Source organism: Homarus americanus, unplaced genomic scaffold (assembly GCF_018991925.1).
Source record: "Homarus americanus isolate GMGI-L3 unplaced genomic scaffold, GMGI_Hamer_2.0 scaffold26351, whole genome shotgun sequence".
Taxonomy (NCBI): domain Eukaryota; kingdom Metazoa; phylum Arthropoda; class Malacostraca; order Decapoda; family Nephropidae; genus Homarus; species Homarus americanus.
The window spans coordinates 2,462,336-2,601,656 of NW_024724368.1; the positions used below are offsets into that span (position 1 = coordinate 2,462,336).

General features: G+C 42.0%; 2 protein-coding genes across 7 annotated transcripts in view; one reads left to right on the forward strand and one right to left on the reverse strand.

The window, feature by feature from the left end:
* Nucleotides 1-39,996: 39,996 nt before the first annotated feature.
* Nucleotides 39,997-121,288, forward strand: LOC121864270. Its single transcript, XM_042363357.1, has 12 exons — nt 39,997-40,224; nt 42,256-42,426; nt 87,406-87,528; nt 88,883-89,040; nt 91,825-92,040; nt 92,234-92,461; nt 93,577-93,724; nt 102,766-103,000; nt 104,711-104,895; nt 111,666-111,785; nt 115,169-119,853; nt 120,336-121,288. The coding sequence occupies exons 1-12, from the start codon at nt 39,997-39,999 to the stop codon at nt 120,340-120,342; spliced, it is 6,504 nt and encodes a 2,167-aa protein (XP_042219291.1). The 3' UTR covers nt 120,343-121,288.
* Nucleotides 121,289-126,853: 5,565 nt separating this feature from the next.
* The window catches only part of LOC121864144 (NADH dehydrogenase (ubiquinone) complex I, assembly factor 6-like), a 29,930-nt gene continuing 17,462 nt past the window's right edge, over nt 126,854-139,321 (reverse strand). For 3 of the 6 annotated variants that reach the window (XM_042363097.1, XM_042363095.1, XM_042363094.1), the window contains one exon: nt 134,599-135,703. In XM_042363097.1, the coding sequence (XP_042219031.1) occupies nt 134,805-135,703 (899 nt within the window). In that variant the 3' untranslated portion in view covers nt 134,599-134,804. Of the gene's footprint in view, nt 127,219-129,126; nt 129,235-129,474; nt 129,603-134,598; nt 135,704-135,886; nt 136,380-139,321 lie in introns of those variants that run through there. The other 3 variants (XM_042363098.1, XM_042363099.1, XM_042363096.1) reach the window with 2 other exon arrangements.

Consider the following 139,321-nt stretch of genomic DNA (forward strand, 5'->3'; position numbering starts at 1 on the left):
AGCCAAGGCAGTCTTAAGGCAAAGGTGTCGACTGTAACTTAAACCGTAATTAATACTTATACGGTACTTATAAATACTACAATAAGTATTAATTTATCACTCCTTGACTCCAAAAAAAAAGGAACTTAAGATCGTATCGAACTTGAAATATATTGCCATGTCTTAAAATTCCCCGATGAAATATACCTGACCTAAATCTATTTCAGAAACAATGTACAGGTAAATATCCTTTGCTACTTAATACAAACAAATAATTAAAAAAAAAAGTATATTGTTCTAGCTCGTTAAATCAACATCAATTTCTAATAAGATTCTTTAGACTAGATAGATTAATTTCGTCTTGGTTATTGCGTAGTATTTATATTTTGCACAACACGACATTCACTCACCATCCTCTGCTCACCGTCTCCTTGTAAACATTGATCCCTGAAGGCGAGAGATTATGAGGCTATATCAAGATGTCTCTCTCTCTCTCTCTCTCTCTCTCTCTCTCTCTGTGCTTGGTGATCGTGTTCAATATAATGTGTGGCCGTGGTTTAAATTTGCTGGTCGTGTGTATTGAGATATGTAGAGGAAGAGAATAAAATTGTCATACTCGGTACAATAGATTCAACATGTAACAGTTGCTTAAAAAAAAAAACTATACTTACAAAATTGTGTTGAAAAAATTTGGGAACGTTAACTGCAGGGACGACACCTAACTATCGTAACCTAACTTAACTTAACCTAATCAACCTAACGTAACCTAACCTAACTTAATGTAACCTAACTTAACTGGCGTAATCTAGCCTACGTTAAAATAATACAATCTAATTAATATATTTTGACCTAAATAACGTAATGTAACCTAACTTAATGTACCCAAACCTAAGTAACGTAACCAAACCTAAGTAACGTAACCAAACGTATTCTAACTTAGGAGAGTTTCTACACCCAGAAGTGTATTATTTAACCCTGGAGAACACAATGCGTTTCTTAACATTATAGAACACCCCCCTGGAGATTACACTGAACCCCGTAAATAGAGCCCAAGCACCCTGGAGAATATATTGAATGCCCATAAAATGCACTCCTCCCCCGAGAAAGCACTAGATCCCCGAAGTATGCATTGAAAACCCCTGAAATATGAACATCCCAGCATGAAAATTGAACTGAACCCCGCAGATCAAGTTCAAAATGGTACCGTAACCCCAGAGAGTGCATTTAATCCCCGTAATATAAACAGCATAGCCAGTAACACCTAAACACAGAATGCATTGAACCCCAGGGAAATTAACACAAGTGCTGCAACGGAAAAGCAATGAACCTCTGAAATGCACTGAACCCCGGAGAATGCGATGAACAAGTAAATGCACTGGAACCCCCCAAAAAATACCAATGAAACCCCTGAATGCACTAAAACCCTGGAAACACTGAAACCCCTGAAACCCACTGAAACCCCGGAGATGTAACGTTGGGACTATCGGGTTGTATCACAGGCTGGTGGGAAGACTGTGAAGGACGGGGTCAGGGAGGTGCAGGGTGCTGAGTTGGGTTCTTGACCTTGGCAGCTGCTTGGACATTCTGCAGTCCTCCACCGTGTTCTTTGTGTTCGTCCCCCCCCTCTTTCTCCCTCCCTCCCCTCCCTCCGATACATACATACATACATACATACATACATACCTTAATACTTTGGCCTCTCTGAAACACCTGAAACACACACACACACACACACGGGTCGTGACGATAAGAGAGGGTGGGACACGATATCTCCCTTTCATAAGTTCTTTACTTCACTTAACTACACAGAGACAAAAATAATTATATGATAAATGATGACACTACTTGATTCTCTGACTTGTGGTGGTAGTGTGGTGGTTGTAATCGTGTTTAGTGGTGGTGGTAGCAGTAATAGGGGTGGTTGGAGTGGTGGTAGCCGGAGTGGTGGTAGTCGTAGTGGTGGTGGTGTAAGGAGTGGTGGGAGTGGCTGGCTGGCGACGCAAGTAATTATGTAAGAACCACAATCATAACTACAACCAAAACTAACCAAAAACAACCAAAAAACAACCAGACACCAAACGTTATTTTCACCAAAGCAAAACTTGTCACGTGAATTCGATAAATAATGTAATTTTAATTCTACTTTTTCTTTACAATATATGACGCTGATAAAAGTTGTAATTTAAAATATATTGTCGATATATTCCTCAATAACTGTCGAACGTGGGATTAAAAACACCAAGTAAATATCAAATAAAAATCCGTTCGATATTGATGTAAAATTTAATTCCTTTGCTATAAATTTAATTAAATCAGTTAAAAGGAAACGTAATTATTCGCTTTGAAAATAAAAACACTGATATATTTTAAAAACTATACCTAGGAAAATTAAATTACTGCCTGAATGACCGAAATTTTATGGTGTCGTCAAATTTAATGCAATAAAATTTCTTATAAGTTTTGAAGTTATATAATTGGGTCATAAGTAACAGTAATATAATTGTGAGTGATTATAGAGGTGTCTTGGTGTTATAAAAATTTACCTTGATGTATGAGGATGTGTTACAGAGGGTGAGGTGTTATACTGTTTTGAATTGGTGAATATGTATGTGAATTAAGGTGTGTGTGTGTGTGTGTGTGTGTGTGTGTGTGTGCTCTGGTGACCTTCACGGCTCACTCAACACCGCCGCCTGACACAAAAATTTTCTGTAAGGGAATTAGTGTTAAGGTGGAGATGCCGACCCTGGAGGTGTGTGTGTGTGTCCTGTACGTATTAAAAGTAATCATGTACACCAGCACTTACCAAGAGAGTCAAGGCACACTAACATCACCTTGTACACATAGAAAGTATAAATATTACTTAAACACTTATAAGAATCAATGTACAGTAGTGGAACATCATTTACTTACTTAAAAAAACAAAACATCACTTTCCCCCTTCATCGTCACGAAATAACAACATCTTCTGACGGAGGGAAGGAAGGAGGGAGGGCGTGCGTGTAAGGGGGCGGGCAGGAGGGCGTGTTCTTCCTTCCCCCTTGACAGGTGTTCGATAAGATGATGGTCTGACGCAGGATTTAAAGTTCACGGGCCACCTTGGTGTACCTGCGGCCACGACGTTCACTGTCTGCCCCATCACGCCTCGCCAGCACCTGCGGGAGATGTGACTGACTGTCCAGCGGCCGTATCGAGAGAGAATGTTACGGGTCGTCGGGTGGGTGGGTGGGGGTGTTAGTACCGTAGTTGTGAATGGCGCCCGGTTCGTGTCGTAATTATACTCTACCTGGGAACCACATCATTAAGAAATAAATTACTCTCGTTAGTCAACCCTCCCTCCCTCCCTCCCTCTCCCCCAACCGCTGTCTTGATTAATTAAACCAACAAACGACCTTCGTATTAGAGTTAATTAATTGTAATAGCTTCTGGTTATTAATAATGTATCGTGTAGTCTCTTGAGGTTTATTTTTTTTTTTAGTACAGGTGATTCTTAACATGAGGTCAATTTATCCTGAATAGATAAAAAAAAAATCCAAGCTGGGGTTAAATAGCCTTAGTAAAAGTAACAAAATTTTTAACTCCTAACAAAAGAACTAACAACAAAAAACAAATGATGTGTTTTTGTTTTGCTATTTCCCCTCCAAAAAATATAACTATCCAGGTTATTTCCTTTAACAATAGCTAATTACGTTTATGCCATGATTGTGTTTATTTATAGGGGGGTGAGGGTAAGTGACTGCTTATGGCAACACTGTGGAGTAAAGAGCAGGGGAAAAAATGGTTAAAATTCATGGATTAAAGTGATTATTTTAGTGCCATGAGACAACGCAACTACCGAGCATTACAGGTGAAGGTATAGACACAATTACAGGTAGAGGTACAGATGGAATTACAGGTACAGGTGAAGGTACATATATAATTACAGGTAGAGGTACAGATATAACTACAGGTACAAGTGAAGGTACATAAATAATTACAGGTAGAGGTACAGAGGGAATTACAGGTACAAGTGAAGGTACATATATAATTACAGGTAGGGGTACAGATATAACTAGAGGTACAGGTGAAGGTACAGATACAATTACAGGTAGGGGTACAGATGGAATTACAGGTACAGGTGAAGGTACAGGTACAATTAAGGGTCTTCCATGGTATCACCGATACACAAACAGTATGTAGGATCGATGTTATTAATTATGTTATGTTATTTTGTACTGAGAGGAGATAAAAGACATTTGTTAGTTGTAATATTGTCAGCCATGTTCAGTGTGGTGGTGGTTGAGGTGTGAGTGGGCGTTACTGTGGGCTGTGATTGTGTGGGTGTTATTGTGGTCTCTGTGTGGTTGCTACTGTGGGCGGCGATTGTGTGGGTAGTACTGTGGGCTCTGTGTGGGGGGGGGATGCTACTGTGGGGTGTTAGTGTGTGGGAGTGCTGGTTGACAGGTGTGGGGGAAAGGATTTGGATTACTCTGAACTGGTTAATATTATCATGTTCCTCACGGTGTGTTGTGTCACTGTTACAACTTAACCTACCGTGTGCTGTGTCATGCCCTCACCACACAACACCCCAACCCCCCCCTACCCTCCCACTGCATGCCTCCACCACACGCCTCCACCACACACCCCACCCCTTCCGTCCTCCAACAACCAATGCACCTGTCTATTTCTTTCCCTCCTCACAACCCACCTCCTACACCACACAACCCACCCCCTCCACCACACAACCCACCCCCTCCACCACACAACCCACCCCCAGTTCTTGTTGGGTCACTGTGCAATCTCGGCATTATTTTCACACACACACACACGCACGCACGCACGCACGCACACGCACACACACACACAGACGAGGTGAAGCTGGGAGAGGAGGCACACGTAATGACAGGTTTTATACATGGTGGTGAGGAGTGAGTGGAAGGCAAGTATTGAGGCAGCCGGCCAATAACACCACACACGGGAGGTTGACCCGTGTATGACCCTTAGTGATGAGGTGTCAGGTGGAGGAGCTTTTCTCTTAGTTGACACCGAAGAGGATGTTGCCCCGTGGAGGAAGAGGAGGTAGGAGAAGGAAGAGGAGGGGGTTGGGGGAAGAGAGGGAGAGGAAGAAGAAGACGGTGGTAATGTTAAGTTGGTTGTGGTAGTGGATGTGGGAATGAGTGTGCTTGTGGTCAGAGAAAATTGTGGTAGTGAGGACGCTAATAGTGGTAGAGTTGATGGTGGTAGTGGAGATGCCAATGGTGGTAGAAATAATGGTGGTAGTGTTATTAGTTGTGGTAGTAGGGATGGTGGTGACAGGTAAAGGATAGTATTGAATAGTAACTTGTGTGTGGGATAGGTGGTGGAGATGCGGTCCAGTGTAAGGATAGTGTGTGTGTGTGTACGGGCAGACAAACTAACACCGTCACATTATCTCCCAAATTACCATACATACATACATACATACATTCATTCATACATACATACATACATACATGCATGGTAGGAACACCCTCCCCTGGCCATTCAACTCCTCTCGCATTACTTGTTTTCCAATCTCAATATAGAGGCGAGGGGAGTACGTAATTAAGGCGTTATAGTGGCGTATGTGGAAGGTTAATGATGTGGGGTGGTGTTACGGTGCTGTTTCGTATGGTTGTGGCGTCGGATGGTTGAGTGTTGTGGTGTATATTGGATGGTTGTGGTGATGTTATGGTGTAGGTTGGAGGGTTGTGAGGTGTGTAATGGCGTATGTCGAGAGGGTTGAGGCGTGTCGCTCGGTGTTTAGTGGCGTAGGGTGAGTGACGGAGGTTCAAATGTGAGGGCAAAGCCAGCAGTTCAGTTGGGGGTTCTTTTTAACACCTTGTGGGGGCGAGGGTTAGGGGGGTCATCCTTCGTTGTGCAGAGACTGGATAAGAGTGTGTGTGTGTGTGTGTGTGTGTGTGTCCACAGTAAGAGTTCACATGTCTGTGTGTACATATGTGTTTGGGCTTATATACAGTCTGTGTATGCATGCGTCTTTATAGTATGTACGTACACAACTGTTCCATCAAACATCTACACACACACACACACACACACACCACCATCTCTCAACACGACGACCTTGTGAATGAAACCAACAAGCTTATGTAATACGTCACCGAACATTACGCCAGAACGACGCTATATACGCACCGTGACTTAACTACTGTGCGTAAACTGCGTCAGGACGTTAGCTGCATGTAATGTGTGTGTTTTTTTATGCAGGAGAGCACGCGAGGCTGACAATGAGGGAGGTGGGCGTGTTTAGGGATAGGGTGGAGGGGTGGCTGTGTTGTGTTATTGTACTGGATTGTGTGGGCGGGTGGGGGGAGGGAGGGAGGGGGTTTGTGAGCCATGAGAGACCTGTTGGTCAAGATGCGATAAGTGTTGAGTTAGTCTCTCTCTACATCTCTCCCTCTCTCTCTCTCTCTCTCTCTCTCTCTCTCTCTCTCTCTCTCTCTGTATTGATTCCCCCCCTCTCCTTCCTCTTCCTTCTTTATCTGTCTGTTTATCGGTCTGTACATCTGTTCATATATACGTCTCTTTTGATCTTTATATATATATATATATATATATATATATATATATATATATATATATATATATATATATATATATATATATATATATATAAATAAATAAATATATATCGTCTCTCTCTCTCTATCTCTCTCTCTCTCTCTCTCTCTGTCTGTCTCAAGAGTAGCACTGGCTAGTAAGGTGGTACTATGGGGTGGCATTGGGACAGTGGTTTAGTCATGGTACAATGGTGCGGTAGTGGTACAGTGGCGTCGTAGTGGTACAGTGGCGTGGTAGTGGTACTGTGGCGTGGTAGTGGTACTGTGGCGTGGTAGTGGTACAGTGGCGTGGTAGTGGTACTGTGGCGTGGTACAGTGGCTCACACGCCTCGTCTGCCACACAAAGGCAGAGGATGGCCACGGGGGGAGGCGGACAAAACCACTGTATGAGGTGGGAGGGGCGACAGGTAGAATGAATGGCGGGGCGGGGCGGGGCAACAGAGTGAATAGCGGGGCGGGGCAGGTATTATAACGAGTGGGACGGGGCAGGGGCAGCTACTAGTGGAACATGACAAGTGCAGTGATGAGTGGGACGGGATAGGTATACATTAACGAGTGGGATGGGACAGGTATAGTGACCAGCGGTGCAGAACAGGTAAGAAAGAATGGCGGCGGGGCAGGTAAGAGTGTGGGTATGATCCGGCAGGTGTGACGTAGACAACGAGACGTCACACCTCCTTCACACCTTTGTTTATCAGGAGTCAATTACCGGCGCTGATAAGGTCCGTCTATTTCGCATACCTGGGCTACAGGTGCACCGGCGGCGACTAGGTCAGGGACTTCAAATTGACGAAGTTCTGATTTTGAGATTCACACACACACACACACACACACACACACTGAGAGAGAGACGGCGGTGGTGGGAGGGTTGGGTAGCCGCCGTTCATGACTGGGTGGGTGTGAGGAGGTCGTGGTGTAGTGTGGAGGACATTTGCCTATGTACATACACTCCCTCACGAGCAACAGGACCCGGTGATGGTGTAAATGTTGACTGGGTGTTTACCTGGTGTCGACTCTGGGACCCAACCCAAAACAAACCGAACCCAACGTAACCATACCCAAACCAACACAACCCAACCGAACCCAGCTTAACTCTCTCTACGACCAAGCTTTCATGGTAACTGATCAACCACACTATTACTGCTGCTGTTGTTTCTCATGATTACCAATATTAAGTCATGACAGTGGATCGAAACCTTCTCTTGCTTGACATTGGAAGGTCTTTTAATGATAGTAATATGAAATGAAAACAAACCCAGTGGCTATAAAACACCTAAGGGAAATAATATGCAGGTATATATTTATCTGACCGTGTTGAAACAGCTGAGGAATTTTATTTGATTCGATAAGGATTTTACAGCAGAGAAGCATTTAATATTTACGTTTACAAGTGAAAGGAAATGTTTTGTTGTTGCTTGTTATGAAGGAACTCTGGGGTGGGGGCGGGGGGGAGACTATGGTGACCTGTATTGACTTAAAAGGGTGGTGTAAGGGCCTTGTATATACCCTGGATGGTGCTAATCATGACGACGAGGTTAAAACTCTTAGAAAGCTGATCACCAACTCTTAAGGTCGTACTATTTTCATGCACGAGGGTTGCTGTGGTGCATGATTCTTCCTGTGGTGCATGATTCTTCCTGTGTGTGTGTGTGTGTGTGTACTTAATCCTTTGTTTGAGAAAGTGGCTTTGGTGTGGGGGGGGCAGGGATGGTTTTGTACTACGTGTTCTTTGGTGTTTTAATAGGAGTAAACTATCATGTGTATAATAGTGTATAGTGAAAGGGTGTTGAGTATACCAGGTTTGGTGTGTGTGTGTGTGTGTGTTGAGTATAGGCGGTGAGTGAGGGAGGAGGGGGTGTATAACGTTGGTGTGGCTACCTATATATTATTAATATTATTGGACTTTGTGGGAACTGTCAGCTGGCCTTAGTGACACCATACAAGAACACACACACACACACACACACACCAGTAAATACTTTTTTGTCCCTTTTATCCAGGTAGAATTTTTGCTTCACCTGTGTTACTGTAGCTCCCTCCCTGAAAACTCTCGTGTGTGTGTGTGTGTGTGGGGGTGTGTGTGTGTGTGTGACAGCAGTAAGACACAGTGAAGCAGACAAATTCTCCTCAGCTTTACAGGGAGTGATCATACAAGCTCCCTGCACCCAGGTTTAAGATAGTATGTGTGTGTGTGTAAGCTGTAGGTCCCCGCCCGAGTGGTTTAACCCCTTGAGGACGATGAATTAAGCTCTTGAAGGTGATATGTTGTGTCATCGAACTCAAGAGGTTAAGATTGGAAGACACACCTGATGTTTTGTTGTTGTTTATGGAGTTTATGACGTAATGTTATTGCTATTGTTAATATTAGTATATTATGGCGTAACACACACACACACACACACACACACACACACATATTTTAGCAGTAATATCTTATAAATACGTAATTTGCTCGTTATGGCTGTGTTGTATACATATTTCACCTGTAATTTCGTTTTATACACACACCTGTTAATCTGTAGTGACATACATACACATTTCCTTTTATTTTGATATTTGTTGAGCATTAGAAGCTACTGAAAAAATACCTACCGTTGCTGTTATTGATTCAGGTATAGATAAAAGCGTCCCTCTGTACCTGGTTCGTAAATTAATTAATCTCTACCTGTATACTGACGTTGATGAGAAAAACACAAAAATTAACATCGATTCTGTGTAAGTGTTGAACGCGATAGAACCCCTATTACACTTAACACAGAGACATACTTGTGGGTGTAACTGTAGCTTGTAGTGAATATTTAGGACCTACTGTGTAGTTGTAAATCATTGTAAACTTGTGAGGGTGTAAGTGTAGGTCGTTTTTAACATGGTAGAGGAACTGCCTAGGTGTGATTGGTGTAGGTGTACAATGAAGTGAACTTGAGGGAGCAACTGTGACGGTGTATTGACGAGGGTGTAGTGGTAGGGGTGGTGTTATTTCGTGGGTGTATGTGGTAGGGGTGGTGGTTGTGACAGTCAGCGCTGGGGGCAAGGTTGTCAAGAAGGTGCTGCCCCCTCCTTCCTCCCCGCCCCCATCCTTCCTCCCCCTCCCCCATCTTTCCTCCCCTCCCCACATGATACACCTGCTTGATTTCCCTCCACTACCACCATTTCCAACCCCTCCACTGCCAACCCCACCGCTACCAGCATCAACTCCCTCCACTACCACCACTACCAACCCCTCCACTACTACCACCACTGCCAACCCTCCACTACTACCACCACCAACCCCTCCACCACCACCACTACCAACCCCTCCACCACTACCAACCCCTCCACCACTCCACCACTCCACTCCACTACTACCACTGCCAACTACCCACCACTGCCAACCCTCCTACTACCACCACTACCAACCCTCCACTACTACCACCGCTGCCCCTCCACCACTATCAGCCCCTCCATCACTACCAACCCCACCAGCACCACCCCCATCACTACCACCCCCATCACTACCATCACTACCACCCCCCATCACTACCACCCCCCCATCACTACCACCCTCCCCATCACTCACCACCCTCCCCCATCACTACCACCCTCCCCCATCACTACCACCCTCCCCATCACTACCACCCTCCCCATCCTCATCACCCTCCCCATCACTACCCCCTCCCCATCACCCATCACCATCCCCATCACTACCACCTCCCCCATCACCCCACCTCCCCCATCACTACCACCCCCACCCCATCACTACCAATCACCGCCATCACTACCACCTCCCCATCACTACCACCCCATCACCCTCCCCCATCACTACCACCCTCCCCATCACTACCACCTCCCCTCATCACTACCACCCCCCCCATCACTACCACCCCATCACTACCACCCCCATCACTACCAATCTTCACTACCAATCATCACCTCACTACCACCCCCCATCACTACCACCCCCCATCACTACCATCACCCCCCCATCACTACCACCCCCACCCCATCACTACCACCTCCTTCATCACTACCACTACTAACATCACCAGTACCCCACTAATAAACAATAGTACCAACCCACCACTATCACCACCACAACCACTACCAATACCACCACCACTACCAACACCACCACCACTACCAACACCACCACCACTACCACCACCACCACCACCACCACCACAACACAACCTTAAGCTACATATCACACCAGCAACGGCCACTGTAGTAACACCAAGGTCATCCACGCTTGACTAAATTCACAGGGTAACAGTCACCCAGTTCTCTCTCTCTCTCTCGCTCTCGCTCTCTCGCTCTCGTAAACACCCCTCGCAATTCATCTCCTTCCGTTCCTCCCCCCTTAGCCTTCTCTCCATTCATTATTTTTTTCATTCTCGTTTCTCCTCTCTTCCTCCCTCTCATTCTCTCCTTCCCTTAGCCATAATCCAAAGAAAGTATTGATGATCACGTTCCTCGCATCCGTTGATCGTATCTGCAAGTGTCCTGATTATAGCATAGTATCCCCTCCCCCCATACTATCTTTCTCACTCACACACACACACACACACACACACACTTTCCCCCAGGCTATATTTTACGCCCTGAAAAAGTCATGGCTGTCAAGGTGGTCGGAAGGTATTATGTAGTTTATATTGTGCGTAAAAATGATTGCGGTCTTCCCAAGGTTTGTGCTCTGGTTGGCTGCCGTAGAGATCTTTTGGTCATAGATTTTCATTTTAGAATTATATTAAAACTAAATTCATATTGCAACACTTGGGCTTTTCATATTGTGCTTAACCTTAAAGTTGTCGCATGACATTTATTACTAGTGTACAGAGGTTCGTAAATTGGTGAGAACTCTTTTAAATCGTGCCTTCGGGTGACCTAGAAATTTATGCTGTCGTGATCTTGTGTGGGGTAGGCGAGACGTGGTGTGTGTGGACCGTAGACTTGGTACAGCCTTGACTCGGGGTCTGGGTGAAGGGAAGAGAAAGTACTATTGGCTAGACGCCCCGAGTATTTTTGTATTATAGAAAATGGTGACGCTGTTGTAATAAGAGAAAACGGAGGAGAGAGCGATGGTAACTTATGTATTTCCGTAACGCGTGAGTTATGTTTTATGTACGGTGATTTTGTTTGAAATATTAATGAGTTGTGTGGTGTGTCCTACAGGAAAATAATTGGTGTTGAGTTTGATAATGGTAACTTACTGTAGTGTGATGCATTTTAGCGGTGATATTATGGTGCCGGGCCATTATAGTATCGTGATGGTGATACAGTGACTGACATTACACCACAAGATTAAAAATCCATCTGTGAAAATGTTCCAAAATATGTGTAAAATTTTAGAAGAGTAAGGCAGTAGATTGTCAGGTGTCGTGTACTGGTGATGGTGAACCAGGCAGCGAGGAAGTGCCACACTTGGAGGCGGCACTCCCCAGATTCTTAGTGCCACGAAGAATTGACCTCCAGTTCACTACGATACACTCCTACGACTTCCTTTACGACCCCACCCTCACCCCGCCCTCGCACGACCCTTCCTACCTACCACCTTGCTTGGTAAATGATGTGTTTCGTGCTGAGGAGAGCCTGTGTTGTGGTGAGGTGCTCCTTTGACCTGCTGTGGTAGCCGTGTGTGGAGGATGATGGCTCCGGTGGGTGTGATGCATAACAGTGCGGGGGCGCTCTTCCTGCCCTCGCACGACCCCAACCCTCACCTGCACCAACACCTGGACAAACACGCGCTGGAGCAGGTACAGTGTGTGTTTGTGGTACTCCCTTCACTCCCTCCTTACTGTAGGTCACTCGCAGGATACGTCTTTTAAACACGCACGCACACACACACACACACACACACACACACACACACACACACACTTCATAGTATAGCTTCATCTACTGAACTTCCTCATTATTTCTTTTCTTTATTTGTATTTAGAATTTAATATTTTTCCAACTATTTTATTTTTAGATTTTCTTATAATATCTGTATGTCTTATTGTATGTCTTATATATTTGTTCTAATTTTTCTTGCAGAGTTTTTATATTGTCTTTATTTTTTGTTAGATAGATAGATAGATAGATAGATAGATAGATAGATTGATTCAGTAAAATAATGTAGTAAAGATTCACATTGACGCACTATGGAGATGAATGGATATATTGAGAGAAATAAATTGACTCGTTAACAATAACCATGTACACGAACCACACTAGGTAACGCTGACCACCACACAGTGTACTAACAATGTGTGTGTGTGTGTCATTGTACCTAGTTACCCATACTATACACTGTGACTCTTCATTTATCACGGAGCCAAGCCATGTTTTCTCTCTCTCTCTCTCTCTCTCTCTCTCTCTCTCTCTCTCTCTCTCTCTCTCTCTCTCTCATATGTTGGTGAGGAGGGGTGTCTCACTTTTTACTTAATTGCAAGGTTCTTCACATGGCTTCTGTGTGTGTGTGTGTGTGTGTGTGAGAGTAATGTACAGTCCCTTTCACTAGTGCATTTACAGGAGCTTGTCATAAATAAACATTCCACAAATCATTACATTGAGGTATTTGTGTTACTTTAATTCCATAGTATGTTTATTATCGTGAGTTTCCATCTGTCGAATGTAAACAAACACAACGTTGCCACACTGCACAAAACCTGACGAGCCCCTGTAAACTCACTAGTGAAGGGGACTGGACGTGTGTGTGTGTAAGCCGGAACTATTGGTGAATGAAGGGCAAGTAGAGCATCTGGGTGTCAGGCTGTGAATGAAAGACGCACAGTGTAAACAGTGAACTACTTGAACGGGATAATAGCGGGGTGGTGGTAGTGAGGTGGTGGTAGTAGTGCGGTGGTGGGGGGTGGTAGTAGTGGAGTGGGTTGGGGGGGTTGGAGAGGTCGTCTTTGTGTATGTGTGAACGGATGGATGCGTGTGTGTAGATGGGTGGGTGTGGTTGGGTGTGTGTGCGTGGTTGGGTGTCTGTGTGCTTGCATGGGTAAGTTTGTGATGGATAGGTATGTGTTGGTAGAGGTTTATGTGTGTGTATGTGTGTGTGTGTGTGGAATTGTGTGTGTAGAGATACCACATACTGTCTTCACTGTCAGTCACTTGTTACTGCCCGTTACCATCGTTCATGTCACTTACTACTTTCAGTGCCACATATTACTGTCACTACCACATATTACTGTCGCTTACTACTGTCACTGCCACTTATGCTGTCACTGTCGATCATTCATAATTCAACGTGGCATTAGTGAAGGGATTGTTTGTGTAAAGTTGAGTCACTATAAGTAGTACTGATTATAGCTTGTGGGATGGAAGGGAGGAAATAATGGATGGAGAAAGAGGAGGGAGGGAGGGAGGAAAAAAAGAAAAATCCCCAATCTAAAAATTAAAATAGTATCCCCTTAAAACGAGATCCACCATATCATTTTCTAAACTACGCTTCTAATTTAATCAAACCTCTAACTAATAATATGAGAGCTACACCAGAGCCTAAAATGGAAAGGTAAATTTTTTTTTCTTTATCTGATAGAGTAAAATATGTTATTAGGTGGGAAGTATTCTTTAGGTTAAACCATATTAGTAAAAACTATTGGTTGGTCGGGTCCAGTCACCTCGAGTATGTGGTTGCAGGGTGTGATAGGCTGGTTAGGTCTCATTCGACTGGCTAAAGATTCCTGTGGACGAAAATTAATGTTTACTTTCACCAAACATTGTAGTAATTTGGTGTGTGTGTGTGTGTGTGTGTGTGTGTGTGTGTGTGTGTGTGTGGCAGACCATCGACCACACCACCACACGTCGTGCACTTTCCCAACACATTCACCTGAGTGGGTTAATTAAATGAAATCCAAGTGTGACTTTTACGACAGGGAAAGTGAGTGTGTGTGTACGTGTGACGGGGGTGGTAGAAGGGGTGGGAGGGAAGGGAGGATGGAAGGGAAGGAAGAGGGATTCACTGTTGTCTCTTCCAGATTTTGATTCCTTCTTCTTCTTCACTACCTCTTCCTTCCTCTTCCTTTTACCTAATCCCCTTCCTTAGACCTATTCTTCGGTCCTTTATTGGCTGCATCAGCTTTTCCGCCTTTTCCATCTCCCTACACACACACACACACACGCGCACACACACACACACACACACACTCACCACTCACTCACCACTCACCACTCACTCACTCTCTCTCTCTCTCTCTCTCTCGATCGTCTGCTTTGGGGGAGGGAGGGAGGGAGGGGGTGTAGGTGGGGGTCCTGGCTCTTAGGATGCTGTCATTGTTCATAGTCCCGCATGACAAACGTTCATACACACACACACACACGAGGAGATGATAAAACCAGGTTATGTGGTGGCAGGTGAGAGAGGGGAAAGGAAGAGGAGGAAGAGGGAAGGAGGATGAGAAAGAGGCAATGTTTGGTAGAAGACAAGTGAGGGAGGAGGAAGGGGATGAGAAAGAGGCAATGTTTGGTATATGACAGATAAGAGATGTGAGGGAATAGGAGGGAGGGACGTGGTACTTCCTAGGTTCTACTCCTCCTCCGGTGTGAGAAGATGATGGCCGTGTGAAGGAGGGAGTGAATGGTTGGTAGTAGACTCTCTTCCTCTTCTTCATCCTCTTCCTCCTTCTCCTGGGGTCAATATGTCCACTTTCTCTTCCACTTGTACCGTTTTGACTCTCTCTCTCTCTCTCTCTCTCTCTCTCTCGTTAGTTCGCTTGCATGTCATTCTCTGCGTGCTTGCCTCTTCGTCTTTCCTTCCGGTCCACTAGCACGCATACCTTCCCGTTTGCTAACCTTGTTTGTTTGTTTGTCTGTCAGCCAGTTAGCCGCCACAGGTGTATCGTTACCTCCCTGTTTCCCCATCTTGTCTGCATTCCCGTTTGCTTCCATGTTTGTCTGCTTACGTACCTCCCTCTCTCTCTCTCCCTTCCTAGCCTGCCTCCAACCCACCCCTCGGCACGTGCTTGCTTGTGTATGTACGTAACTTTAAACATACACCCTTGCTCCCTTGTGCTTGCTTATGTACGTAACCCCTATACCCACATGCGTACTTCCATAGCTTTCCTCCCGTACGTGTCTATTTGTGTACGTAATCTCTACTTTAGTTCCATCTATCTCAGTACGTGCCTGCTTTTGTACGTATTGCACTAAACCTCCATACGTATTTCCATAGCTTTCCTCCTGTCCTTATCTGTGTACGTACCCACTTTCATCCACCTTTCTCTGTACGTGCCTGCTTGTGTGTACCTCCCGTGTAGTGGTCATAATGTGCACACACGTACTCACTTCCCCCCGTGGTGAGTTTCTCCGGCGGCCAGGTAACATATAAAGGACTTTCACCTGGGCTTAACTAACACCGGGGCCGCTGTTTACCTCCACCAGGGCAAAAATTTTTTTTTCTCTTTCAGACTACAACAGCGGCTCTCTTCACCTGTCTGTCTGTTTGTTCGTTTCTTTGTTTGTTAGCTTGGTAGTGAATGGTTCTGTTTAATTAGCGGTTAATAAGCAACAGTTAGGAAGATAATTGTGTGGGTTAGAATATTCGTCTGCCTTAGGAATAAAAGTAAGTGTGTGTGTGTGTGTGTGTGTGTGTGTGTGTGTGTGTGTGTGTGTGTGTGTGTGTGTGTGTTTAAAATATTCGTTTATTAAGAAGTTATTAATAATTGTTATAAATGTTTGTGTCATTTATCTAACACGATCATTCATGATGTTTAATAATGTTTTGTCTTTTTTACAGGTAAGATGGACTAGCTTTACCTCACCTGTGTCGACGTGTCAGGTAATGTAGCTTTACCTCACCTGTGTCGACGTGTCAGGTAATGTAGCTTTACCTCACCTGTGTCGACGTGTCAGGTAATGTAGCTTTACCTCACCTGTGTCGACGTGTCAGATATGTAGTTTTTCCTCACCTGTGTCGACGTGTCAGGTAATGTAGCTTTACCTCACCTGTGTCGACGTGTCAGGTAATGTAGCTTTACCTCACCTGTGTCGACGTGTCAGGTAATGTAGCTTTACCTCACCTGTGTCGACGTGTCAGGTAATGTAGCTTTACCTCGCCTGTGTCGACGTGTCAGGTAATGTAGCTTTACCTCACCTGTGTCGACGTGTCAGGTAATGTAGCTTTACCTCGCCTGTGTCGATCGTGTCTTCAGTATTTACAGGTGTGGTCGTTTCAGCCATCGCCTCAGGTGTGTCACTGTAACAGGTGTTTTTTTTTGTATCGAGGTGGGTGAACTCTGTATCGTGGTGTACCGCTGCCTGTAACATCGGTTTTGTTGTTATGAATACACACGAGAGAGAGAGAGAGAGAGAGAGAGAGAGAGAGAGAGAGAGAGAGAGAGAGAGAGAGAGAGAGAGAGAGAGAGAGAGAGAGAGAGAGAGAGAGAGAGAGAGAGGAGAGAGAGAGAGAGAGAGAGAGAGGAGAGAGAGAGAGAGAGAGAGAGAGAGAGAGAGAGAGAGAGAGAGAGAGAGAGAGAGAGAGAGCAAATTTTGATGAAGTTTGTTTACCAGTCTTTTAATGCTGGTGAACTTGGTTGGTTAGGTTATAATTAGTTGGGTTATAATTGGTTATTTATGTTATGTTTGGTTGGATAGGGATAAGTTGGGTTAGGTTAAGTTACGTTATTGGTTAGGTCAGGTCAGGTCAGGTCAGGTTAGGTTAGGTCTCCACCCCTATTTCCTTTAAGACCACTACACCCACACACCCCTTCCACACCACCTCCCCCTCCCATCTCCTTTGAACCACTGTACCACCACTTACCTTGCCTACCACAGTTGACATAAGTTGTATGTGGTGGCGTGGTGGCTCTCTCTCTCTCTCTCTCTCTCTCTCTCTCTCATCTTAAAACAAGGGTGACTAAGCATCTAACATTAATTAACACATATAAATAAATCAATCACGAAAAATAACCAATGTGATTAAGAAAGATAAACAAAATCAGACGGGAGAAAAAAAAATTAATGCAACAAGAAACTCGTAACTGGTTGAGAATTAAATAAAGATGGATAATGAGAGACTATAGAATAAACACGTAAGAAGGTAATTTATTCTGTACGTGTTAATTTATTCTGTACGTGATGCCGCTCCTACTGTGCCTAATGAGGAATGGATAATTGATTTTGTTTATATTACAAGGCATCTTAATGGAGGGGGGGAGAAGATGCGTAATATACGGACAACAGGTGGTTGGCACTCCATTGCGTATAGGATATGGCGTCATGGTGCCAGGGGTCGGGGGGGGAGGGGGGGTAGGGAGAAGGCCAGTGCCAAGAGAGAGATGATGGAGGGAGTTGGTGGGGTGGTAGAGAAGATTAGTGCCATGGAGAAGTGTCATGGTTGATTGAGGAATGGGGTCATGGGATACCGGGTGCCAAGGCTAGCCCAGTGCCAGATATGTTAGGGGGTGTGTCTGTGCCATTGTGGACTGCCTTTAAGGGTATGGGTGGTCAGGGGGCAATACTATTAAGGGGTGTAAGGGTAGGGGGAACTAAGGGGACAGCAATGACAGATAGGTCAAGGACGAGTGAGTGCCAATAAGGTAACAGTGCCAAAGGATCACTATAAGGAAGTGGCAGTGTGATAATAGTGCCAGGCTGATTAAGAAATAGCGAGTGCCAGGTGAATATCATTACCGCAGAAGGTATAAGGAGTGCCAAGAGGTCAAGAGTGCCAGTGTAAACGTGATAAAAAAATTGACGTGACATTTGTTGACAGTTGGCACTGGCAAGCGTCCTTAGTGCCGACCTCGTGTGTGTGTGTGTGTGTGTGTGTGTGTGTGTGTGTGTGTGTGTGTGTGTGTGTGTGTGTGTGTGTCCTGTCCTGTCCTGTCCTGATCTTACTGATGAATGTTGTATGGGCGTGATTCTCTCTCTCTCTCTTTATTTCAATGTATATGCTTACTTCTCATAATTTGTCGCTATTCCTCCTCCGTCATTATTATTATTATTATTATTATTATTATTATTATTTATCATCATCATCATCATCTATCTTTCTCTTCCTATCCTTCCTCTAACTCCACTTTCACCATTATTACCTTTATTACCACCACCACCACCACCACCACCTGTGCCCCCCAGCTTGCAACAGTGTCCACCACCACTACCACCTCTGTGGCCCCAGCTTGGCAACAGTGTTCACTACTACCACCACCACCTGTGCCCCCAGCTTAGCAACAGTGTCCACCACCACTACTACCTTCTGTGGCCCCAGCTTGGCAACAGTGTCCACTACTACCACCACCACCATTCACCTGTGCCCCCAGCTTGGCAACAGTGTCCACACCACTACCACCACCACCTGTGCCCCCAGCTTGGCAACAGTGTCCACCACTACCACCACCACCTATGCCTCCAGCTTGGCAACAGTGTCCACTACTACCACCACCACCATCAGGAATACATCAATATTTGTGCCGGGTCGTCGAACCTGTCGTAGGAACCTGACGCAGGATCCTGTTGCCGGGTACTGTGTCCTTGTGTCGGTCAGTGTAGGGACAGGCGGGGGTGGAGGAGGTAGTGTGGATAGGAAGAATTTTTTGTGTGGATAGGTGGTGGATGGAAAGAATGTGTGTGTGGATAGGAGAGGTTGTGGTGTTGGGTGGGAAGAAAGGAAGGAAGGATGTGTGTGTGTGTGGCTAGAAGGCTAGTTAGTGAATTGGGAGAGTTGCTTTTGGGATGTTGTGGATAGCAAGGATATGAGAGTGTGTGTGTGTGTGTGTGTGTGGATAGAAGGCTAGTTAGTTGGATGGTGTGGGATAGGAAGTGGTGTTGACAGGATGGTACAGGGGAGAAGAAAATAGGAGTGATGAAGGAGGAGGCGTAGGAGGGGATTGTTGGAGATTGCGGGTAATCCTTCTTCCTCTTCCTTCTCCTTCCTTTCTTCCTCCTCTCCCCACCTGATCTCAGCTGTTCCCTTGTCCTGTAACGAAGGGTGAGGGGAGGGATTGAATATTAGGGAATATGGAGTAGGGATAAGGGAAGTGGAGAGAGGGGGGAAGAGGAGTAGAGGGAAGAGGAGTAGAGGTGAGGGAAGGGGTGAAGGGGAGGGGAAAAGGAGAGGAGGTGAGGGGAAGGGGTTAGATCATTTCAGTGTGTGTGTGTGTGTGTGTGTGTGTTGGGATCATGGTGTACGTTCCTCAGTGATGCGTCGTAATGTTTATTGCTTGAGGCAGACTTTTTACGTCACAAGTTCTAGAGTAACAGCGTCACTAACCTCGAGTGTACTGTATAGTGTAACACCATTAACCCTGAGTATAATTGTAGCACCGACCATCCTGAACACACAAGCCAGATACCGACCATCCCGAACACACGAACCAGACACCGACCATCCCGAACAAACATTAACATAGACTGGTTGTTTTGTTGTTGCTGCTTTTGAATGTTGCTGTTGTCTTGTCTTGTTTAGTCAAACAAATAACAGTCGACGTTTCCACACCCCCTGCACAAAACCTCTTTGTTGGCGTGATGCTGGTATAGTGAATGACGTGGATACCAAGTTCATGTTATGGTCGTAGTATTACATGTAGGTAACGTTGAAGAGGATATATTTATCTTAACATACCCTTCTTCTTCTTCCTCCTCTTCCTCCTTCCCCTCCTCCTCCTTCTCCCGCCTCCCTTCCCCCCTCCTTCCCCCTCCTCCTTCTTCCCCCTCCTCCTTCCCCCCTCCTGCTTCCCCCTCCCCCTTCCCCCCTCCCTTCCCTCTAACAACACAAATGTACTCACAGCTGTGGTAACGTATTCAGTGACAGGGTCCATTTACTATTCACCTACACGAGAGACTGACCCACGCCACCAGATCATCTCCTGAAAACCATAACATTGACTCGTATTTTTCGTTGTATTAATGCTTTTCCTTTTGTTATTTCTGACATAATTACCAATAGCGATATTCAACCATAAAACTCAACTACGTAAATAATTACTGAAAAACTATTCAACCATAAAACTCAACCATATAAATAATTACTAAAAAACTATTCAACCATAAAACTCAACTACGTAAAGAATTACTAAAAAAACTATTCAACCATAAAACTCAACCATATAAATAATTACTAAAAAACTATTCAACCATAAAACTCAACCATATAATATATCCCTCAATTCCATGCTAGATCTAACCAAGTGTCTAGGGAATTATGATCGAGACTGTACATAGTGTATTAATTAAAGAAATAAACGCTCGCTTGTCGTTCCATCAGTTATATGCTTTTAAGGACTAATTTTACTGTGTTATGTCAGTAGTACAGAGACCCATTAGTACCCAGTCGTGTGTTATTGAAGGTTAACGATCATTAGCACAACCTGTATAGAGTAGTTTGTAGCATTAGTACATTGACACCCTATTTCCGGCTCTAAAATTGGTGGTGTCCTTAATTCGTGATGTTTTGTGGTGGTAGGAGTTATAGTATTGACCAGATGGTGGTAATGGTGGTAGTATGCTGGTGATAATGGTAAGAGTTTTCATGTGGTGGTGGTAGTTTTGCATGGAGTTCATGGTAGTAGTGATGGTGGTAGTAATGGTAGCGATGTGGTGGTAATGGTATCGAGGTGTTGGTGGTGGTGGGATTGACAAGATAGTGGTGATGGTGGTTGTGGTAGGATTGACAGCATAGTGATGGTGGTGGTAGTAGTGGTGGTTGCTCCCTGTGCCATACAAGGCATAGCTTAGGGGGAGGGCGCTCGACGTGTCACTTGGCCAGCATGCTAATATCTCCTTCGACTCCCCTCCCCACTCACTAACCTACATCTCCTCCCCCACCAACCCACATCCTCTTCCCCACAGCCCCGCCCCCACAACCCACAGCCCCGCCCCCACAACCCACAGCCCCGCCCCCACAACCCACAGCCCCTCACCCATCTCCTTCCCACCACCACACCTCTCCTCCTCCCCATCTCCTTTCATCAACACATCCTTCATCTCCTCCCCATCCTCCAGGCTTTCGTCCCATCTCCTCCCCACGCCTCCCTCCCCCCGCCTCCCTCTCCCCCGCGCCTCCTCTGCCTCCTCCCCACGCCTCCTCCCCAGCCTCCCCTCCCCACGCCTACCTCCCCCCGCCTCCCTCCCCCACCTCCTCCCTCCCCCACCCTCCTCCCTCCCCCGCCTCCTCCCCTTACACACTCATGAATAAACTCTGAAGTTATTAGATATAAAAAAAATATGGATGAGTTTGGTGGAGCTGTGCCGCGCTTGTTCACCCCAAGATGGACGTGTGGTTGGCAGCGGTGAGTCATTCTTGTGTTCCAGTCTAGTGTTTGTTGAGAAATAGCCATACAGGTACAGTGATTTGATTAGAAACTTCCGTACAGGTGTAGATACAGGTGTGGGTACAGGTGTGGGTACAAGTATAAAAGTAGAGGTAAAAGTATTTGTGGAAGTACAGATGCAAGTACAGGTATAGATACAAACACAGGTACAGATGCAAGTACAGGTATAGATACAAACACAGGTACAGATGCAAGTACAGGTGTAGATACAAACACAGGTACAGATGCAAGTACAGGTATAGATACAAACACAGGTACAGATGCAAGTACAGGTATAGGAACAAACACAGGTACAGATGCAAGTACAGGTATAGATACAAACACAGGTACAGATGCAAGTACAGGTATAGGAACAAACACAGGTACAGATGCAAGTACAGGTATAGATACAAACACAGGTACAGATGCAAGTACAGGTATAGATACAAACACAGGTACAGATGCAAATACAGATACAAACACATAACGCCAGATGTAAGTACAGGTGTAGATACAAACACAGGTACAGATGCAAGTACAGGTATAGATACAAACACAGGTACAGATGCAAGTAATAGGTGTAGATACAAACACACAGGTACAGATGCAAGTACAGGTGTAGATACAAACACAGGTACAGATGCAAGTACAGGTGTAGATACAAACACAGGTACAGATGCAAGTACAGGTGTAGATACAAACACAGGTACAGATGCAAGTACAGGTGTAGATACAAACACAGGTACAGATGCAAGTACAGGTATAGGGATACAAACACAGTACAGATGCAAGTACAGGTATAGAGCAAACACAGGTACAGATGCAAGTACAGGTGTAGATACAAACACAGGTACAGATGCAAGTACAGGTGTAGATACAAACACAGGTACAGATGCAAGTACAGGTATAGATACAAACACAGGTACAGATGCAAGTACAGGTATAGATACAAACACAGGTACAGATGCAAGGACAGGTGTAGATACAAACACAGGTACAGATGCAAGTACAGGTGTAGATACAAACACAGGTACAGATGCAAGTACAGGTGTAGATACAAACACAGGTACAGATGCAAGTACAGGTGTAGATACAAACACAGTACAGATGCAAGTACAGGTATAGATACAAACACAGGTACAGATGCAAGTACAGGTGTAGATACAAACACAGGTACAGATGCAAGTACAGGCATAGATACAAACACAGGTACAGATGCAAGTACAGGTAGATACAAACACAGGTACAGATGTAAGTACAGGTGTAGATACAAACACAGGGTACAGATGCAAGTACAGGTGTGTAGATACAAACCACAGGTACAGATGCAAGTACAGGTATACAAACACAGGTACAGATGCAAGTACAGGTATAGATACAAACACAGGTACATGCAAGGCACAGGTGTAGATACAAACACAGGTACAGATGCAAGTACAGTGTAGATACAAACACAGGTACAGATGCAAGTACAGGTATAGATACAAACACAGGTACAGATGCAAGTACAGGTGTAGATACAAACACCGGTACAGATGCAAGTACAGGTATAGATACAAACACAGATACAGATGCAAGTACAGGTATAGATACAAACACAGGTACAGATGCAAGTACAGGTATAGATACAAACACAGGTACAGATGTAAGTACTGGTGTAGATACAAACACAGATACAGATGCAAGTACAGGTATAGATACAAACACAGGTACAGATGCAAGTACAGGTATAGATACAAACACAGATACAGATGCAAGTACAGGTGTAGATACAAACACAGGTACAGATGCAAGTACAGGTATAGATACAAACACAGATACAGATGCAAGTACAGGTATAGATACAAACACAGGTACAGATGTAAGTACAGGTGTAGATACAAACACAGGTACAGATGCAAGTACAGGTATAGATACAAACACAGGTACAGATGCAAGTACAGGTATAGATACAAACACAGGTACAGATGCAAGTACAGGTATAGATACAAACACAGGTACAGATGTAAGTACAGGTATAGATACAAACACAGGTACAGATGCAAGTACAGGTATAGATACAAACACAGGTACAGATGTAAGTACAGGTATAGATACAAACACAGGTACAGATGCAAGTACAGGTATAGATACAAACACAGATACAGATGCAAGTACAGGTATAGATACAAACACAGGTACAGATGCAAGTACAGGTATAGATACAAACACAGGTACAGATGTAAGTACTGGTGTAGATACAAACACAGATACAGATGCAAGTACAGGTATAGATACAAACACAGGTACAGATGCAAGTACAGGTATAGATACAAACACAGATACAGATGCAAGTACAGGTGTAGATACAAACACAGGTACAGATGCAAGTACAGGTATAGATACAAACACAGATACAGATGCAAGTACAGGTATAGATACAAACACAGGTACAGATGTAAGTACAGGTGTAGATACAAACACAGGTACAGATGCAAGTACAGGTATAGATACAAACACAGGTACAGATGCAAGTACAGGTATAGATACAAACACAGGTACAGATGCAAGTACAGGTATAGATACAAACACAGGTACAGATGTAAGTACAGGTATAGATACAAACACAGGTACAGATGCAAGTACAGGTATAGATACAAACACAGGTACAGATGTAAGTACAGGTATAGATACAAACACAGGTACAGATGCAAGTACAGGTATAGATACAAACACAGGTACAGATGCAAGTACAGGTGTAGATACAAACACAGGTACAGATGCAAGTACAGGTATAGATACAAACACAGGTACAGATGCAAGTACAGGTATAGGAACAAACACAGGTACAGATGCAAGTACAGGTATAGATACAAACACAGGTACAGATGCAAGTACAGGTATAGGAACAAACACAGGTACAGATGCAAGTACAGATGGCACCTTTAGTTGATGTTTCCTTGCGTGGTGTACCATTTCTGGTGCACTTCTACTTGGTGCACCGCATCACCTGCGCACTCTTACTTGGTGCACCGCATCACCTGGTGCACTCTAACTTGGTGCTCCATATCACCTAGTGCATTCTTACTTGCGCACTCACGGTGCACTGCATCACCTGGTGCACTCTACTTTGGTGCACTCTACTTGGTGCACCGCATCACTCAGCACTTTACTTGGTGCACCGCATCACCTGGTGCACTTCTAACTTGCGCTCCATATCACCTAGTGCACTCTGGCTTGGTGCACTCTTACTTGGTGCATGGCAAAACCTGGTGAATGTCCGAACTGAATATTCTCAGAACAGACTCAGGGTGTGTTGACCACAGGTAAACCCACGTAATTATACCTTAAACCCATGGAAAGGGCGGGGGGGTGGTTACCTGGCCCTACAAGGTGGACCTCTTGAACATTAATGCACTCGAGTTACAGTGTGAACCCAGGTACAGGACGACGGTCAGCTGTACCTTGTGTACTTGGAAGTTGCAGGAGTCGTGTTACCTCATCTTTTACGACCTGACTGGTTCTGTGAGGTTGTATGTGTGTGTGTGTGTGTGGTTCTGTAAGGTGGTTATATGCATTGCTTTCTAGTTAGTCTTGTGATTTTGCGCCGTAAAATTGCACTAAATTGTTTTTGTTTTTGGCGCCATCACCTAAGCCGATTAAAGAAATTTTTTGAGTTGCGTTTGATTGGACGACGCGGTCAGATGTAATATTTAACTGCACGTGATTGGTTCGAGTTGGAGCTGACGTCATAACACGCAGCATAGGACGAACGATTGGTCAATTGGTATTGACGTCATAACACGCAGTATTTAAGGGCGAACGATTGGTCGATTGTTGTTGACGTCATAACACGGAATATTTAAAGACGAACTATTGGCCAAATTGAATTGACGTCATACCACCTAACATTTCAGGCCGATCGATTGGTTGCATAGAATTGACGTCATATTGCCATTAAAAAAAGGTATGAACATAATAAATGGGACATGACAGTTATGCTTATATAATGTTGAAATTACGATATTATTCTGTTGAAAGTATTATTTCCACTCTAATTAATACTCACTTTTACCACTGTCTCTGGCCACCTCCTGTAGCCAGTACCTCCCGCCACTTCCCCTACCCACTATTCTGGACCTATTAACGTTCACCACTAACCCTCGCTACTTACAGTAAGTTGATTTACACCAATATTCTTCACTACTACCCCTTCACCACCACCACCACCCTTTACCACCACCACCACCCTTTACCACCACCACCACCACTACCCTTTACCACCACCACCACCACCCTTTACCACCACCACCACTACCCTTCACCACTACCCTTCACCACCACCACCACTCCTTTACCACCACCACCACTACCTTCACACCACCACTACCCTTTACCACACCACCACCACTACCCTTTACCACCACCACCACTACCCTTACCACCACCACCACTACCTACCACCACCACCACTACCCTTACCACCACCACCACTACCCTTACCACCACCACCACCACCACTACCCTTCACCACACCACCACTACCCTTCACCACCACCACTACCCTTCACCACTACCCTTCACCACTGCCTTCACCACTACCCTTCACCACCACTGCCTTTCATCACCCACTGAATGCCATATACCTCTAAAAAATACACACACACACTCTGAAGGGCCCTCCTCTCCTTTGGCACTATCAGGTCGTGTAGATGGCACTCCTTTCCCCTCCCTCCCCCGGTGTGACCCTCGGGGCTGGCACTGGCACCCTCTTATCAGCTACCTTTGAACTTACCTCCGGGACGAACACGTCGTCTGGTCCTGGAAGACTTGGCACTGGCACTCTTTATATGGTACACCTGTTTACAGTGTACCGGGAGTGTGTTTATATGGTACAGATGTTTACAGTGTACCGGAGATGTGTTTATTTTGTACTTGTGTTTTGAGATGTGTTTACGATGTTGTTATTCCATGTTGGTATTCCTATCTGCTAAGTAAACAACTCTAGGTAGGTAGGTAGGTAATTCAACCCTTTGACGACGAGATATTTAAACCATTGACCATTAAGGGTTAAGATACCATGACATAACATCATTACATATAGTACAGTCGCTTAAAAAAACTATCTATACGAAATTGTGTTGAAAAAATATGACAAAACAGACGAAAGATTTTGACAACCCTACAGTGACAACAGGAGTTACAGTGTTCATTCTGAAATTCATCGATCACCCCGAGTACAGATAGTTTTTTTAGAAGTAACTGTACTCTTGGGCTTGATTCTTCTTATGTATTTTGTAATTTTTCTACGTATTTTAACTGTATTTTTGTTTGTAGTTGAATGATAATAATTTTAGGTCACAAACGAATGCTTGTTATTGCTTGAGATTATTGATGAAAAAGACGTGTGAATTATCTACAGAATTATCAGGTGTTTGGTAATTCTGTCTTATATATTGAAGGGAAAAAGCAACATTTCCCTCGTTCAAGTTTCTGGTAAAGTTGCTTAATTACTGTAATAACGCGTAATTTTCCTCTGTAATACCTAATAGCGTGTTCTTTCATTACCAGGAATAATTAGTTTCGTCTTGTTCGTTCTGGCGTGATGTTTCGTTCGTTCTGGCGTGATGTTTCGTTCGTTCTGGCGTGATGTTTCGTTCGTTCTGGCGTGATGTCTTGTTCGTTCTGGCGTGATGTCTTGTTCGTTCTCGTGGATGTTTCGTTCGTTCTGGCGTGATATTTCGTTCGTTCTGGCGTATGTTTCGTTTGTTCTGGTGTAATATTTCGTTCGTTCTGGCGTGATGTTTCGTTCGTTCTGGCGTGATGTCTTGTTCGTTCTGGCGTGATTTTTCCTGGGTGATGACGATACCCTCTCCTCGTGGTGTTGGTAAGGCGAGGTGCTGCAACTGAGGTTTACAGTTTGTGTGTGTGTGTGTGTGTGTGTGTGTGCGTGTGTGTGTGTGTGTGTGTGTGCGTGTGTGTGTGTGTGGTGTGTGTGTGTGTGTGTGTGTGTGCGTGTGTGTGGTGTGTAGTAGGGCCCAAAAATTAAGGTGCGTCCCTAAAACACCTATTTTTTGGTATGTTAAAGTTCAAGGCCCTAAATTTGGCTGTGATTAGTTAAAATTAATTATGATTGGTTGCTAATTAATTGATTGGTTACTTCTTAATTATGATTATCTGCTATTTAATTGTGATTAGTTAATTTATTGTGATTGGTTGCTAATTAAATACGATTGTTAATTATTATGTTTGGTTGCTACTTTAATTGTGATCGGTTGTTAATTAATTGTGATTGGTTGTTAATTAATTGTTATTGGTTAGACTGGAGGTGGTATCGGGGGTCACTGTTTGTCTTGGGAGGGTAAACTGCCCTCCTGCCCCGGAAGTTTGGTGTGGCACTGGTGGTGTGGTGGCACTAGTGTCACCTGACCCATACCCTCACCCCCCCAGGTCAGGTCAACACAAGAGGTCACCCGTAGCCACCCCCCACCATTCCCCTTCTCCTATCCCCCACCTACTACCCCCTCCCCCACCCACATGGCTTGGAAGAGGGTATTATGATAATTTGAACTGTGTCCTCCGAGCCTCCTCCTCCTCCTCCTAGCCCTCCTCCTCCTCCTCCTCCTAGCCCCTTCCTCCCAGCTCCCTTCCTCCTCCTCGCCCCCTCCTCCTCAATCTCCTCCTCCTCCTCCTAGCTTCCTCCATCTCCTCCTCCTCCTCCCTCCCGCTTCCACCATCTCCTCCTCCTTTTTTTCTTCTTCCTTGTCCTATTTCGTCTCTTCTTGTTATTCTTCCTTCTCCTCCTACTTCCCTCCCTTTCTTCTTCTTCTTCCTACTCTTCCCTCTTCATCCTTTTCCTTATATTTTCTCCTGCCTTCCCTTACCTTCTTACTCTTCTCTTATCCTCTTACTTCTCCTCCTCCTCCTCCTCCTCCTCCTCCTCCTCCTCCTCCTCCTCCTTCTCTCCTCCTCCTCCCTTCTTTCCTTTCTCTTCCTCCTCCTCCACCCCCCTCCTCCTCCACCCTTCTTCCTCCTCTCCTCCTCCCTCTTATTCCCTCTCTTCCCTCGCCTCCTCCTCTCTTCCTCCCCCTTCCCTCATTTACGCCACACACTCGTCTCCCTGGTAGGACTTATCCTTGGTCACGTAGACACAAACACCTGTTGTTGTATGATTGACACTGCCCAGGTGTGTGGACCTTAACTGGCCATGTTTAGAGGGACAGCTTGGATATGTTTAAGAACATAAGAATGGAGGAAACTGCAGCGGGCCTATTGACCCATACTGGGCAGTCCCGTTTATACCCAACCCCTATTGCTCATATAAGCATCCAACCTATGTTTGAAGCTATTCAGCGTATTCGAGTTAATGATGATATTTGGTAACTTGTTCCATTCATCCACTACTCTGTTTCCAAACCAGTGTTTGCCTATTTCTCGCCGAAATCTAAATTTGTCTAATTTAAAACCATTGTTACGAGTTCGCTCCTGGTTGGATAGTTTGAGTACCTTTGTAATGTCCCCTTTGTTTAGCCCTGACTTCCATTTATACACCTATCATGTCGCCCCTCACTCTACGTCTCTCGAGGGAGTGCAAATTAAGATGCTGTAACCTGTCTCTGTATTCAAGGTTCCTAATGCCCGGGATTAGTCTTGTCATTCTCCTCTGGATTCTTTCCAATGATTCTATATCCATTCTGTAATACTGTGACCAGAACTGAACTGCGTAATCCAGGTGAGGTCTCACAAGCGCAAGATATAATCTTAAGATGACCTCGCTAGTCTTGTAACTAACACTCCTTTGTATGAACCCAAGTACTTTATTAGCCTTGTTACGAGCAAAAACACATTGTTTACTTGGCTTAAGATTCCTACTTATTATTACTCCTAAATCTCTCTCGCATTTGGATTCCACAATGGCATCGTTGTTCATCTGGTAACTTGTTTCCCTGTTTACATCTCCTATACTGAGTACTTTACATTTGTCCACATTGAATTTCATCTGCCATTTTTCCGACCATTCGAAAAATTTGTTTAGATCTTCCTGTAGTTTTGCGTTGTCCTCGTCAGATTTAATTACACGTCCTATTTTAGTGTCATCAGCAAATTTACTTATGTTGCTGTCTATGCCGATATCTATGTCGTTTATGTCTATAATAAATAATAATGGTCCAAGTACTGAGTCTTGGGGAACTCCACTAGTGACGTTGCTCCAATGCTATTTAGTGCCGTTTATGCTCACTCGCTGTTTCCTGTCCCTTAACCACGCCCTAATCCATTTAAGGATATTACCTTTGATGCCATGCGCTTCTACCTTTCTAAGTAGTCTTTTTTGGAGGGACTCTGTCGAAGGCTTTGCTAAAGTCGAGATATACCACATCATAATTGTGCCCCTCGTCCACCGATTCGAAAACTGATGAAAAGAATGTTAATAGATTAGTTCGACATGAACGCCCGCTTGTGAAGCCATGTTGGGAATCATTGATCAACTTGTGGTTTCGAATAGAGTTTGAAATAATTGATTCTAGTAATTTACCTACTATTGATGTTAGACTGATTGGGCGGTAGTTAGAGGATAGTGATCTATCCCCCTTCTTGAAAATCGGTATTACATTCGCTATCCTCCAGGATTCTGGTACTATACCTGTTTTAATGACATGTTAAACAACTTTGCTAAGGGCATACTAAGCTCTTCCTTACATTCCTTTAATACTCTGGCAAATATCTCATCGGGACCAGGTGACTTATTAGGCTTCAGTATGTCTATTTGCTTACTAACATCGTTACTAGTCACTACTATCTCGCTTAATTTGTTTTCTTCACTATCTCTGAATAGAGTCGGTGCCTCGGGTATCATGTTTAAATTTTCGGTGGTGAAAACTGTTGAAAAATATTTATTCAGATTAGTGCTCATTTCTCCGTCGTTATCAGTTAGCTCGCCGGTATCTGAACGTATTGGGGCAACCTGGCTATGTTTAGAGGGCAGCCTGGCTATGTTAGTGGGACAGCATGGATATGTTTAAAGGGCAGTCAGACGATGTTTAGACGATGGTGACGACACACTAAACATTGCACCACAAGGACACACCAGCCTCTACCAGCTGTCTGACCCTCTAAGAAGAAAAAAATTGTATATGGTAAAAAGTTTTATTCCACGAAGCCCTTACTTATGGAGTGGGAAGGAGGGGAGGGAAGGGAAGGGGAGTGGTGGGAAGGGGGAGGAGGAGATGGAGGGAAGAGGAAGAGAGAGGGAGGAGAGGATGAAGGGAAGGGGATAGGATGGTGGGGGAGAGACAGCGTAATTAGTCCCAGCTGGTTTTCGTTTCTGTCTATTCCGTGTTTCATTACAGTCAAATAAACCATTCTCTCTCTCTCTCTGCCGTACACTTACTGGTGCAGCAGTGTACAGATGCTGCCCTCGGTTCTCTGCCATAATCATCTGGTTTAATAAGTCCCTGATTTGAGTTGCAAGATCCGTGTCTGTGGTGCGTGTGTGTGTGTGTGGGTTCCCGGAGTGTGTTGATGTTGGTGATAATGGCGCCTTTTAATCTCTCTAGTAATTGTGTGGCGGCGAGTAGCTTAATTTGATATGTATTTTTTCACAGTGCATATAATTGTGTAGCGTCGATTACAGTTGTTGTTTTTAGGTCTGGTTTTAGTGTTCATTGTGGTGTGAAATAAAGGGTTGTCTGGATAATATCTGAGTAAATTAGAAAGTTTCTTGTTAGTTCGTCAGTGTTGTGATGGTTTGAATACCATCTGTCGGCCGGGGTCCCGCTCATCAGTGTCCTCCTACAAAGGACTTGTTATTTTTACGCATCTCGCTGCTCACCCCGTAAAAAAATTATCATCGTCATTGCAGTGGGGTAAGAGTTGAGTAACTCTGACTGAATGACAACAATTTGCCATTGAGAGACTTCTGGTCTAGTAAGTAATTATTGCGAGAGCTCTTCCACCTCACGGAGCTGGTCAAATGTTTTGCGAAACTCTCGCGCGCGGGAAAATGACTCATGTGGTTCATAACGGTGTCGCGGCAAGATGTGTGTGTGACATCACGTGGACTGTGGTGATGCTGTGACGGCATCTGTACCTGCCATACCTTTACCGTTGTAGCTGCTATGACTACAACGGTCACCCCCATATAGTGGTGATTGCTGTGACGGCACCTGTTGATGCTGTTTTAATATGTACCGTTGATTCTGTTGTGTGCCGGCCTCCTGACCTGACGCTGTCTGGGTGACACAATAATGACGGGTGTGGTGGTGGTGGTCTGGCGGGTAACTGAGATAGTGGGTGAGGCTGATCCCCTGGTGGTGGTGGGAGAGGCGGCCGTCCTTCCTGTTCTCGGTAGTGGCCAATAAGTAACGTTGTTGGTGTGGTAGTGGTGTTTTTTTCCTAGTAGTTTGTTGATAGTAGTAGTAGTGGTGGTTGGATGGTGGTTGTTGTAGTGGTGGTTTGTGGTTGTCACCTTTTAATACAGTAGTGGTAATTTTTGGCCATGGTTGTGGTTGTTCCGCTGGGTGATAGCGAATGGTTATAGGTTGTGGGTTGTCGATTGAGCTTGGTGGTTGATCATTTAGGACAATTGGCAATATAGTTTGTTGATATTGAGAGTTAATCTGTTAGGTAGAAGGCAGTGTCTCTCTCTCTCTCTCTCTCTCTCTCTCTCTCTACGAATTATTGACAAGTGATATATACGGGTTGAGGTACTCGGTCATTGTCATTGATTTTATACTGCCGGAAGTTACAGTTGAGAGGAAATATGTTCCCGGGAAAACAACTCAATTTTACTCAACTTACTGGCTCTTGGGAGAGATAGGATCACAGTTCACAGTGGTCAGGTCAGGTCAGGTCAGGTCTCTGTTAGTGGTTTTAAGCTTCTGTGAGTCGTAGTTTGGGAGGAAATGGTTTTGCAGGGTGTGGTGGTTGGCTGGTAGTTGTGGTGGTGGTAGTAGTAATAGTGGTGATGATGTTAGTAGTAGTGGTGGTGGTAGTAGTAGTAGTAGTCGTCAAAGTGGTAGTATTGGTGGTGGTAGTGGTAGTAGAAGTAGTGGTGATAGTAGTCAAAGTGGTAGTATTGGTGGTGGTAGTATTGGTAGTGGTAGTAGAAGTGGTGGTAGTGGTAGAAGTCGTGTGTATTTTTAAGGTGTAAATCCTGGTGTGTTTATTTTGCCGAGTCCCTTCACTTTTTTCCCCCCAACCAACTAGTGGTCGAGGCTCTTCCACTCGGCTGGTGACATCATATCCAAAAACCTGGTCTGGTCAGCTGTAGTATGTATGTATGTATGTATGTATGTATGTATGTATGTATGTATGTATGTATGAATGTATGTATGACAGCGATGGTGTTTGTAAATATATCCAGATGAATATTATGACGTCACACTATAGATTCTTAAAACAGCATCGTGTTGATTTTCTTTTGTTTTTCACACATTAATTGAATCACCTATAGATTATTCCCCTCTGCTTATTTCACCAGGAGATTAAAACACTTATCGCTCCTTGGGGGATGAGGTTAGGTTAGGTTAGGTTAGGTGAGGTTAGGTGAGGTTAGATTAGGATAGGTTAGGTTAGGTTTGAGTATGTTAGGTTACATTGTTAAGTTTGGTTACATTATATTTGATTAAATTTTATGTTTTCCAAGTCAGTGATGAATGTAGCTATACTACCTTACAAAGTGATGAACGTCGCTATACTGCCATACAAAGTGATGAACGTAGCTATACTGCCATACAAAGTGATGAACGTAGCTATACTGCCATACAAAGTGATGAACGTAGCTATTCTGCCATACAAAGTGATGAACGTAGCTATACTGCCTTACAAAGTGATGAACGTAGCTATACTGCCATACAAAGTGATGAACGTAGCTATACTGCCTTACAAAGTGATGAACGTAGCTATACTGCCATACAAAGTGATGAACGTAGCTATACTGCCATACAAAGTGATGAACGTAGCTATACTGCCATACGAAGTGATGAACGTAGCTATACTGCCTTACAAAGTGATGAACGTCGCTATACTGCCATACGAAGAGATGAACGTAGCTATACTGCCTTACAAAGTGATGAACGTAGCTATACTGCCATACAAAGTGATGAACGTAGCTATACCGGAACATTATGGCAGTAAGGGTGAAAATACCAGTAACTAACAACGGGGTTTAATCTGTAACTCCAAGTAGCTAATGTTGTTCCCAGTGTCTTAACGGTATCGTGTGCTGGTTCTAAGATGTGTATATTACTCACGGCTTATTGACAACACTCACTCACTCACTCACTGGCTAGCTTGCTCACTCGCTCACTCACTCACTGGCGCACTCACTCACTGGCTAGCTTGCTCACTCGCTCACTCACTGGCTTACTCACGCACTCACTGGCGCTCTCACTCACTGGCGCACTCACTTACTCACTGGCCCACTTACTGGCTTGCTCACTGACTCTTTGAAAGTTTCATATCCCGCCAACGTGATGCTGTGTGAAGCTCTTCGTGTAGGAAGTGTTTTTGTGAAGTATTTACGTGTGACACCTTTTTAACGTCGGAATTTCTTGCATGTTCCTCCTAGCTAAAGTACAGCATTCCAGCGGCCGGATGTGGGGGGGGGTATTAGCTTTGTGTAATGAGTGATTCTTATGCACTTAACTGGTTGACTTGAGCTAAAACACAAGCACAACCTCTAAAAATAACACTTAAATTAAATTGACCTAGACCAGGTACGTTCGTTTAGTACCTGAATAGAATTTAAACTTTTTTTTTCAATTTATTCTCTATCTATTATCGTCTAATTGTTGCTAATTGGACGTATACCTGGTGAAGGTAGACTCGGTTTATTTTTTTCGTTTATTTTGTATTAATTTTTTTTTGTTTTAGATTAATCAGTGAGTTAAGAACACTCTGAGATGAGGAACATTGTTCATAAGAGCCTTTGACAACTTGGGTGGTGTGGTTCTGGTGGTGTGTGGTGGAGGCGGTTGTGGTGGTGGCTTGTGTGATGTGTGGTTGTGGTGGTGATGTGTGGATGTGGTGGTGTGTGTGGTTGTGGGTGTGTGGTGGTGGAGGTGGTTGTGGTGGTGGCGGTGATGTGTGGTTGTGGGGTGTGTGGTGGTGGGGTATGTGGTGGTGGTGGTGTGTGGTGGTGGAGATGGTTGTGGTGGTGGCAGTGATGTGGTTGTGGTGGTGATGGTGGTGTGGTGGTGTGTGTGGTTGTGGGGGGTGTGTGTGATGGGTGGTTGTGGTGGTGGCGGTGATGTGGTTGTGGGGTGTGTGGTGTGGGGAGTGGTTGTGGGTGGTGGCGGTGATTTGTGGTGGCAGTGATGTGTGGTGATGTGTGGTGGTGGGGGTGTGTGGTTGTGGTGGCGGTGTGTGGTTGTGGTGGCGGTGATGTGTGGTTGTGGGGGTGTGTGGTTGTGGTGGCGGTGATGTGTGGTTGTGGGGGTGTGTGGTTGTGGTGGCGGTGATGTGTGGTTGTGGGGGTGTGTGGTGGCGTGTGTGGTTGTGGGGGTGTGTGGTTGTGGTGGCAGTGATGTGTGGTTGTGGGGGGTGTGTGGTGGCGGTGATGTATGGTTGTAGGGGTGTGTGGTGGTGGGGATGTGTGTGGTGAGTGTAGTGAGTTGTACGTGGGTTTGAGGAACCTTCTGGTGCCACCTGCTGATGGTGAGTGCCAAGGTAGTATAGGCTGGTTACCCCCGGGTGCCAGCCTGGCCTTCGTCTCCGTCGCCAATGCCAGTGTGTTGCGTCTTGGTCGACATAGAGGTTGGCTCTCTGTTGGAGACCAGTGTGGTGGTGGTGGCCTTGCTGTTAATGTACCACCAGCTGTGAAAAAAAACGTTCACCCATCTACCTGTACAGTGTGTTGCTGCGTTGATAAAAAAGGTACTATTATATTGGTGCTTAAACAGTACTTAGTTACCGTGGTACTGTCATCAAGGACCTCCTGGGGTGATATATACCGGTGCTTCGTCGTGGTAGGACCGAGGGGAGGGAGGCGGGGGAGGGGGGGGTATATAAAGAGGACACACGAAAGTAAAAAGTCCCCCTAAAAGTCCCTGAACAACTGGTGAATGGGTCGGCCTGATGGTAGGAATCCAGAACAACTTGCGTGATTTCAGGGATCATCTAGGAAGCTCAGTAGCTGTCTGAGTCGGGGTAGGGGAGAGGGGGGAGGTGGTGATTGAGAAAGAGAATACCCCATCCCTCCTCCACACTTCCCCCTCCCCACCCCACCCCTGAAATCGACTCCATATCTCCAAAGTGCTGTGGTACGGTGAGGAGACTTAAGAAATGCGGTGCTGGGAGGGGATATCTAATATTGCTGTGTATTGTGGTTATTAAATCCGTGTTGTGATGCTGTGAGTGTTGCAACGACCACAGCGAGAACTGTTAAGTGGTTAATGGGGAGAAAATTTTACGATTTATGAAGACGTTGATCATTAAGCTCACCACTCTCCCTGAAGCAACTCCCACATCCTCTCACATCCCTCCCACATCCTCTCTCAACCTTCCACATCCCTCCCACATCACCTCAGACCCTCCCACATCCTCTCACACCCTTCCACATCCCTCCCACCCTTCCACATCCCTCCCACATCACCTCAGACCCTCCCACATCCTCTCACCTCCCATCCTCTCCACCCTCCTCACATCCTCACACACCCTCCCATTATCCTCACACCCTCCCACATCATCCTCCTGCATCCACCCTCCCACATCCTCTCACACCCTCTTACATCCTCACACTCCTCAGGCCCTCCATTCTCTCACCCCACATCCCTCCCACATCACCTCAGACCCTCCACATCCCCTCACCCCTCCCACATCCTCTCACACCCTTCCCATCCCCTCCCATCACCTCAGACCCTCCCATCCTGTCACACTCTTCCCATCCTCTCACACTCTTCCACATCCTCTCCACATCCTCTCCCCTCCCACATCCTCTCACACTCTTCCACATCCTCTCATGCCCTTCCACATCCCTCCCATTGCCCACATCATCTCAAACCCTCCTCTATTTTTCACACATCCCCTCACACCCCTCTCACATCCTTTCCCACGCCCTCCTATCACCCATCCCACACCCTCCAGTTCACTTCCACATCCTCCTCCACCTCATCACACCCCTCCCACATCCTTGGTACACCCATTCCCACATCCTTGCCGCCTTTCTACATCTTCCCGGCGTTAATGAAGCAGTAGTGTGTGTGTGTGTGTGTGTGTGTGTGTGTGTGTGTGTGTGCGCGCGCGTGTGCGTGCGTCTATCTCTCTACATCTCCATCTTGCTGTCTGTCTGTCTGTCTGTCTGTCAGTATGTTTTAACTATGTCTATCAATAAATCTATCTCTGTCTATCGCTATCTGTCTTTTTATCATATCTGTCTGTCTTATTATGTGTTTATTTATCCTTCTCTTTCACACACACACACACACACACACACACACACAAGGTGACTATAGACGGGTATTTTGGGCGGTGGTGGCGGCGCTCGTAATGGTGGTGGTCACAGGAGATCGCCAGGCTTAATGTACTGTCTGTGTCTGTCTGTCTGTCTGTCTGTCTGTCTGTCCGTCTGTTTCGGTCGTTACTAAGTGGGTGAAGCAAGGTATACTGTCCCGCCCGTCCCTGCTGACCTGATGATGGTGATGATCGATAGTGTTGGTGGTGTTAATGGTAATGACTGATGATAGTGTTTGGTGATGACTGATAAGTGTTGGTGATAATGGTGGTGACTGGTGATGACTGATAAGTGTTGGTGATAATGGTGGTGACTGGTGTTGGTGATGACGGATAGTTAGTGATGATAGTGATGATGTGGTAGACTAAAAAAAGTGATGAACATGAAAGCATCGTCATAACACAGAATGATATATTTTTAGACAAGAATCGTTCGTAAAGTTCAGCATGACGTAGATCTGTCTCTGTCTGTCTGTCTGTCTGTCTGTCACTGTCTGTCTGGCAATGTGTACCCTACTGGTATGTCTGCGTCTATGCCAGTAGCTGTGGTGTGAGTGTGGTGAGCCCTTGATGTGGTAGTCACGTGCTGTGGGGTGACCTTTGACCCGCTGGTGTGGTGGTCAGGTCAGGGAGTAGCGCTTATGGTGGTGGGGGTTGTGTTTGTGGTGTAGTGTGGGAGGGGCAGTGACGGAAGAGGGGGGGGTAAGGGGGTGGTGGGAAAGGAGGGTGTGTGGAATGCCAAAGGGATGGTAGGGGGCAGGGGGTAAGGCGCAGAAGGGTCGACTATGGGTGTTGACGTAACCTTGGTATGATGGCGTGTGTGTGTCAGCCTGCCACACTGACGCTACAAATATATACGTTAATGATGATGATGATGATAGTACTGATAATGAATATGGTAAAAATAAGAATAAAAATACTACTACTACTACTACTACTACTACTACTACTACTACTACTAATATAATAATAATAATAATAATAAAAATAATAATAATAATAATAATAATAATAATAATAACAACAACAACAATAATGAGTAAAATTATTGTATTGTTATTATTATTATTGTTATTATTAACGGTATTATTTTTATTAGTAGTAGCATCACGTAAAGCTTAAGTCATCCCAGTTTATTTAACGCTTAAACACCGTCACGCTACTTAGGTTAGGTAAACTGTAAGGTGTTTAATCATCAGGTGAAATAAGCTGGGGTGCCTCATCTTCACATGATCCTTGCAGCATTAATAGTGGCAATGGTGAGAATATTGATGCTGATAATAGTATGGTGTTGATGTTATGGTGAATGTAACAGTGAAAATGATAATCACCATAAGTTTATTTAACGATGTACTGTAGCCTACTGAACATAACTACGGAAATTGTGCTGTAGTGTGTGTTGGGGGGAGGGGGGGGGGTGTCAACTCTCCGGTCTTAGTCTTCGCCTCTCATTTGCTTCCTAGTTACTGGCACCTCACCTCTGGCACTCATATCCCCCCCCTGGTGTGTTTCTTTGTTATTGGCACTCTCAGTCCCTCATCTCACTTACGGTGCTCAGGTGTTTCCATAATTGTTGGCATTTTACATTTGGCACTCGTTTGTGGTGAATCAAAAGTGGCTCCGGTGTGTTATTGTCATTGGCACTTCACATGGAGCACTCAGACACGTCTCCTAGTTCCTGGCATCTTAAATGTGGCACTCAGATGTACCTCCTATTTACTGGCATCTTAAATGTGGCACTCAGATGTACCTTCTATTTACTGGCATCTTAAATGTGGCACACAGATGCACCTCCTATTTACTGGCACCGCATCTGTGGCACTTGTAGGCCCGGCACTTAAGGGTTGTCGTGTACGTTACTTCAAGTCATAAAATCTGTTGTGGTTTGCCCTCCTCCACAAGGGTCCCGACGGTAAAGCTTACACAGGGGGGGTCGCGTGCTTGTGGTCTACGTGAGTCATGGTGTGAGGTGGGGTGTGCGCGCTGGGTGGGCGGGCGGGTGGGTGGCTGGCTGATTGGGTGGCGCTACTGACACACGGGAATTACCGGGTGACGGGGAGCTACCGGTACGTACCTCCCCCTCCACCCTACCCTCCCATCCCATCTCTTCCTTCCTCCCTCCCTCCGTCCCACCTCCCCTCCCAGGCTCCAATACGACCCCTCAGTTGCGTTCATCAGTGCTTGTGTGAGTGGACGATGGCTGACCGTAGAGAAAGAAACATTGTCTCACATTTCCCACCAGAAAATGAAGAGAAAAAAATATCAAACCTCGGGAATCAGGTGACTTTTTTTAGCGTGGCACAACAGACATCAGTGATTTTTAACCCGGAGAAGTGGGTGACCTTTGAACCTTTGGACGTCACCAGCACAAACTATTTCCTGGCCCCAGTGAGAGAAATCTATCCTTACATATAGAAACATTAGAATAAATAATTAAATCAGAAAAAAAGGACATTGTAACAAGAATAAAATTTAATACGTAACAAAAAATACGACTAATATTTTTTTGACACTGTGATAAAGAAACGTAATGCGAGGCTGTGACGTTGAAGGACCTCTACTGCGTGTGTGTGGAGGGTGCTGGACACGCTACTGACGAAGGGGCACCGTCATGAGAACCAGTGTTGTGAGGGAAGCCGTGCCACCTGTGTATTGACCACCCTCTAAGGACCTCCACCCCCTGTGTTTGTCTGTCTGTCTGTCTGTCTGTCAGTCACCTTACCACCACACTCACACTCTCCTGTTAGTTGTGGTGATTGTGACAGTAAAGTGGTGAACAGGGATTGTGCACCTCCGTCATGCCTAACACCTGGTCTTGTGCCTCCTCGCCCACCCACGCCCACACACACTCATCCAGCAGGTACAACCCCCACATAGAGACTGGTGTGGAAGTGGGTGTGGGTGTGGGCGTAAATGTGGGTTTCGAAGAGGATTGTAACTGGACTCCCAACCCCGCCTACGTCGCGCCCATGAAGCGAATATCTTCCTCCTACCGCCTTCACTGTTACAAGGTGAAGGCTAAGTGTGTACGTTGTCTTGTTCTCGTGTAAAATATTGCTTTTGTTAGTTTGTGTGTGTGTGTGTGTGTTGTTTTTCTTCATAACTTTAAGTACACCTACACCCTCACAGTACACCTACACCCTCACAGTACACCTACACCCTCACAGTACACCTACACCCTCACACCATTGCTTGAGCCTCACTGTAGTCATCATATTAGATCACTTGAAGATTACACATCCCAGCTTATTCCACCTGAAGCTTACACATCCCAGCTTATTACACCTGAAGATTACACACCCCAGCTTATTACACCTGAAGATAACCTCACTAACACTACTTGGAGGATTGGTTAGGTTAGGTTGAAATTGGTTAGGTTAAGTTAACATTGGTTAGGTTAAGTTAACATTAGGATGAAATAAGTTAGGGTGTCTAATCTTCAGGTGATCCTTCATATAAAAATAATACAGTAAGCTAACAACACTATCGTCACCACCTACTAACCTAACCTAACCAAGACCTCCATCGAAATTATTAACGGCGTGACCTTCAGTGACCTCATATGACCTGCATGCCAAAGAAGTTAAAGAGGGAGGGGGTGAGTGAGCCAGGTAGCTGCTGTGGGAGGGTGGGGGGAGTGGCGTGGGAGGTGGTGAGCCAGGTAGCTGCTGTGGTAGGGGGTGACGGAGGAGGTGGTGAGCCAGGTAGCTGCTGTGGTAGGGGGTGACGGAGGAGAAGGTGAATAATTATGTTACTGTTTGGACATAGAAAACAAAGTGATTTCTCTCTATGATATAATTTAAAAAGGTACTGAAGTGTTTATTGTTATTGTTGTTAGTTATTTATATAATTGTTTTGTATAGTAAGAAGCATATTGGTCGTTAATGCTTCTCAGAAATAAGAAATACACAAAAAATGTTCCCTGAGTTTATTTTAAAGTTGGCAGTGTCTCTCGTGGCTGAGTCAGTCTGCTTAACACCATCTTTGTTATTATTTATTTATTTTAACTATCCTTGTTGGCAGGTCTAATATATAGTTATGATTTAATTTATATATAACCCAATTTTCGTTTCTGAACTTCCATTACTATAAATGATTATCTTAGGTAATATTATTGTTATAGATAAATATACTGTACATATATACATCGTTGTAGTTGGGAAATATTTTACCTCGTTATTGATATACAGGTGAGAGGCGGACGGTCCTGCACACCTGAGTCAGAACACACAACAAAAAGTATACGTGTGTAGTGAAAATATGTCAAAGGTGTGAGAGAGAAAAACAGAGCGGAAATATACACACACACACACACACACACGCACACGCACACGCACACGCACACGCACACACACACACACACACACACTGCCATTTTTTCTCTTAATTCTTTTAATGGATTTTCCTATTATTGTTTCTTAAGTATTTGCTAAATCATCATAATACAAAGAGAACTGTTCATGTATAGTGAATTCAATATACAGTTAGAAGAAGTAGGTTTATTTATTGATTGGTTTTAATGTAGTTGGTTTTAATGTTTGGTTTATATTATTATTAAAACACTATAGTTCATGGTTTATTATTAAGTACTGTGTGACGAAATTGTGGTTTTATCTGAACAGTTGATTTGGATAATTTCTTCATAACTTGTCCTCTATTTCCTATAGTCATTTACCAAAGGTCAGGGGTCATGTTGTATCCGTCTCTGGCCCACGTTGATCTATTACCTCCTCTGTACACCTGTTGGTGTTGTGTATGTCTCTCTGTCTGTCTGTCATTTCATCTAAAGGTGTAATTAATGTATAAAACTAAGTCACTATACTGTCTGTTGGTCCATAATGTAGTCTTGAGTAAATAAAGTAAAATTGTTATTATTATTATTATTATTATTATTATTATTTTTTTTATTATTGGAGGAGGTGGGTTCACATCTCTCTTATTCGCCTTAGAAAAAATGTTGTGTATGTTAATTATGTAAGTGAAAAATCAATAATTTACACCGTTTACTAATGCTGTTGTTGCAGGGGGCTGGTTGGGGGAGTATGTGGCCAGGTTGAGTGAGGTGGCCGCTCATCACCTGCGGGCCCGTCCTCAACTGGCTGGAGCTTGACAATCGCGGTCATCGCCTCATAGTCACCGATGACTCGGATATCAACACCCCCGCCGTCGCCGCTGCCTATGTCGTCAAGCGCTACATCGCCCAGGCCTCCGACGAGATATCCTTTGAGGTGAGTACCCAACCACCCTGTACACTGCAGATAAATCTTTAAGAGGTATTTTCAGGGGTTCAGACGTGTGTGTGTGTGTGGACCTAAAAACCAGTGTCGTGTCAACTCCTGAACTTCAATATTTACCCCCAAAAATTCAGGTATTGGAGAGTTATAAATATCTCCCCATAACACCTGTTTTATTTTTCACACACACACACACACACACACACACACACACCTGTAGTAAAAGTGTATTTACTTTGGTATATCGTCATTACAAGCTAAAAAGATTCCCCCAAGGCTTGTAGTAACTTTGTTTGTTGGTTTATATACGGTGTTTTCAGAGTTTGTTTGTTTTATCTTAATGGGAGATCTTCAATTGGTTTATATACGCTATTTTCAGGGTTTTTGTTTTATATTTACCGACATCTCCTTAAGGTAAGTACCGTGATTGTGTGGTTTACCTGCGGTTTATCTGACGTGTAATTTATAAGTTTTATGCCATTTTGTGGTTTATTTACGTTTCCTTCCCAGTGTTTATTTCTAGTGACGTCACCATAATGTTTGATGCACACGTCACCGTCTTCGGATCAGCTGAAGATTAGTCACCCTTTGCTTATTTCACTTAATTAAACACCTTAAGTTACCTGGGGATTTTAGGTTAGGTTAGGATAGCGTTAGAATAGTTTAGTTAGATTAGCTTAGGTTAGATACGATTATAGGCTGCGTTAGGTTAGGATAGACTAGGTTAGGTTAGGTTGACGTAAGGATAGGTTAAGTTAGGTTATGTTAGGACAGGTCGAGTTAGGTTAGCACTACGGTGGTTAATTTTAAGATGAATTAAATTGTCTTAAGTGAAGAACCTCAGATTGTGATACTTAAAGACCTACCTGTTGAAGTAATTAAAGACTTACCTGTTGCTTATGTAGCGAGCAACGGGAACCAGATCGGTGGAGGACTTATCCTCCTCCTCCTCCTGCCTCGTGTAGTACCTGTACATCTTACAAGCCTCGTACTACAGAACTATGTAGGATACGTCAATTACGCCATATATATCGAACGTATTGGTATTTTTATGTAGATATATGCCACATAATGCATATCTAGTATACGTGTAGTTTCTGTAGTTTACCACTTTAGATTAATGTTAGGTTTACATACATTCATTCATGGTATACATAAGGTTTGTGTGTATGTATTTTTAGAGCATTTTATGGTCCTTGAGTAACCGCAGCTGCAGTAGGTATTATGATTCGATTGCTGGACAAAACCCCACGTAACGTCGCCTAAACTGACTGAACAGGGTATAATGGAGCAGTGCGACGCAAAGAAACTTGAGACGTGGGATTTGGTTCAATTTAATAATGATAGGATTTTGTTTGGCGGGAAATTGCCAGAGAGGATTTAACCAGTTGAATTTCGGTCGCTTCGAGTGAGCCGAGAGTGTACGTTGGTAAATAAAACGCTGAAAAGGACTTAACATAAACCCAAAATAAATAAACCACTTGTCACCTGTTTCCAAGCACGTGTTAGTTATGATACATTAATAGGTAATTTAACCACGGTGGAGTAATTAGTGTCAACATTATAGCCTAGTAGCTCCGCGCCACGTTCCTATTTTTTTTTATTCGTACGATAATTTTTCCCCTTAAACTGCAACTTCAACCTCTTATAATAATAATAATAATAATAATAATAATAATAATAATAATAATAATAATAATTTTGATCATACGCCGCCATCTCTCCATCACCGTATAGCCTACCTCTATAAAGCGAGTCTGACGCCATCGAAAATCCTCAGTTATAGTTACAAAGGATTCAACTTACGCTATATACCTTACTGAGAATCTTGTAGTTACCAGACATGTGCTAAATATAACCTAAGAGATAAAGAAGGTACACAGAGGAGGTATTATTAGGGGGTGGTGTTAGAGAGCGAGTGAAGCGGACTTTGTTAATGGCTAGTGTACTTGAGCGGTGTTTAGAGAAAGATGAGTAGTGTGTTACCTTATTAAACCTAGACTTTGTGCAGCTGCTGTCCTCAGAAAATAGTTCATGGGCACAACTTTCACCAGGTCTTTTTTTCTGATATTATGAGAGGTCTGGTTTTGTTTAGAATAAGTTTGGTTAGTTTAGGTGGGATCTGCTTCCTCTCACTCCCGACTTCCACTACCGTCTCCTATACCACCACTACCGTCTCCTATACCACCACTACCGTCTCCTATACCACCACCACATCCGTCTCCTATACCACCACTACTGCTCCCTATACCACCACTACTGTCTCTATACCACCACCACCGTCTCCTATACCACCACCACATCCGTCTCCTATACCACCATCCGCTACCGTCTCCTATACCACCACTACCGTCTCCTATACCACCACTACCGTCTCCTATACCACCACCACTACTGTCTCTATACCACCACCAATACCGTCTCCTATACCACCACCACCACTACCGTCTCCTATACCACCACCACCACTACCGTCTCATACTACCACCACCACTACCGTCTCCTATACCACCACTACTGTCTCCCTATACCAACACCGCTACCGTCTCCGATACCACCACCGCTACCGTCTCCGATAACACCACTACCGTCTCCTATACCACCACCGCTACTGTCTCCTATACCACCATCACTACCGTCTCCGATACCACCATCGCTACCGTCTCCAACACCACCACTACCGTCTCCTATACCACCACCGCTACTGTCTCCTTATACCACCATCACTACCGTCTCCGTACCACCATCGCTACCGTCTCCGATACCACTACCGTCTCCTATACCACCACTACCGTCTCCTATACCACCACTACCGTCTCCTATACCACCACTACCGTCTCCTATACCTACTACCGTCTCCTATATACCACCACTACTACTGTCTCCTATACCACCACTGTCTCCTATACCACCACCACTACCGTCTCCTATACCACCACCACTACCGTCTCCTATACCACCACCACTACCGTCTCCTATACCACCACCACCACTACCGTCTCCTACCACCACCACTACCACACTCCCCTATACCACCATCACCGTCTCCTATACCACCATCACTACCGTCTCCTATACCACCACTACCGTCTCCTATACCACCACACTACCGTCTCCTATACCACCACTACTGTCTCCTATACCACCACTACTGTCTCCTATACCAACTACTACTGTCTCCTATACCACCACTACTGTTCCTATACCACCACTACCGTCTCCTATACCACCACCACACTGTCTCCTTTACCACCACTACCGTCTCTATACCACCCACTGCTCTGTCTCCTTACCACCACCGCTACCGTTCCTATACCACCACCGCTACTGTCTCCTATACCACCACCGCTACTGTCTCCTATACCACCACCGCTACTGTCTCCTATACCACCACCGCTACTGTCTCCTATACCACCACCGCTACCGTCTCCTATACCACACTCACATCCGTCTCCTATACCACCACCACCGTCTCCTATACCACCACCACCGTCTCCTATACCACCACCGCTACTGTCTCCTATACCACCACCAGCTACTGTCTCCTATACCACCACCACTACCGTCTCCTATACCACCACCACTACTGTCTCCTATACCACCACTACCGTCTCCTATACCACCACTACATCCGTCTCCTATACCTCCACTACCGTCTCATACCGCCACCATTATTGCCCCTACTACCACTACTACCGTCTCCTATACCACCACCATTACTGTCTCCTATACCACCTCCACTACCGTCTCATACGCCACCATTACTGTCTCCTACCACCACTACTACCGTCTCATACCGCCACCATTACTGTCTCCTACCACCACCACTACTGTCTCCATACCGCCACCATTACGGTCTCCTACTACCACTACTACCGTCTCCTATACCACCACCATTACTGTCTCCTATACCACCTACTACCGTCTCATACCGCCACCATTACTGCCTCCTACCACCACTACTACCGTCTCCATACCGCCACCATTACGGTCTCCTACCACCACTACTACCGTCTCATACCGCCACCATTACTGTTCCTACTACCACTACTACTGTCTCCTATACCGCCACCATTACTGTCCCTATACCACCCTCCACTACCGTCTCATACCGCCACCACATGGTCTCCTACCACCACTACTACCGTCTCCTATACCACCACCATTACTGTCTCCTATACCACCCCACTACCGTCTCATACCGCCACCATTACTGTCTCCCTACCACCACTACTACCGTCTCCTACCACCACCACTACCGTCTCATACCGCCACCATTACTGCTCTCCTACCACCACTACCTACTCGTCTCCTACCACCCCCACTACTGTCTCCATACCGCCACCATTACGGTCTCCTACCACCACTACTACCGTCTCCATACTCGCCACATTACTGTTCCTACCACCACTACTACCGTCTCCTATACCACCTCCACTATCGTCCCATACCGCCACCATTACTGTCTCCCACTACTACTGTCTCCCTACCACCACCACTACCGTCTCCTACCACCACCACTACCGTCTCCTACCACCACTACTGTCTCCTATACCACCTCCACTACCGTCTCATACCGCCACCATTACTGTCTCCCCTACTACTGTCTCCTACCACCACCACTACCGTCTCCTAACACCACCACTACCGTCTCCTATACCACCGCTACCGTCTCCTATACCACCACTACCGTCTCCTACCACCACCACTACCGTCTCCTAACACCACATCACCTTAGAGATGTGAATTACGTCTCTCAGGCTTCTCCGCCTCTTGTGGTCTGTAGTCCCTCTTCCCCTTTGTTCTAGGCGTCGTCTCTCCAGTTTTTATCATTTGCTTTGATACTTTGACGGAGCTTGTGTGTGTGTGTGTGGGGGATGACTGTGTGCGTGTATGTGTACTGTGTATGTGTGTGTATGTTTGTTTGTATACGTTTTTTGCGTGTACTTTAGGTTTAAATGAGAGAGAGGTTGTCCGCCCAGTGAAATTACATCAAGTTTTTTCCAGTCGAAATTAAGATTGAAATATTTTGTTCTATAAGAAACCTTTAGCGAGATTTTCTGAGGCTTAACATAATTTGGTAAAATTTTGATATCGCTTAAATATAATAGCTTTTAGGTAATATATTGTGACACGTAAAAAAAAAAAGCCTTGCCAGCGAACGTTATTAGTGTGTGAGGATGAACGTTGTCCCCCGCGTCCTGGAAACGGAAGTTGGGTTTCCTGCTCCGTTTCGTTTATTTGTCTTTTAGTTTCCTTTGTGTTATGTAATGGTGATAATGTTCTGTTACGGAGAGCTATGCTGAACTTACAGGGAAATTTTCTCCATACAGACTAACAAGGATAAACTCCGTGTGGCTGCTTGTTTAGGATTCTGTATACGCCTAGTATTATCGTGGCCTATTTATCAATAACATGTATGGCTCATCACCAACTCTACAAAAATATCTACCATTACATATACGGTGATAGGTTTTAATAATAATATACCCGACATATAGCTGTATGAAGAATGTTATAATGTCAGTGAGGCAGCAAGACATACCTACACTATCCTGATTATCAGTACCAGCACCAAGCTATAAGCTGTGGTATACAGCAGTGTGTCCTGGCCAGCAGGCAACACGATCCCTCTGACCCAGACACGTCACTTGGCGCCCAGGGCAGACGTTATCCGGTGTGTTCGCTGTTCAACCCTCATATGTGGTATTCTTAGTATTTGTTCAATCCCGTAAACATAATTCTATCTCATAATTTTGTCCTTGTTGAACTTGTGTATTACTAACCTTTAGCGCTTACAGATCTAAGTTGCTGAAAAACCTAGTTATAACAACAACAACCATCCTGACTATCACACTACTCCTGGAGTCAACACTCTAATCTACCTGAACACCGACTCGGCTTTCTATGTGCCGCGCGTTTGTTCATCATTGGCACTCTTTTTCAGTTACCAGTTTCTGTATTTCATTGTTATACTCGTCTTTTCCGCCATTAACATTAAAATTCAGAGATAAATATAGTGAAATTTGAAATGTTTTTAACAATTGTTGCAACGATGATAAATTTGTCTAATGACGTTGAATAGTGAGATTAAAATTGTGAAATCGTGGACGCGCAACTTTTGAGCGAGGCTGTGACGGCACATGTGTGCGGGTTTGTTTGTAGCCAGCGGCGCGCCGCGCGCGGGTCACTCAGTTTGAGCCCAACCACAGAGCGAGTGCTCCCCGCACCCGTGTCTTCGTGTATGTGCAATGCCGTTATCACCATGTTTTGATATTTCCATGGAACAAAATAGTGAATATGTATTTTAAATAACACGTGTTCATATTCCACGGTGTAAGATACAAACGACCAAAGAGTGTGTTCCTCGAATGGGTGGGAAAGGTGTGTTGGGGGTAGTGATCAGTGTTGGCGATAGATAGGTGTGTTTGTTAGTGCAGTGGGCCACACCGCTGTTGAGGAGGTCCCCGTGATGACATACCAGTGTAAACTGTGTACCCTATGCGCATCACAACACTATCTACACCCCGGCCAGCTCTGATGGAGGAAAACACGGGAGGGCGCCAACATATGTCGGTTAAGGAAATATGAAACATGCGGTCCACCATCTATTGTTTGGAAGAAACGCAACAGCTAGACAGTGTGGAGACTGTCTTGATGATGATCTTTGGGTTAAGAAAACTGTAGTGAGTGTGAGGAATGTGTAGATAGGTAAGGCGGCGTGGAGACAGCACGTGCGGAACAGCGCGCTACTTTCCCAGCAGCAGCAGGCTGCTTACCGAGGGAAAACACGGCCATGGGAATCCTGCTTGGCCAGCCTCAGCACATTACGGTGAGGTAGTGCGAGTACAGCCGCCTGGTAGACAACTTGGGGGACGGAGCCAACATTACCATTAGAAATTCATTGAATACTAAACTGCAATAAAGACGATTGTGTGTGGTAGGCGCGAGTTGGGTAGCCGGAGGAAGATTGTTTCATCCCACCTCTGCGGTCGTTATTTCAAGAGTAATTGGATTCAGTGTCGTGTTATAGTTTACGCCTTGCTTTAATTTAACTGAAACTGATTTCTGCCCAAGTCATGTGTGTCTGAAGTGGATATTCAATACTTTGTCAAAAGACGTGGCCAGGCTGAGACATTTAGTTTGAGTGGCGCTAAGTGCATTGCATTATGTCGTGTGCAGAAACTGTTGACAACATCTGTGTAAGCAATCATACATCTGGGTTTAAATATAGCCTAGTGTTTGTGTGTGTGTTCACCCACAAGCACCAACACACACACACATATGGTTACATTTAGAGATGATTGTTTACACAGATGTCAAATGGCGTGTTGTTTAAGGCATGGATGGAGTATTGCATTTACGAACACCTCACCAGCGTACCGGTATGTTTGATAATAAATGTTTTATTTCTTCAAAGGATGTAATTTCTCATCTTCGTTGATGTTATTTCATCTGGAAATTAATATTCAAATTATATGGAATGTGGATCGAGTCTTTATTGCCCCGGAAAGCCAAATCTTGATGCTTTTAGAAATATAGATTAAAGAATTGAGTAAACAAATTGTATAGCAAAAATATAAGTGGATTTTAAGAAGGATTAAATATCCTTAAAAATACCACTAAGTCATTTAGAGGACGTATTGAAATGCTTTAAATACACCTTAAGTTTTTAAAAATTTCATGTGAACAATAGCCCAGTTGGTCGACTTTTATTTATTTTACTTTTTAATTTATTTTTGCTTGTGGTGTGAGAGAGCAATTGTAGCTGGGTGAAAATTTGTCTTATTGTTCCTCCCCTTCCTCCTTTCCCTCGTTCCTCTTCTCCCTCCCCTTCCTCCTCTCCCTCGTTCCTCTTCTCCCTCTCCACCCTCTCTTCCCGCCCCCTTCCTACGTCCTCACTTTCCATACTCCATCTCTGCATTTTTCCACTCGCCCTCAACCTCCCCTATTCATCCTCTCCTCAAACCATTCCCACCCTTCCACGGACCACTCACCTTCCCTCCCTCCCACTCCCTTCCCACTCACCCCCTTCAGTTCTCCCTTTCTCTTTTTACGGTTCCTTGTCTTTCCCTCTCCTCTCCCCCTTACTCTTCTACAATGTCCATGTACTACCAACCTTTTTAACTCCCTCGGTGAATCACTCTACTCCTTGTTCCTCTTTGGTTCCCTCCTCTGTTCCATCCCTTGCTTACTCCTGCCATATTCCTTTCCTTGTTACCCCCCCCTTTCCATATTCCCTCCCTTGCTATCTATTCCATATTGAATTCCCTACCAATAAATACAGTATATCCCCTCCACATTCCTTCCTTTAATATATACTGATTGCCTCTATACTGCCTCCCCCCCTCCCATACTATCCCCCCCCACCCCTTCCATAATTCCCCTTAATTCTCTTCCTCACACACTACCACCCACCCACCTCCCCCTCTCTAACCATCCCACCCCCTCATTAAACACACCGTCCCCCTCACTAACCACCCCACCCCCTCCTCCCATAATCAGTACAGTTGTCTTGTGTTACTAAGTGATGGCATCATCTGGTGAGTCACGTAGCATAGGGTGTGAACGCTCGATGAAGAACGCTGGATATTGAACGCCAAAGTGAACGCTGAGTGGTGAAAAACGGGAGTTTATGCGTGTTAAAGAATTTCAAGGGAGAGAACGTTGCAGAGGAAACGACGCTTGATTGAACGCATTGAGAGAACGGTGCGGGGATTAAGAACGCCTGGTGAATAGCCAGTGAACCTTTGTCGATTGCAATAGAGTGAACGCTAGATATAAACACAATGGAAGAAGTTAACCAGTGTGAACAAGCAGGGTGTGGCCATGGGAGTGTAGTTTGATCATGCTCGTTGAGTCATTAGTAGTGTGGGGGGACTAGACAGTTGGAGACGAGGCTGAGTTTTCTATTTTTGTTATTATTATTTTTTCTATGTTATTCTTGATTTGGGTTTATTCTTGTATCTATTTTGATTTATTATAACTATGGATATCGATATTGCAAGTATTATTTTCATTGCAGTATTTAAAAAGAAAACTATTTACTGTTATTATGTTATTAAATCATAGTTTTTCATATTTTCTTATTATTGTTTTGATTTTACATGAACCCTTGTGGTGGTAGTTAGTGATGGTCGTTAAGGGTTAGAAGCGGTAGTTCTTGAGAGTAGTTTTGTCGTTATTGTTATCGCTTGTGTTACTAGTTCATACACGTACAGTCACGGGCCGAAGTTCCTGTACATTCGTTCCAGCAGTTCGGAGACTCGTTCCAGCAGTTCGGAGACTCGTTCCAGCAGTTCGGAGACTCGTTCCAGCAGTTCAGAAACTCGTTCCAGCAGTTCAGAGACTCGTTCCGGCAGTTCAGAGACTCGTTCCGGCAGTTCAGAGACTCGTTCCGGCAGTTCAGAGACTCGTTCCGGCAGTTCAAAGACTCGTTCCAGCAGTTCAGAGACTCGTTCCAGCAGTTCGAGAGTCTTAGGTCTTAAGTGAGTGATTGTGACTTAAAAGTTTGTTGAGTCTGGTTTATTGATGCTTAATTTACGTTAATTATAGTGTTTATACAATTAGTAACAGACAACAAACAGTTTTATGCTAGAAACAGTTTATTTTGATGAAACAATATATAAGGAAGATTTATTTATGGTAAAAGAAGGAAATGTATAGTTTAAAGAGACTTATTATGGTCATAGACAAAATATTAGTTGGGCAGAAATATTGTAATTGCTAAGAGAAAGTCTGTGATCAATTTTCTTGTAATAATTATAATCGGAGAAAAAATACAAAATTAATGATTAAAGAGAATGTGTGGTGAAAGGAAACAATCTTATCAAAGTAAAATATTTTTTGGATTATATGATCAAAGAATTTTTTTTTTTAAGATTAAGAAAAACAAACAATATTGGTCGAATGAAAATCTGTGGTGAAAACAAAGGGAAAAGACTGCAAGGTTTTTAGCCATGGGGGAGTTGGCAGCTGAGGCATTTTATGATTTAGTATCCCAGACATATGTTACCTGTATATGCATCCCCCATGTTTGTTTATTAGTGAGACCTACAGTGTGGGAGGAGGTGGTGGGGGTGACTGGGTGTTGTGCTTGCAGTAGTAGTTGTGTTACCGTGTGGGTGTTGCACTATGACATCACAAACTGTGTTGGTAAAGGTCCTGGTGTGTGTGTGTGTGTGTGTGTGTTGTTTGTTTTTCTCTGTGGCTGTATTTGTTTTGTCTGTGTGTTTAGTGAGAAAGAGAGAGATGGGGCAATTTTAGCGGGAATAGTTCAGGAGGGTTTGAGTGTTGCATTTTGGATAATAACAAGTGGTTAGAAGTATTTGGTGTCTGTGTACGTGTGTGTGTGTGTGTACGTGTGTGTGTGTATATATTTAACAATTCAACAGGACTTGGGCATTGAGTATTGTTTGTAATGTTGATATGTTACCTACCTATAAAACATGCCCAAGGTCATAGCCACAGCTGTCAGGTAGAGCCGACAGACAGCCAGCGAGCCTCACAATGTTGGACCCCGGGCTAACAGGTTGATATCCGGCTAATCACAGGAGCGACAATAGAGTATTGTGGGGGTCGGGGCTCGGTGTCACATCCCTCACTGAAATAGGATAGTGATACTGGATGTAGGTGGGAGGATAGGGGCCGTTTTAAGGGTTTATTCCTGACCTTCGTAATGACATGTGGCCGTGGTTTTATAGGTACACCTTCACCAATAAAACAACATTTTGGTTTAAAACATTGATCTGATTAGGCAACTGTTGTCATGGAAACGATCTGCTGTAGAGGAATTTACCTTTAGTAAACATTAACTTGATTTTGTTTATATTTTGTAGTCGAGATGATTGTGATGTTAAGATACACAGCAATCATCTCTTAGTTAAGGCACCATTTTTACGTTACTGTCACTACACGAACTTTACTTGTGTGTTATGCTTAATTCTTCATCTATATTGATATATATATATAATTAGACATAATGATTTTGATATTATATAGGTAATTGGGATGTGTATACAGAGGGATAGAAAGTGTTTTGTGATAGGGTGATGGTTCTCTGGGGAGGGAGGTGTTGAAAGTGATCAGTTAATATGATTTACGACCTTCAAGATAGGCTCAGTTAGGCTTTCTTATCACTGAATCTTATCCTGACCTCAAGAAGTCAGGTAGGCCTAAGCATATTTGATTGGCTGTAATGAGGGTCGGATTAAGTTTGAAGTCAGTAATTGCTGAACGAAGGACTTTTAGAAACTTTTGGTCACTGTCTGCTTGAGGGATGGGAGGCAGCAGCACTAAGGGAGGTATGGTGCTGGCACTAAGGGGAGGCACGGGTGTTGGCAGTACTATGAGGAGGGCATGGTGTTACAATTAAGGGGAGGTACGGGGCAGCACTAAGGGGAAATATGGGTGTTGGCACTAGGGGAAATATGGTGTTGGCACTAAGGGAGATATGGGTGTTGGCACTAAGGAAGATATGTGTTGGGCACTAAAGGGAGATATGGGTGTTGGCACTTATGGTAGATATGGGTGTTGGCACTATGGGGGACATAGCTGGGGTGCTGGGTACTAAGGGGCAGATGGTAAAGTTGGCACTAAGGGAGATATGGGTGTTGGCACTAAGGGGAGATATGGGTGTTGGCACTAAGGAGATATGGGTGTTACACTAAGGGGAGATATGGGTGTTGGCACTAAGGGGAGATATAAAGGGCACTAAGGGGAGAGCAGGGCGTTAAGTGCCCAAGGGAGATATGGGCGTTGGCACTAAGGGGAGAAATGGGTGTTGGCACTAAGGGGAGATAGGGATGTTGGCACTATGGGAGGACGATGCCAGAATGAGGAATAAGAGCCAGGGTTGCAGTACCTCCCTCATTGATTGTGGTGCACTGCAGTCTTAAGGCACTGTTAGTCTGGTCCCTCATACTTCTCCGCACACTCACTGTCGCCTCACACACCCCCACCCCTCCCCCTCATCACACCCTCTTTACTCACTAGCTCTCCTCCTGCCTCCCCTGACACCCTTCCTCTAGTTCCCTCCTTCCCATGATCCAGTTATTGACCACGCCTCCCTCCCTCCCTCCTCCCATCCTTTTATTCTAATCTTTCCCTCCTGACATTCTCCCTCCCTCACCTCCCTCCTTATCCCACGCACCCCTACTCCCCTTAACTATCCTCTCTCCTCTCACCCCCACACACCCCCACCACACCCCCCCTCTCCTCATCCCTCCTCTTTCTCCCTCTCCTCTTCTCCCCCACTCCCCTTCTCCCACTCCTCACCACGGGTGGCTGAGACTGGTTTACAAGGGCAGAGCAGGCGCCTCACACCCAATTTGAAGCAATCTCGACCGTCAGTCCTTAATCACACACTCTCTCTCCCTATCAACCACCTTTCCTCTTCCTTCTCACACTTTCCTCCTCACTCTCCACCCATCACTGGATCCTCCTACCCTCCCCTCACACTCTGATCACCACCCCTCACTCCTCCATCACCCCCTTCCATCACCCCTCACACTCGGATCCCCTCCTCCTACCTCTAACACCCCTCACCCCCCATCACCCTCACTCCCATCACCCCTCACTCTTGATCCCTCCTCACTCCCCATCACCTCACTCCCTCACCCCCATCACCCCCACTCCCAACACCTCACTGAATCCTCCCTCCTAATACCACCCATCACCCTCAATTTCCATCACCCTCACTGATCCCTCCTCCATTCCCCATCACCACTTCTGACTACCACCTCACTCCCTTATCAATATCCTCACAACATTACCCTCTTGAGATGCACCGATTTACCAAGATGGAGGAATGTTCTGTATGTAAATAATCAAAAGAAACATTATTTACTAACATTTGAGGCCCGATACTTGTCATCTTGTTACCAGGAAGTAGAAAGACGTCGTTAGGGAGGGTGGGGGGAGGGTCTGTGGAGAGTTTCAAGAGGGAACTAAACAAATTAACGTCAGGTAAACAGAGTAACACACACACACACACCCACACCTTACTTTCTCTACCTGGACCTCCTTAATCACGCTCAACACACACCTTTTCCTCCTGGTTACCTTTCGTTTCTCTCCTCTACCACACCCCACACACCTTCCCCACAGTTCCCCCCACCCTTCCCCACACACACCCCTCACCTTCCCCCACACACACCCCCTCACCTTCCCCCCACACACACCCCCCCACCTTCCCCACACACACCCCCCCCCACCTTCCCTCACACACCCCCTCACCTTCCCCACACACACCCCTCACCTTCCCTTAACACCCCTCACCTTCCCCACACACACCCCCCCCCACCTTCCCCACCACACACCCCCCCACCTCCCCACCACACACACCCCCCACCTTCCCCACCACACACCCCCACCTTCCCCCACCACACACCCCCACCTCTCCCCACCACACACCCCCTACCTTTCTCCACATCCCCACCTTCCCACACACACCCCTCACCTTCCCCACACACACCCCCCCTCACCTTCCCCACACACACACCCCCCCACCCTTCCCTCACACACACCCCCTCACACCTTCCTGGGCACACACCCCCCCACCTTCCCCACACACACCCCCACCTTCCCCACACACACCCCCCACCCTTCCCCACACACACCCCCACCTTCCCCACCACACACCCCCCCACCTCCCCACCACACACCCCCCCCACCTTCCCCCACCACACACCCCCCACTCCTTCCCCACCACACACCCCCCACCTTCCCACCACACACCCCCCACCTTCTCTCCACACATCCCCCACCTTCCCCACACACCCCCCCACCTTTCCCCCCCACTCACCCCCCACCTTCCCCCCACACACCCCCAATTCTCCCCACCCCTCACCCTGGGTCTGACTCGTACTCGACATATTTACTCGTACTCGACATATTTACAACTTATGCTAAACTCTCCTGTCAACGTTGATATCTCATACTAGTCACTTAACACATTATCATCTTCTGTCATATATAATCTTCTGTCTCACACACACACGCACGCACGCACACACACACACACACACACACACCTGGGACGAACGTATAAACTGGTTCTATCTGTCTGGACGGTTGAGGCAGTGAGGAGAGGGGTAACTTTGTTGATGTAAGCGATCCCACCTACCTACCTACCTACCCACCCACCCACCTACCCACCCACCTACCTACCCACCTGCCTACCTACCCACCCACCTACCTACCTACCTACCTACCTACCTACCTACCCACCCCACTTACCCACCCACCTGCCTACCTACCTACCCAGCTAGCCTGCCTGACGCTCCGGCTCCCATCACCGGATCTTCCTCCTCCTCCCCGTCCCTCATTCCCAGGTGTGCATACTCCCTCTTCCTCCTCCTCCTCCTTCCTTTCTCCAGTCTGTCTATACCTCTGACCACCTTCTCTTCTTCCCCCTAGCTACCTCCCTCCCTCCTCCACTCCCCCCTTCCTCTCTTCTTCCCCCTCTTCACATTGCCAGGTGGGGAGAATAACCAGGAGGGGAGGTGTAGAAAGTGAGATTGGTGAGGAGTATTGTGCAACGTCCTGTCCGTCCTGAGGGAGGGGGGGGGAGATAGACTTGAAAGCCCAGCTACAATTTTAACATCATTAAGCTGACATGTTTGGATTTCTTTTCACTGTAAAAATTTTTACACACCCAAATAATGAGTGTGTGTGTGTGTGTGTGTGTGTGTGTGTGGGTGGGTGTGTGTGTGTAATGTGTGGGTGTGTGTGTGTTAATAGGTGGGGTGGGTGAATAGTGGTGGGTGAGTGGAGGAAGTATATATAATAATGATGTGTTTAAAGGGGGTAGAAATCACTGAGTATCATCCCATGTGTGAGTCTTAAAGGTGACCTGCTAACTACATGGTTTACAGTACAGTATTTACCAGGATTGGGGAGATTATGTGTGTATGTCCCAACACACACACACACACACACACACACTTATGTCATCCTTGAACCTTTGGGAGATAGAATCTTTCCACATTTGAACCCTTGAGAGAGAGAGAGAGAGAGAGAGAGAGAGAGACTAGTACATTCATATACCATTTTTTTACTCTTATTGCTTACCTATTCCTCGTATCACTGGGCACGTGTTGAAGGGCATGTGCGGGACCTCCAGTACAGGGGCAGGCAACGACTAGACTGGACATTCAGGTTACTAGTGTGCGTGTGGTGCGTGTTGTGGGTGCTAGGTGAAGGAGTGTCGTGCGTATAGCCAAGCACAGTGGGTCCGGGTTCACAGTGGCTGGATTCGGATTCACAGTGGCTGGGTTCGGGTTCACAGTGGCTGGGTTCGGGTTCACAGTGGCTGGATTCGGATTCACTGTGGCTGGGTTCGGGTTCACAGTGGCTGGGTTCGGGTTCACAGGGCATCATAATTGCACTTCTTGAGACATTTGACTTTTAAGTAAATACGTTCACTATTTTGGTAGTTAAAAGGATCTTACGTTCACTCTTTTAGGTACCAGATATTTATTATAAAGTTTATATTTGTTTACACTCAGGTGGAGGTCAGCACACACACACGAGGTCACCATCACCTCCTTCAGTCTTTCAGGGAGATATTTCAGCACTAATCCCTTCAGTAAATCTCCCTTGGCATATTGAGTGGTCACGTCTGCTCTCACCTGGTGGCGACAGATCACCTGAGAAGAAGTAAAGAGTGTGGTAAAGGATGTGTCAGGATTATGCCACACCTTTAACTATAGCCTTGGAGAGGGATGTGTCAGGATTATGCCACACCTTTAACTATAGCCTTGGAGAGGGATGTGTCAGGATTATGCCACACCTTTAACTATAGCCTTGGAGAGGGATGTGTCAGGATTATGCCACACCTTTAACTATAGCCTTGGAGAGGGATGTGTCAGGATTATGCCACACCTTTAACTATAGCCTTGGAGAGGGATGTGTCAGGATTATGCCACACCTTTAACTATAGCCTTGGAGAGGATGTCAGGATTATGCCACACCTTTAACTATAGCCTTGAGAGGGATGTGTCAGGATTATGCCACACCTTTAACTATAGCCTTGGAGAGGGATGTGTCAGATTATGACACCTTAACTATAGCCTTGGAGAGGGATGTGTCAGATTATGCCACACCTTTAACTATAGCCTTGAGAGGGATGTGTCAGGATTATGCCACACCTTAACTATAGCCTTGAGAGGATGTGTCAGGATTATGCCACACCTTTAACTATAGCCTTGGAGAGGATGTGTCAGGATTATGCCACACCTTTAACTATAGCTTGAGAGGGATGTCAGGATTATGCCACACCTTAACTATAGCCTTGGAGAGGGATGTGTCAGGATGGCCACACCTTAACTATAGCCTGGAGAGGGATGTGTCAGGATTATGCCACACCTTAACTATAGCCTAGAGTGGGATGTGTCAGGATGATGCCACACCTTTTAACTATAGCCTTAGAGTGATGTGTCAGGATTATGCCACACCTTTTAACTATAGCCTTGGAGGGGATGTGTCAGATTATGCCACACCTTTAACTATAGCCTGGAGAGGATGTGCAGATTATGCCACACCTTAACTATAGCCTTGAGAGGATGTGCAGATTATGCCACACCTTTAACTATAGCTTTAGAGTGGGATGTGTCAGATGATGCCACACCTTAACTATAACCTTAGAGTGGGATGTCAGGATTATGCCACACCTTAACTATAGTTGGAGAGGGATGTGCAGGATTATGCCACACCTTACTTAGCCTTGAGAGATGTGTCAGGATTATGCCACACCTTTAACTATAGCCTTGGAGAGGATGTGTCAGGATTATGCCACACCTTTAACTATAGCCTTGGAGAGAGGATGTGTCAGGATTATGCCACACCTTTAACTATAGCCTTGGAGAGGATGTGTCAGGATTATGCCACACCTTTAACTATAGCCTTGGAGAGGATGTGTCAGGATTATGCCACACCTTTAACTATAGCCTTGGAGAGGGATGTGTCAGGATTATGCCACACCTTTAACTATAGCCTTGGAGAGGGATGTGTCAGGATTATGCCACACCTTTAACTATAGCCTTGGAGTGGGATGTGTCAGGATTATGCCACACCTTTAACTATAGCCTTGGAGAGGGATGTGTCAGGATTATGCCACACCTTTAACTATAGCCTTGGAGAGGGATGTGTCAGGATTATGCCACACCTTTAACTATAGCCTTGGAGAGGGATGTGTCACGTCAGGATTGTACCACACCTTTAACTAACCTTAGCTTGGGATGTATCAGGGGTATATGACATCAATCTTCAGCTAGGCCATTGAGGATTACCGAGAGATGTGTGTTTACAGATCCCCTGGAGATGTGGTACGGGAGGGGTGTGTTGTGGTATTAAGCCAGCAAGCACTTTAGGATAGCACGTCTCTGTCTTGCTCCATGTGTCATTCTTGTGTGTGTGGTTTGTCATAGTTTACTGGTGGTAGTCCATATGTTGCTGTGGTTTGTGTATGTAGCGTCCGTATGTTGCTGTGGTGTCCGTAGTTAGCTGTGACGTGCGTAGTTAGACTAGGAGGATTTGTACTGTATTTTAAGTTCAGAGCCAATTAACTGTGACTGAAATCTATTAGAGAGTGTGTGCGTGCGTGTGTGTACGTACGTGCGTGCGCGCGTGTGTGTGTGTGTGTGTGTGTGTGTGTGTGTCTCCTCCTTCACTTCACTTCACTCTCCCACACCTCCTCCTCACCAATGCGTGCTTCACCGAATGTACACCGACTTAACGCATTCAATATCATGCACCTCACAAGAATCTCCCTGCTCCCCCCTCCCCAAGCTCTCGTTCACTGCATACTAACCAGGACACACACACACACACACACATACACACACACACACATACACACACACACGGCACTTAAAACACACCAGCAACCGAGACAGCCAAGCACAGGTAAAAAAAAAAATAATAATTAATTAAAGTTACAGGTGTATCTTATCATCATTATTAGCTGTTGAGATTATATAAACACTTCAGATTAATTATCAAACGGGCCCCAGCAGCACATTAAAATCGAGAAAGTTAAGTTATATATTCACACACAGGAGAGTATATAAGCTTTTCCAGGCAGCTACACACAAGTCAGGGGTGAAATACTACACAGGAGAGCGAGGAAGGTCAGCCAGTGTCACTTACAGCAACAACAGGCATTAGGCAAGGGAGGATCTTTATCCCCTTAGCTTTTTAACTGGTCATTTCTGCGGGTCACTTTATCACCTTCAACACACCTGGATATTACTATACGTGTTTAAGACTCAGGTTGGGGGCTACAGAGGTGGAATCACACACACACACACACACACACACACACACACATTATCTCTTATGTTTCATCCTATTCCTCAGTTCCTCCGATGATCACTTGCCTTCTCTAGCCTTACCTCCCCCTCCCCCTTCTCTAGCCTTACCTCCCCCTCCCCCTTCCCTGTTCTCTGTACCTCACCCCCCAACCACCCCCTCTTATCTCATCCCTGAGGTCCTCAAGGGGACAGAGTGCCTCACAAGAGTTAAAGAGGTTGTGTTTTAATGAGGGGGTATATATGGGTGAAATAGGGGTCGGTGGGGAGGTGTGTATATGGGTGGGAGAGAGGGGGAGGTGGGGGTGTATATTGATTGAGAGAGGGGAGATGGGTGGGTAAAATCCTGAGAGAGAGAGAGAGACTGACACACACGGGTGACGTAAGGCTCTGTAGGGGAGAGTGGGTGTGTGTGTGTGTGTGTGTGTGTCTACCTGGAGTTAACAGCTGGGTGACCCTTCGATAGACCACGTTCTTCCTCGCATTGAACCGCGTGACGTCATGGATGGAAGAAGGGAGAGAGAAGAAAGGAAAGACAAGGAGTAGAAGGAGAGAGTTGGAGTGTTTGGAGGGATATGAGTGTGTAATGGAGTGAAGGGGGAGGTGTGTGTGTGTTGGGGGCACCATTAGCAACACCGGACCATCCCTTTCCAACATTTGCATATTCTTAACGACGAATAACAACTCACGGACACCCATTGTCTTTTAAGGGAAGTGGGAGGGAGGGTGGGGATGGTGGGGTGTTAAGTAGTTACAAGTGTGTGTGTGTGTGTGGGGAGGAGAGAGGGTTGGTGGGGGAAGGAGAATATTTGCTAAAAAGAGTTGTTTGAAAGGTGGTTGAGGAGAGGGAAGGAGGAATGTTGCATGGGAAGGGGAGACGAAGGGGAGGAGGAGGAGGGTGGTTGATGAATGATTGTTTATTGAGAGTGGAAGAATAGATGATTGAAGAGAAAAGATGTTTTGATTAGAAGTTGAAGCAGAGAGAGAGAGAGAGATTCCGTCTACCAGGGTCTAAAGTGCTTCACCTAATTACGCAATCCCAGCGCACATTACGAACAAGGAAATAAGAGTAATAACAATAATAATCAGAGGTAATAACAGAAGAAAACAGAAGTTGCCAAAGATCAGGGACAACTACCTTAATCAGTACTGGTGATTTGGTCTAATGGGAAAATATTTGGTCGTATTTTCACGAGTAGAAAATTATTGGATGGGGTTTTTTTTTTTCCCCGTGCATCCAAATTATAAAAGAACAAGAGTGCCTCAGGGTCTATGGCGGAGAGAGATCAAAGAAAGTGCAGGGGTCGGCTTTTACCCCGCGGCATTATAGAATATCCACTCTAGCCGGTGGGAGAGGAGGAGGAGGAGTAGCAGCAGGAGGAGGAAGGGTGGGAAAGGAGCAGGACGGGTGGAAGAGGAGCAGGAAGAGGTGGTGGGAGAGGAAGAGCTGTGAGTGAGAGATAGAAATGAGAGGTTGTAAAGGTCAAGAACTACATCATATTATACTGCAGAAGGGAGACGTGAGAGGGTTAAGACCTGCCTGGTGGTGTTCTGAGTTCAGGAAGACGTCTCGTGTCAATGGTCTCCTGTGAGAGAGAGAGAGAGAGAGAGGTGTGTGGGGGTGTGGTTACTGGTACACAAAGCTACACTCTACCTCTCAATGTTTACGCTCGTTCTTCGTCGTGTTGTGGTGGCGACATATTGTTTCACTTAGTGGATTTGTCGTTTATACAGTCGTTCATTGCTGTGTCGTGTAGTGGTGGTGATCTTTTTCGTTTTGTGTCGTGTAGAATTAATTTTTTTTGTTGGCGGTGTCATTGTTGGCGCTGGAGATGTGATTTGTGCTATTGCGGTTGTAATTGTTGTAGTTACTACTGTAATTGTTGTAATTATTGCAGTTAGTTATTGTAATTAGTGTTATTGTTGTAGTTTCTCTTTGTTATTGTAATTTATTGATGTAATTGTTGTAGTTATTTCTATTGTAATTATTGTTATTACTGCTGTTAACGATGTAATTATAGTTATTGTAGCTACGGTTCTTGATGTTATTGTATTTTTTTTATTGTAATTCTTGTTAGTTGCTATTGTCGTGATTGTTATTGTTCTAATGATGATTGTTTTTGTTGTAGATAAGAAGAATCCCTGATTGCTGTTGTCCTTGTTATCAGTTGGGTGGGGGGGGGGATGAACGAAACTCAATGAAGCAACACTCCTTCGCCTGTGAACGCCATGCAGTTGTGAACGTTTATTAACAAGCCCCCATGGCCGTTCATTGTACACAGCTTATATGTTTTCACTCAATGTATGTCAAGGGAGGTTGTTGAACGTCTTGCAATCGCGTGGAATATTGTGTTTAGTTCTTTGGATTTGGTGTGGTGGTCAGTTCTGGTAAATCAACGCAAAAATAATTATTGTTAGTCCAGCGTTGAGAATAAATCTTTCAGCGAGTTTGTTAGGCGTTGGTATTGTGTTGGTGAGCGTTGAATTTACCTTTACTTAGCGTTGAAAGGTGTTGATGGTTAATTGTTTTTATTCCTTATATGCGTTGAATGTAGCTCCTTGGGCGTTGAAAGTACACGTGGATGAGGGTATTAGTGATACCTCCCTGTTATTGATATACCACGCGTCTCTCTCTCTCTCTCTCTCTCTCTCTCTCTCTCTCTCTTGATTCATATTTCCCATTTTCCTTCCTCTGTTATTTTCCCTACATGCCAAAGCTGACTGACCACCCTATCTTTCTCCTCTCCCCTTCCCTTCCCTTCCCTTCCCTCCCTCCTCCCCCCTCCCTCCCCTCCCTCCCTCTTCGTCTTTCCCTACCTCCTCCTCTCCACTCATTCCATCCCTCACTCACCTTACCTCTTTCCTCCTTTCCACCCCTCACACTCCCTCCTTCTTTCCATCCCTACCCTCTCTCCTTCCTTCCATTCCACCCTTTCTCTCCCTCCCTCCCTCCCTCCTACCATTCCTCCCTCTCCCTTCATGCCTACATTCCTGCGCACATCCCTCTTTCCTTATACTTCCTTCACTCCCTCCCTCACTATCCCCATCCCTCCCTCCACCACTTTCTCTTTTCCCCTTGTGGCCGCTATCACCATCACCACCATACCGGGAACATCACCGAGTCTCGTGTTTTTGTGAAGGAAAATAAAACCAAATGGTAGTTAAATATCAGAGGTGCAGCCGGACATTTTAGGAACCAGAATTTTTATTTATATTTTGGGGGGGGGGTGATTTTTTAGGGTTGGGTTAGATTCAGAATTCAGCGGGAAATTCTGGTTTAGAATTTCCAGAGAGGGGTGGGTCTAGGATTATTGGAGAGGGGTGGGTCTAGGATTATTGGAGAGGGGTGGGTCTTGAAGTGGTTGCGTAGCTGTACATGTGTGTGTTTACGGAACGCCCAGACACTCGTAGTAGTAGTAGAGGGTTTTAACTAAGTAAAAACATCTTAGCTTCCCGGAAGTCCTGAAGAATTGACAAAAATGTACAAAATTAAAAGAAAAGAAAATATTCCGAACACATGGAGAGGTAGAGCATGGCATTAGTACCTTGAGATAGGTCAGGTGGTATTAGGTTAGGTTAATGCATTAGACGGGGTGAGGGTGGTTACTTGTGGTCAGTGTTGGGTGCTGCTGGTCTTGCTGCCAGCCGCCGCATGATGTGTCGTGACTAACAAACTGAGATTCATAAGCGTCTGCCCTAAGCTGGTGAAAGCTGGGATATTTTTGATTCGTAGGATTTGTTTAGAATTATTGTGGGGGTCACCTGCGTCTTTGGCAACACTTGTTAGGGTCACCTGCGTCTTTGGCAACACTTGTTAGGGTCACCTGCGTCTTTGGCAACACTTGTTAGGTTCACCTGCGTCTTTGGCAACACTTGTTAGGGTCACCTGCGCCTTTGGCAAAACTTGTTAAGGTCACCTGCGTCTTTGGCAACACCTGTTAGGGTCACCTGCGTCTTTGGCAACACTTGTTATAGCCTGGAGGGAGGGGGGGTGGGGGGTGTTGTTCTATAAGGGCGAAAATCACATAACAAAATATAACAATACATCAAGTAGTTAAATTAAACCCAAAGAACAAAAATAAAAACAACAAAAATAACATCATAATTACACACGAGATTCAACTACATACGTTCACTTACCAAACTACATACGTTCACATACCAAACTACATACGTTCACTTACCAAACTACATACGTTCACATACCAAACTACATACGTTCACATACCAAACTACATACGTTCACTTACCAGACGTAGCTAATTAAGGTACAGAATTTATAACACACAGATGAAGCTGGATCACATTTACCCAGACCAAATCCAGTTTACTTTTTTTTTTGTGGTGTTGCGAAAAGTTCATTCCTCGGGGGTACCTACTGTGTTATTTCCCTTGATGTTTCTTGGCCACCTCAACAGTGGTAGTGTCATGGGTCGTATTGATGAATTATTATCTGTCCAAAACACTGAAAATTTAGTCATGTTTGGGGTCACTGAGAATGGTCATTTTAGCTGGAGGATTTGGATAACGTGAAGAATAGACACCCTAGTTTGTTTCACCTTATGATTAATCGCCCTAAAGCTAACGTAAACTAACCTAACTTAACCTAACCTAAAGCTAACCTAAGCTAACCTAAAGCTAACTTAAACTAACCTAAAGCTAACCTAGCCTAACCTAACCCCCCTCCCAGACACTTTAAGGATGATTACGCTAATCTTAAAGGTCATATAATCCAGGGTGTCTAAACTTCACTTAACCCGAGAATTTCCTTTAGGGATTTTTGAATGTAAGAAAACGAAGATAGTAATATAATCAAACACAGTCATGCGGGAAGATCTTAGCAGGAGTAAACAGAGCTGGCGAGTAAACAGAGCTGGCGAGTAAACAGAGCTGGGGAGTAAACAGAGCTGGCGAGTAAACAGAGCTGGCGAGTAAACAGAGCTGGCGAGTAAACAGAGCTGACTAATAAATAAATATGGCGAGGTGGATGCATAGTGGCGCCGTTCATAACTGATAATTTAAACAACGAAACTTTTTTTTTTTAACCTTCCGTGTTTTCTGTCACTTTGAATATTGAAGAGGAATATTAAAAAGCTGAGGGGGGATTAATAAGCTTTAAAGCGTCAGGAGAGGATATTGGATCACCTGAAGAATCTCCACCCTAGTTTATTTCACCTCAAGACCCTGGCCAAGACGTAGTTAATTATGTATCAAAACAACAACAGCACTCGATAAACCTTTTGCATCTAGCAGTGACTTGTGTTGAACATTATGAACGTCATTGTGCGCTGAATGGCATATGCAAATGTAGCTCTCTCTCTCTCTCACATTCGCTCTCTTTTTCTTTCATTCTCTCTTTGTATGTCTTACTACCGAAGTCAATAAATTATAATCAATACGGCGAAAATAACTAACTTTTGCCCTCCTCCTCTCCTCCTCCTCCTCCTCCTCCTCCCCCTCCTCCTCCTCCTCCTCCTCCTCCAACTCTCCACAGTAAAAAAAAATATATATTCCGAGTGAAAGATAAATTATTATAAAAGTTTTAGCATCGGTTAATGTTATCAGAGAAAATAACGGTAGCTTCCGGTGTGAAGAGATTTCCCCACTCTTGGTAATTGTAATAACACGGGAAGCTGTGTCCACTTTTTTTCACCCGTGAACTTGATAACATTTGGTCTCTGAATGTAGACGCGTGAGCCTGGCTAGGAGTGTGTGCGTGTGTACATCGTGGGGGGGGTAGGCGGCAGTGACAAAGTTGTACATAGCTTACGTAGTTGGGGCAAGTAGCAGTGTATATAATGTGGTTGGGTAGATAACAGTGTAGTTACGTAGTTAGGGCTGGTAACAAGGTACATACGTAGTTAGGGCAGGTAACAAGGTACATACGTAGTTAGGGCAGGTAACAAGGTACATACGTAGTTAGGGCAGGTAACAAGGTACATACGTAGTTAGGGCAGGTAACATGGTACATACATAGTTAGGGCGGGTAACAAGGTACATACGTAGTTAGGGCAGGTAACAAGGTACATACGCAGTTAGGGCAGGTAACAAGGTACATACGTAGTTAGGGCAGGTAACAAGGTACATACGTAGTTAGGGCAGATAACAAGGTACATACGTAGTTAGGGCAGATAACAAGGTACATACGTAGTTAGAGCAGGTAACAAGGCACATACGTAGTTAGGGCAGGTAAGAGTAACGCGTTTATTGACTCTTATTCCTGAGGGTTGGCGACCATGGCCCTCCTAATCCACTCAGACTCAAGCTAGGCTAAACGTCAAGGTTCAAGAGTCTCACGCGTGTGTCAAGAGTCTCACGCGTGTGTCAAGAGTCTCACGCGTGTGTCCCAAAGAGTTATGTGCCCCCAGTAGCTGTGTTTGTCCTAATGGGTGATGTCTGTTAGAAGTTGGGGTCGTTACGTCACCTGTCAGTCGTCCAGCTGGTATATGTGTGATTGACTGTCAGAAGAGGGTCTGGGGAGGGGGGGAGGGTGGTGGTGATGGGTGTGTGTGCATGAATGATCGATCTCAACTGCGCTTCACTGTCTCACCATCTGTCCACAAGTTATACACACCATCACCATCTTCCCACTGTGTCACCATCTGTCCACTGTGTCACCATCTGCCCACTGTGTCACCAGCTGTCCTCCAGGGTCCCCATATAGCGCCCCCCTTCCCTCAGCTACGTAAAAAATATGACTCATGGACCATAACTTGTAGTATTGAGCCATCAAGGGGAATTGTGTGAGGCAGCGAGTGTTTATTGAGCGCTGGTGTGTTGTGTTGAGGGAGAGAGGAGAACAGGAGGGAGAGAGAGAGAGAGAGAGAGTGGAAGAGTGTGAGGGAGGGAGAGAAACAGGGAGGGAGGGAGAGAGAGAGAGAGAGGGAGGGTGGAAGAATGTGAGGGAGGGAGGGAATTTTTGTCACGGGTAGGGATGATGTAAGGTATCCTAAGAGAAAGAAAAGAAACGGAGGGCTTAGAAGGGGAGAGAAAAGAAAGGTGTAAAGGAGAGAAAGATGGGGAGGGAAGAATGAGAATAGAGGGAGAACGAGATATAGAACTTTACCGTGTTAAGGAAATGAAAGGTGAGTGTTAAGGTAGGGAGAAGGGTGATTATAGGGGAGGGAGGAAGGGAGTATGGGGGTAATTTGTCAACTCGGGTCGTCGTTGTTTCGTTGACAATCGATGGAGAGTCACCAAACACCGTACATGGTGAACACTCGGATCACCAGCCCTCCCTCACCAGCACACTCCATATTGCTCTCAGAAATTACCATAGGAATTAGTTGTTGTGCTCTGTTGCGTCGTGTTAATGGTGCAGTAGTGGGGTGGGTTTAAGAGGTCCGGAGTTAGAGGGGCGCTGCCATTACCCTATCCCTTAGTAGCGGGTGGTGGTGGGTTAAGGGGCGCCGTCATCCCGTGGTAGTGGCTGGCGGGTGGTGGTGGGTTAAGGGGCGCCGTCATCCCGTGGTAGTGGCTGGCGTGTGGTGGTGGGTTAAGGGGCGCCGTCATCCCGTGGTAGTGGCTGGTGGGTGGTGGTGGGTTAAGGTGCCGGGGCGCCGTCATCCCGTGGTAGTGGCTGGCGGGTGGTGGTGGGTTAAGGGGCGCCGTCATCCCGTGGTAGTGGCTGGCGTGTGGTGGTGGGTTAAGGGGCGCCGTCATCCCGTGGTAGTGGCTGGTGGGTGGTGGTGAGGAAGGCAGCGTAAGAATCAGCGACCATTAAACTCACAGATATAAAATGATCGCGTCTCTAGGGCAAAAGTTATGAACCATTAAAACAGCTTGAGCCCAGTTTCAAGTTAGACGACCGGCAGGTGGAACAACAACAGCAGGTGGTGTGTACATTACACACACACACACACACACACTCGCCCACCTACCTGTAGCACCATCATCACAAAACTCCCTTGATTGACGTAATGAACTAATCGTTGTAAAGATAAATACCTCATATTATCTAGAACTAACTAATGAGGTACAGATACATGCGTGGCCACCGAGTTCCTTCATACTGTTGGGGATTTCAAGTTGATTAAAGATTTTTACGACAGTTGTATCCCTTCGTGTGTTGGCGGACAAAAGAAACTGTTACAAATTTCATCTCACAACACAAGTCAACGCATTCCCGCTGGTGTAAACAGCTCAGGCGCACCGTAGTCTAGGTACAACATAATTTGCTTTGGTTGGGTCATTGGTAGCCAGTAGGAAAGCGGTGTTGATTGTGGTGTAAAGGTTTAGTTAGGTTAAGTTAGGTTTGGTTTGGTTGTGGAGACCAAGGCGGATTTCTTCTTAATCCCTTCAACACGATGCTAAAGCCGGGAGTACAGTGGATTAGCCTGATGTTGAGTACCTGAGTGCAGTGATTTAACCCCTTGAGTACAGTGATTTAACCCCTTGAGTACAGTGATTTAACCCCTTGAGTGCGATGATTTAACCCCTTGAGTACAGTGATTTAACCCCTTGAGTACGATGATTTAACCCCTTGAGTACAGAGATTTAACCCCTTGAGTACAGAGATTTAACCCCTTGAGTAGAATAATTTAACCCCTTGAATGCGGTGATTTAACTCCTTGAGGGCGATTATTTAACCCTCTGAGTACAGTGATTTAACCCCTTAAGTACGATGATCTAACCCCTTGAGTACAGTGATTTAACCCCTTGAGTACAGTGATTTAACCCCTTGAGTAGAATAATTTAACCCCTTGAGTACAGAGATTTAACCCCTTGAGTAGAATAATTTAACCCTTTGAGTACAGTGATTTAACCCCTTGAGTACAATTATTTTCTTTGAGTATGTTGTGTTAATCCTTTGAATACGCAGACCTGTTTCCTTGAGTATGAAGATATTGTACTCTGGGTGGTTAAGTCATCGTACTCAAGGGGTTAACTGAAGATATCATCGAGTACAGTTTGAATATCATAGAGTACAGTGTGAATTTGATAATTTTCTTAAGTAAAGGCTTGACCAATCACTATTTCCAGTCCCGTACCATCAACAAGCTCTCATTTTATACCTAAATTTCCTATATTATTCTCCATTTAACCATTCAATCATTCACATAAACACCTCACTGTCCTAGAATGTTGTACACAGTTTAATTACCGGTGTGTGTCCTGGCTTGAGGAACCTAACATTCATCTTGCTGTGTCAACTGTATGTGTCCCCTCTCAGCCAGAAGGTCATTGACACCCTCCAACTCGGCTTGTGTCTGTCTGCAACACCTCCCCACCTCCCGCCCGCCCCCCTGGTTCACCATCATTGATTATATACACTGTCTTGTCATGAGTGAATGGTTTAAGGTATTTCCCGCGTTCCTTCCTCTTAATCCTCTTACTCTTCTTCCTTTTATCTTCGTGTTTCTTATCATTCTCCTCTTCCTCTTTCCCTTCTTGTTCTGATGTTTAAAGGTTGTAGATGGTGTAGAGGCGGGGAAGAGTTGTAATGGAGTGACCACTAGCTTGAGTGCCTCGCTCCACCTGGCACCGTCGGGCCGTGTCACCCTCCCTCCCTCCTCCCTCCCTCCCTCCCTCCCTCTCTCTCCCTACCTCCCTCCTCCCCACCCCCCTCCCCACCTCCCCACCTCCTCCCCACCCCACCTCCTCCCCCTCCTCCTCCTCCTCCTCTTTCTTTCTCCCTCACCTCCTCCCTCCTCCTCCCTCCTCCTCTGTCTCCTCCTCCTCTCCTCCCACCCACCTCCCTCCTCCTCCCTCCTCCTCCTCCTCCCTCACCTCCTCACCTCCCTCCTCCCTCCTACCTCTCCTCCTCCTCCCTCCCCCTCCCTCCCCCTCCCTACTCGTTCCTCGCTCATATACTGCCACTCAATTCTTCCCGTTCCTCACTGCACTTCTCGTTCTCCTTTCACCTTTTCACACCGTTGCCTTTAATTTTAATCTCCTCCTCCTGTTCTTGTTCTTTTCCTTCCTTCATCCAGTTTACTCTCCTCACCCACCTCTCCCTCCCTCCCTCCCTCCCTTTTCACATTTTTCTATTTTTCTTCCACGCATCCCCTCAGTAAACTCATTTCTTTGTTCAACACGTTCTTGTTCTCTTATCCATCATCCCTCTTATGCTCTCTCTCTCTCATATCTGCCACACTTGTAGCCCGCATGTCATCTCCTCGCCCTCCTCTCTCCTCATTCCCCCTCACTCCCCCTCACTCCTCCTCACTCCCACTCACTCCCCCTCACTCCCACTCACTCCCTCTCCTTTTCCTCCCAGTAACGTGTTACCTGAGCTATGGAGGATCAAATTTTATCAGTGTCCTTATCAAGATCGTTGTGTGTGTGTGTGTGTGTGTGTGTGTGTAAATATTTTTCTGGGTGAGTAAAAAAAAATTCCAGGGGCTCTTTATAAACTCATTAGGATTCCGATAATAAACTAACATCAAGTTGTCTCTGTATCCCAAACTATCGGTAAGGTAATCAGTGTTAAGTAGTTTCATTGTATTTCTTAATGATACAATGAAAAAAAAATACGTACTGTAAAAAAAATCGGTGAAATAAAACCTGCAGTATAAATGATCAGAAGTTTTTACTACACTGAGATAAGAATACAATTTAAACACGGATACAGTATTAATTAAACCAACTAAATTATGACTACACTGAGGTCAGAAGAAGTGGCATTTATTCCTAGCTGTAGGATGACTGTAGGCTGGGTAAAGGTCGTTATTTACAACTAATGTTTACTGCTGATTTCTTCACGTCTAGGATAACACAAGATAGGGCGTTTCCCATTTGTATATTTTACGGGGACTTTTGAACATCACAACAAACTCACAAGATAAGATTAGGTATCAGTTTATGTACGAGTAAAATTAGTAACTTGATAAACGAGGGAATAGCGAGAAAAATTAAAAGGGGAAGAGACTGGAGGAAAATGAAACGTGACAGACGGGTGATATTTGATAGTAAGTGTCCAGTCCCCTTCACTAGTGCGTTTACAGGGGCTCGTCTGGTTTCGTACAGTGTGGCAGCGTTGTGTTTGTTTACATTCGACAGAAGGAAACTTGCAATAATTAACATACTATGGAATTAAATTAAAACAATATTAAAACAAATATCTCAATGTAATGATTTGTGGAATATTTATATGACGAGTCCCTGCAAACGCACAAGTGAAGGGGATTTTACATATAGTGGTGTGGTCTGGTCCCTGAACAGACGATAGCAATACATTCAGATACCTTTTTTTTTTATCCATACACACCTGACTATTTAAACACAGCCTGAAATACCCAGTGGTAATTCTGTGTAATTTTATGACGTTCAGCAAGAGATGCGAGCTAGGTGTGATGTGTGAGCCAGGTGTGTGATGTATGTGGGTCAGGTGTGAGATGTGTGGGCCATGTGTGTGATGTATGTGAGCCAGGTGTGTGGTGTGTGGGCCAAGTGTAAGATGTTTTATATAGGCCATAGTATACCTCATCCCCCACACACACAAACAATAAAACATGTACTGTATATATGTTTATAGAAAGCATTTTTATAAGGCTATATTTAATGGAACATCTCTCTTGATTAACACTAAAGAAACGTCACACTTACTTAACATTATATAAAGGAACGTCACACTTACTTAACATTATTTAAAGGAACGTCACACTTACTTAACATTATATAAAGGAACGTCACACTTACTTAACATTATATAAAGGAACGTCACACTTACTTAACATTATTTAAAGAAACGTCACACTTACTTAACATTATATAAAGGAACGTCACACTTACTTAACATTATTTAAAGGAACGTCACACTTACTTAACATTATATAAAGGAACGTCACACTTACTTTACATTATTTAAAGGAACGTCACACTTACTTAACATTATATAAAGGAACGTCACACTTACTTTACATTATTTAAAGGAACGTCACATTTAACATTATTTAAAAGAACGTCAGAACTTTACCTTTACAGTATTTTAGAAGACCTTGAGACGAGAACCCTATTTGATGGCTCGGGTTCACTCTGTACCCTAAACAAATACGTGTGTATGTGTGTCTTGTCATATAACGTGTTCTCTTCGTCTTCAATGTTTGTCTTTTGTGAATAGGTTTTGTTTACAGTAGGTCATAGCTTCAGGAAGGTAAATTATCCCTATTGGTGCTTAGATACAATGACGTCACGTAGAAATAGCCAACAGTGTTTTTTTTTTCACTTTCAGGATGTTTCGTTGTACATTATACGTTGTTTTTCTTTCACTTTCAGGATGTTTCGTTGTACATTATACGTTCTTAATAGTGAAATGAAGTGAAATTATTATTATCCAAAAAATCATCTTGGCTCAATCTGATTTTAACTTCACTTTCCAATACACACACATGCTGATTCTCCGTTTGTCTTGCTTCCACCTCAAACTATGGAATTTCGTACGTGTAGCCGCTTCGTTTCTGGGAGCAGTTCGTAAAATGAATACTAGTTCGTAGCAGCCATTGGAAAGTTGGGATTGTAGCTCGGGTGTTTGTAGGTGTGGTGGTGGTGTGGGGCAGCGATGGTGTTGAGGTGTGGGCGGCGATGGTGTTGAGGTGTGGGCGGCGAAGGATGGACAGGTAGTATTGGGTAGGGTAGGGGAGGAAGGGTTGTCGGTATACGCTTGCCGTGTGCGTAGGCGGGTAGAAGGGAAGGGGGCGAAGGTAGAGAGAGAGAGAAGCCTTGGAAGGGAAGGGAATGGATGTAGAATTTGCATTTATCGTGGTGGAGGGTGTGGGTGGCGGCCAATAGGTAATATAAGGGTGCGGGTGTGCAGGGGGTCATGTAAGTAGACAATTCAACTCGCCCACACCCTGTACTATCCCGCCTCCATCCAACGACTGTTTGTATCCTCTATATGGAATCCAGATTGTTGTGGCGTTAAAGGATCAAATATATGTTCAAGTGGCGGGAAAAAACGGAAAAACACGCCTGTAACTTCGATTTGGTGGGGAAACACGGGTGACACACGAGCGAGTTGGACCCAAACATGGACCCAAACTTCCCGAGAACTTGGATTCATTGCCTCTGTGGTGGAATTATTGGTGGCGGCGTTACCTTGAAGTTGTTGTGGTGGCGAACGATGGAGATGAACGTAGTAATGATTAATGGTGGTGAGAAACCCGAGGGAAGGGTGAGCCCAGGCGTCCGTGGATCAAGTGACGGTGGGCAGCTGTACACCGTGGTACCTCACAATGCTCACACGCTCACGGATGTCACTCTTCACTGTAGCTAATTTGCTATACTTTCTAGATATTAACAATTAAATCGTTAAAATAAAATAAAAATTACGGGCAAAATAATAAACATTCATTGCTTCCGACTGGGGTGAAATCAATGTTGCAAGTGTACATGTTCAGAAAATATTTTAGAATTTGTGTTACTTATACAGGTTAAAGAAATACAATTGACAGGGAAGAACTATTATAAGAACAAAAATATAACTAAAATTAAAAAAAATATATATATAACGACGTAAATATGGAATAGTTAGAAAAGAGGAACTGGAACAGCCTATTGTGGTGTGTGGGAGCAAGAGGACGTGTGTGTGGTAGTGGTGGTGGCTAGGCCTGTCCCCTAATCCTGAAGGGTAGTCAAGGCCTCCTCTGTGTTCCTGACTTATCAAGTGTGTCCAGGCCATCCCTCGAAGTGGTTTAGGAGGGCCACGCCTCCCACAAACCCACAGCAACATGGGCGTTCGTGGTCAGGTAACACAAACCACCTGAGGCCCCAAGAACTAATTAATCACCTCCTCATCGTGTACATGACCCCGCCGTGATGGTACGTATAGCTTACTGTTACAACTCTAAAACAAGATTAAAGGATATAATTTAATCTGAGTAACATGTTTACTTCAATATATTTCTGTTTATGATCTTGAGATTAAATTTATATGAAAGAAGGATACATTAAGTAAAGTTATATGTCAAAGGTGAACTTACACACTAGAATACACCCTAAACCTTGTCTCCTATATGATGTTTACTTCCCTCACGCCTCACTATCCTGTAATAAGTATCGGTAGAGGAGACTTATACCGATGTATTAACTCCGGCAAGTAAATAGACTCTTGAGGAGGAAGTGTTGTGGGACGGAGCCTTCCAGCACTCGGGGAGAGGAGATCCCCGTGAGAATGTGCCGCTGCATTATTTTTGTAGAGGGTGTGAGGGAGAAAGGTTGATGGTGAGGTGGTGTAGGGGCTGATGGTGAGGTGGTGTAGGGGCTGATGGTGAGGGTGTAGGGGTGTAGGGGTTGATGGAGGGGTGTAGGGGGCTGATGGTGGGTGTAGGGGGTGAGGGGTGTAGGGGCTGATGCAGTGAGGTAGGGTAGGGGCTGAGGTGGTGAAGGGGTGAGGGGGTGTAGGGGTTGATGGTGAGGGTGTAGGGGCTGATGGTGAGGGTGAGGATGGTAGGGCTGATGGTGTGAGGTGTAGGGGTGTAGGGCTGATGGTGAGGTGGGTGTATGGGGCTGAGGGGCTGATGGTGAGGGTGGGGTTGTTGGTGGGGGGGTGAGGGGTTGATGGTGAGGGTGTTGGGGGTTGATGGTGAGGGTGTAGGGGTTGATGGTGAGGGGTGTAGGGGTTGATGGTGAGGGGTGTAGGGACTGATGGTGAGGGTGTAGGGGCTGATGGTGAGGGTGTAGGGGCTGATGGTGAGGGGTGTAGGGGCTTATGGTGAGGTGGTGTAGGGGCTGATGGTGAGGGGGAAAGGTTGATGGTGAGGGTGGTGTAGGGGGTGAGGGTGTAGGGGCTGATGGTGAGGTGGTGTAGGGGCTGATGGTGAGGGGTGTAGGGGCTGATGGTGAGGGGGTGTAGGGGTTGAAGGTGAGGGTGTAGGGGCTGATGGTGAGGGGTGTAGGGGTTAGAGGTGAGGGTGTAGGGGCTGATGGTGAGGTGTAGGGGTTGATGGTGAGGGGGTGTAGGGGTTGATGGTGGGGTGTAGGGGCTGATGGTGAGGGTGTGGGGGTTGATGGTGAGGGTGTGTAGGGGTTGATGGTGGTGAGGGTGTAGGGGGCTGATGGTGAGGGGTGTAGGGTGATGGTGAGGGTGTAGGGCTGATGGTGAGGTGGTGTAGGGGCTGATGGTGAGGGTGTAGGGGTTGATGGTGAGGGTGTGTAGGGGCTGATGGTGAGGGGTGTAAGGGGCTGATGGTGAGGGTGTAGGGGCTGATGGTGAGGGGTTGTGTAGGGGCTGATGGTGAGGGTGTAGGGGCTGATGGTGTGGTGGTGTAGGGGCTGATGGTGAGGGTGTAGGGGCTGATGGTGAGGGGTGTAGGGGTTGATGGTGAGGGTGTAGGGGTTGATGGTGGAGGGGTGTAGGGGGAATGGTGAGGGTGTAGGGGCTGATGGTGAGGGTGTAGGGGTTGATGGTGAGGGTGTGTAGGGGCTGATGGTGGAGGGTGTAGGGGCTGATGGTGAGGGGTGTAGGGGCTGATGGTGAGGGGTGTAGGGGCTGATGGTGAGGGTGGGGTTGAGTGAGGGTGTGTAGGGGGCTGATGGTGGGGGGTGTAGGGGTTGATGGTGGGGTGGAAGGGGCTGATAGGTGAGGGGTGTAGGGGTTGATGGTGAGGGTGTAGGGGCTGATGGGTGAGGGTGTAGGGGCTGATGGTGAGGGTGTAGGGGTAGGGGTGGAGGGGCTGATGGTGAGGGTGTGTAGGGATTGATGGTGAGGGTGTAGGGGTTGATGGTGAGGTTGTAGGGGGGCTGATGGTGAGGGGTGTAGGGGCTGTTGAGGGTGTAGGGTTATGGTGAGGGTGTGTGGGGATTGATGAGTAGGTGTGGAGGGGCTGATGGTGAGGGGGTGTAGGGGCTGATGGTGTGAGGGTGTGTAGGGATTGATGGTGAGGGTGTAGGGGTTTATGGTGAGGGGGTGTAGGGGGCTGATGGTGAGGGGTGTAGGGGGCTGATGGTGGGGGTGTAGGGGCTGATGGTGAGGGGTGTAGGGGCTGATGGTGAGGGGGTGTGTAGGGGCTGATGGTGAGGGTTGTGTTAGAAGGGGCTGATGGTGTTGTGAGGGGCGTGTTAGAGAGGTTGAGTGGTGAGGGGGTGTAGGGATTGATGGTGAGGGGTGTAGGGTTGATGGTGAGGGTGTAGGATCTAGGGGCAGAGAATAGGGTATGTAGGGGCTGGGAGCTGAGAGAAGTGGTGTAGACTGCTTGGAACTGAGAGAGAAGTGGTGTAGACTGCTTGGAACTGAGAGAAAGTGGTGTAGACTGCTTGGAACTGAGAGAGAAGTGGTGTAGACTGCTTGGAACAGGGAAGTGGTGTAGACTGCTTGGAGCTGAGATAGAAGTGGTGTAGACTGCTTGGGCCTTGAGAGAAGTGGTGTAGACTGCTTGGAACTGAGAGGAGAAGTGGTGTAGACTGCTTGGAACTGAGAGAGAGGCGGTGGTGTTGTTCATAGAGTACTTGAATTCGAGTGAGAACGCCGTATCGAGTCACTGATGGTTTATATAGATTAAATAGTAATGTTTGTGTTGGGTTATATTGAGAGGCGGGAGGTGTTGCTCACTGGCAGTACTGTATTATGAAGGCAGACAGACAGGACCTCCTCGACCCTCCCTGCCCCCGACGTTAATTAGGCTGCTTCCTTAGAATTTAATCTGAAAATTTGAGGTGGGAGAAATATGGGAGGAAGGCTGGTGGTTTGGGGCTGGGAAAAAATTCTACCAAACCTAACCTAACCTTACCTTACCTTACCTAACCACACCTTACCTTACCTTACCTTTTTCATCCAAACCTAATAACCTTACCTTACCTTACCTAAACCAAACCTAACCTAAACTATTGTAAACTAATATGACTTAACCATGGCTATGTTAATCTATCATAACTTGAGCTAACGTTGTATAACGGCCTTTCCTCAAGAAATCAATCAAAAGTACTGTCTTCGTATTCGGGGGTTGGCGACCACAGCCCTCCACTCTAAACGTTTTTTGGGCTGCAATATACCGTAATATTCGTCGTGGTGTGGACGTGTGGCTCAGGGTACACATTAAAACTTTTCCTTGATCCGTCTCGTGAACTCTTGAATAGTTACACTGTGACGAAAACATCTCCAAGAAGACGTTTCATCGCAGCATCAAAGACAACACTAAATTTCAACGCCTCGATATCAGAAGGTCAGGCCACAGAAAGATCAAAGGGTCAGAACCTCTCCCTGGCGTATAACATGTAATGAGTATAAATATTTTGACGCAACTTCACATCAATAGACGACGCGTAACAACAAATTCAAGTATGTCAGAGGTCACGATCACATCTAAAGGTCAAAGTTCAATTCTGGTAACAAGCATCTGATGCAGTGTTGGTCTCAGTGTATTATTATAGTGAGATTTTTTTTATTTTGTTATTTACTGATGGGATTTTAGACTTAATGGTGGGATTATATTTTGGCATGGGGGGAAGGGCAGCCGGGTGGGAGGTAGTGTGTGTGTGGTGTGATGTAAGGCAGTGTGGTGAGGCGGGTGTAGTGTGTTGTAAGGTAGTTGTGTGTGTGTGTGTGTGTGGTGAGGCGGGAAGTGCGTGCTTTCCTACCCTGGGTCTGAACACTGGCGGTAGTGTAGTGTTGGTGTGGCCATATCAGACCTCTGGCTGCCCCCACTAACCCACGGTAGAGTAGGTTGTGGGGCGAGGCTGAGGTATGGGGAGGAGAGGAGGGGAAGTTAGGTTATGGGGAGGTTAGGGTATGGGGAGGATGGGAGGGGAGGTTAGGGTATGGGGAGGTTAGGGTATGGAGATGGGAGAGGAAGGTTTGAGTATTGGGAGGGGAGAGAAGGCTTGGGTGGGTATGTAGGGAAGGGGAGATTAGGGTATAGGAAGGAGGGAGGAAGGTTAGGGTATGGGGAGGATGCGAGGGGGGAGAAGGCTTGGGTATGGAAGGAAGGGAAAGATTAAGTTATAGGAAAAAGGGAGGTTAGGGTATGGAAAATGGGTAGGTTGAGATATAGGGGTGGGAGGCGGCTAATTATATAGAGGGGGTGGGGAAAGGGGAGTAAAGAAAGGTATGATACTGCAGATACGTGTTTTCTGGGAGAGAGGTGGGGGATCATAAGCTGAATGGAGACATTTGAGGACAGATGTGTGTGTGTGTGGGGAGAGGTTACTGCTGTTGAAAAGCTGGGAAGGGGGAGCTATACTTATACAATGTGGAACAGAAGAGGCAGATGAGATGGAAGAGTCTAAGATGCGGTGGGGGGCAGGTGTGCAATGCCTTTGGAGGGAGGTTGGGACAAGTAGAAGAAGGGGTGGGTTTGAAATACAAGGTAGGCAGGGAGGGGAGGAGGGGCAGGTATACTGGAAGGATGGGTGGGTGTTAACGGGCAGGGGGACAGTGAGTAGCAAGGCCAGGGGGAGAGGGGGGGAGGGAGGGGGAGAGAGAGGGGAGGGGGAGAGAGGAAGGTTAAAGGCCAGTGATTAGTGAGGAGGTCAGGTCAGGAGAGAGGTGAGGGAGGAATGAGTGTGTGTTTGGGGCAGGGAAGTAGGGCAAGTGACGTGGGCGGGTGAGGGAGGGGAGAGAGGCAGGTCAGGGTGGTGATGGGGTGGGAGGTCAGTGGTGATGGGGGTATGCGTGGGAGGTCAGGGTAGGGATTGGTATGTGTGGGAGGTCAGGGTGGTAAATAGGATGTGTGGGAGGTCAGGGTGGGGGTGTGTGGAAGGTCGAGGTGGTGATTGGGATGTGTCGGAGGTCAGGGAGGTGGGGGTGTGTTGTAGTTCAGGGTGGCGATTAGGATGTGTTGGAGGTCAGGGTGGTGGTAGAGTGAGGTTGAAGGGTTACAGCCATGGGTCAGGGGACAAGGCTTCAGTTCAAAGAGAGGTTACGGATGGTATGCTTTGAGGGGGGGTGGCTGTACTCACGACGCCAGGATATACTTGGAGGTGACTATACTTCTACACGGGCAGGATATACTTATTAGACGGGTAACTACACTTATACACGGGCAGGATATACTTACTGGAGGCGGCCACACTTCTACACGGGCAGGATATACTTATTAGACGGGTAACTACACTTATACACGGGCAGGATATACTTACTGGAGGCGGCCACAATTCTACACGGGCAGGATATACTTATTAGACGGGTAACTACACTTATACAGGGGAAATAATACACTTGTTCCTACAGGATTTACAGGGGTAGGGGGTAAACCCACAGGATATACAGTTATACACATACAAGGCAGTACAAGGGTTACTCTGGCAGGGGATGTACTCACAGATGGCTTAGTGTTGTTACCGTCCCAGGGGAAGAGTACGGAGAGGGTACCTTACAGAGCCATGGTTCAGGGTGCCTTACAGAGCCATGGTTCAGGGTGCCTTACAGAGCCATGGTTCAGGGTACCTTACAGAGCCATGGTTCAGGGTGCCTTACAGGTTCAGGGTGCCTTACAGAGCCATGGTTCAGGGTGCCTTACAGAGCCATGGTTCAGGGTGCCTTACAGAGCCATGGTTCAGGGTGCCTTACAGAGCCATGGTTCAGGGTGACTACACTCAGGGCTTGCTGGAGTACTGGCTATGTGAGGGTACATTGGTTCGACTCCCAGGCCTGTGGAAAGTTGTTTGGACACACTTCCCAGCCCCCCTTGGTCCCTGTTCACCTAGCAGTAAAGTAGGTACCTGTTGTAAATCGAAAAGTTGCGAATTCGTATTCGGGGATAGTGACCCCCTGAGAGTATGCTAATTTGATCTGATAAATACGATCATTTAATCTTAGTTATGATGGCTTGATTTCATGAATACGATGAGTCGACCCATTCAGTGCGTTTTATCTTCCGTACGATATTTTAACCCCTGAAGTACGATATTTTAACCCTTGAAGTACGATATTTTAACCCTTGAAGTACGATATTTTAACCCTTGAAGTACGATATTTTAACCCCTGAAGTACGATATTTTAACCCTTGAAGTACGATAATCTCTACTTTTAACTACGATTATATAACTCATTACAGTGAGTTATATAATCCTTCAACAGTTTTAAGTCAATAAGTGCGATAATTTAACCTTCAAAAGTCAGATAAACCAACACTCGGATACGATAATTTTAACACCATGAGTATGACAGCACAGGTGACGTCACACAGTTCTGGGAGGCACAGATGGGCGGGATTCTCAGACACACTTTGGTTGTCAATGCGGGTCTATATGTATCTTACGTGTGCCAGTTCTCACGTCACCTTTATGAGGAAAATAATAGCATAGGAGGAAAATAGTAGCCTAGAAGGGAAATAATAACAGAAGGAAAATATTAAGAGTGGGTGAGGCTGATGAAGTTGGCCCCCTTGAGGTAGTCGATGGTGGCTGGCTGGAGCGTCAACATGGGTCGGGTTACCTGGAGGTGGTGCACTATTTACCTTGGTTCATGTACAGGCGCCACCCCTCTACTGTGTGTGTGTGTGTGTGTGTGTGTGTGTGTTACGGAATATATGTTAAAGTGTGTTCAAAATATTTAAGACAAATTCTGGAACACCAAATTAAATTAAACTCTCTCTCTCTTTTGATTGGTGTTAAAGTTAATGGCGTACTGAACTATTTAGATGGAGTTTCAGTGATGTAAATGGTGTTAATATTGTGTGTAGATGGAATTTAGATTACAATATATATCTTATGAACTATATTGATGTAATTTTACGTAGCTAGTAGGAGTTTCTGTAAATATAGATGGACGAAGATGGAGTTTACATTACCGCCATATATATATATATACACCAAGTTTGTATTGATAGAGATGGAATTTATGTTAAGGGAGTGTGGTCGTGTTGGGAGGGAGGGAGGGAGGGAGGGGAGTTCGAGGGATAACTTGTGACCGAGTTCTTTGATGCTAATATTGTTTTGACTCGAGGTGTTCCTGGTGATGAATGGGTGGGTGGGTTGGCTGGTGGGTAGGTTGGTAGGTGGGTGGGTTGGCTGGTGGGTAGGTTGGTAGGTGAGTGTTCGTGGTGGGTGGGTAAGCAAGGTGTAGTAGCAGCTATTGGAATGAGCTACGCGCCACAGGTGTTGCTTGTATTGAGTAGACAAGGCAGGGTGGCAGAGAGGAGAGGGGGAAGGGGAGACGGGAGGATAGGTGAGACGGGAGGATAGGTGGGAGGGGAGGAGGAGATAGAAAGGGAGAGATGAAAGTTGAGAGCAGGAGAAAACGGGAAAAGAGAGGAGAGAGTGAGAGAGGAGGAGGGAGTGGCATACGGGACTAGACAAAGATGTACCGTAGAGAAAGGCGGAAAGCTTGGGCACTGGCTGGGGTTGTGAGGTGTACAACAACAACAAACGAGAAGCGGTGACAGTAGGTGTAGTAGTAGCAGTAGCGGGTGTAGAAGGCAGAGTGGGTCAGAAGCACTTCCGGAGTTTGAATCTCACCTGCCGCCACCAAGGGCCTCGGGTCACGCTGCAGGCCACCTCCTCCTCCTGCTGGTGGTGGTGGCGTGCGGGTTGTAGCTCCTGTCCCCCGGCTCTCTGTCTTCCTTCCATCATCTCGGTACACAGCTGTTCGGATCACCTGAAGATTACCCAGCCCCCAGTTAGATTCATCGGAAGATTAACCAAACCTAATACTACCCTAACCTAACCTAACCCCTTCTCTCCCCTTTTCAGATAGATTTAAGGTGTGTAATCATCAGGTGTAATAAGCTTTGGGGTACTAACCTTCAAGTGATTCAGCTGTTCATCTAGTTACTCCACTGTCTCGTTACTATACTATCTGGTCCTGGAGTCTTAACTTGTGGAGGAAGAACTACGAAATTTTTGGTCATTGGGGGGAAATTGTGAATATTTTTGGCCATTGTGGTTGATAGCTTTTAGAAGAGCAACCAAAGACCAATTACCTTTATAATGGTTAGTTTGGTTGTCCTTTTATGGTTGTCCTTTATGTGGTTGTTCTTTTAATGGTTGCCGAGACTCGTGCCTTCCTCCATCGCGTCAGAACAATATATGGCCTCTCCTCACGGCAATTTATATCCCCTGTTTAACTTTGCATATCAAGTGGCAGCGGCTGTATTACCTGAGTTACCTGCCTACCAGCCTTACCTGTGTGTGTGTGTGTGTGTGTGTGTGTGTAAAGGTATGGGGGTGATGGGGAGGAACATTACTGGAGCGTGGGGGTGATGGGGAGGAACATGTACTGGGCTGGGTGTGTGGGGGTGTGATGGGGAGGAACATGTACTGGAGCGTGGGGGGTGATGGGGAGGAGCATGTACAGGAGCATGGGGGTGAGTCAGCTGGCCTGGCTTTGGCCTTTACCATATATGTAGTACCTGTTTTGTGACCAGGTTCCCTCCATTCACCTCCCTTCCACCTCTCCCCTTCCCTCCCTCCCGCTGTCATACCACTCACACACACTGGCACTCACAATCTCTCACAATGGCTTATAACCTCACAAAGAGACTCAGCAGGTGTGTGTGTGTGTGTGTGTGTGTGCCGAGCCTCAGTTATGTTTATAATCAGCGAGTGGCCGAGTCTACACGCACGCACGCACACACACACACACGCACATGGCTCACACCACTTTCATCTCGCTCCCACCTGCTCCCTGGACCACACACCTGTCATCTTGACCACACACCTGCCCCTGCCCCCTGAACCACACACCTGCCCCCTGAACCACACCCCTGCCCCCTGAACCACACCCCTGCCCCTAAGCCCCTAACCACACCCTACCTCCTGGACCCACACCTGCCCCTGGAAACCCACCTGCCTCTGAACCACACTGCCCCTAAACCCCTGCCTCCTGGAAACACCCCTGCCCCTAAACCCACCCCTGCCTCCTGGGCCCACACCCCTGCCCCCTGGACCACCCCTGCCCCTGGACCACCTTGCCCCTGGACCCACCCCTGCCCCTGGACCCACACCCCTGCCCCTGGACCACACCCCTGCCCCCCTGGACCACACACCTGCTCCCTGGACCACACACCTGCCCCCTGGACCACACACCTGCCTCCTGGAACACACACACACACACACGCACACACACACACGCACTGTCATTTTCAGTACAGCTCTCACTTGCTGGCTTGTTCACTCTCGCCACCATTTTTCTTTTTCACTTCTAAACACCTGTTCTCGTATGTCAGGAGTTTAAAGATGTAAAATTAATTAAATATAGAACACTTATACATCACAAAGTTAGGTTAGATTAATATATACATGACTATTGATTTATATTAACATTTTATATTTGGAGTTTAAGTTCGGTTCCAGGTGAGTCACAGTATATCACAGGTGAAACGTAGCTAATGAGTTATTAAACCTGGGTAGAAAATGTGACGAGTTACATTATATTTAAGAAACCCGAAAATGAAATTAATTAGGATGATGATACAATGTGTTTAGTTAAAATAAATATATATTTTTTAAAGGTATTGATTAAATTTCTTCGTTATTGTTTTTTCTTGCAAGTCTTTATCATCATCAGTTGTTGTGTCTTTGTTATCACTAATTATACCATCATCAGGTGTTCTTTTATTCACTGTTTCATACTCCTCTTCGGGTATATATACAGGTGTAGGGTGACAAAACAGGTGTAGCTACCAGTATGAGCCACACCTGTGACCAACACCTGTGTCCCCAATGTGCCAGAATTACTATTAACTATTTATCTTATTTAAAATGTTTACAACATTTCAAAGAACATCAATCAACATTCATGAATTTCCAGACCTTGTGAATTTTAAAGATTGAATTTCTATAAGTGCAATTTTCCAGTTCATGGTGTAGGCTTACCACAAACCAAGGGGAAGGGGCTGATGTGTGAATTAACGTTATAGTCTTATATTTTAAGTCAGTCGGTAGTGTGATCTCATAACTCTGTGAAGGTCAGGTTAGGATAGGTTGAGGTTAAGTTTGCTTCAGATAAAAAGTGTAAAAAATAGTAATAATATGACTGAAATTCTACTTGGCACTTGAAGAAACGAAGTTAAGATAGAGAATTTTTTTAAGCGAATCACGTAAGAAAACTTGTAACTCTATTGTAAGTGTTAAGTCAACTTTTTAGTGTGCATTCATGCGTCATTAGTTAGAATATATAATTTGTACAATCCGGCTCCTCTGGCTGTCCGACCGGCTTGTACCTCTCGTTCATCCGACTCCCGCCAAGCAGGTGTGTCTCCTCAGTGTGCATACTCTGGCCTTCACCCTCAGGAGTCTAGTGCACTGCCCCGGCCTGCTGATACATGGCCACCCAGCCTAGTGATGTGTCTTTATTCTTATCATGTGTCTTTACCGCCATTTGCTTCTCCTCTTCCTCTCCCGTCCTGAAATATAGTTGTAATTTACTGTTCCTTGCCTTAAATCAGTTACAGGGAATACTAATTTAGGTTTAAATCTATTCCACTCGTGATTTATTTCTATATTTGGTCTTTCATTTACGTCAATAATAAGTTCCGTTGTGTTAATTGAATATTGTCTTGTTTCATTCCCGCTGCCGAGTTCTTATAGGTTTTCAGATAAGAAAATTTATTGTTGACATTTAAAAATTTTGACGTTGCTGTTGTGGCGGGAAAATTAATTACGTTTTTATCCGTTGTTCAAATGAATGTCAGGGTTGGTGAAAGGGCTGCAGGCGGTGTGGGAAATGCTGTATAGTTTTCTGATTGGTCGATCGTCTTATTGTATTGGCTTGCGGCTTTGTTATTGGCTGGTTGTCCTGCTATGTAGATCGGTGTCATTGGTTGCTTTCCTTATGGGGCACAGAAATTGGCTGGTTATCGCACCATGCTCGTGTAGAACCCCATGATCGATTGGCTACCTTTTGGGGCAGTGATTGACGGCGTCTTAATAGGGTTAAGTACGTCTCTGCGATAAGTTGCTGTCCGATTGGGCTTGAGTGTGGTACTGTGATTGGGTGTTGGTTGTGCTGGCTGTGAGAACGTCTCTGTGATTGGTTGACCGTCAAGGCTATGCCATATCTGCCCCTGGACACCTGTCTCACTGCTACACAAAGCACGGAAGTGGGTGTCTCACCTTACCTAGTATGTTATGCTGTTTTGTAAGTACGAGCAAGCGGTGGCGGGAATACAATACTGTACTGGCGGGCAGCTGGCAGGTCTCCACCCCGCGCATTTTATGACTTCATGGTGTTGTTCCCTCATGACATTGGTGGTCAAGTCTCTCACCTGCTTCCTCCCTCCCTCCACGCCTTTACAGGTGTGTGTGTGCGTGTGTGTTATCTTGGTTAAATTCTATTTCGTTCTTAGTTGCCTTTTCCATATTATTAATTCCACACAACAGTTCGTCATCCCACACACAGTACATTCGGGCCGTACACACATCCCCAGCATTATATCACTACTACTACAGCCAGTTTCCCCAAAGCAGTACAGTTTCGTAACCACACCACCTATGAATTGCAGTCATTGGCTGCTGTATCACGAAGAGTTCAGGATTTTGTCTGTAACATAACCACACATACGCACACTGTCTTAGGCATTAACATTGGTTACATTGTCACAAACAGGTGAGATGGAGCCTGGAGGGGAAGATAGCTGGGCAGGCGAAGAGGAGGGCAGGACAGGTGGATAGGTTGGGCGTAGGCTGGCTAGGTTCGCCCACACACCCTCCTGGGTACTGGTGGGGGTGCCCCGCCTATCTTGTTCCCACACCTGGGCCAACCATGGGGTCCTCTCCTTCAGGATCCACGCCTAGCTATTGCCACCATCCCAGTCAGCCAAGCCAAGGATTTGACTCTCTCTCTCTCTCTCTCTCTCTCTCTCTCTCTCTCTCTCTCTCAATATTAAAAGAAAAAGTTACAATAGGGATGGAATAAGATCAGTTAAGGTTATATGATGAATAAATAATATGTAAATACGAAAAATATTCAATTGGCTGAAAAATAAGTTCCAGAACGGTTGAAATACGATGGCGTGCTAAATCAAACTTACATGTGATGTTATAAGTTTTGTATACTTTACGTTCTATCTAGATATAAAAAGGTTGCGTTAAATTCAGGCTGATTTGTGATAATTTTAACCACCAAAAATCACTCCAAAATGGATACTTCAGTTTTCAGCCCTGAGAAGAAAAAAAACTCGACATTATTATTACTAAAGATGAGTTGGCTATTTTCCTTCTCCAACATAGCCGTTGGCGTCATAGTGGAAAGTGGCTAAAACAGCACTCGAATAGTTCAGCAGTGTGTCTACTTCCTGTTACACTTTGTATCATATAGTTGAGGAAGGATGAGTAGGAATGGAAGGATTAAAACATCGAAAGATAAAGGAAGAAATCAGAGAAAGGTATTTTAAGTGTAACGAAGGTGATAAATTAGTGTTTGTTGTAACCCCTAATAAATAGGTTATTTGGGGGGCATTTTCTTGTTATTATTTAGGTGGAAGATAATAAAGTGGTGTTTCTTACAAGCTTTGGGGGGTAAATAAAGGAGACTTGTAAACTTCTGGATTGAAGATGGAGGTATGCTGTCATCTGTTGGTTAGGGAAGAAATGTGTTTGTTTTTTCGCTTCGTGAGGGAAACGTACAGATGGCGGGCGCCGTGTGTGTTTGTGTGTTAGTAATAGAAATTAAGTGTAATCGCATTTTGTATTATTATTATTGTATTGTTACGACAGACACCTATATCATTGATCCATATAGTATTGTATAGGTTGTACACAGTGTCTGCTGGGTCTCTTAAATTGAATTACAGTACTGATATTATTATGAAAAAGTGGGACAGGTATTTATGGTTGTGGTTATTTTCAGGTTGGCGACATGATCAGTGTGATCGACATGCCGCCACCCGAGGAGTCCATATGGTGGCGGGGTAAGAGAGGATTCCAGGTGGGCTTCTTCCCCTGTGAGTGTGTCCAAGTCATCGGCGACAAGGTTAGTCAAGATTATTATTTTTGTGATATGTAATTTAGGCCTTCATCCTAGATTTATTATTAATCATTAATATAGTATTTTTATAATATATCATACTAATGAATTATCATCAGTGTCACTATTCTCCCTCTTTCTTTTATTGGGATTATCGTTGTCCTGGTTTTATATATATATATATATATATATATATATATATATATATATATATATATATATATATATATATATATATATATATATATAGCAAAAAGTGATTCTCCTTGTTTTCTGTGTGTTTTCATAGAAAACCAGACGTGTTTACTTCCTTCACGTGTGATATACGTACAGTAGACTGGATCATTTAAAAAAAAAATTGACAGATTTTAAGTTGCAGTCACTTTCGGGGGACATTATTTTCATTTCACATTCATGCGAGCTTCTCATGATCAGGTTTGACCAATCAGTGGACAGTTCTTTATCTTTTGAGAGATTTACACATACAAAAATTAACTAGAAATATTCATTTGCGTTATGGCTTCCTTGTGAGCCGGAACCTGTAACACACAGGAGAGTTGCCATGTGTCTGATCCTGTAATACACCTTGTGATTTTTTAATACCTGTAAGTTATTTTTTTTCTATATGCAATGTATTGTCAGATACTGTAAAAAAAAAGTTGGGCATAATTACATACCCCTAGTGTATTTTTTTTATTTGGAATTTGAATTAAAACATTCATACAATATTATTCAAACTTTGAAACCTGTACAGCGCTTTAAAAACGATGAATATAAATAAATAATAAAGCTTATGCAGCTTTCCAACAATAGACATTGAAATTGGAATAGGCTTAATATTTTGAACAAGTGGTATAGATAAAAATTATCTATCCCAGAATTTTGAACTTCTCTATGAGGTCTGCTCTGTCATTTTGTTTGAAGGGTTGTCAGTTCCAAGGCCTTCAATCTCCTTAGGTAATTGAAGTGATATATCTCGAATAATTCTTTGCACATGTCTGTAATCAAGACAGATTAAGCAGTGTGATTAAAAATTAATTTGAATGTTTTCCAAGTGGTACAGTACAGGGGGTCCCTGGGTTCCGTTCCTGAGGATGTTCTTAAGTTGGAAATGTACGAAGTTGCAACGCGTGCTATGTGCATACTGTACTTATGGAACAATGATTAAAATCCCACTGTCACTTAATTTAAGAGAAAATAAGAAATACAATGGCAAAATACAGTAAATGAAAGTAAAAAATAAGTCGAGTAAATAAAATACTGACAATTTCAAGTTTAACCCCGTTCATATTGACGGGCGTTCATAAGTTAGGGACCCCCTGTATACTGTAGTATAATTAGGCATATAACTTTTTTTTAGGTGCCACAGACAATCCAACCCCAAACTCTGACATTGCCTCCTGCCCGGACACAACCGCCTGTTGCTGCTGCGCATCAGCACCACACACTGCATTCAGGCACACAAGCTCCTACCAAGCCAGTCTTGAGAAAGCATGGCAAACTCATAGCCTTCTTTAGGTAAGTAAGGTGATGGGCAATACAGTATAGTACTTGTTTAACTTCCATTCCAAGTAAATACAACAGCATTATAGCCTCCCATGGCATATGAAACTTACAGCTGACCTGCAAGAGATGGTTTAATTTGAAATACCTGTGGGTAGAGTTTGGCAGTGCCCAGAAGACAAACCGTACCACACAGCAGAACAATATCTTGAAGGGCAATATGTTTCTCTACCAATGAGTCACGACCCATAGCTTGAGAGTGATAGTCAGTTATTAACCCTTAAATGGTGGCTATCATCAGAGGAAGTTAACCATAGTCTGGGACGGTGGCCATCATCTGTCAAAGTTCCATTTTTGTGCATATGGGGATGAGAGGTGTAGGGAATCCTTAGCTGCTAATTAAATGCTAGGAAGCCAAAGTGGAATTTCCAGAACCTGTCTCAAATGCAAAACGGTTGTAAATAATTCTCCTATACATTTGTAAAATTACTTTTTTTCAGTTGCATTAGTTAAGAAAGTATGAGTACTTTTAGTTTAACAAATTTATTGGCAGAGCTTGTAGTACTGTTTGCCTATTCTGAGTAATTCAGTCTGGTCTTGACACTGAGGGTGGTATCACTTCTCACTGCCACGCAGGACAGAGGTTCATACACAAAGAAATACATCATATTCATTAACAACTATAAATGTATAGAGGTCAGATTCATATGGGTAATGTCACTGTTCACTGCCATGCAGGACAGAAGTTCGTACAAAAGAGTTGCATCATATTCATTGACTATACATATACATATATGTGCACACACACACACATACACATATACATACATATACACATACACATACACATACACATCCACATATACATGTACATATATATACACATATGCACACATACACATACACACACATACACATACATACATATACGTCGGTCAGATTGATGTGGGTAATGTCACTCTTCACTGCCATACAGGACAGAGGTTCATACACAAAGAATGCATCATATTCATTGACACTATATATAGGTCAGATTCATGTGGGTAATGCCACTGTTCACTGCCACGCAGGACAGAGGTTCGTACACAAAGAAAGAAATACATCATATTCATTAGCAGTATATATAGGCCAGTGGATCACATACATTGGAGTCATATTCTAATTGAAGACTAATCAGTGTGGGCTAGCAAATTTGGGATAAACAGCAAGAATGTCCTCAAGCACACCTGATTCAATGAAGTAATTACATAGTTCAAGATACAATAAGTCAGGTATGCTTTAAAGGTTTATCACAAAGTTTACATGCTGAGTGTTCCAGTATGGGTACAGCGTTACTAACTTGCCAGATGTGTCTGTATCCTAGCCTAATTCTGGCCACGACTACATCACATTGTCTGGTTCTGTCTTTATGCTGGCCATACCGGTACCTCTTGTCACAAAATTTGTCATATTTACTAATGCTACAACTGTCAGGTCTCTCTGCATTTCTCACTTCTTCTAGATCAGAGTTCATGATTCTGACTTGAATGTTTTTAATTACAGCATTGGACAGGCCAAGGTCACGGTCAACATTTTCTTTCTTACATGTCTCATTGGCCAGTCTATCAGCACGGTCATGATACCTGATTCCAACATGGGACGGAATCCACACAAATTCGATACGAAAGTTGTTCTCATTGGCAGTTATCACATTCCTTTTAATATCACATACAACTTTAGACATAGAACCTGACGGGCTGTTCATTGATTTCAAAGCACTTTGAGAGTCCCAGAATATCACCCCACCTCCATTTTCTTTGAGGTAGTCTGTGGCTAAGTAGATTCCAGTTAGTTCAGCTTGTGTTGTGCTGGCCCAGTTGTTCAGCCTTTGTTTGTTTGACACTATCATCTCTTTTTCTTTATATATTACAATTGCACAGCCTGTTCTACCTGTGTTTGTCTGCACAGAACCATCAGTAAAAGCATAACATTCACTTGATTTAATACTCTCCATGTGTCTGTTAATAGTTTCTAGTGTGACACATCTCACCACATCGGTGTATAACATTTGCTTACTACCAACAGGAGTGTAATTAATAGGAACTGATATATCCAGCCAAGGAGGAATGGCATTAATAGGTTCGTCTGGGGTGATTGGGACATTCAGTTTCAAGAGATCTGCAACACTGTTATGAAGCCACGCCCCAAAGAGAGTCTTTTGTGGAAGGTTGGCGAGATGGTCGGGATTACTTAGATAGAACATCAACTCAGTTTGAGCTGTAGTTGGAGAACCATTGTTCTTCAAAACTTTGACACAAAACATGGTATTAAGTAAAGCTATCCTCTCGGATAGGGAGGGCAGTCCGAGCTCTTTCCTCATGTTTACAATTCTGGTTGATTTTGGACAACCTAGGATGATGCGCATGGCTTCATTTTGCACTACCTCGAGGCTGTTGAGTTGTTTAGGCGGAATAGTCACAAGATGGAGAGCATGTAAGTATGAGTACTATGAGTAAGGTAAGTTGGTATAGCTTCAATAGCCTGATTATCAAAGTTATGGTACAGTACTGTCTTGTACTGCATTATAAAAATTAACTTGCAGTGTTTGCAAACACTTAAAATGGCTGAAGGGATGAAATCATTTTCTAGGCAACAAATTTGTCATTGATGGTGTTCTATTATACTGAATACAACACAGTACTGTACTTTACTGTATGTTGGGTTCTAGTTTTAGAAATTCTAACATTCACATGTTTTGTGATTATTGTAATAAGATTTGTAACATTTTCACTTCTAAATGCTTGTTCAATTAAATTTTAGGAGCTTCATTCTGTCTCGACCCTCGCGGCGGAAGCTGAAGCAGTCTGGTATCCTGCGTGAGCGGGTGTTTGGCTGTGACTTGGGAGAGCATCTGTTAAATTCTGGCCATGAAATCCCTATGGTGTTGCGGTGCTGTTCAGAGTTTCTGGAGAGCCATGGTGTTGTTGATGGTATCTACCGGCTCTCCGGCATCACTTCTAACATCCAGAAATTAAGGTGATATTTAAGTTTACTATTAATGGGCACAGTATTGTTAATAAACGTAGTGCTCTGACCAAATTAATGCATCCCATTGTACTGTATATCTTGTGGACATAAAGTATACAATACAGTATACATATTACTTTTTAAAAAAGGTGTTTTAAATAAATATAATGCTTCGGTTAATCATAAGTTCTTGATTTTGCAGAAATGCTTTTGACGAGGATAGGATACCTGATTTATATGGGGACGATAGCATTGTTCAAGACATACACTGTGTTTCATCAGTGCTCAAGATGTATTTTCGAGAGCTGCCTAATCCTCTCCTGACTTATCAGCTGTATGAGAAATTTGTGGAAGCTGTGATGCGGGATGAGGACATAAGGCTTTTGTACTTAAGAGATGTGGTTCAACAGTTGCCTCCTCCACACTATAGGTTAGTTCTCTTTGTTAAACACTACTGTACTCCTATATTATCTGAGAGATGTTTCGGTAGATGTCCAGTTTATGGTGAATACATAAGTAAAATATTGGTAATTTCTACTACAGTGATGAGACATTATATTTACCATTGCTTTAAAATTTATTAAATACAACACCACAATACTTAAAAACTGTCCTTTTTTTTTTGGTGAAAAATTATAAATTTAAGGAATTAGTTCATTGATATCAATTACGGTACTTCATACAGAATTAAATATTTAATTGCACTGGTGGTTTAATAAAGTAGTTTATTATTTTGTTACACACATTGACAAGAAAACAATGAAGAAGTGTTAAGATTAGCAAAACCTTCAAGAGAAATACTTGAAATTTATAGAATAAAGAAATGGCATTACTACTGTATTTGGTCATATAATCAGGGATGAGGTGATAATAACAGAAATATTAATGAGCAAAATTGAGGGTAGGAGGGCCAGGGGAAGGCAAAGATCTTGATGGATGAATGAAATTAAAACCTGGGTCCACAGAGATGCAATGTCTCAGAGGATCGATAAAATTAACCACAAAATGATCAGAGTAGAATACTGTGGTTGCCAACCATCAAATATATGAGGATGGCACTTTTGATTGATTGATAGACTCAACCATGCTCCAGTGACTAACAGTTTGTGTATTATACACTGTTGATTTTTGGACCAATTCAAAATACTATTGGTTTTCCTATTTTCTTCTCCTTATTGCACATTCTTAATAGATTGATCAAGAAGACCGTTAAGCAATTACTGTAAATTCATATACTGTACAAATTTCCCTTATCTTCACTGATGAACACATCTTACTTAAAGCTCTTCAGGTATTTGCAGTAGAAGATAAGAGATGAGATTTAAGCTCAATATAAAAAAAATGTTACATACTCTTCCTGTTATACTCGTAGAAGGGATACTTACCATAGATCATAAATGAAGAATTGAAATACCTTCCATTTCATTATCGATGCAAGGAAATGAGTGAATTGGTTTCCTTACTTGATAATGATAGATGGCTTATTGAATGGAGATGTACCAGAAGATATACCTTCATATTTTACTTTTAAATGCAATCTTTCAGAACACTCGAATACCTTGTGCAGCACCTGGCAAGAGTTGCTTCACATAGTCCAGAAACGGGTATGACAGCCAAAAATATAGCCATTGTGTGGGCACCCAACCTCTTGCGATCTAAGGACTTAGACATGGGTGGTGTTGCAGCTCTTCAGGTGGGTACTCCTGACACATATACCATTTACTAATGATTAAATTGAGTTGTAAAATTTTAACGATTACATTTACATTGGTTTTAACAAGGGAGGATGGTGTTTTTTGTATACTGTACTGTACATATCTTCTGTATCTATATTATGTAGTGATTGGTGTAAATTATGCATTACTTCATGAAGGTAATAAGTGGTTTTTTCTAAATGTGGATTTTTGTCAGTTGTTGTGTATTATCCTTCCATAAGACAGAAGATGTTACTGTATAAGATATATTGGACCATCACAGTAGGTGCTCATACTGATCTACTGTCCTCTTTATTCTTCCCTTAAAAAAAATATATAAAAAATTTGTTTTATGGTGTATGTGTATCTGTTTGTCTGTCATCTGGGTGTCATAATTGTCCCTGGACCATAACTCTTGCATCAGTACAGATATTGTGATGAAATGTTACCTGACTATATACAGCAGTGTGTGTCATCACTGGACAAAGTAAAAGTTCCACATTCAGAGTCTAAATTTGGTAATGGGTGTATAAAGTACAACAGCACATGGTACTCCTCTCTCTTTGTTTAGTGTTAAATTTCTATATTTTTGTTATCTCCCTTTTCTCATGATTATTACTGTACTGGTGATTAGAAGTGACAAAAATAACATGATTGAGAACAAATGTGTATTGTGAATAGGATACATAGAAGAAATTCAGAAATTAGGAGGAGGCATTGAAGTGCAAGAAAGGTGTGACTGAGAACTGAACAGAGTTTAAGGTAGAATGGATCGTAGAATTGAGAGGATGGGAAATTAAAGAATGTGTTTTTCAGAGGTGGATGGTAGAAGACAGGATTAAATACTAAAGTTTTATCCCATCACATTTACACTTGTGACTACCGTTATTAACCTGACATATGGCATTATGCTATGAAAACTTATTTTCCTCTTGTGTAGTTCCCACAAAACAATATTGTAATTGGCAGTTATGATAAAGATACTGCGTAAGATATTAATGGAACCTTTTATGAAAGATTGTGTATTGGTACCTCTGTTCCACCTCTACCTTCCCTCACTTTATTCCTGTGCATAATTAGATTTCTTGCAGAGTGTTGATCTATGTGTAGATAATGAACCAGTTAGTATCCTCAGTTGACCTGATTTTGACTTGCCCCCCACCACACTGTGTTGACCTTGCATTACCTCGTCCACCATGTGACCCAGAGTTTCACTCCTCTTGACCCAGAATCAGCTGTGTTACTATTACGGTACTTTGACTTCTTAGTGTCAGATTCACTATTGACATGTAAAACAGCCTGAATAGTATTATCGAACTGTTAAAGGAGGTACAGAATAATCCAAACCAGACAAACTTCAAATAATTCACTTCATAACGTAGTTTACATTTTGAGGTCCAAACATTCCTATAACATTTATCTCTCATAGCATCAAGTAAGGAAATATTGTTAAGAATTTTTGGTTCCCCCAAATTTCCATTAATTCTTATTTTCTTTGTTATTACTCTAATATTTATATTGATAATATTAACACTATATACTGTATATGTATAAATTAAACAGTTAAATGTACTGAAGTGAAAATGGGACCCTATTTCACCTCTGGATCATTAAAATATCTAGCTCAGTATTCTATGTAAGATGTGGGTATTACTGAGGAGCATTGATTATTGTTATATGCATCCTTTTTCTTTGAGCTGGCAGGGGCATTTATCCTTATTCTATATAGCATTACAAAGTACCGTACTGTACTGTAGGAGTAACATAACCAATTGCTCCATTGATTATTTTTAGCATGGAATTGACCTTTACCTTCCATTGCATTTGCATTTTGACTTATAGATCCTTGTACCCATACCATATATATTTTTTAATTTGGTTTTTGTATGAAGATTATTTTTCCATATATACAGCTACTTCGTCTAGTCTCCAGGCCTGTGTTTTGTTATGTCTCCAGAGTAAGGTCTTGTAGGATCTAATAGAAATTCCTCTTCTCCACTGCTTTAGAATTATGCATTTATCATTTTCATGCTAGTTTAGATTACATAAATTTTTTTTAGTTCATAGTCTGTGTATTTTGACACAGTTGAACCTTCCTCTGCACCACCTTCTGCTACCACCTAGCAACATGAGACCAAGTGAATCACTGTCTGGGAAAAAATACATTATACCTGCTTTTTAATTAATCATATTTCCCATTTTCTTCCTCAGTGCTGATAGTCTCCCTCCCTCTCTCCCTCCCTCCTATTAGAATTACTATCCTTGTTATTAATGTAGTTATTTTAATGTTATTCTCAACAAGCATTGGCTACAGTATATCAGACAACTTAACTGATGTTGGTGATATTTTTTGCATGTTTATGCCTCTTAATGAGATAGAATATAGAGTCCTGAACCAAAACCAGAATGGGCGATGAAATTTCATGTTATGACATTTTTTCTTCCTTTATTTGGAGGATCATAAAGATGCTCCTCAATATTGGCTCACATTTTGTCAGTGTTAAGAGATGTCCCGTGGGTTGAGTTAGTATCTTGTTCATTCTGAGGGAAAGTATCATTTAGTTCATAGGGGCATTAGTGTCCTCCCTCTCCTCCTTATGTGACTCAGGTCAGATATTGATATATTTTTTTTATTATTATTATTACAAACTGTTGTAATCCAAGTAAAGTACAACTTTTAGTACCATACTGTTCTACACAAATTTTATGCCTTATAGCCTTATGATAGAACCTTTCCAAGCTCTTTTAGCAAACAGTGTATTTACTCTTCATGTTGAATGGTAGATGTGGATGCCACTTGTAATGCTTGCTTCAGTGCTGTACTTACCATACACACAATGCTCTAGACTTTATAGGTTCTTTTGAGCAAGATGATTCTTACTGGGAACATGTGAAAATTTGTCTTACTATTAGATGTGTAATTCATAATTCATGTGGGTTAGATACTAGTGTAAAAGACATCAGATGTGATACCTTATATACAGTAATCACTTTGAGGCCAGTTGGATGTTGATTTACTGAAGTTTTGTCAGCACAGAATGTTTTGCATTGCCTACACTAAATTCAGTCTATAATCCAATTTGTTATTTGCCTTGAATGAATTTGGAAAATTAAATATACCTGTACTGAGTTAACCAGTAGGTACTTAGTGTGTCATTTTAAAAATTAATTTGATTCAAGAATATTCCATTAAATATTTATCGGTTACTTGTTGGCATTTCAGTAATTTTTTTCAAGTTGATGGATACTACAGCTGAAGCATGTGGAGAAATTTTGACATAAATATATATACAGTACATGAAAAGTAACGGACTGTATGATTTTTTTTTTCTCAGTATTTTTGAGACAACAAAAATTATTATTATTATTTAGATATTGATGGTGGCAGTAGTTGTTTTATGGAAGGTGCTGGTAATAATTGTTCTGTGGACAGTGATGGTGAGTGTTATGTGGATGGTGATGGTGAGAGTTATGTGAATGGTGATGGTGAGAGTATTGTGGATGATGATGGCAAGAGTTGTGTGGATAGTGATGATGGTAATGTGTATTGTGGAAATGGTGGTAAAGTTTTAATAATGGAATCTTGCAATCTTTGTCTTTGGGTTAAGGTGGGTCCAGAGGGTTAAGTAGCAAATACGATTATATACTGTTACAGTATGGTAAAAAAAAAAGGTTTGTTTTGAAAATGATCCTTTATTCTTATATTGTGATAATGTGTTAGTTTCAAATGATCTTAAAAAAAGGACGGAGATCATTTTAACATACAGTGAACCCTCACTTTACGCTCGGTCAATTGAACCCACGGCGGCCCGCGTAAAGTGAGAAACGCGAAAAGTGAACAACATAACATATACAGGTTGACAACCCTTTATCCGAAATTCCAAAAACCGAAAAGCTCTGAAAACCGAAAGTTTTTTTGTGGGGTGAAAATGTAATAGTAATAATAATGATAATACAGTAATAATAATAACTATTCATAGTAAATAAAAATTTTAATAAAAAATACACAAAAATAAAATAAGAATGATAACAATGATAATAATAACAATACTGTAATACTGTAATAATAAAATAATAATAATAATAATAATTAAGAAATACAAGAATGACAAAAAGATCAAAAGTGAGAAACACGACCTAGACCTATGTATTATTATTATTATTATTATTATTATTATTATTATTATTATTATAATAGCCCCCAGGCCCCAATGTGGGTCAGTGATCTATGCCCGGGTGGGCTAATACACACACAAAAAAAAAAAAACCTAACCATTCTGAAAACCGAAAAATTCCAAAAACCGAAATGCATCTGGTCCCAAGGATTTCGGATAAGGGATTGTCAACCTGTAATTGAAATAGAGACCGGGCCGACCCCCAAACTCAACTTTTTCAGACACAATACCTACGTTGTAGTAAAAATAACTTCTTAATTTTATGATGGTATGCACACACAATTAATAATTAAGAGAAATATCAATAATATTAGGTTTTTTAACACTTACATTAGTAGAAAAGATGGCTGGGCACACTGGGATGGGCGGTTGGTTCCGAGGCAGAGGGCAGATTATTGGCCCTCACCTGTATCACTTGTATCAATTGTATCACTATCCACCACAGAGGCTTGCAGGGCCTCTTTGTCAAACCCCTCAAAGTCCATATAAGTCCACATCCTCACTATCATTATCACTATCACTGACTTGGGCCGGCTGTGGTGGGTGGTGGGTGAAGAACTCGGTAATGTTTTGATGACTGGGCGACCTTGTGCGCACCCTGCTCGCGCTGCTCTCCGCGTAAAAGGGTACACACACCGCGGAAATTGAGCATTCCGGTTTCGGCAGGGTACCGCGTAAACGTGGAAACGCGTAAAGTGGGACCGCGTAAAGTTAGGGTTGACTGTACTATATAAAAGAGCTTTTGATTGTACGTGAATGAATTAGAAATATGAAAATCAGAAGACAAATGATGGTTGGATATTATTCTCAGAAATGTAAGACAGGATAAGATTTTTAAGTCAAGGAAGGTTTAAACTTGCTTGTAAATTTTTTTTTAGAGGAACCATATGAAATTATATGAAGTTATTGATTCTATGTTATCATTTGGAATTAAATTTATGTAGTGGTCTGTTCATGCATCTGTTTTCTTGAAGGTATACAGTATTATTATGATGCCAACTTCTGCATATGTAATAAACTCTTCCATATATCATTATAGAGGTAGTACAAGAATTCTTAAAAAAAAATTACTGTGCTTTTCAGTTTGTCATAGAATACTTAACTTAGGTTTTCCAGTTTGTGTAGTTAAGAATGGCTACAGTTATTGCATATGTAATGGGTGTATTGGATGTGATATTATGTAGGTAATGATAAATAGATGTATAAAGAGACTGTTATTTGACCACAGTCGTATTTCAGGTATACGAAAAATCGCCGTTACAAATTTTCTGTTCTTACACCTCTTTCTTACAACACGAAAGCTTTTCTCGCTTAAATGAATGATGGTCCCAGCAAAAACTGGAATCATACAAGCCAGATGCATCCCCTCCAAGAGTCTCCTTGACCTTGAAGGGAACATGTAATGACGACCAAGTTTGTTCTTAATGAGTGTTGTAGATATATTAATGGTGTAAGAAGTTTTTTTCGGTGATACATGTAGATGTCTAACTGTCTGGGAACGTATCCCATCGAACCCCAAGTTATAAGGATCCCGATCTACGATATTTCGACCTGTGATGGGTTTTCAGGAACCTAACCCCATCATAAATAGGAGGGATACCTATACCTGTACTGAATACTGTAATACTAATGTATTTAAATACAGTTAATTCACCTACTACCATACTGTGCAGTTTTTTGGCTTGAATGGATCATGCCTAAATTTTGTTTGATAATACTGTTAACAGTTTAAAAAAAAAGACTTTTTTATACCAAAATAAATTTAATTTTAATTTTATTTCTTTAAACTTTAATACTGTGCCTTGTTTTAAACATACTTGATGTACTGTATTGTACTGTATAAGTAAACATGGTTTAGGGATCTTTTTAGGTTGAAGTGTAAAAGAAATGATCTTTCGATTACAGTACAGGACTGTAGTACTATACTGAGAAAGAGGGAAAGTAAGGAATCAGTTTGAAATACAGCGATGTGTGTGTACAGTCGACCCTCGTTAATTCGGACCCCTTTAATCCGGATTTCGGATACTTCGGAAAAAATCTGAATTTTTTTTTTTTTTTTTAGGAATATTACCTACGCGGACCTTAAGCTAAAATGCTGGTCCACCCACTGTTGGGATAAAACACCAGTGTCTTTCTGGTTAAATGTAACATCACCACTAGTGTGGGGGGGGAGGGGGGGATGCAACTTTTAGCTTCAGACATGAAAAATATTTACCATCTACAGCCAGTAAACAATGGAAACGCAAAATATGTACCAATTAGTAATGAAAAATTGTGCAGTTCCTTCAGCAAATGAAGCTCACCAACTTACAAGAAGATAAATTACCTTACAACTTGCTTTCAGTAGTCTATGTGGAAGTTCTTAGCACAGACTAACTTATCATATCATATACGGTATCACAGTTCTCATTGATCTACAAAAAATACCGGTAATAAAAACCTTTTTGATATTTCACACTTAATATAATACCCGGTAATCTACTTCAACAGCTTCTCCCAGTCCTCTCCTTGAACAGGGCTAGAGGGTACGTGTTTTTCGAATCGTTATCAGTTAAAAAACTGTTACAGCACATGTATATTTTACCTAAACTGCGCCTGAATGAATATATTCTCGGAAATAAATAGTAGTTTTGCTGAAACATGATGTATTTCAATGTAAAATAGGATAAAATACATGACGAAAACAAAAGACTTTACCTAAGCTTCCGATATATATATATATATATATATATATATATATATATATATATATATATATATATATATATATATATATATACAGTGGGGTATGCTATAACGAACGGATCCTACTACGAATATTCCTATAACAAACGGTTTTACCTATAAAATTGAGAATGCTATAACGAACGAAACTCCTACAACGAACATAATTTAATTTTTTTTTTTTCTAATTTATTGTTTTATTATTACAAATATTAATGATATTCTTTATTTCAGGGGTTTAGATGCATATTTATGCACTTTTTTAAAATTTTTACAATTTTATATTATATTTTTCAGTGTTAAGTGGTTGTATTTGGGGGCCTGGAACGGATTAATCCTATAACAAACGAATGCTATAACGAACAAGGTTCTAGAACCAATTAGATTCGTTATAGCATACCCCACTGTAATGCATTCACGGAAATGTAATATTTTTGCTGAAATGACGTACTTATTACAGTGGAAAGTGGGATAAAATTGTGACGAAAACAATGACTTTCGCTTTTTCGTTCAAAAGATGTTACCGTAATCGCTTTTCGCTTGGTTTTCAGTTAAAAAACTGTTGTATTACAATAATATTCTATCCTAATTGACTTGAATAAATACTACAATCCCATATTTCTGAATATTTTCATTAAAATCCATCCAAATCATTTTCCTTGTCATCGTCTGCAGCACCAAACAGCTTCTCCCAGTCCTCTCCTTGAACAGGGGTAGAGGGTACGTGTTTTTTTAATCGTATTCAGTTAAAATACTGTTACATCACATGTATATTTTACCTAAACTGCGCCTGAATGAATATATTCTTGGAAATAAATAGTAGTTTTGCTGAAACGTGATGTATTTCAATGTAAAATAGGATAAAATACATGACGAAAACAAAAGACTTTACCTAAGCTTCGGATGTTCTTGAGGTGTTATTCGTTTTTTTAATAGTTTTCGGTTAAAATACTGTTATATTACAATGATATTCTATTCATGCTGTGCTTGATATAATATATTCACGGAAATGTAATATTTTTGCTGAAATTACGTACGTATTACAGTGGAAAGTGGGATAAAATCGTGACGAAAACAATGACTTTGAAATATAATGCAATATTAACCCCTAAATCGGTTAATTCGGACAATCGGCTAAAACGGACGCCCTTCCCACCTATTAGTCCGAATTAACGAGGGTCGACTGTACTGTACATACATACTGTATGTACATGCAAGCATTAAAAATTATACTGAAAATTTACATTATACCATTACTGTAGTCTGGTTAGATTTGTACTGAGAGGACATGGGTGGAATGGCTGAGGCTAGATCTAGAAAAAGACTAAAGAAGTATGAAAGGACAGATTGAAGGGAAGAGTATCATTGGAGAAGGCTACTGTGGAGATATGCCAGAGTCTTGGTGTATGGAGGAAGATTTGAATGGATTGGCACACTGACTCTTGGGAGAAAATTTATACCATATTACTCTTGTAAATAGAAAAGGTTAATATGTGTGCAATTTGAGAGAGTTCTTTTATAGGCTGGATGAAAAGGAAAATGGTAATGCTATGATAAAGTGAAGTACAGTACCCTTCTTTAATGAGGAAAAGAAAAAGATTAAATTTTATAGTTATAGTTCATACAGTATATATCTACACTATATAGTGGAAAATTTCTTTAGTATATGTTCTTTGGTCATATAGTTGTGTGTTACTGACATGAATCTTTGATTAAATTGACATGCAAATCATTTTACAGGCAGCCAAAAAGGTCAGTTGGGTATTTGGTATTTCTTTGGTGGAAGATAGCTTGTGTTTTTATTGGTTTCATAGCCCCTGTAATTCCAAGGCTACTTTTCAGTGGTGATGCACATGCCTTTTTTAATTGAAGCACTTGGAGATTTAAACATTAGAAATTGAATGAAATTTTTGTATTGGGCAACCTGAACGTGTTTTCATAGTTATTTGTTTTGCATGTTGATATAGTGTTATTCCTATATAAAGCTTTTTACCATAAGGCATGTGTTTCTTGACTATATTTCCACTTTTATCGTTGTGTGTAATATTGAATGTTGTCTTGTGGTGTTAACTTTTTTTTTCCTCTTGATACTTACTGTTGATGCATGGAAATACTTAAGGCGTGTTTTTATGCCTCTGTAGGATGTTGGGACACAAGCAGTAGTGACGGAGTATCTCGTGCGATATGTGGACCTTATTTTCAATGACAAAATACCAACCTTCTCACATTCCACCAATGGGATGGACGGAACACCAAAGAAATCACGTCCAAAATCTCTTGCCATATCTACTCCCACCAAGCTAATATCAATTGAAGAGGCAAGGTCTAGGGCTCTCACCACAGCCATAAAGCCAGACCAGAAGTACATAGAAGTGGGTGAGTATATACTGTACATTTAATATACAGATTGACTGTCGTAGTGAATTGATGGATTATTATTATTTTTTTTGTGCATGTATATCTTTATTAAGCAGTATTTAGCTTCATTCATAAGTAATTTTTCAATACTTACATTTAATTTTGTACTGTAGAAATTTCTAGTGCCATAAATAGTGATATACATTAGTGTAATGATTTTTATAATACTGTATTGTAATGGTTGTAAAGTTTTGAACTGCATGATCTATATTTTGGCATCAGAGTTGAATACCATTACATATATCATGGGTTTATTGTGCTACCTGTAGTTCACTAGTATAGGAATACCTCACTACTCACAACCCCCTTTATCTGTAATTGACATCTTAACACTCTATTCAATATTCTCTTCAGCATAACCTGCTTATTCGCAAAGAAAAATTATAGTATCCTCCAGTAATATTTCAAACCACGCGAGCTAGCTGCAGCTCTCATATTCCACCATAAGACCCACTTCACACGAGCGTGTTTTTCCACGCATGAGGACCCACACAGTTTAGAAATTGAAGTTCAATGGAACCGTTCACATCCCTCTTGCTCTCCCCCTACCAGGCCAAGCTGTGTTATTGTTATTTTTCAACACAGTTTTGGGTAGGTATTCCTTTCTTTTTTTTGACATGCACATACAATCGTTCATACGGAATGTGCAAGAAAAAAAATATCGTAGGCTCAAAAACATAAAGAGAATAAAGATTTCTTATGTCCGCAGTAGTTAGTGTGCGATCGTGGGAGGGGAATGGGGGAGAAGGAGGGGGGTGCGGCGACGGGGATCTCAGCCTCTCCCTACCATCTGGCCAAGGTGTGAGCTAAGTTATTTTTATTTTTCAACTCGTATTCTTTGGGTAGATATATGATTTTATTTTTCTCTATTACATGCCCACACAATTGTTCATAAAGAATGTGCAAAAAAGGTAAAAAAGGAAAAGAAATGGTTATCATAAGGTCAAAGCATAAAGGTCATAAGCATTTCTTACGTGCACGGTAATTAGCCCATGGATTGTGGGAGGAGGGAGTAGTGTTGGAGATCTCCGCCGCTCCAGCCTCCTGCATGTAGTGAAACTATTGCCAACAGCAAATGTGGTATTTTTCTTTTCTTTTATTTATTAGTATAATTGTTAATTTCTTCTTCACATTTACTGGTACAGTACTACAGTATATACACGACCATGGTCCCTAATAGCCTCGGATAATGAGGAGTGTATACAGTGTATTATAAATCTGTGGTGAAAGTTGCCGGTTGGGAACACATCCTCCTCCCTCCATTTACATTAATTCTTATGGAAAAAATTGACTCGAAACATGTACCTGTACTGTACTGTACAGTATTTGCAAATTCGTTATTCTCAATGACTTTTAGGAACAATTTTTTTTTTTATAAACAGGGTACTGTATTCAGGTATTTTTTTTATTGCAGATATTTTACCATTATTTTGAGCATTTAATCACTAGTAGTGACCATGTGAATGGCACATGATCGTCAGCTGGCTGTTGGTGTAGGGGATATGACTGTGAGCTTATGCTTAGTGAAAGAGGGATTATTATTTTCTTTTGACTGAACACAAAAATGTGGTATTTATCAGGTACAGTACACTCTTGTTTTTGTTACAGGTTATCATCTGCCTCATCACATGTTTGTCTTGTATTCATTCTCTGACTTGTCATCTCCAGGTGGAGGTCCCCAGAATTTACCCCCAAAATACCATACTGTAATTGAACTACCAAGTCGAAAAGGTGGCAGCCTGAAGCAGAAGAAATCTCCTTCAGGATGGAAGAGCATATTTAGTAAGGGTCGTAGCGTGCACAAGCATCCAAGAAAAGCATCTACACCGAGCGATATACACCTAAATATTTCGGTAAGTGTTTTATTTCTATTATTGATATGATTTCAAACAATTTAATATGTGAGTTTGTGAAATTAAGCACTGTAGTGTTGATGAGGAAGTACGTGTAGGACTACCAACAACTGAGAGTAAGTTGGTAAGTCGAGCATGAATTTACTATCAGCCTAGCCATTATAAGTGTGGTGCCCAACAAGACCTTACACGTATCATATTCTTGTCTTTCTGTATTTACTTAAGTTTCTGTTTACAATATCCTGTCTGTAGAAAAAATCATATTGTACCCTTAAATTTTATTCTTTAATGTCCAAAGCACTTACCGTAATTACAAAAGGAAATACCGTCATGAAAAAAATTAATATAGGAAATATATAAAGTACGGGGATGCTCACTAGCACAAATTATGATTGTTTATTAACTACTGGTTATTGAATTTGTATGTATGTGATGAAAGTTCCTAGTTGTTCACAGTGCTGACTCAAACATGCTCAATTTCCAACTTTTGGCATTTTAAGTTTGTGACTTATGCCTGGAGCGCATAGGAGGAAACTACCAACAAGAATTTGCAGCAGCAGTACCCCTCCCTCCTATCCTGGGTACATCATGATCAGACCCGGTAATCTTAAAAAGAATAAATGGAAAAAATATAGTTTTTGTGAAGAAAAATGATGAGAAACAAGAAATGGGTTTAAATTAACCTTAATACAGTATAGGTTTGGTTGGATGTGTGACATGTGTTTTATAGCTATATACAGTAGGCTCTCACCAATAACGTTTAATAGGTGCCTGAAAAACACCGTTATTAGCGAAAACGTTAATTGTGTGACATTAAAATAGATGTAACAAGGGTTTATTGGTGCCGCCGCCACAAGAATTTCACCCATTTTTTCCCCTTGAAGCCCTCCTAACACTTTTTGTTAGCTGAAATAAAAAGAATTGCTATTCAATCATCAAAATAAAGAGTTTGAGTAATATAACACTTAGTTTTTGAGGTGCTTGGTGTGATGATTGTTCCATATCTGAGGGCCGCTAACACTTGCACTGTCTTTCAGTCTACAAGCTAACCATTTCACAAGAAAATGCTCTGTTATCACTAACAACCTGTTTCTATCGCCTTTATCATTCATAGCTCGCCTCGCATTTCCATCACTACCGAAAATTTTTTAGCCAGCACAATACTCTTCTTGGTCTCCTCTAAGTTCCTCTTGATATTTTGCACTGTAGACTCAGGACAGTTCAATTTCCTCACTTTAAAAGTTCCCAGTCATTCAGGTGGCAAATCACTCCCTCCACCACCTCCCCTAGCCCCCACAGGCAAAAATGCGGAAGCCATTATTGATCACCGACCCTAACAACCACTGGTTATAGTGGCGAAAATCTCACACATGGGCGCAGTGCTGTATTCCACTGAGCGTGTGTGACAGTGAGAGTGAGGCGGAGTGGACAACTACATCATCAACATGGCGGCAAACAAATGCTATCATTGATGCTCTCGGACGCTTCCTGCGAAATTTCCGTTATTCAAGAGAATCCAGACGTTATTATCGAAAATGGGTATCTATTGTAACTTACCGTTATTGTCGAAAACGTTATTGTGGAAGTCGTTATTGGCGAGAGCCTACTGTACTCTACTAAAATTGTAAAAATTGGTTAATTATATATTTGTTCTTGTTCTAAGTTGTTTAATCTCAAACACATTAGTTGAAGTAAATTCAACTTATCAAATTGTGTTACTTTTTATCCTCTTTCCTGTTTCCTTTTTGCCTACAATCATCAGACATCGTGAGTTACCATGTTGCTTGTGAAATGGTGAGGTCTCCCAGCTTTCTTGATTTGCCGCTTTACTGAAATGATAACTAAACCAAAGTACAGAAGTCTTTAGGAAGTGTGTCGATTATTTATCGCTTTTAGGTCTTCAGTACTTCAGACGGTAGGGGAAGATCAGTCTTGTTTTTCTAAAGTTGTTCATCAAAAGAAGTTGGTGCATTGAAATTCTGAGCTAGTGGTTGTCTCAGAATTAGCTAGGCTTCAGTACTCGAGTTCAAACCGCAGATAGGCTCGTTCATTTTGGGCCTTCTTCAGACATAAAAGGAAGTTCATACTTAAACCTTTATAGTTGGTTGTGTCTCACAGGTTACTCATTCATGACCTGAAGATCATAAATAAAGGATTTAAATATGAATTTCCATTTTATGAGTAAAAGGTAAAGAAATAAGTGACTTGGGTAACCTCATCCCTGGATAAGGTTACAAATCAGCAGAAGCTGAAAAAGTTGCATAATGAAATTCATTTTATAGTTGATGGCTTGAGATGGCCCAAGATGATAACTGGATCAGAGGTGCAAAGCACAGATTCAATTCTTATTTGTTTGGGTGAGGAGCTACTTGCAGGAGAAAATTTTTTATACAGATGATATTGAAGAGGTAGTGGAGAAATGGAAGGAAGGAATAGATGCAAACGGCCTGAGAGTGAATGGCAAAAAAAAAAAAAAGTTGATTAGAAGCGTGGGTGAGGGACCTGTGGTGGAAAGTGGCAAATAGCCATGTGCTGTCTGGAAGAGAGGTGTTGGCAGCAATTCAATAATGTACGAATGTGGAAGGTGGGTACACAAGAGGTGCAGTGGAATAGATGGCTGACTGTGGGATGTTGCTGACTTTAAGTGTTATGTATGTGCAGGTAACCATGTGCCCACAGCAAGGCTGGAGAAACTCACCATTGGGGATATGTCCTTGGACTTTCAGTTAGTTCTGTTACTTGGATGACATGATCAATGCTGGTGGGAATGCTGAAGCCTGTACAGGTAGTTGCATGAGTCAGAAGTTGCTGGAGGAAGTTTAGGGATATGCTACCATTATTGACAGCAAGAACACATTCCCTTTGAGTAAAAAGAAAAAATTTATGCAGCTGGTGTGAGAAGTGTGATGTTGTATGGCAGTGAAGCATGGGTAGTTAAAGATGATGACATAAGTAATCTAAAGTGGGCTGAAATGAGAATGTTGAGATGGATGTGTGATGTGACACTGAAATACAGGAGCTAATAGGGTAGCTGGATATTGAAAGTATTGGTGAAGTCCTATGTAGAGGCAGGCTGAGATGGTTTGGGCATCTGGAGTGAATGGGCAAGACCAATTGGGTCAAGAGGTGCATGTGGCTATGTGGGGAGGGGAGGAACCTGACGAGAGACTTCAAGAGACCTTGCAGCATGGAGGGCTGGCATCCATTAACTGGAGGTAACCCACACAACCTTGGAAATTGGCCATAAAACAATGTTGATGATGTAAGCTACCATTAAACATGTAAAAGTTCTTGGACATTGGCCATTTTTTTGTAAGGGATGTGATCCTGATACAGAATTGTATTTACATCACAAGTCTTTCATATACAGTATTCCCCACAGTCATTGAAAGAGATTTCATGCTTTTAAGTCATCATATTTTGTTAATTTACCTTATGTTTATTTAGACTTTTCAAGTTTCTTTCACATCTTTTGTAGATGATTTTTTGTTTAGAAATTGGGTTAATTTTTTTCATGGCAAATTTTAGATAGTTCTCCAACATAGTATTCTTTGTGGACAGCTATTCCTTTCCTATCTATTTAGATTATACAGTATATTTAAGTTAGCATTAATCCCTGCCCATGATTACTAATTTTTATATTGAAATGTTTAATGGTGTTTGTCTTTTAGAATTATGTTTGTTTTTAATTTGAAATATTAGGCTTTCTTTCTCTTACTTTTTTCTCAAAAGGAAATTGTGCAAGCAGTATTATTGGTTGTTTTCATCTCATAAACTTCTTGTGTGATTACGGTAATATTTTGCATAAGTTTACACACCTAGTAATGCTTATATCTATAATCATAACAGAAAGGCATTGTTTTTCATTCCTGAATGTAGAGGATACATGTATTTTCTTTGATGTAGGGTGACTTGACTGGCCTGGTCTCGGCAGCTAACAGTAGGTACATCATTCTATGCCTGAGTCACAGATTTGGATTAAAACCTTATTTATTACTCAGACCAGTTCTGTGATCCAACCTTCATCAGCAGCTGTAACATGTGATGTAGGCATGATGTGTTCCAAAGGTGACCCCCCAAATGTACTGTTTTTGTGCCTTGTTCCAAACTCAACACATGGAAGCAGTTGAGGCTTGCTTTCAACATCGGCTATGGTTTTCTACTCAGTTTACCACATACATTATAATGGCAAAACATCCTCCTTAGTTACCTTGTTCTGAAAGTTTTTATTTTTCTTGTACAAGTACAGTATTCCTCACTGTTAGCACAACACAATTTTGTTTTTACTCTATTCACCAGTTAAAGACTTCTAACAAAACACACGTCCTCCAGTATTACACAATCAATAAATGAACATGTTCTGAATGTGTTCTGGACCAAGTTTCATCACTTACACATCTCATAAACCATAAACTTTCCTCTCCTTTCATGATTTACCAGTGGCATCCATTGGTTACAAGTGCCTCTATGACCAAAAGGAAAGGATATATATTTCGTTAGAAGTGAAAATGCAAATACAGTACAGTACTGGTAATTGAGCTCAGTGAACTGAGAGTAGTATGAGGGGGGGCACCTGAATGCATGCTGACTACTAAAAGATTTAAAAACACAAAGCCATTCTCCACACCAACCATGCATGCAGCCAGTCTCTTACACACATACAACTAAAAAAAAATTTATAAAAATAAATTTAGTTTGTTTGAAAATAGACACCAACCATGGATGTGAGTGACACTAGAACATGAAGCGGTTAAATCCACAAACCACACCTGCACTTTAAATCTGAAACCAAGTGGATATTGAGCACTACAGAGTTGTGAATTTTTTATTTTTGACCTTTGGCTGTTTGATTTTTTATACACATAGCCTACCTCAAACATGCAACCATCACCATTTACATGTTTTCCAATGAAATTGTTAATTTCACTTCACACACTTTTGCATAGCTTAATACTTTTTAAGAATGTATCTTTTGTAGTTACTGAGGAATAAAGTACATTGATTTTATATACTGTACACTAAGAAAGTTGTAAATTTGATAATTACTTTTTGTAATGACTTGGAATAATTTAATCTATTTTGCAACACTAATTAATAGCTTCCTGTAATATTTGGTCAATGATATTTTTACATACAGTATTTCTCTTATTATCTTCCAGTATATTATGTTTCAACACAGATATGTTTTCAGTTTGTTTGGTTTTCTATTCTGAATGGTTTACCAGAATTGTCTCAAATACTGTACCATACCTTTCTTCCTAACACTTAACTCCTTTATTTTTCTGTAACTTCCCTGTAACTTCTTCTGAATACTCTCACTTAATTAAGGAAGTTACACACACACACACACACACACACACACACTGTCTAACTTGTTGGTTAACTCCACAAAATACTCTCCTCTGCATTGAGACATGTTACAGTTCCTCTGGCCTTATCTAACTATCCAGTACCTGTAGTGGCTCCTGATCCAGTTACATTTCCCTTCACATCTTTTACTGCTCCATCCACATACAGTATACAGCTATACCTTGTTTAACGATGGGGTTGCATTCCTGAAAAAACTAAATTTTAGTAAAACCGCAAAAATACCCATAAGTATTACCGTAAATCCCTGTGCGTTTTAGGCTTTTAGTACCACCTCCAACCAGCCTCACCACCTACTACCACACCCTAAGTCAAAATTACCATCAGTACCAACATTACTATCATCACTGCATGTCGCCCACCATTGAGTTTGTTAATGAAAGTTCATATACTGTACTGATAATAACTTGACCACAATTGTTTATTATTTTTCATAATAAAAAGAGATTATTATTTGTATGGTAGATTTAAGAGGGTAAATGTGAATTTACATTTCCATTATCGAGGTCTAGGAAGCAATAAGGCAGTTAGTATCATTCTATTATTCTAATTTTTTGTAATTGGAACATGGTAGGTATTTGAAAAGGTTGTTGACTTTCCACAAAAATTTAATAATATGTTGTTAAGCCACTTTGAAAGCTTTTCAAATTCAGATATACCTGTATGAAAAAATAAAAAATCTTGAAAGTGTGTGTGTGGCAACAAACCAGGGGTAGTACGCATTCTGTTGCTCTAAGGTAATTTACTGATATTCAGGTATCATAGACAGTAATGAATCACACTCTTGAGTCCATGTATACGAGTACATATTATACAAAACAGATGTGATTTTAAAAGGTGGCATTTGTTATTGTTATGCCCTTTAAAGCAACCAGATTGTTTTCTATTCAATGGAAAAGCCGTTTTAAGAAATTTTTTTCCCATCTGTATAATTTTCTACAAAAAAAATACCATAACTACAGCCTGTGGAATACTCTCTTTCCCTGTGCATGCATGTCACAAATTTGTTTCCTGTCTTGCATAAACATGCTGTGAACAGGTTTGATAACAATACAGTATACTTGTCTGATCTCTCCCTGCACTTTTTATTTGTTATTTATATTACTCAGAAAAGTACTGCACTAAGTATCTTGTAATCAGGCAGCCCTTGTAAAGAACAAAAGTAATGCAGCACATTTTTATTAATTTTTATTTTTCAGTGGTACAGATTCTCATAATTTTCAAGATTTTCCTTTTCCTGTTACCTTGAACTGGACAATTAAATGTAGTCTTATAGTAATATTTTAGTCTGTAGAATTTTATCTCTTTCCCTTTAGTTCTCCTAATGGTTGACCACCTCCTGGTACTGGTTATGTCTTGAACACCCTAAGTCTCATTAACCTTCACCTGTGTTGCCACTACAGGACTCATTGGTGACTGAGGCAGATATTGCCCCTTCCTCCTCCAAGCGCCTCCGACCTGTCAAGTCAGTTGAGTCCCTCATCTCGGCCTCAGCCTCCTTGCACTCAAACAGAAATTCACAGGTTGGTATTTTCTATGCTTTATGAATTATTAAAAGTGTTATGGTGTTCATGTGCAGCAGATCTTCCTGTTGTGCTCTTGGTTGGTGAGTTCATGATGTTTATTAATGTGTATTTTGAATTTATGGAAATTTTATGACACTTCAGGTGCAGAATGACTTGAGGCTTCAACACTGTCTGATATCATTAAAATTTGTTACTGTAGTGCATTCTTTGATGTACGATGCATCTCACTGATTGCCTTTGTCAAGTCACATTTCATAATTTTGCTCATGTGATTGTCCTTTCCACTTAATTCACAATACAGTGAACCCTCACTTTACGTGGTCAATTGAACCCACGGAGGCCCGCGTAAAGCGAGAAACGCGTAAAGTGAACAACATAACATATGGGATTAAATGAAATAGAGACCGGCTGACCCCCAAACTCCACTTTTTCTGACACAATACCTATGTTCTAGTAAAAATGACATCTTAATTTTATGATGGTACATGCACACAATTAATACTTAAGAGAAATAGAGAAATACAGTTGCCTAGTTAATGTCCATTCAAATAATGGACTCAACTCCCTCCCCCTCTTCTCACACCCCTGGCTCTTCACTCTCTGAGAAACGTTTGGGGGAAAACCACTAGATTTTAAGGTATACAGGTTGTACCTCTCTAGTCCGGCAACCTCGGGACCTGACCGGTGCCGGACCATGGAAATTGCCGGACCATGGAAATTCACCCTTTTCCTGGATAGATAGTGACTTGTGCTTATGCCTGGAAGCACTAGCACCACTTTCTCTGCATCATGGTCTCTTTGAAGACATATTGAAGGGTTAAATGTCGTATAGTAGCTTCTCAAATTTCGCGAGTTTTTAATTCTTAACGTATTTTATTGGAACACACAAAAAATAAATAAATAAAAATTTTGACGGCGGAAACTTGAATTTCGACGGGTTTGAACGGCCCGCCAACGTGCAGACGACGTGCATAATCGTGTAAACAGCGTCATTTCTCTTATGTACAAAAGATTCATTATTGTTTATTACTGAATGTCTTTTTTATTGAATTAATGTTTGTGTGCAAAATGAGCAATACAATTCATTAATAATACGTAGAATATTAAAACACACGAGGAAATGACACAGCATTGTATTCGTTGATTACAAAACCAGTGACTGACTGGTTCTACATATAAAACTGAAGAAAATAAGACCTTGGTTGTAGCTGTAGTAAAATTAATATGGTTGTTTTAAGTAATGTTATTTAATGTTAATAAATGGAACAACAGAAGTAGCTACGAGTAACGATAATGGTAAAGAAAAAAGAGAGATCGCATATGTAAGTGCGCATGCGCACATGTGAAAACATATCATCATTACTTTACATAAGAATATGAAACCAACACTTATTTACTGTTCATATATATTTTAATTAATGTTTCTGAATTTGTTTTAATTGAATTAATGTACGTGTGTGCAAAATTAACAATACAATTTATTCATAATACGTGGAATATTAGAAGAGACGAGACGAGACGGCTGCCGGCATTGTTTATGTTAAAGCTTACGAAACCAGTGACTGATTGGTTCTACATATAAAACTGAAGAAAATAAGACCCTGAGTTTAGCTGCAGTAAAATTAATGTAAAAAAATGAATATGGTTGCTTGAAGTACCTGTAATGTTATTTAATGTTAATAAATGGAACAATATAAGTAGCTAACCATTAATGGTAAAAAAAAAAGTGAGACTGCTCGTATGTAAGTGCGCACATGTGAAAATATATCGTCATTACTCTACATAAGAATATGAAAGCAACACTTATTTACTGCTCATATATATTGAAGGGTTAAATGTTGTACTCTGTATAGACAAGCAGAGAGAGAGAGAGAGAGCAGCCGAACTGCCGGATGTAAACAAACCTTAATTTCCCGCGGCTTTGTTTTTTTTTTACGGGATTAGCCCACCCGGGCATAGGTCACTGACCCACATTGGGCCTGAGGGGCAAAAATTTAATACTCCTGCAATAATAATAATAATTCAGATAAGTAAAAAAAAAAAAAAAAAAGTGCCTATCTACCTATTGGACAAACTAAAATCGTTCCGGACCACGGGAGTTTCCGGACCACAGAATGCCGGACTAGAGAGGTACAATCTGTAGTAATAAATAATACCTCGAACTAAAGTTAGGATAATATAATTGACATTGCTGGATTCCTTGTAAGACCAGGAATATTTTGAATATAAATGTCATATATTTTGCACAAAAGATAACATATTTAGTAAACAAAATACTTAAAATCAAAATTTGTATGTCTAATGCAAAATCTATGATGTTTATATTCAAAATGATCATCAAATTGTAAGAATTCCAGCAATGTAAATTATATTCTGGCCCTAAAACTATCTTCAATAAATAAACAAAATATACTTACCGAAATACTATCTGTCAATCAAAATACCCCACCTCCCCTCTTCCCACCTGCTCCCTCACCCCTCACCTTCCCTCCCTACCAGAGAAATGATTGGGTTATAACAGTATATTTACATTTTTAGTAATAAATAATACCTCAGACTAAAGTTAGGATAATATAATTGACATTGCTGGATTCCTTGCAAGACCAGGAATATTTTGAATATACACTTCATATATTTTGCACAAAAGATAACATATTTGCTCTGAGTAAACAAAATACTTGCATTAGATCTAAAATTTGTATGTCTAATGCAAAATCTATGATGCTTATATTCAAAATGATCATCAAATTGTAAGAATTCCAGCAATGTAAATTATATTCTGGCCGGATAATTTGTATGAATTTTATGAGCTAAATAAAAAAATTATACTTCACCCGCTTATATGAGTAGATGCACCTTAAAGTGGGAATTCCGGTTCTGGCAGGGTACCGTGTAAATGTAGAAACGCGTAAAGTGAAACCGCGTAAAGCGAGGGTTCACTGTACTAAAACTTACCACTATTTCCTCTTAAGTAAAAAAAAAAAAATTAAATTCATCTCATAATTCTTAGCTGCTAATATTAATAATTCTGCTTTTATCGCTCATGGCGTCAGAAAATATGTTACTACGTATATTCAGATTTGAATATATAAATACTGTACTAATGGTAAACCATTGTAAAGAACTAAAAACCTATAAATAAAACAGTGCATTACCAATCACTGTACAGTGTGTGTGTATATATATATATATATATATATATATATATATTAACATTTACTCATGTACTGACACACAACAAAAGTTGGACTTCATGGCTTGGGTGCAGGGCTTAAAATTATGCATTCTACTATATTTTAGTTGTTTGAGTGAATAAATGTTTTATTTTATCTTTCAGGGTTTCTTTGTTTCATATTGTTATTTATATTTATATTACACAGGCACTAGACTCGCCAGAGAAGCGGGAGATGTTAATTTGGGAGAAATATGAGAGGTCTCCACAGGATGATCGTGAAAGCAGAAGCAGCTCCATGTCCAGTCCCATCCCTTCTCCTCGCACACACAACCGATCAGTTTCGCATGATTCTTACTTTAACAATCTTGAAAGTCGGTCAAATAACTTACCTTCCCAAGTGCCAGTCAAAGAGGAAGGCGAGAGTGATATAGATTTCTCACCAGATAATTCAAGAATGTTTCTGGATATTAGTGAGCTTGATTTGAACTTTAGTACCAGTGAGAAAGACTTGAAAGGCTTTGAGGTGGACACTCTAAAATCAACTTCAGTTGAGGATCCAGACAATATGTCCAGTTCTACATTGGATATGGAAAATTTGAGTATGTGTTCAGAGACTGGTAGAAGTAAAGAGAATTTAAGTCCCAGGCCAGAGAAAAAGAGTCTGAAGGAAAAATTTAAACACAGGTTTACTTCCCCACCCAGTCAACGAAGAAATGACCCAGGTGTAAGTGATTCTAGTGAGGACTCGCGAAACAATAGCTTAAAAAGGGCTTCAGCAACTCTCAAGGATAAGATTGTCCATGCTCTCAGCCCAGAAACTTCTCGTCGTCGTACTGAGACTTCCCCAAGGCCATCTTCCCCGTGCAGTTCTCCAAAATTTAAGCATGTCCGTACAGTAGAAACAGATAGAAAAGATGGCCACGTCTTAAAACCAGAAACCTCTAGTTTCATAAGAGGAGCTAGATTATTACCCGAGTGTGAAAGAAGTAGAGAAACAATAACTGCAGAAATACATGTGGAGGCAGAAAGTCAAGAGTGTGATGATACTCCATCAAGAATTAGTATGGTCAGTGCCCTCATAGATCCAGAACTATTAGATAAAATAACACACTTGAGAACATCTCCTTCAGTTAGTGCATCAGAAGTAAGCAGCACCTCTCTTGCTGAAGCTACTGTATCAGATAATGAGAGTTTCACATTGGGAAGCAGCAGCAGTGGAGTGGGTGTAGGAGGAAATGGAAGAGAAGTGTTCTCAGATAGTGTTAGTAGCATTGCGCCATCATCTACAGTAGTGACTCCAGTTGCACCTTCAGTTGCCATTGTTGCTGAAAAATCTGAGTCACAACACATTATCCCCATTACTCCAGTTACTCCTGTAACTCCCATTACACCTGTCACTCCTGTAACACCAGTGCAAGAAGACTTCACACCACAACAAGAACTTCCCAAAGCTCGGCCAAATTCATTGCTTGGCTTACCAACAGCAGAGCTGTTGACCCTAGGGTCTGCACTCACTTCTCCAGAGACTCCCCAGGGTGACTCCACATTCTTGGAAATTCAGTATCACCCCTTAAGTGACACAACTGAACCTTCCACTCCTAGTGAGTCCCAGTTTGTTCAGGACTTAGTAAGTATGGGACAACCAGTTCCATATCCACCTGCTATTGAGGAGCCTCGACAGTCAAGCCCCTTGTCAATAGATTTGAGCAGTAGTGATGACCCTACTGAAGAAGGTCCAATGTATGAAAATGTAGACACTAATATCTTGGGACATTCTTTCAAGACAGCAGAGTCTCCTTATGATGAACCTGCACCAATGTCCTCTACCCCAAGTGTTCAGTCTTCCCAAGCCAGTTTTCAAACTTCTCAGTCAAGTGGAGAAGCTTTGTTAGGGGAGTCAGAAGTTTCAGGCTTGGATGTTGAATATGAAAACTATAATTATAATTCTGTGTATGAAAATGTTCAGTATGGTGCCGAGTATGAAAATGTGGAATATGGACCAGAGTACCAAAATGTCGATTATGAAACAGAAAGTGAAAACAAAGATAAAGCAAAAAAGGGATTAAGTGTAAGAGAAGTAGAATCTGATGACAAATATAAAACTGTCTGTGCTTCAGAAGTGGATGATTATGAAAATGTTCGTATAGTAGATGATAATGAAGGTATGATAGTAGATAGTGTGTATGAAAATGTTGAATCATCTCCCAAGGAATCTTTACCAGTGTACGAAAACTTAGAGGAGAGTAGTGATGATCAAGACCAAATTGTGCCTGATGCAGATGATGCCTATGAAGAATATTCATTTAGAGACCAGCCAAATTATGAAAATATAGAGTTTAGCTCTTCAGTCTCTACAGTATCTGAAAAAATTGTAAGTGACGATAAAAAATCTGAAGTTGAGATTGAGGGGGAAATGGTGTACCAACAAGTTAAGTTTCTTAGGAAATCTATACAAGAGGTAAATGAAATGCTTAAGGTAAATGATGGAAATCAGTATGCTTTAGAACAATCAGGTGGTGGTGCTGTGGGTAATAGTGAAATGGGTACAACTGCACACACAGTGGGCTTACCTGATAAATCTTCAGAGCTTCCAGTTAAGGTGCCTCAAATGGGCAACTTAAGTGTTTCCCAATTATGTGAATCCTTGCCTTGTTCCCAGGAATTTATACCAGAGTCTGAGAGGACTGCAGTAGATGCTGAACTATATACTCAGCCTAGTGAGGATAGTGAATGCTTAGACTCGCCCATTACTCCCTCATCAGTAAGCATGGCAACTGAGGTCTTGGTTCTACCATCTTTTGCTTCACCAACAGAATCCACCACAGATGATGTTACATCTCCAGTGAGTAGTGATGATGCCAGTTCTCCTAAACCCCTACAAGAGACCTTGGATCACTGCTCATCTTCTCCTTGTACCATGCCACCCATTTTGCCAAGCCTTTCTCCACCTACTCCAGAGAATGTTCCAGTGCCTCCAGCTGCAACGTCTACCCCAAATAGAGCTTTACCACTACCAAGCATTTTTAGTCCTGCTCCTAAGCCCAGGACCACTCCTCGCTATGCTCCTATTGGTCCACCAGTCCCACGACCTCGTCAATTACCTAAACCCAACTTAACCTCGCCATTAATTTCCCCCGTCTCTACACCATCATCTGTATCCATCTCTCCAGATTCTCCTGCAACACCAGGCACTCCCAGTGGTGGATCTGCTCAGACTACACCAACTGAAGAAAATGTGCCTCATTCCCAGATTTTCCAGCCTAGTCAGTCACTCTTCAGTTTTCAGTGTCAGAAAGCTGAATCAGGTCACTCAATTGAACCTAAAATTCACCATAATTTAGGTGAAGTTAAATCTCAGGTTGAATCTACAAAAGATGGAACATGTGAATCAGTGTTGTCTGCTGGGTCTGCTTTTTATGATTCTAAGCAATTGACTGAATCTAAGCCCATGTTGCCCTCACAGCTTCCCACCATCCAAAGATTTAAGAGTTCCCCTGATTTTAGATCAACTGCCAAAGACAATAAGTTTGGCATTGTTCTTCAGGAAAGTGCAACAAAAGAGGCTGAGGATACCACTGTAGCAGAACTTGCCAACATCCTTAGTAATGCTGATGATATGGACCCACAAAAGAGAGAGAGAATTGAACAATACAAAAAGGAAAGACGATCGTATTTAAGAGAAAAGTACAAATCGGAGAGCTTCCGTGGTGGAGAAAAAGACGAGATGATCTTGAGACTTAAACAAAAGGCAACAAGTCCATCTCGACCAGAAGATGATGACGATGGTGAGGACGAAGGTGAAATTATTCAAAGATCAGATACTGGTTGCACAATTTCTGGAAGGAGAGATAGCATTAGCCCATCAAAACAACTTCACGAGGTATATTCAGGGAGAACCAGCCCAACCAAACAGTTAGGAACTACTAATGTTGTGGTTGTTGAAAAATATAGCATGGACTCAACATTTATACCAGAGAGAAAAGGAGAAGGTGAAGGTTTGGTATTTAAGAGAAATTCGCCTGCTAGAAGAAGTCTCAGTGACATGGGAAGAGTTGGAGAATTGAAGAGTCCCACAAGAAATCGCTTCTCAACTGGAAGTCCAACTCCTACTTTCCAGAGAAGCAGTAGTAGTGGCAGCAATAGCAGCAGTGGTGGCAGTCGACCAACTGAATTGACAAGTCCACGTTCTTGCTTGAGGAGATCTCCAGACAAGGAAGTATTACAGCGACGTTCTAGCACTGGTGATTCAAAGTCTAGTCCATCAAGAAAGAATTCGTCACCAACTAGTCCATTAAAATCTCCCTCTGGGACTCCACCTTTTCGTAGATCAGGTAGTACTCGGGGAAGTGGACGTCACAAGACTGTTAAGGAGGACATTGATGAAGATATTAATGTTAAAGAACGTGCTGCTATGTGGAGTAAGAGTAGAGAAAAACTTACTAGTTTAGATAAATTAGAAAAAGAGATTAAAGCAGAAAAAGTTATGAGTATTAAGCAAGAACAGAAGTTGGGAAAGGATTCAACAACAAGGAAAAACTCTACTCTTACACCTCTTTCTCCTGTACGAAAAACTTCTATTCCAAAAGCAACCCCATCTTCCCCTGGCATTCCCAAAGCAGTCCCATCATCCCCAGGAACTTCAAAATCGATCTCTTCTCCTGGCATTCCAAAAGCAACTCCTACCTCTCCGACCAGTGTTTCTAAGAAATCTACAAGTAAATTAGGAGAGAGTAGTAGTGAACTGACTGCTGCTGGAAATGCAGCTGCCAGGGGAAACTCTGGACAGCAAAGACGAATTAGGGATATGGCAGCCATATTTGAGAGAGACTCGCCTACAAGTGCCAAGCCAGCTGTTATTAGACAAAGTTCAAGAGAAGAGAAGAAGGAAAGGTAAGGAATATTGATAGGTGTTTTGTATGTATGTCCATGACATCTTTCAAGCATGTGTGAAGGTAATTCACTCCATAATGAATTTGCATGATGTCAATTGAATTAGTGAACCTTGAGTTCTGCATTTCTGTTATAGTTATCTTTAAATTGTACTAAAATTCTCTATAGTGTTTACTGTAAAAGCTCATGAACACTCAATTCCTTTGGATTTAAAATGTACAATATAAAATGTTATTGTCTTGGTAGTTATGAATGAAACAAATGATTTTGTTATACTGTATTGTTAAAGCACTTACGTATAGTAACTTTCTCTGACTATATTTTATCTTCCGATTATTAACTTGTAGTTATTACTCTTATTAAAGTCATATGCAATCACAATCATTGTATGTTATGAACACATAGATGTATCCACTTAATAAGTTCATAAATTTTGCCAATATATCTTTAGAGGACTTGTAAGCTTCCTGTTTCCCTACTAGGTATTGAAGAAAGTTTGATGCTGCACATCCCTAAACACCAAAGATCAACCTCTCATCTGATGCAGTAGCTCCCTCACAAACGCCAGTTGTAATCACCACTCGGGGAATGGTTAACATTTTCAGCCAATTAGAGGTGTTTATACTCTTCAACCTTCGACTTCAGCTCTGGATCCTTGGGTGGTGATGAAAATATGGGTTGCCATTATGAACTGCTGCCTCTGCTCTCTACCAAGAACTTGTTGTGGTTACATTCCAAATATTTTTCCTCATATGTGCATGTTATGAACTACTTTAGATCTGATATTCCCTTCATTAATTCTTTCTCTTGCTACAGGCAAGATTGTGCCATTGCAACCTATAGCCAGTTTTGATCCAGATTTCACCTAAACCCAGTTTCAATATTTCATACACATATGTGTATGTATTATAACTGAATATTTTTAATTAATGTTTTATTGCTCAGATTTCTGTGTCTATTGTCATGTTTCTAACTCTTACCAGTGGTGTAAATATTACCATTTTCACTTGTGCATCCAGTTTGAAGTTCATAATTGTGTTCATTCAGTTTGTTGTTGCTGTGTGTGTGTTGATTCAGGCATAACTTTTTATATTTTTATAAATGTAATTGGATTTATGATCGGTTTAAATTCTGACAATTCTTTGTTTGTAATATATTAAACTTATTAGAAAACATGTCTTCAAAGCACAAGAATAGGAATAATTTCAGATGCTGTGTACCTGATTCACAGCTAGCTAGGAGATAAACTAGTTTATATCTTGAAAACTAAAATACCTATCCAAAGCCTTGAACAATAATCTGATTGTTAAGATTAGAGAAATAAGATACATCTGGTGCAAAAGTGATTTCATAAAAGTCCATTTGTATAAAGTATCATAACTTGTTTTGAAGATATCCAGTGTAAATACTTGTATGAAATATAAGCATAAATAAATATTTTTCATCAATAACCTTCATAATAGGTCGACTGTACATGTCCCATAGTCAAATCAAAATGCAAGTTAAATACACATCTTTAAAGGTATTGTATCAGGTGACCAAGAGATTGTTGGTTTTGGGTGTTTCAGGTGACCAAGGTAGTAGGCAGCTACCAAACAGGGAGGTACTACCACCTAGGATGATATAGGAAGCATAATATGTTGTCTAATGGTAGACCCTGCTGCCATATGGCATCACAAAAATTGTGACCAAGTCCCAGGTTGCTGATCTGACTTTCTGCCTCATTTACACAATTGCAGGGTCTCAATTGTTTCTCTTACCTTGACAACACATCATATACTGTATATCATTTCTCACTATTGATCTTTTTTTCATTTTTGTATTTCTTTATAGTTCTTTATTAGTAGTAGTACTGTTATTATTTTATTTTTAATTTTGTATTTTTATTATAAATTTTATTTACTTTGAACTAATTATTATTCTTGTTATTATTACTATATTACATTTTTGTTCCCCAGGCTGCGATGTCGGTCAATGACCTTTGGTTCTCACACACATTATAGCAGCTGTGCAGTTCCTATCTGACCACAACCAGTAGTCTTAAGAAATATTTTTAAATTCTTATAGGTGTTACTTGTATTAATACAAGTGCACATGCTTCAGAGTAATACACATTCCATATGAATGCCGGAGTGGCTGCAGGAGAAGGGTGCCATTCTGAACACTGAACTCGTGTGCCTCACAGGTATGTAATCAATGTCCCAGTAGTCCTTTGTATTTTTGTTAAATAAGTTTATTTTGTTCATTATTTAATTAAACAAGCTGCTGCTATGTTTGTTAAGAGTTATAGTTTGAGCATTCGTACGCTCGTGAATTGTGTAACAACTTACCAACCACAGGGACGTTAAACGAATTTTCCGTCTCAAAAATTTAGCGAAGTAGTACCGAAACAACGTTAAGTGAGGACTTACTGCATTTCAATAGTCATCAGTTCCTCTAATAGCTGTAAACTAAAGAAATATAACTTCAGTTACGAACAGTGATGATGTAACTTCACGAGAGCAGGATCAGTGAATTCTATCAGGCCTTGCCAGCTCAAAACATATTGTTGCTCCAGTTTTCACTACAATTAAATGTAGTTGAAGGTTTCAACATTGCTCTCAACTGGATCTTGAATGTTTCAGCTATAAGTTGTACAGTATACAGTGGTCCCTCGGTTAACGAGCACAATCCGTTCCAGAAAGTTGCTCGTTAACCGAAACCATTGTTTCAATGGGTTTTGGGGTAATTGGTTCCAGCTCACCGAAAATTGCCTAAATTCAACAAAAAAGTTAGAAAAGTACACTTACTTTGAGGTGTGTTGTACAAGGCTCCTGGAAGATGATGATGATGATGATGATGGGAATTAGAATGGGGGTGAAGGAGAAGGAAGACGAGAAGGCATTGAGGTGGAAGAGAAGTCACCCCATGGTGCCATTTCACCCATAAAATTTTAGTTCTCTTGGTGTAATTAAAGATTATTTTCTTTAAACCAACACTGTGCTGCATTATATATAGTCAATATATAAAATAAATTTCAAAATGACCAATAATTTGCTTGGAAACAGAAAAAAAGTGTTTAGCTGGAGAGAGTCTCAAGCAAGATGTTACCTCCACTGAAAAGACAGAGACTGGCGCCAGTTTGCTGTGTTGACAGGCTAGATGGCATACATAAAACTAGTTTCCTTACCTATAGTTATGTTCAATAATTGTTAAAATGACTAAAAAATTTAATATTAAACTTTTAAAATTATTGAATAGTATAAACTTCTTGATATTTACTAAAATAGTAAGGAATTTAAGCCCTAGAACCGATTACTGTATTGGCGGACTAATACTACAGCTGGTGGACCGCCAAATGCAAGTGAAAACATGTCGTGGTCGTCTCGTAAGAAACTCGTTAATCGAGGGATTGCTCGTTAACCGAAGTTAAGAATCTTATGGAAGGTAACTCGTTAACCGAAATCTTGTTAACCGAGGCGCTCGTTAACCGAGGGACCAGCTGATCGTTCGTACTCTCCTAAACAATGTTGCAAGCACTCCCCATCTTTCAAGCACCGAATTTTTTGGTAATTCAAGTAACCTAAAGCTCCTTTTTTGTTAGTAATCTGAATAAGCAAAAGAGCACAAAATTAATGCGATACCACTACCTGCGTAAGCTATAACCATGGTCACATTTCAACCAATCACATAAGCGATAACTGCTCAAGTGAGACTCCACTGTACAGGTACTCCTCGACTTACAACTTACTCGATTTACAACCACCCGGACATACGACCGCCGCAGTCGTATAAAATAATTTTCTAATTACCGTATTTTTCGGCTTAAAAGACGCACTTTTTATGACAAAAATATAACTCGAAAATTACCATGCGTCTTCCAGGATGCTAGTCGATGAGTTGTAGCAGAGGATTTGTAATCAGCCCCTTACTAAGACTGTTACCTCATTACAGTACTTAAACAATTACAAGTATTCTCTATACAGTACTATAAAACTATTGATTTAACTAATATTGTTGATATATTGCGAAAAAAAATATTAATAAACCCTTGCTGCTGTGTGGTTTGTTTACTGATGGCAGTGGTGCGGCAGGGCCATATATTGAATTTTTTACTTTTTTACTTTTATCCTCTTCGCCACTGATCGGCTTGTTAGCCGCTTGGGCGATCGGTCACGACTCTTTTCCTTTATATTCTTCACCAAAAGGTCGGCTCGCTAGCCGCCCGGGCGATCGGTCACGTCTCTGTCACGCACTGTTGGCAAATACTGGGCATGCACCGGCTCCTGAATGTACCTGAACCCGCTCCAGTGTTGGTCAAGTCTTCTCTTGAAAGAGCTCACACTCGGTGCCGTCACAACACTTTCTGGTAGATTGTTCCAAGAGTTTACAACCCTCACTCCGAAAAAGTTTGCCCTCACGGTTTTCCGGACTTGCGGCTTCTTCAATCTTGAGCTGTGACCCCTTGTGGGGCGAGCGTCCGCCAGCTCCAAGTAAGGACACTCAACTGAGTAGTGCCCCCTGAGATGCTTATAAACCTCAACTAGGTCCCCCCTTGCCCGTCTGTAGTATAAGCTAGGCAAGTTCAGGCGCTCCAATCTCGCAGGGTAGCTGAGATGCCGAAGTGCAGGCACCAGCTTGGTGGCCCTCCTTTGAACATTTTCAACCAACTGACAGTCCCTAGCATATCTCGGGGACCAGATGGGGTGACAGTACTCCAGATGGGGAAGCACTTCACTCCTGAAGATCGTCACGAGGGACGGACCGTCTAGATATCTGAACGACCTTCTTATAAGACCCAATAATTTATTTGCCTGATTTACCTTCTTCTCACAATGGCCCGAGAACTTCAGCTCATTGTCAACATACACACCTAGGTCCTTCTCACACACAGTCTCAACTAGTACATTTTCTTCATCCCGTTGGGACATATGGTACGCCTCCTTACCGTTGGTACGCCCAGGTTGTCTGCTGGTCTCAAATGCAGGAATGTTTGTTTCTTTATATGTAGGCTCTCATATTTGGACACCTATTTACAGTAGGCTCTCATATTTGGATACCCATTTAGACTGTAAAAACCCCACAAAATTAAATCTTCCAAATTTAAATACACCTTCGTCATCCAAGTAAATACACACATACAACAACATTGGCTGTCCTTATGTTTTCAACTTTATTACCACTGGTGGGTAGATATTTTATTTAATTCAGAAACATTAATTAAAATATATATGAACAGTAAATAAGTGTGACTTTCATATTCTTATGAAGAGTAATGATGATATGTTTACACATGTGCTCACTTACATACACGACCTCACTTTTTTTTTTACCCTTAATTGTTAGCTACTTCCATTGTTCCATTTATTAACATTAAATAACATTACTTAAAACAGCCATATTAATTTTTCTACATTAATTTTAATACAGCTACAATGGAGGACTTATTTTATTCAGTTTTATAATTATGTAGAACCAATCAGTCACTGGGTTTGCAAAAAAATGAGTTGTTTTTTTACTTTTATTTTGTTTTTAAATAAAGATTTTTTGTTTTATATAGACGTTGATATACATGTTTACATTTGCTTACCTTCTACTGTTGGAAAATATTTCCCGTCTTGTCATACCGACAAAAACAAGAGAAAAAATGTAAACACTACAGCCCCTAAGATGTGGAGGTGACCAGGTGTATAAAATGAGTGCTGTATTAAAGATTTCACCTTCTTATACAGATTTTTTTTTAAATTGATGAAAATGACGACTGATAAGCAGTTCTAAGTGATGATATTCAAAGAAGTGTGTGTCTAATGGTAGACCCTGCTGCTGTGAGACCAAGTTCCAGGTTGATGATCTGACTTTCTGCAGGGTCTCAATTGTTTCTCTTACTTTGACAACACAACATACATACAGGTATAGTGTTTCTCACTCTTGATATTTTTTTTTCATTTTTGTATTATTATTATTATTATTATTATTATTATTAATTATTTATTATTATTTATTATTATTTATTATTATTTATTATTATTTATTATTATTATTATTATTATTATTATTATTATTATTATTATTATTATTATTTATTATTTATTATTTATTATTATTATTATTATTATTATTATTATTATTATTATTATTATTATTATTATTATTATTATTATTATTATTATTATTATTATTATTATTATTATTATTATTATTATTATTATTATTATTATTATTATTATTATTATTATTATTATTATTTATTTATTATTATATTTTTTTTTTTTTTCGCCTAATGAGGGTCAGTGACCTGTGCCCAGGTGGGCTAAAACCCATATTTTTTTTTTTTTAGAATTTCATTTCCAAAATCAGGGTGCGTCTTCCAAGCCGAAAAATTCGATACGTATTTTCGAGTCCCGACGTTAGTGATCGCGCTGTGTACTGACAAAATTTTTGCTTGTAATTCCATTTAAAATGGCTGGCAAGCGTAACGGTGAGAGTTCTCGTGGTGCTGAGAAGAAAGAGACACCCATTTTAGATTTTAGATGTATTATTTTCGCATTTTCGATTTACGACCAATTCGACTTGCGACCTGGTCGTCAGTCCCTAACCCCTTCGTAAGTCGAGGACTGACTGTATTACTAATTTATGCATAAAGAATGGTTTCTACATACAAACCATCCTCTGGGTGATGTGACTCGTTCAACTGCTTAACCTGGTAATCACCGGGACGGGCAGAACCTCCCGCATGGGTCGCACGTGTTATGCCATTCCAAGATTGCAGCATCATATCTCAGAATATTGCCCACCAACTTTTTATAGCAGTGACAATGCAGGTAAAGCATGCGGGTAATGACCATCGTAAAACTGATCTTTAGCTACAGCATAATGGTAAATTTTTTACATGTAAAACTGATCGAGTACATATTGATCCATTGTATAACGGTCATTACCTGTACTGTATTACAGTCTAGGTGTTCTTATTTTCTAGTTTGTCACAATCATTGTTAATTGGAGACTAATAATTCTTCAGAACTTGAATTTCAAAACTTTATAACCATTATTTACATTCATTTAATATAGTATTTACAGTCCACATTTTATTGAATATCTACTCTTCAGTAGACTTTATTAACTTATAAACTACAGGTATTTTATATAAGAGAACATTTTACTAACATACTTTGCATGAATTTTAAATGCATCTATGGATCTTCAGTAATTATTACAAAACTTCGCCCATAACATTAGATATGGAAGTTTGTTATTTCGCCTCTGAAGAGTGGAATCGAACACATCAAACTGTACACGTTGCAGAGCCTTAAGATATGTTGCTACTGCTACACTGGGAAGAAGACAAATCCTTGCCTTCTTTGGGACGTCGTTTATAAAACTTCGAGCCTAGAAAAGAGTAAAGTACCATCTTGAAAAATGTTGCATTAAAAGGGAGCTGTTGGGGTTAATGAGAAATTAACCTCAATCCTCATACAGTAAAATCGTACACATTATGCATGGAAATTATCAGCATCTAAGGCATTTCCAAAGATGGTCAAGAAAAATTATGACAAAATCATACTAGTTGATAAAATGAATAATAAACTAGGTTTATAATGTACAATACACTCCTACTTATCCAGTACAAGCGTTGGATTTGCATTTTTATTATTTGGATACAGGTCATCCTTATTTATTACAAACTCACCTATCACAGTTTTGATTTATCCCAATATAATTTTCATAACCATTACTGTATAATTATTTAATGTGTTTTTTTGCAACCATTAAAATAATTTTAATGTGCACATACTAATTACTTCCACCTTAGCAAAAATTAATGAGAACCTTCAAAATGCTAAGAAACGTACAGATAAACTTAGATTTACGATGGGGTTACGTTCCTGAAAACCCCATAATGAATCAAAATATTGTAAATTGAGTTCATTATAACATGAGGTTCAATGGGTTACGTCCCAGTCAGTCCAACACACCACACACATGTACGAGTATCACGGGAAAAACTATCCCTACACCACATCATTAAGAACAAGCCCGGCCACCTTATTTCCAGAGACATGGTTTTCCTGGGCGCCTTGACCTTGCCAGACACAGGAACCTTCAGCAACAGCTTGCATGACATTTTCAAAGTTACACATAAACAGAGTAAAAGCTTTTTATTCACAAAAACAAAGAGAAAGAACTTCACAAAAACAGGGTACAAGCTGAATGTTAGTGATGTCCTCTCACTGAAATAAAAAATGCACCAATGACAGTAGTCAACACTCACATGTCCACAAAAACAGAACCAAAGTACTTTACATTCACAAAATACATTTGAATAATGGTATGTACAAACTGGATAAGTATGTAATTAAGAAAATTTGTAACCAGGTGAGAAGGTTGGGTCATCTTACACCTATGACCTGACTACAGACAGCTGCTGTGCTTATGAAGATTAGGGTCACTGCCTAATGACCAGACCATTGTGGACGCCTACGGTCACCTAGGGACTTGATCTCACTCTCCTCTACTGTATATATTAGCCTTCTCAAGTATTTCTCCTTAGTCTGTACTTGTCCTGGACCTTATGAAAATTTCATTTTTTGTGGGTTCGCCATATATGACAAAAATTCAAGTCCGGACCTTACGAAAAATGCTTTTTTGGCCGGTTCGCCAAAAGTGCCGGAACGACAGGTCCGGACCTTATGAAAATTTCATTTTTTGTGGGTTCGCCATAAATGACAAAAATTCAAGTCCGGACATTACGAAAAATGCTTTTTTGGCCGGTTCGCCAAAAGTGCCGGAATGACAGGTCCCGGACCTTACGAAAATTTCATTTTCTGCAGGTTTGCCAAAAATGACAAAAATTCATGTCCGGACCTTACGAAAAATGCTTTTTTGGAGGTTTCGCCAAAAGTGCCGGAACGACAGGTCCGGACCTTACGAAAATTTCATTTTTTGCGGGGTCGCCAAAAATAACAAAAATTCATGTCCGGACCTTACGAAAAATGCTTTTTTGGCCGGTTTCGCCAAAAGTGCCGAAACGACAGGTCCGGACCTTGCGAAAATTTCATTTTTTGCTGGTTTGCCAATAAAGAAGTCTACACAGCTTCAATGTAGTGGAATCTAAATATGGTCTTATAGGTGCAAGTCAACCCTACATATGCAATTCCTGGGGATGTCAAGGAAGTTAAGTGTGAATGGATGAGAGTGAAAAGAGCGTCTGTGTTTGCTCATGACTCGAGCCATCCTGCAGCAGTGTGGGAAAAGTCTCCGAAAATAATATAGAAAAAACACACACAAAAAACTTACATGTTCAAGATGTTGATGTGCAATGCTAGCTGTATCAAATATGACATCTTTCACTTTTTGTTCCTGACTTCCACGAATGACATCCTCTTGAGAAATTCCATGTTTCATCTGAAATTTATTGGAAAATTACACAAAAACTGGAAATGGAAAAATCTGATGAAGAATTTTATGTTCAACTTATATTAGACTTTGAAAGAGGTCACAAACAATTAAGTTTGGATAATTCCATAAAGATACAATAGCATGGAGGACAATTTGTAAAGTATTTTAAGTAATCATCACTAAAGCACAGTTTCTGCTATTCTTGTCTTTTTTCATCACAAGAATACGGTACTGTAATGTACTTGCCATAAGATCACGTGGGAGAAGCACTTTCCTTTTGGCCCCATGATGTGGAACTCCTCGCACTAGTCTCATGATACCTTCAGCTTTCCCCAAATGGCTGGCAGCATGATCAGCATGAACATTTTCAATGCCTAAAATGAATCTTAATTACACGATGCTGAAATGCTAGTACCTATACAGATTGAAGCTCCCATATCCTTCATTCAAACATATGGCTACTCCAAAAAAAGGACTGTTTTTGGAAATTCCTTTACCCAGCAAACCTTCTAAAGAAAGGTGCGGTCAGATGGTAATGAACAAAAATTCTACTACCCGACAAACCTCCCATCGCGCGGCAGTGTCTTGTAGTTTCGCCGGTTGGCTGATAATGTTTTGGTGGCACACCAATGACTCCTGCCATTTATATAATTTATTTGAATTCACAGCTGAGTGTGGTGGTGTTCTTATTTAAATGTTCTAGTTATATTCTGAGGAAAATATATACAATACAGTGTGTTTATATACAGGTACTGTACAGGTATACAGTGTACAGCATGCCCTTCAAATTCGCAGGGGTTAGGTTCTCAAAATGGCAGCAAATCGCAAAATCCGCAAATAACATTTGCTGATCAGGGGAGGGGGGTACATCTTTACTTGTGTACGTACAAAGAAATGTATACAGTATTCCCTTTATGTGTTTGCCCTTAGGACAATGATTTCTTTTACCTGTATTGTATATATGTGGTGTGTGTGTGTAGACACAAAGCACATACAAATAAATAACAATGTGACAGGCTACCCCCAAATCTACTCCGTGCTTTGTTACAGTATTAACAAAGCACCGAGTAAACTTGAGGGTAAACTCACATTTTTAATAAATTTGTTTCTGATTACTTGTGAGAGGATTTTCCCATTATTATTTATTTGTACAGTAGACTCTCGCCAATAACGACTTCCACAATAACGTTTTCGACAATAACGGTAAGATACAATAGATACCCATTTTCGATAATAACTTCTGGAATCTCTTGAATAACGGAAAAAACGCGGGAAGCGTCCGAGCGCATCAATGATAGCATTTGTTTGCCACCATGTTGATGACGTAGTTGTCCACTCCGCCTCACTGTCACACACGCTCAGTGGAATACAGCACTGCGCCCACGTGTGAGATTTTCGCCACTATAACCAGTGGTTGTTAGGGTCGGTGATCAATAATGGCTTCCGCATTTTTGCCTGTGGGGGCTAGGGGAGGTGGTGGAGGGAGTGATTTGCCACCTGAATGACTGGGAACTTTTAAAGTGAGGAAATTGAACTGTCCTGAGTCTACAGTGCAAAATATTAAGAGGAACTTAGAGGAGACCAAGAAGAGTATTGCGCTGGCTAAAAATATTTCGGTAGTGATGGAAATGCGAGGCGAGCTATGAATGATAAAGGCGATAGAAACAGGTTGTTAGTGATAACAGAGCATTATCTTGTGAAATGGTTAGCTTGTAGACTGAAAGACAGTGCAAGTGTTAGCTGCCCTCAGATACGGAACAATCATCACACCAAGCACCTCAAAAACTAAGTGTTATATTACTCAAATTCTTTATTTTGATGATTGAATAACAATTCTTTTTATTTCAGCTAACAAAAAGTGTTAGGAGGGCTTCAAGGGGAAAAAATGGGTGAAATTCTTGTGGCGGCGGCACCAATAAACCCTTGTTACATGTATTTTAATGTCACACAAATAACGTTTTCGCCAATAACGGTGTTTTTCAGGCACATATTAAACGTTATTGGTGAGAGCCTACTGTATGTGTTCTTTTTGTGTGTGTATGTGTGTGTATATATATATATATATATATATATATATATATATATATATATATATATATATATATATATATATATATATATATATATATATATATATATATATATATATATATATAAATATATTTATATTTATATATATATGCTGATAACCACAAGGAAAAAGAAAACACGAAGTTCCCAAGCGCTTTCGTGTAATTCACATCTTCAGGGGTGAGTTATCCCAGTCAATGCAATGATCCCTCAAATGAACAAACAGAGCATTGGATTCCTGGCCTGTCCTAACACTATATTTATGTTGTTTAAGTCTAGTTACAAGATCTTTACCTGTCTGGCCCAAGTAAAACATATTACATTCCTTGCAAGGGACTTTATAAATGCAGCCATTTGTATTGTTGGGGGAGTTCTTGATTAACATTTGTTTAACAGTGCATGAGTTTTTAAATGCCACATTGACGTTCCAGGTTTTTAGTTGTAAAGGAATTTGAGAGAATTTTTTGTGAAATGGTAATACTAAGAGATTCTTATGGTCATGGGTGGGCTTGGGAGTTCTATAAAAAGATTTCTTAGTAATGTTCAGGCATTTGTCTATGAAAGATCTAGGGTATTTAAGGTTTGGGCCAATATTATAGATATATTTATATTCCTCATCAATGAATTCCGGGCTGCAAATTCTCAAAGCACGTAAAAACATTGTTGAAAATACTGACTGTTTGACTCTGTTATGGTGGACAGAATAATAATGAATGTATGAACACACATTAGTAGGTTTTCTATAAATACTGAACTTAAAGGTGTTACCTATTCTGTGGATCAGACAGTCTAGGAAAGGCAATTTACAGTCATGCTCTAATTCTACAGTGAATTTGATCGAGGGGGCTAAGTTATTAAGTTGTGGCAGGAAAGCTTTTAGGTCCTCATTACTATATATATATATATATATATATATATATATATATATATATATATATATATATATATATATATATATATATATATATATATATATATATATATATATATATACACACACACAGTAGTACCCCGATTTACGCAGTCAATTGAACCCACAGGGTACCGTGGAAAGAGGGAAAGTGAAAACCGCGGAAAGTGGGAAAGTGAAAACCGCGTAAAGTGAACAACAGAACATATGGGATTAATTCCAATAGAGACTGGCCCGATCCCCAAACTCCACTTTTTCCGACAATACTTATGTTGTAGTAAAAATAACATCTAAATTTTATGATGGTATGCTCACACAATTCATATTTAAGAGAAATACAGTCGCCAGGTCAATGTCCATTCAAATAATGGACTCAAATCCCCCCCCCCCCTCTTCCCAGCTCACTAGCTCCTACCTCTCTGAGAAATGATTGGGTGAAAACACTAGATTTTAACGTTTAGTAATAAATAATACCTCAGACTAAAGTTAGGATAATATAATTGACAATTCTGCATTCCTTGCAGGTCAGGAAATATTTTGAATGTAAACTTCATATATTTTGCACAAAAGATAAAATATTTGCTTTGTGTAAACCAAATTATTACATTAGATCTAAAATTTGTATGTCTAATGCAAAATTCATGATGCTTATATTCAAAATGATCATCATATTGTAAAAATTCCAGCAATGTAAATTATATTCTCGTCGAGTAATTTGTATGAATTTTATGAGCTAAAACAAATATCTTGTTAATAAAAAAAAAAATATTCTTCACGACACTATCTGTCAATCAAAGTACCCCACCTTGCCTCCTCCCCTCCTCACACTCACGCCAGCTGGGTCGGTCGGTCCCAACTCTCCCCCCCACCCCCCACCCCCCACCTTCCCTCCCTACCAGAGAAATGTTGGGAGAAAATACTAGATTTTAACTTTTAGTAATAAATAATACCTCAGACTAAAGTTAGGATAATATAATTGACATTTCTGGATTCCTTGCAGGTCGGGGAATATTTTGAATGTAAACTTCATATATTCTGCACAAAGGATAAAATATTTGCTCTGTGTAAACCAAATTATTACAGTCGATCTAAAATTTGTATGTCCAATGGAAAATCCATGATGTTTTTATTCAAAATGATCATCATATTGTAAGAATTCCAGCAATGTAAATTATATTCTGGCCGGGTAATTTGTATGAATTTTATGAGCTAAATAAAAAAAAAAATTATACTTCACCGCGTATATGAGTAGATGCACCGCGGAAAGTGAAAGTCCGGTTCTGGCAAGGTACCACGTAAATGAGAAATCGCGGAAAGTGAAACCATGTAAAGCTACACGGGGTAATACTGTAGTTTCTTTTCAAAGAATTCCATATATAGGTTGCTTAATACAGGTGAGAGTGGATTACCCATTGCCATACCAAATTTTTGAGCAGTTGGGTCAATCTCTTATAAATTATCTAAATGGCTAGTTACTTTACTAAATCCCCTAGTTGGCAACATTTCTAACTCTAATATTAAGAATAATATGGATCTGGTTGATAAACTCAATAACTTACACATTAATTATGATTTTAAACTGGTCAGTTTTTATGTAACATCACTCTTTACAAAGGTCCCAGTTGATGATTTACTGGAGTTCCTCATCAGCTACCAAACAGGGAGGTACTACCGCCTGGGAAGATATTGGAAGCATAATGTGTTGTCTAATGGTAGACTCTGCTGCCATATGGCATCACGAAAATTGTGACCAAGTCCCAGGTTGCTGATCTGACTTTCTGCTTCATTTACATGCAATTGCAGGGTCTCAATTGTTTCTCTTACCATTGACAACACAACATATACAGTATATTGTTTCTCACTTTTGATCTTTTTTTTAATTTTTTTATTTATAGTTCTTTATTATTAATATTATTATTATTACAGTTACTGTATTATTATCATCATTTTATTATTTAATTTTTGTTTGTTTTATCATAAATTTTATTTATTATGAATTATTATGACTATTATTTATTTTTATTATTATTATTATTATTTTTATTTTTATTATTATTATTTTTATTATTATTATTATTATTATTATTATTATTTTTATTATTATTATTATTATTTTTATTATTATTATTATTATTATTATTATTATTATTATTTTTATTATTATTATTATTATTACACCTTCTTTCATTTGCAATTGAACAGTTGACCTCTTGCCTTTAACAATCAAGATTTTGGAATGACAAATTTCTATTTGCTTTCAACTATTTTCCGAATCCATTCAACAATCAGTTATTTTGATTTGACAATTTACAAAACCTTTCAACAGCCACATATCTCCGATTGCTTTCAACAGTCAACCAAACTTTTCAACAATGCGACTGAAACAATCATCATTGAAAAGAATTTATTCAACAATCTTTAAAATCAGTAACAGCCATGAATATTTAATTTTTGAGTATACTTACACAAACATCAACAACACAACGAATTCTGGTATAAACATATGTAATTATGTAATGTCTTTAGTCTTTAGTATGTAGTAGCCACATAAAACATACGATTGCTTAAAATGAAACAAAGAAAAAAGGGCCTTATACTAATAGCTTGGTGTCATGATACTTCCACGAAGCAATTCACAGTAAAGGCCTCGTACACCTTGGTGGGTTGTTTCTGCCTGGCTGTAAGGTAGGGATGGAGGTAGGTGAGGGATGGAGGTAGGTGAGGGTGAGAGGGGTAGTGGGATTGGGGAGAGGAGTGTCATATCAGCATCCCGTTGACTTGCCTTCCTCCTCTGCCTCACGAATATTAACCTGTCAGGTAAAAAAGAACCCACGAGTGTATAGAAGGTTTTTGTTGTGAATTGTTTCAAGAGGAACAAACGGTAAGGCAGAAGGTTATACTCTATTACTGTAGACCTACTGTATATCAATTGAAGATTATCTCGGCACTCAATACATTGAACCAAGTAGGTGTTGACATGGTTATAGTTCTGCGACACAACATGTTCCGTGACAGTAGGCAGTGCAGATTCCACGCCAACTTGCAAAATTTTCTCCCTCAGTGCATTGAGAGTCACTCCTTCTTGCCTGGCGTGGGCCGCGTTGCACCGTGGAGCTTCACGGTGGAGGTACTGCTTCAGGTATGATTTAAACACAGAGAAACAGTTTTCTATGGGGTTCAAGCAAGGAGAGTATGGAGGGAGAAATTTAAAATTCAGCTCGGGATAGACTGCTGCGATACCGTTGTGAATTGGAGCGTTGTCTAGAACATGTATGGATCTTGCGTCTCCGATTATTGCTGCAAGTGATGGGATGAAATCACTGAATACTTCCTTCGTCACTGAACCATAGTGAATTTCGTGATAGAGTATTCCACAGTGTTCAGCTATCGCAGCAATCACTGTCGTGTTTCTGCCACGCTGTCCACCAACGGCACGATGCACACGCTCCCCGCGTCTTGCCCTGCCGTACGTCCTCTTGGTCCACAGATTGAACACTGGAAATGAAACATCAGTGTATGTAGTCATACTGTAATGTAATTAAACATTAACACAAGGAAAGTTGTACGATGCATCAAACTGAGATCAATATTAAGTACTCACTCGTTACATACAGTTTACTTAAGTAATTATGTAGTACATACTACAGATAGTTGATAAGTGGTTACATAATTACATACCTGTCTCATCAATGTATACTAGTTGCTGCTGTAGACCCGTCGCCAGCATCCACGTAGCGTACGCGTGCCTCGCCTCCTTTACTGTGGGAGAATTTCTTTCTGCTGGGGAGTCACGGGACATTTTCAGTGATATCAGCTCCCCATCCAAATAACGCGAAAGCGTTACCTCACTGAAATGTGGTTTTATAGGAAATTTATCCATGACCACCTCCTTTATCTCCGTCAAAGTCATCATAGGGTTTGCTTCAAGCAGCATCACTGTTAGATCCAGAGTTTCATTGTCGATGATCTTGTGTCTGCCTCCTGCGTGAGCCGCTTCAACCCTGTTTTCGTGTTGGTATACTCGCACAATGGAGTATGCCGTGGTGCGCTGAACTCCAAGGGCTGCTGCAACTACGAGGAAATCTTGTTCGGCTCTGTAGGCCTCGATAATGCGCTCGCGATCTGTAGCACTTGTTATTCGGTGCCTCCATGGCATGCTGGAGGGGCTCGGCGACGAACTGTATACGGGAGAAGCTGCACACTCGTAATGAAAATACTGAGTGTGTAGCACACCATCTCGACTCGGTGATTCGTTACTTGCTTCAAAAGTTCGAATTAGATCAACTAGTCTTTCGATCTACGAAAAACACCAAAACAAACTTTTTGCATAGTTATGATGTTTTAAAGATTGTTACTTAGTTTTGTAAAATGTTGAAAGTATTAGTGAATTGTCAATGAAGAATGAGACGATTGTTGAAGCAAGTAAACATTGTCACGTATTGAACGACTGTTGAAAAGTTTTGGATGATTGTTGAACGGAAAGTAAAGATTGTTATTAATCAAGTGTAAGAATGTTGATTCCATTCGAAGATGTTGAAACCAAAAGTAACATTGTTCAATTGCAATTGAAAAAAAGGTGAATCATTATTATTATTATTATTTTTTTTATTATTATTATTATTATTATTTTTATTATGTTTATTTTTTACTACTACTACTACTATTACTATTATTACTATTACTATTATTACTATTATTACTATTATTACTATTATTATTACTTATTATTATTACTACTACTACTACTACTACAGTATTACCCCGCCTAACGCGGTTTCACTTAACGCGTTTTATCATATACGCGGTGCCTCGCCAGAGCTGAACTTTCACTTAACACGGATTTTTTCCACATATACGCGGTGAGTGTCCGGCTCGAGACGCTATTTTTAGATTTGCCCCACCCGCCACCCTGCCTGACTGCCTGTTTTAGCTCATAAAATTCATACAAATTACCCAGCCAGAATATAATTTACATTGCTGGAATTCTTATAATTTGGTGATCATTTTGAATATAAACATCATATATTTTGCATTAGACATACAAATTTTAGATAAAAATTTTCTCAGAGTAACTATGTTATCTTTTGTGCAAAATATATGACATTTATATTCAAAATATTCCTGGTCTTACAAGGAATCCAGCAATGTCAATTATATTATCCTAACTTTAGTTTGAGGTATTATTTATTAAAATTTAGTGGTTATCCCACACATCTCCTTGGGACGGTTGGTGGGGGGTGGGGGGAGGGAGGGACCGACCGACCATCTGTTACCCCGTGAAGAATTATTTTTTTTTTTATTAACTGAAGATATTTGTTTTAGCTCATAAAATTCATACAAATTACCCGGTCAGAATATAATTTACATTGCTGGAATTCTTATAATTTGGTGATCATTTTGAATATAAACATCATATATTTTGCATTAAACATACAAATTTTAGATAAAAATTTTTCTCTAGGTAACTATGTTATCTTTTGTGCAAAATATATGACATTTATATTCAAAATATTCCTGGTCTTACAAGGAATCCAGCAATGTCAATTATATTATCCTAACTTTAATCTGAGGTATTATTTAATACTAAATGTTAAAAACTCTGGAAGGGAGGATTGGTGGGGGGTGGGGGGGAGGGTTGGGACTGACCGCGCGGTTGGAAGAGGGGGGGAGGCAAGGTGGGGTACTTTGATTGACTTACGACCGTCGGGACTTACGACTGCCTCAGATATAGATAAAAAAAAAAAAAAAAAAAATTTAAATGACACCATTTTCTATACCGAAACGTTTCCAGTTAATGTAGTCTCCATGTATAATTAGAAAATTATAGCCCCATGTGCATTCAGCTGACTACATTAAAGGTTAAGTGCTCAGTCACACTGTATCCATTCCTTATTATTTATTAATTTCACTGTACTGTATCCATTCATCATTATTCATTACTTTTGCTGTACTGTTTTCATTGTAGATTTTTATTAAAAAAAAAAAAAAAATTTTTTTTTTTTTTTTATCTATGTCGGACTATGACCTGGATTTGGGTCCCTAACCCCGTCGTAAGTCGGTCTAGGTGTATATATATATATATATATATATATATATATATATATATATATATATATATATATATATATATATATATATATATATATACATATATATACAGTTGGTCCTCATATTACATGGTAATGTAACCTGGAGGGTCCATGGAAAGTGAGGAACGCTGTAGTGAACAACATAACATATGGGATTAATTGAATGGAGTCCAGGCCGATCCCCAAACCCACTTTTTGACTACTAACACAACTATGTTGTAGTAAAATTTTATCTTAACTTTATGATGGTATGAAAAAAACAAGTAATATAGAAGAGGTTAGGTTAGGAAAGATAAAGGTTAACATTGGAAAAATAAAGGTTAGGTTAGAAAACTAAAAATTGTGTAACACTTACGGTAGTAGAAGAGATGGGCGGCATACGGGGATGGAGGCTGGTTCCGAGGCAGAGGGCAGATTACTGCCCTCAGGTGAATCACCATTACTAGGTGAATCATCATCACTGTCACTTACAGTTGTCAGGGCTTCCTGACAAATCCCTCAAAGTCAACTTCACTGTCACTATCACTGGGCTGGCTGTGGGTTGCGCTTTCCTCCTCCCTCCCTCCCCGGTGGACACGCCATAATACTTAAGCCACTACAGCTAGCAGCAGAGAGGGTAGGGATGCATGCAATCACAGGTCTGATATCATATGACGCCAGTGATTACGCAACAAAGACACACACTGCGCAATCTTACGGCCGCTTGCCGGAGGGAGGAGGAGGAGAGGAGGCAGGCGGGCGGGCGGGCGCTGGGGAAAATCTAAAAATAGCGCCAGGCGGACACTCTCCGCGTGAATGGCGTGCTGGCGACATGAATGTAAGAATGTTAGGTTCTGGCAAGGCACCGCTAACGTGAAACGCGAATGCGGGACCGCTAATATGAGGACCAACTGTCTGTATATATATATATATATATATATATATATATATATATATATATATATATATATATATATATATATATATATATATATATATATATATATATATATATATATATATATATATATATATATACATACAG

Excerpts from the sequence above, each read along its gene's own strand:
- LOC121864270 (XM_042363357.1), top strand. The coding sequence starts at position 39,997 with ATGCCTAACACCTGGTCTTGTGCCTCCTCGCCCACCCACGCCCACACA. Across the intron at positions 40,225-42,255 it reads ACAAGGTGAAGGCTAAGTGT|GTGAGGTGGCCGCTCATCAC; the intron begins GTACGTTGTCTT and ends TGGCCAGGTTGA. Across the intron at positions 87,529-88,882 it reads TCCAAGTCATCGGCGACAAG|GTGCCACAGACAATCCAACC; the intron begins GTTAGTCAAGAT and ends ACTTTTTTTTAG.